The sequence below is a fragment of the Tenrec ecaudatus genome, chromosome X (genome assembly GCF_050624435.1).
Source record: "Tenrec ecaudatus isolate mTenEca1 chromosome X, mTenEca1.hap1, whole genome shotgun sequence".
Classification (NCBI taxonomy): domain Eukaryota; kingdom Metazoa; phylum Chordata; class Mammalia; order Afrosoricida; family Tenrecidae; genus Tenrec; species Tenrec ecaudatus.
The window spans coordinates 139,919,976-140,064,154 of NC_134548.1; the positions used below are offsets into that span (position 1 = coordinate 139,919,976).

The 144,179-nt window shown below is 37.3% G+C and overlaps 1 pseudogene; it reads left to right on the forward strand.

The window, feature by feature from the left end:
- The first annotated feature begins 5,040 nt into the window (after positions 1–5,040).
- LOC142433747 (TAR DNA-binding protein 43-like) lies at positions 5,041–120,389 on the forward strand (annotated as a pseudogene).
- Positions 120,390–144,179: the final 23,790 nt, after the last annotated feature.

A 144,179-nucleotide genomic window follows, 5' to 3' on the forward strand; every position in this document is an offset into this window, starting at 1 on the left:
GGGTGAGGCAGCAACTACCAGCCTCTTTTCCCACCTAGCCTACCTCCTGTTCTGGGTCTCACCAGCATGAGGAGGTGTCCCAGGATACACTATCCCATGGGGTATCCCACAGACACCCACATGAACCCTTGGAGGCCCACAGAGCAGAGTTTCCATTGAGGATAATCCCTAGCTGAGGCCCAGCGTCCTCCCATGGTGGCAGGGGAATGACTGGGCTCTACAGACAGAAAAGCCTGGCTAGTTAGAGAGGGACCCAATACCAGAAAGAGATGAGGCTGGAATCCATAGTGCAGTGGGCTTCAGGAGGATGTTATGTACATTGCTATTTTGAGAAGGGAAACACAAAATTCCTGATCCCTCTAGAGGAAACAGAACACAGCATTTCTAACTTTTTCAGCAGCTTGCCCGCTGCTGACTTGGAAGTCTGTGGAGCAGGGGCTGAACCACACCACCCTCTGGTCCAAAACCGACTCTTCCCTACAGTGTCTACTACAATAGCCCTTATCGACCAAGGACCACAAGTAAGGAGTGGATAGTTCTGGGTTGTGCAGGAATAAACTGTTAGAAGCTCAATAATGGAAAGATTACACTCTCCCTACACAAACTAATAAATTGGTTAATTAGTCAAATTAACCAATGTCAAGGAATAAGAGAGAATCATGAGAGCAGCTAGAGAGAAAAGGTTAAAAGATAAGAATGAGCTAAGACCTCTTTGTAGAGACTATGCAGGAAAGAAGAAAACAGAGCAGCATAGTCTGAAAGTTTAAAGATAAGAACGGCAATCCAAGAATACTTTATCAGGCAAAACTCTCCATTAACTTATAGTGGAAAACTAAAAGGTTTCTCAAACAAGGAAACGTTTAGAGAATTTGTGAAAAACAAAACTAGCATTACAAAAAAGACTTTGCAGTTCTTTATTGGTAGAAAACCAACAGCAGCACACAATGGACTACCACTGAGTGTAATACCACACTGAATCCAACACACTGGAATCCATAATAAAAATATAACAGATCTAACGGAAAAACGAAGATAAGAATAAAATTATCACACAAATCACCCTAGAAACAGTTAGAGAAGGAGAATACCAAACACAAATAGTACACGATGACAGCAACTAAATTACATTCATTGTATATAGTAGAGTATAAACTGACCCAAATATCAGCCGAGGCACCTAATTTTAACACAAAAACTGCATAAAATTTGCTGAAAAATCTCAGCTCATACACAAGTATATGTGGTAGATTTCATTACACTGAATGTTAATGGTGTAACTACACCTATTAAAAGACAAAGAATAGCACGCTGGATTAGACAACAAAATGCATCAAATCCCTACCTTCAAGAGACACATCTCAAACTCACAGACAAAAATAGACTGAAAGGTAAAGGATGGAAAAGTACTTACCATGCTATTGTCAATTAAAAACAAAACAAAACGAAAAAAAAAACCCATGGTGGTAATATTAATCTCTAGGGCTCATATTACATGACATAAGGAGGGATAGAAATGGGCATTACATTCTGCTCAAGGGCTCAGTAGAATAAGAATCCAAAACATAATAAATATAAACATGCCCAACAAAAGGCCCTCAAAATATGTTCACAAAAGCCTCAAAGATATAAAAAGAGAAATTACTGGATCAACAATTAAAGTAGTTGATTTCAATACACTGCTTTAAAAAAAAGGTAGATCAATTGAAGATATGAACAACACACAAAAATCTCGACCTAATAGATGTTCTTGAGGTCTTTGAAAAATACCAAACATAACCCCCACATTCTTCTCCAATGCACATAGTTCACATTTGAAAATAGACCACATGCTTGTACACAAGGCAATTCAAATACATACAGATCATTCAAACAAACTTCTCTGACCACAATGCCGTAAAACTGAAAATCAACAATACAAAGAAAATAAAAGACAAAGACAAACTCTTGGAGACTCAATAGCACTCTTCTCAAAAAATGGGTGAAAGTTCAAATTGTAAAGGAAATTAGGAATTCCTGGAAACCAATGAGAATGACAATACAACATACTAATACCTCTGAGATTCAGCAAAGACAGTTATCAGAGGTCAATTTATTGCAATAAATGCACACAATGAAGAGAGAGAGAGAATTATGGTCAGCACCTTATCTCAGTACTTCCAGGGGTTAGAACAGAGTCAACAGCAAAAGAGAAGAAATTATAAAAATATTAGAGTGGAGATAAATGAAGTAGAAAACAGAAGATGAAAAAAATCAATAGTGCTAAAAGTTGGTTCTTTGAATGGATCAACAAAACTGACAAGCTGCTAGCAAACTTAACAAAGGAGAAGAAGGAACAGACGTCAATATTTAGAATTAGGGATGAAATAGGGGAAGTCTTAACACACCATAATGAAATAAAAAGAATAATTTTGTAGTACTGTGAAAGATTATATTCCAATAAATTCAATAATTTGGAAGACATGGAAAAATACCTGGAAAATAAATTTCTCTCTAAATGAATGAACATGGACATTAAGAACTTGAACAGACCAAGAGGAAAAGAAGGAACAGGCATCATCACCAAAAATCTCCAAGTAAAAAAAGCCCCAGTCCAGATGGTTCCAGAAGATAATTCTAGCAAGCATTTGAAGAAGAACTGACACCAATCCTACAGAAACTCTTCCAGAACATAGAAAGGTTTAGCAAACTCTCAAACTCATTCTATGAAGCCAGCATTATCCTAATACCCAAACCAGGCAAAGACCACACAGGGAGATATAATTACAGATTGATAGCTCTCAAAACATAGATGGAAAAACCCTCAACCTAAGTTGGCCAATAGAATGAAACAACATACCCAAAATATAATACATAATGACCAAGTGAGATTCATACCAGAGATACAGGATAGTTAAACATTTGAAAAACAATCAATGTACTCCACCACATTGATAAGAAAAAGGACAAGAATCCTTTTGATCCTGTTAATTGATGCAGAAAAAGCATTTGATAACCTCCAACACCCATTACTATAAAAAGACTCTCAAGAAGGTAGGATCTAGAAGGGAAAATCCTCAATACAACAAAAGCCATAAATGAGAAGCCCATAGCTAAAATTATATACTCAATGGAGAAAAGCTGAAAACATTTCCACTGAATACAGGAACCTGGTAAATATGTTCTAATCCCCACTTCTATTTAAAATTGCGTTGAAAATTCTAGCCAATATGATAGGACAACAGCAAGATATCAAGTGTGCATGATTGGATAAAGAAGAAGTGAAACTTTCACTATTTGTAGATGATATAATTTTATATATTGAGAAGCCTAAGGGATTCACAATAATATTGCTGGAAATAATAGAGGAGTTTAGTAGAGTAGCTGGGTATAAGAATAACTAGCAGAAATCAGTTGGATTCTTATATACCAGTTATGGGAATACAAAAGAAGATATTAAGGCATCAGTACCATTCACAATAGCCAAATAATAGCTGAAATACCTAGTAATAAACCTAACCAAAAAAAACCAAACAAAGCAAAAACAAAAGACCTGTATGAAGTAAACGACTGAACATTACAAGAAACCGAAAGGGATCTACACAAATGGAAGTATATTCAGTATTCATGGATCAGAAGACTCAATATTATAAAAATGTCAATATTACCTAAAGCAATCTACAAATTCAGTACAATCCCAATACAAATTCCAGAATTATTCTTCAATGAAATGGAAACAACTGATCACATACTTCATAGGGAAAGGGAAGAAGCCCAGAATAGGCAAAGAACTACTAGGAAGAAGAATAAAGTAGGTGATCTTACCCTACTTAACCTCAAAACCTACTATACAGCCACAGTTGTCAACATGACCTGGCACTGTTATAATGATAGCTACATAGACCAATGGCTCAGAGCAGAAAAGCCAGGGGGCGGGGGAAACATCTGCATACACACAACTGATATTTGACAAAGGTCCCCAAAGCATTAACTGGGAAGGAGATGCCCTTTTCAATAAATGGTGTTCGAAAAGCTAGATATTTACATGCAAAAGAATGAGACAAGAACCATATCTCACTCCGTGCACAAAAGCAAACCCAAGGTAGATTAAGGATCTGAATATAAAACCCAAAGCTCTCAGGATCATCAAGGAAAAAATTGGAACAAAGCTAGAAGCCCTAGTGCAGAGAAAACACCAGCTATCAGAAAGAATATAGGAAACGCACTCCATGGAAGATAATGTAGATGAATAGAAACTATTAAAAATAAAGCATTTTGTGCAGACATAATCTTTATTAAAAGAGTAAAAAGAGGGCCGACAGAATGGGAAAAGATATTTAATAACAACATAGCAGACAAAGAACTAATTATTAACATCTACAGAATTTTACAAACTTACAACAAGAAAAAAAAAAAACGTATAGCTCTCTGAGAAGGTGGGCAAAAGACCTGAACAAATGATTCACAAAGGACAACACTTGGAAGGCTAAAAAAATACATGAGGAAATGTTCCCAGTCATTAACCATCTAGGAAATATAGGTCAAAAGAACAAAAGGATACAACCTAACACCACTAATTTTAGCCAAATTAAAAAATACAAACTGAGAACAAAAATTGTAGGAGAGGGTGTGGTAATATAGGAACTCTTACCGAGTGCTAGTAGACTTGTAAATAAGTACAGCCACAGTGAAAGGTGATATGTCGATACCTGAAACAGATGGTAATAGAAATATCATATGACCCATTAATACGATGATAGGGCAGATACCCCATTGAAATAAGGAACAGACCATGAACAGATGTTTGTTTCCCCATGTTATTTGCAGCACAGTTGGCAATAGCAAGTAGCTGGAAACAGCCTAAATTCCCATCAACAGAAGGGTGGATTATAGAAAACCTCTGGTGCATACACACAGTGGAATACTGCACATCCCTAAAAAAACAGTGATGAAACCATGAAACACCTCAAGTTATGGAGGGACCTGGATGACGTTAAGGTAAATGAAGTTAGCCAAGCACAGAAGGACAAATAGTAAGTCCACTGCGGAAGGAACAATGGCACAATGGGCATGAGCTCAAGCTTGCAGTGCATCCGGTCTTCTAGCTGGGCACCAGACAGCCTGGTAAAGAGCTGGACTAGTGCTAATGAAGCACACATCATCCGCCCCAGGTAAGTATAATGTACGTTACTTGGCCAGTGTATGCCTAATAGCAGCTGGGATCAAATGGATGGGTGGGGGGATGCTGTCTGCTGAGTGGCAGCTATGTGGATGTTGGGGGGGGTCTCCAGAGAGGGAGGCAGCCCTGTCAGAGTGATGAGGCCTACTGAGATGGGAGGCTCAGCACAGGAGAAGGGAAGGGGAATGGTCACGCTTGGGAGAAACACAGGTGAATGTCAGTTGAGGGGAGAGAAGGGAGGGCTGAAGCAGGTGGCGTGAGGAGAGACTGAGGATGCTCTTAGAAACATTAGGTGAGGAGGATCTTTAGTGGCTTGCAGCAGGTGGGCAGAATTGACCTCGGGCATCTGGGGTTATAAAGGGAACACAGGCCAGAGGCCAAGGATTGCTGAATCTTGGATCTACAGAACACATGACATGCTGCAGAAGCTGCTTCGGTGAGGCCCCATATGGGAACTAAACTGGGTGACCTGGACTCTACCTCAGGTGCACTTGTACCCTGAAGATGCATGCTGAAAACAGAGGGTTTCTGAGGACGAGGAAGACAGATGTACCAAGAGCAGTGTATGGTTGCTTGGCACACAAACAAGGTCTTGCTACATCAGTGCCCTGTGTGCTGTATCAAGATATGTTTTATTCTGACAATCCTGTGATGGTCATTCTGTTATATTTTGCTTATGCTGGCTCATATTCGGGTGTATCTCGGAGGTGTGTCACCATTGGAGGTCACCTTCTTGAAGCTGAGTTATTTGTGTTTCTTTTTTTCCTGTAAATGGAACCCAGGGACATTGATCCTGAAGGGAAAGTAAAGGTACTAGAGTTTTCTGGTGAGAGGTCATATAGAGGAGGGGGGAATATAAAAGGGAGATGATGGCAAGAAGGCCAGGAAGTAAAAACATGTTTGGAAACTGATTATGGAAGCAGTTGTACAATTCTGTTCGGCATGAATGAATTATGGAATGATTTAACATATGTAGTAACTCCCAAATTACAGCAAATCAAAAAAAAAACAAAAAAGAAATAAAAAACATAGATCCAGGAATGGGTTTGGGACTCACATTAAATCCTAGCTCCAACTTAAGAACAATTAGGTCTTACTTGGCCGTGCTTGATACTCACCCTCAAGAAGGTACATAGATGATAAGGGTACTGTTGTAAAATGCGGCAAAGAATTTAGATGGTGTCTGGCTATCAGATAAAATGACATCTGGGGTCTTAAAGGGTTGTCTCCAAACTATCAGCCATCTAAGTGAGATGCCAATTAAGTCCACCTGGAAGAAGCACACCATCATCAGTCACTGAAGGATTGTAAACTATATGTTCTGAAATCAAAGGAGGGAATAGTATCAGAGCCTAAATTGTGAGAATCTGGTTTGCAGAAGGCAGTGGAGGATGGTGGGCGCCCAAGATTCATTTGTGGAACTACATAGGAAATAAGCCTCTGGAGAACTCGCCCTGTCTAAAACTGAGGGATTGGAGGGAAGTTCTCATTAAACAGAATGCTTGGAAGAGATGAATATAGAAGATCAAAGGTATAAATGTGACTTGAACTTTTGAAACCTTGTCAGTCAATTCCCACGTTGATTCAGGCTGGACCTGATCTGGTTTCCAAAATTTTCTGTATCTTTGGTTTGTATTGTTTTGTTTGGTTTCTGTTAGTTTGTATTAGGGTGTATCACAAAGGTATTATATCATTGGAGGTCACCCTCTTGAAATTGTGTTAGATGTTTTTCTGGCTTTGGGGGTAAATGAACCCCAGGATTGATCAAACTATTGGGGTAGCAAGAAGAATAAGGGTTTCATGAGGAGGGGTACAGTGGTGGGGTTTAAAAGAGAGACGATGTCAAGGAGTTCATGTAAAAAAGAATGTTTGGAAACTGATTGTGGTAGCAATTGTACATTCTACTTGATATGACTGAAATTGGGAATGATATGTGGATTAAACCCCAACTAAAATTTTTTAAAAAGAAAATAATATGATAAAGTAATTCTTATGTTCAGTGCATGCTAGAATGAGAATATTTTAATCGATTGAGCTTAGTGAAATATGTAATTAAAATATTTCACCAAAAATCATGAAAAATAAAACTGAATTCTTAATGTGTCAGAATTCCAGTTTGAAAATCATTACAGTAGGTAACAGAGAACTGTTGAAATGTTTTCAACAGAAGTGTATAAGGATTTATTTGCATGTTAAAACTACCAGATTTTTAGCATTGAAAAATTGAACAGGACAGTTAGGAATGCATTTTGAAACAGGAAACTCAAAGTGGAGACTCTTTTACCAAAACTAGGTAATGCGATTTGATGGGCAGACTAAGGCAGTAGCACTGGGGATGGAGAGGAGTGAGCATGCTTGAGAAATATTTTAGAAGTTAGTTAAGTAGATATTGGTTTATCTCATATAACCTTATAGAAAAGGAAAGAGAAAAGATTAAAATGTCTCTGAGGGATCCATCTACCTACCATCATGTAATGGATACAAAAATTATCAACTTTCCTCCTCCCTTTTTATCTCTATGGGTCAAAACACCAGTGAAGATAGACCATTTCCTGGAATTTTCCAAATGTCTCTGGGAACGGTTTCCCAAGAAATGTGGTCATCCCTCCATTATAAGGGGAGAAAGCCTAAAGGTGAGACTAGCCCAATGCACAGTACTTTCAATCACCTCACATGCATTTGAAAGTTGGTCATTGAATAAGGAAGACTGAAGAAGACTAGATATATTTGAATTAGAGGCAGGCAAAAAATATTGAAAGTACCATACACTGCCAAAAGAAAAACAAAAAACAAACAAACAAAACCCAGATATATCTTGAAAGGAGTACAGCCAGAATTCTCCTTAGAATCAAAGATGAGATTTTCACTCATGGACTTTGGATATGTTGTCTAGAGAGATTAATCTCTGGAGAAGGACATCAAGCTTGGCAAAGGAAAAGGGCAATGAAAACTACGAAGGACCTCAACAAGGTAGATAAACACACTGGCTTCAACCATTGGCTCAAACATAAGAAAATTATTAGGATGGTACAGGACTAGGCAGTGTTCATTCTGTTGTACATAGGGTCACTATTAGTCTGGGATGACTCAAAGACTTCAGAAACTAGTGGATTAGGTCATTCAATAGGCAGCTGGCATAAGTCCACAAAAATGGAGGTCAAGGGGAGACAAGCCATACTCAGGATTTAGAGCAAAATACTTAACTTTGCCAAAGACGAAATGAACTATGCTAAAGTGTAGCTGCTGAGACTTGAAATGCATGGAACTGAAAGAACTCATGTCCTGGCCAGCAGTCGTTTAGGGGAATTATTGACTTCTATTTGGTGTTCCTCATTGGTAAATCCGCACTAGTCTTCTGTGTCTGCTCAGCTGAGAATGGGAGGTCACAAAGATATCATCTTGTCCATGGTCAAGGCTTCAATGGAGGTGTGGTTTTTGCCTTTTGACATCAAAAAGTTAGGTAGAAGACATGTTGAGCACTTCTACACATTTAAGGGTAGCCATGTCTAGTCTCAGCCACTTTTGTCACCAGCTTCTTACGTTGTTCAATCAAGCAGGTGATATGGATTTTAAGAGATCTGCTTAAAACCAAAAGTTAGCTCTTTTTTAGCACAGACTACAATAGGTGTAGAGTCTAGGATATACACTACATCACAAGGTGGAGCCCTATGACTTTAGAGCCAGATTGAATAATTGACTACATTTCAACTATACACATACAAATATAACATATGCACGTGTTTAAAGGTAAATAAGTAAAACCCTGAAAACAAAATGGGGATACCAGTAGGATGATACAAAAATGCAGAACCCATTGGACTGTATACACTTGTTATTAGTGGACTACTGATTTATAATTTATCTTTAATACTTTCTAGTGACAGAAGTGAACAGAGAAACCTGATTAGCTACACAGCTCAGAAAAGCTATAGAGTTGAGCAAGTGACCTGGAATTTTCTTTCCTGACAAGCAATTTCCTACTTTAACAAAGCAAATACTTCTCAGAGGTACAGGTGTGTCTGCATGTCCCCCGGGGTCCGACTAGTTATTCGCATTGCTGCTTGAATCTCTTATTCTATCTGTTCCAGTTGCCTGATTTGTACTCAGTCATCCAGTGATAAGGTAAGTCGACAAGTTAGATGCTAATTCAAACCACATTTTATTTAAAATTGTTTGAGAATCTGTTATCGCAGCAAGTAGGTTGTTCTGCTTAGCAGTTTCCATGGGTATACTAGCAAAACAATGTTGGGGATCATTTGGGCACATCAGGCACTTGACGTGCTATTGATATAGCAAGCATTGTAACTTCATCTTTAATATTAGCCCCTCAAGAACAATTTTAAAAATACCTCCCTTGCAATCCAATGAAGATCTCTTACTGGACTATTTAAACTCCCTTGACAGTCCTCTTGAGAAGTTTTGGAATGATACCTAGTGACCTACTTACTGCCTTGGAATAAAAATAGTTTCTAGAAGGTTTTAAATAACTCTCTCAGTAACCCAAGGAAGCCTGGTGACATAATGGTTATGTGATGGGCTAGTAACTGCAAGGTCAGTGGTATGAAACCACTAAAAGCTTGATGGAGGAAAGATAGGGAGCTTTCTGTTCTCATAAACTTACAAGGGCAGAAACTTACAATGACCATAGTGTCATTGTGAGTTGGCACTGACTCTATAGCAATGAGATGAGAAACCCACTGTGGTAAATTCAAGGATACTTGAAACATTGGAAGCAGTTCTCAAACTTTTTAGGTTATGTCCTGGTGTTACTGCTAATGAAATTTAGTAGCTAACAGTGCAAGAGTTACTATATATATATATATATATATATATATATATATATATGCAGTTAAATACTGTGAAATATTTAACATATTTATAAATTTCCCCATACATACACACTGCCTTCAAATCTATTCCAAATCATAGTGACCCCACCGGACAGACTAAAAACTACTCCCTTGGATTTTTGAGGTTATAAAATTTTTTGGAGAAGACAACCTCACCTTTATCTAGCAGAGGAGCTGGTGAGTTTGAACCACTGACCATGCTGTCACCAGCCCAATGCCTCACTCAAGGCCCACCCGTGCTCTTAGTTCCATACACATGAAGTCATGAATTTCTCAAAGGCAAAGAAATATCGCTGTCACAGGAATAGACTCAATAATACCCACACAAACTCACAGAGATGCCTTAATGCTCCCAATAGCAACAAAACAAAAACAAAAATTTCAGTACCTTGGAAGATTTTGAGTTCCATTGCAGTTACTTTTGAGACACATTTGCAATAAGTCACTTAACAATGCTAAGGACACTACAACAGAGCGACAAATCATAGCTACCTTGCCATAATGTCTAGCAATTAGGATAGTAAATATAAATCAGTAGTCTACATTTCTTCATGCTTCAAATGGCACCTGCATTTTATCCCTGAAATGATAACATGTGAGGCATCCCCCTAGTGATCTTATTAGTTCTCTGCTACATGTCTAAATAATAATATACCTAGGGAATTTTTATACCCTCATTGCTGAAACTTCTAAATATTGAAAAATAGCTTACTTCATAGATAAATTGCAGTTTAGTAATTCTTACTGATAATGTAGGGTGTATAGATAACACTTTAGTTAAATATCTAATATTAAGAAGAATTATAAGGTGCAGCATCTAGAATTAAAACTAAGGATAATGGTAAGACCATCAGGTCCTTTATTTTAAGTTAATCATTATCAGTGGAAAAGTAGAGATTTCTAAAGCAATAAAATTTTGTTGCAGTATTTAATGTGAGCATAGGATGGTAAAATAACAGATACTATACATATGGCTGGGTATATGTAATCATTACAAGAAACATCCTTACAATCTAGTTGTGCAAGTCATATATATGAATAAGAAACATTTTTCATGCATAAAGCTAAGAAATGTCTTATAATTCAATACATTAGAGGCAGTGTGCTGTGTAGAGCACTACTCTGAGTCAAGTGTCCTGGATTCTGGTTCCAGGTGTTTGAAAAAGAGGATTTTGCATTTCTGCTTATGCAAATAATTATGATACTACAAAGCCTAGATTACAAGATTACTGAAATGCTCAGATAAGATAGTCTATTTTAAGTGTTTTGAAAAGTATAAATTGCTATATAAATGAAAGAATTTATTGCATTGAGTACCAAGACAAAATCAGATTGAGTTATATCAAAAAAGACTGACTAAAATGTTGTTGGTAGCGCTTATTTTGTCGACCCTGACTCACAAAACAGTAAACTATCATAAATATTGCGCTGTCAAAAGAGAAGGCTTTCCAATGACTTCATTCTCTACATTGTGCTCAAATATATATGTAAATATATATATAGTATTTATATATGTTTGTGTGGGTGTGTGTAAGACAGAAATTTAAATAATCATGCAGTGACAAACAATAAAACCTATCTAAATTTTAGGTGGCAAATAATGTAATTTTAATGCCTAGTTAGACTATGTTTTAAGTCAGATGAGTGTTTTGAAATGACCAGCTGCTCTGAAGGACAAAGATGAGGCGTTCTACTCTCTTAACGAGTTACAGTCTCAGAAACCCACAGGAGCAGTTGTACTCTGACTTATAAGAGTCCCTATGAGTAACTATTGACTTGATGGTAGGGAGTTTGATTTGACTTTTGTTTTTAATAAATTGGGCAATTATTAGGTGATCATTTATTGAGCTTGGGTGTTGTGATGTTTAGATTTCATATCAACTTGCACAAGTGTAAAAGCATATGGGTGGAATCACATTTATCACTCAGGTCACAGCATGCTGCTGCAACTTTGGGTGGTTGATCTTCAAGGGATTCTGTAGGTGTCTGCAGGGATGTCCCCACATGGGTCACCAGCATGGACAGCTGTTGGCATCCCATCATGACCTTGGATCCACACAATTCTGCATTTTGTGATTTCTCTGCTCTCTGCTTCAGCTTTTTGCATCACTGGCCTAAAGTTAAGTGAATCTGAAGAGGGTTCCAGGTAACATCAGATCGATGGACTTGAGTTGGACTGAGCTGGGTTAAGATTGCTTCTGGATATAAAACTCTTTCTTATACGTATAAGTGTCATTGTTCTTGGTTCTACAGACAGCCCAGCCTAACATAGCTGTGCATATTATAGTGACATAGAGAAACTGATATAAGTACATTTGTGATCTGTGGCACATGATAAAGTATCAAATAATACATTTTATAAAACCTGACAGCAGAACATAATGCAAGCATCTTATTTACCCTAATCTGAAATCAAGAGTAGAATTCTTTACAAAGCAACCTTTTCCTATGTATGACAATATAGAGACAAGAATCATTTATTAGTAATAATCCAAAATGATTTATGGCAAGATATATTCAGTTTGCCACTAATTAGAAAATTAATAAATATCAGTACAAATCTGACTCAGCACATAATGAACACAGATAATGATAATATCCTTCCTGAACTAACAGAATAGAGGTTATCTTGATTATGTCTTACATCAGTAGTTTATTTGCTTGTTCTTTAGTGTGGTTTTCTTAATTGGGATCAATATAAATATCAACTCATTCCATAGTTCACTCATATGCAGCACAATTGTACATTTTCTAACACAATCAGGTTCCAGACATTCTTTTTCTATATGGGCACCTTGGTGTCATCATCTCTTCACCCTGCCACTACCTCTATGTACCCTTCCCCCCAAAACCCTTATTCCACTTGCTGACTCTGTAGATTCATCAGTTCTGGTTTTCATAACCCACAAAATGATTAAAAAAACATATATTGCAACTTCAAGAGCGTGACCCTCAATGACATAACACTTCCAAGATACCTTTAAAATGTACAATCCAAAACCAAACCAAACAAAACAACCCCCTCCCACAAACATAAGATTTTTGTAACCAGATCAGGTCCAGTATGCATGCTAGGGGGAATCAGCTGGGAAGTTTTAATTGTTCAAGTCAGTCTTCTGCCTTTGACCTTCTATACTCAATTTATCAAGGCATTCCGCTTAGTGACTGCTTTCCTCCTATCCCTCAACTGTGATGGAGGGAATTCACTGGAGGTTTGTTTTCTGTATAGTGAAACAAATGAATCTTGATCTCCCATTGTCCTCCATCACCTTCTGCAAACTTAATTTAGCCTCTGATACAAGTCCCTCCCATAAATGTCACATTATAAACTTCACAATCCTTTGGTGGCTGATGATGGTGTGCTTCCTCCACGTGAACTTAGTTGATATCTCATTTAGATGACTGCTTGTTTGGAGACAAGCCATTAAGACCCAAGATGTTATCTTATATGATAGCAGAACACCATTTAATTTCTTTACCATATTTTGCTATAGCACCCGTTTCCTCCATGTTCTCTTCCTAGAAGGGAGTATTGGTCAGGGCCATGATGGAAAAACTAATTGTTTTTAAGTTGGAGCTGGGCGCTAGTGTGATCCCCAAACCATTCCTGGATCTGTATGTGTGTGTTTGGTCTTTCAATTTATTCTTACTTGGGAATTATCCCAAATGCCATGCCATTGTATCATTCAATCTCATCAAGCAGGATTGTACCATTGCTTCCATAATCAATTCCCAAGCATCCTATTTCTTTCTGAGTACCTTGACATCATCTCCTTTTTATTGGTCCCCTACCCTACACTTCTTCCCCGACTCCCCCTTTCTACTTACTATCCCTATAGTTCATCAATCATGGGTTTCATTTACCGAAAACTAAAAAATTCCACCTCTGAGATAAACCCTGATATGAACTAACAAAAACCAAACCCATTAGAATGATCATCATGGGTTTACCAGAATAATACCAATCTTAATACAACCTAGAAAGCATTGATATAGCAAGACCTTATTTGTCCACCTACTGATAGCTCTCCAAAGTTGGTACAGTTGTCTTTGCTTCCTCAGCCACCTTGTATTTTCTGGTTTAAGTCCTCAAATTCTAGGTGCGTGTGAGGTAGAGTTCAATTCACCCAGTGGAATTCATATGTCTGCTCTCATTGGTGCAACCTCTGGAACATGTTGTGCACCCTGAAGATCCAGGATTCAGTGTCCCGATGCACCATGACACCCGGCCCGGGTCCTCAGCATGTAACCTCCCGCAAAGCATTTGCACGCATTCTTCCCCAGAACTCTTTTGTGTTTTAAGCGTAATTAGCAATATATCTGTAATAGATTATGACCCAAACTTTGAATATTTAACTTAATTTTGAAAGACAGACAAATGAACCATTAAATAGTCTCAGGCCTAGAAATGTACACTTCATATAAAGTTCATGTACAGTTTATATGCAATGAAAAACTTAATTTTCAGTATTTAGAAATATGTAAGAGGATACCTTGGTTCCCAGAATATTATTTGATTTAAAAAACAAAGTTCTTGATGGCAATTCTACTTGGCCTTTTTAAAATATGGTAGCCAAGAACAAGGTTCTTATTAACTTAAGATGCTGACGGGTTAATCAGTGTCTCAACATTTAAATGAGGCAGACCCATTGCATTATTCACTATAATAAAATGACAATGCTAAGCACTCTGTCTGAAGAAAACTGTGCGGGACAAAATTCATAGTGATTTTTTATTCTGCTCATTTTTAATTTCACTTGAACTCTTCAAGTCACAAAAGTGCCAAATGTCCTTTTTTTTTTCACATCCTTCTTCCCTTTCCTACTGATGCGGGAGCAGCTCCTCATTAAGTGATACGTGTTATCAGTTTCCATAAACAAGGACATTCACAGACACAGGGTCTGAAATGCACATTTTCAAACATGGATATTTATAATCACCCAACTAACTTCTTAATGTCCTTATATTAGACCAGGGAATATAAAAATACAATGCCATGTTTATTGTGTAGAATCTTGTCTGAATTACTTTATGCATAAAGGTTCACAATTTTCCAGCTTCTTTTGCAGCATGAGAAGTGAGCTGGAAAGAGTGGTAGAATTCTCACTTTCCATAAGGGAATCCTAGTTTAGCTTCTTGGCCAATGCACTTCCTGCACAGGCATCACCTGCCGATGGAGGTTTGCATATTGCAATGACACTGACCAGGTTTCAGCAGAGGGTGTAGACAAATATGGATGAAGCAGAAAAGCTGGGCAATTTGCTTTCAAAATCTACCAGTGATCCCTGTGCTCTGTTCTATCTGAAACAGAAATTGCTCATTCTCAATTAGGATAGCTCTGATTCATTATGTTTGTGGTGCTGAGGATGACAATGGACTAAGCAGCTTTTTGTTCTGCTGTGCACAGTGCATCCACGAGCCTGGGCACTGGCAGCACCAAAGCTGATAATAAATAGTATCAAAGCAATAGAGGTCTTTGAGAAAGAAACAACATCAAAGAAAACCTCCCTGGTAGCTATGGATTTGACCACAGAATAAGTAGATTGGGAGGAAACATATTTTTAAAATATTATTTATCTGAATGTGTGAACATTAGTTGATGCAGAGATCTAGATCAATCAATAGAGAAAAAAACACTTTTAATATTTGAAAGAAAGCAGAAATATTGCCTGAGGAATGGCAAAAAAAGAAAAAGTCCAGTTCCTAATATCAATTTTTTTGGTAATTGTGCTATTTTATCATTTCAAATGATACATAAGCTTTTGCATCATTTGAAACATTAAAATAATAAATAGATGACTTATAAATGCTTAGTTACTTTGTTCAAACTTTTTCGTACATTTCTCATTTCTTTTTTCTCTAGTATTATCAGCCAAGTTTATATCTTTACCTTTCACTTTATATATATATATATACACACATTTATTTACACACATTTACATATATACGCATATATATCCTGATGCATCTATCCTAATATATAGGCAATACATATTAGGATGCATATATCCAAATATATATACATATTTGTGTCCTATGTATTAGGGTATATGTATGTATTACAATATATATCAGGATATATATGTGTGTGCCTGTCTGTGTGTGTGTGTGTGTGTATATATATATATATATATAAAATAGGTTTTTGCAGTGCAATATTTTCCCCTTTTGGTTGCCTCCCCAAGTTCTGTACTTCCAAATTCTAATCATGTCATCACTACCAGTTTACAGGATTTATAGAAACACAAGTTAATAGCATTGAAATTGATGTATAATATTTGTTTCTTGATCATTTTATTTATCATGCAATAAGCCCTGTGTTGATGAGAAAGAGCTATTGAAGCATCTTAGTGAGTGCAGTTATGTACAGAAGGGTTTTGTCCTTCATTGTCATCCTATGTTCCTATTTAATTTGTGGAAATTACTATAACTATATCTAAAGTGATATAGCTCATAATTTAGTCAATTGATTATATAATATAAACATTTAGGTTTATTTTTAAAATTTTATTCTTTTACTCTACAGTGCAGTAGCAAACGTATGTTCTCTCACATTGGTGTGTTTATTTCTATGGGGCTGGATTTCTTGTGAGAAGCCCTCATGACACAGTGATTAAGAGCTCTGTTGCTAACTGAAAGTCCAATGGTTCAAGTTCAAAAGCCATTTAATGGGGAAAAGATGTGGCAGTCTGCTTCCTTAAAGATTTCCAGCCTTGAGAATTTTTTGAGCAATTAGATAGCACTGTGTCTCACAGGGCTGCTGTGAGTCAAAATTGACTTGGTTTTAGTTTGGTGTATTCCCAGTAGTGGAGCGGTGAGTTTTAAGGTTTTATTTATTTTAAATTTCAATATATTGTGAAAAATAACTTTTTCAAACAGACTTAAGTGTTCAAAATTAAATAATTATAATAATTAAAAATTAAATTCAAAAACCTGCATCAGATGATAGCAATGCCCTTAGCTATATCCTTTTCTACACATGAAGGCCCTTTTTATACAAATCCAAAAACAATATGTGAAAATGAATATTACTTTGGCATTTCTATTTCTCTATTGAGTGAGCTTTTTAAATATATATATATATTGACCCCTGAAATTATAGTTTTATATTATTTGTCAATTTTTACATTTAGATTCTTCTGTTTATTCTTGGCAAATTTCTCAGTACATCACTCTCAAAATCACCTAGGCACTGGTTAAAAATGTACTAGCTACAATGTGCTCTGGTGATGCTAAACCACAAGGTTACCAATTAGGTGACCACCGGCCACTCTGAGGGAGAAAGATGAAACTTTCTACTCCCTGAAATATTTTGAATCTTTCTTTCTACACTGCCCTACAGAGTCACTATGAGTTAGAATGAATTGACTACATGGTAGTAAATGAGACTCTATACTAGATTTGGATTTGCATTTTCACAAGGTCCCAGTTTTACCAAGAAAGGGAAAAATGGGGGAGCCAAACACTCGATTAAGTTTGAATACTCACAATTATAAATAAGCTCTACATTAAAACAAACAAAATATATACAACCCAATAAAATATGACCAAGGATCTAAAGGGATATTTTTTTCTAAGGAAGAAATATAAATTGCAATGGATATATGTAAAGATAGTAAACATCATTAGTCACTGTTATTAGGTTACCTTGAGTTGGTTATGAAACACTACCTGATTCCATACCATCCTGACTAATTGTTATGTTTGTGTCCATTATTGCAGCCATTGTGTCAATCCATATCATTGTGGGTCTTCCTCTCTTTTTTGCACTGACCTCTACTTTACCAAGCATAATGTCCTCCTGCAGAGACTGATCCTTCCTAATAACTTGCTCAAAGAATGAACGATAAAATCTCACCTGCTGGTGATAAGACCAGCTATCCCGCATCAAGCTGCATCTGAAATAAGGCGTGCGGATGAAAGGAAAAGAGACATATACAAAGCATGGTATTGGGAAGACAACAGTCCGATGGACTGAAGTACCAAGTATATTCAGAGCTTGGTTTTTATACTCTTCTTACAAGGGAATGATTACAAACTAAACATTAAAGCACTGATTTTTAGAAAACATTCTGAAACTCTTATCTATGCAGATGTTACTAAACTAGGCACGCATTCTAAACACTTGATTAATAACTGCACTAAATTCTAAGATAAGCACAAAGACATGCAAGGTTCAAAAGAATCTTTTTTTAAACAATTTATTAGGGGCTCATACAACTCTTATCACAGTCCATACATATACATACATCAATTGTATAAAGCACATCTGTACATTCTTTGCCCTAATCATTTTCCTTTTGTTTCTCCTCTTTTCTTTTTTTACATTTTATGAGGGACTCATACAACTCTTATCACAATCCATACATATACATACATCAATTGTATAAAGCACATCCATACATTCCCTGCCCCAATCATTCTCAAAGCATTTGCTCTCCACTTAAGCCCCTTGCATCAGGTCCTCTTTTTTCCCCCTCCCTCCCCTCACCCCCCTCCCTCATGTGCCCTTGGTAATTTATACATCGTTACTTTGTCATATCTTGCCCTATCCGGAGTCTCCCTTCCCCCCCTTCTCTGCCGTCCCTCTCCCAGGGAAGAGGTCACATGTGGATCCTTGTAATCAGTTCCCCCTTTCCAACCCACTCACCCTCCACTCTCCCAGCATCGCCCCTCACACCCTTGGTCCTGAAGGTATCATCCACCCTGGATTACCTGTGCCTCCAGCCCTCATATGTACCAGTGTACAGCCTCTGCCCTATCCAGCCCTGTAAGGTAGAATTCGGATCATGGTAGTTGGGGGGAAGAAGCATCCAGGATCTGGGGGAAAGCTGTGTTCTTCATCGGTACTACCTCGCACCCTAATTAACCCATCTCCTCTCCTAAACCCCTCTATGAGGGGAACTCTATTGGCCGACACTTGGGCCTTGGGTCTCCACTATGCACTTCCCCCTTCATTCAATATGGTATACACACACACACACACACACATATACACACATATATATACATACACACATATATACACACATGCACACACATATATCCTTTTTTTTTTTTTTGCATGATGCCTTATACCTGGTCCCCTGGCACCTCGTGATCGCACCGGCCGGTGTGCTTCCTCCATGCGGGCTTTTTTGCCTCTGAGCTAGATGGCCGCCCGTTCATCCCAAGCCTTCAAGACCCCAGACACTATCTCTTCTGACAGCCGGGCACCATCAGCTTTCCTCAACACACTTGCTTATGCACCCATTTGTCTTCAGCGATCCTATCATGGAGGTGTGCAGTCAATGATATGATTTTTTGTTCTTTGATGCCTGATAACTGATCCCTTCGGGACCACCCGATCACACAGGCTGGTGTGTTCTTCCATGTGGACTTTGTTACTTCTGAGCTAGATGGCCGCTTGTTTATCTTCAAGCCTTTAAAACCCCAGTCACTATCTCTTTTGATAACCGGGCACCATCAGCTTTCTTCACCACATTTACTTGTTCACCCACTTTGGCTCCAGCAGTTGTGTCGGGAGAGTGAGCATCATAGAGTTCCAATTTAATAAAAGAAAGTATTCATGCATTGAGGGAGTGTTTGAGTAGAGGCCCAAGGTCCTTCCACCACCTTAATACTAAGCCTATAAATACAGATACATAGATCTATTTCCCCATCCTCCTATATATATTTGCATGTACATGTCTTTGTTTAGACCTCCATAAATGCCCTTTGACTCCTAGCTCTTTCCTCCATCTCCCTTGACTTTTCTCTTGCCCTACTACCATGCTTCGTTGCCACCTGGGCTAGAGTATACCTCTTCTCTAAGCATCCTTACCCTTGATCATTTCCCACCAGGCCTGCCACTCCGCCCTCTCTACCATTTTGGGTCCCATGTTTTTCCCTTGTCCCTGTGTTTGTTAACACCTCTTCCTTACCCCCCCTACCCCCCACCCCAAGTCCCCCGGGAACTGTCGGTCCCGTTGTTTTTCATCCAGATAGTTCATCCAGCCTGTCCTATTCAGACAGACCTGTGGAGACACTAACATGCACGAAAACAAGACAGAGGAAAACAAAGCAACAGTATACAACCAGACAATAAAGCAACAAAAACAAATCACTGACAAAGAACAAAGCAAAACACTTCACAAAAGAAAAGTTTGTAGTTAGTTAAAGAGGTCTTAAAGAACTGAGTTATCTCACACTGCTTTTAGCTGCAAGGTATACAGAGGCACAGGAGACTAATTAGTCACACACCAAGAAACACCTGGACCAGCCTATGGCCTCCTACACTCACCATCACACTTCCAAGGAGCGTCCTGGCTAAACTTCTTCCATAATATTGTATTTGGTCTATGTCAGTCTAGGTTATGTTCAATATTTTTCCCCAACACCATAAGTGACAAACATCTATTCTTTAATTTTCCTTATCATTTGTTCAGCTTTCACATGCATCTTACATGGTTGAAAATAGTTTGGGTCAGCTACATCTAAATTCTAAATGGGACATCTTTGCTTTTTTATACTTTAAAGTGGCCTCTTCCATCAGATATCTCAATGCAATGCCTCATTGGATTTCTTGATTACTTCCACGGGCACTGAATGTCAACCCAAGTCAAATGAAGGAGTAGCTATAACAAGACAATACTAAATGGACAATACCACTGAAATGGCAAATGCCACGAAAGCATTTTAATAATTAACATGAGTTTTCTGTGAATTAGGACTGCATCACTATATCCTGTTTAGCAATAGAGCAGTAGATCACAATGGATCCACTTTCAGCTAAAAGTGTCTTACAAAATTCCACATGGAGAACATTTATTATGAAGGTTGAAACCACATCTACACATGCTACTTTTGGATTTCCTAAACATATGTGATTTTATATAATCATTCATTAATAGGAAAACTTTTATGTCTATGGTTATAGATTCATGTGTGGAGTCAGAGCTCACATATTGAACTGTTCATTAGAATGAGGGCAGAAGAGCGGGCTTAAGCTTTGGAAAGAGAATAAATAGACTTCATTGGCAAGCTACCTGTGTTTGAATCTCAGCACTTTAGCTTCAGAGTTGAGTGATCATCGGCAGTTTTTACATCCTTGCTCAGCCTTCCTTTCTTTATACTTTTCAGATGTAACGAGACCTAATTTAATCAGCATGTATATCTTACCAAACATACCGCAGTGTTCAATTAATTCTAATGGTTGGGGAATAATCACAATAATTTTAAATGATTTATTTTAACATTTTATCAATATCGCACTGAAGAACCATTCTATAAAAGACAGGCATTTTTGCCACAATGTCCCAAAAAGGAACATTAGAGAGGAAGAATCTTTGATGTACAAGCGTGAACATCGAGGGACTCGGGAAGCTTTCATCAGGGCTGAGCCATTCGAACATCAGACAAGGAAAAAATACTCCCAACCTATGACCTATTGAGAAATTCTGCATTCACAAAATAGAAAAGCTAGCTTTAAAAGAGGAAAGTGAAGAGAAATGTTCAAAGGGAAAAGCAACGACTGAACTGCTCAAGGTTTGAAAAAAATAAGAGGGAGTTATTATTATTCCTGTCCACCTGCTTATTTTGTCCATTTTCCCTGATTTAATAAAGCATATATATTTTTAACATTTAATGCAATGATCATTTCCATTGGTTACTTTCCAGATAAATCCTATCAGATAAAGGATTGCTACTGATTCTCTTTATTTATTTGAGCAAAATAAGTCACAAAGATACTAAGAAAAGTTCACAAAATGATAGGATTTGTTGATGAGAGCTATTCAACCAGTAAAACAGAATCTAAATCTAAAGTTAAATTCTGGTTTACTGAACATTGTCCAAACCTAAACCATAATATTTTCAGAAGACAGCACAATAATAATATCTCAAATGTAGTAAGTAATGTTTCCTCAGAGACCATATGCTTTAGTAATCCACTTAAAATCATGTACAATCAGACAATTTGTCAACATCTAACAAAACTGAGGAAGAAATTCAAAATGATCTCTGAGAATCGAATAAGTAGTATAAGTAAGTGATGTTAGTCAGGCCAATGTCACCCACTTTGGTAATTCATGGTGTCACAAGACCCTACCCCCTACCCCCCCCCCCATATACACACAGGGAATTGAAAGACATGCCTCTCCCCGGGGCAGGGCCAAATGCCAACCTTACAGTCACAGCTTTTCTGGCCATGGCCCTAGGCTTCTGTAATTTCTTCTCTGCTCTTTTTGGCCAAGTACAAAGGAGAGAGGGGCAAAAAGCTTCCTCACTAGGTGACAGGCAGCATCATCCCAAGTGATGCCACTGTTTTAGTGGTCCCTCCAGCTGTGCTGCCAGCCTACTTGTTCCTGCTGTTATGTACCCTGGGGTCATATTAGTATCTCCCCTTTCGGACACTGTCAGGGTGAGCTCTGCACCTCCTTCCACCTGCTGCATCTCTCTAGGGACTTCGTTGGTATAAGTGAATGAATTTTTCATTTACTATAAATTTGTTGAACTGCAGGCCCATACTAAGTTTTTTGTATCTAAGGAAATTAATTCCCTGAGAGCTGAGAATCTTTCCTTTATCCCCTCCTCAACATTTCCAATCCATCGCTAAAATGTATCTGTTCATTCTCTAAAATATATCTCAAGTCCATTTGGTCTTTCTCCATATTCACTAGTATCAACTTATCCCAGCATTAGCTCCCTGCTTTCACCTGAAATACTGAAGCAGCCACAGTAGCCACCAAACTGGTGTCTCTCATTACACTTCTACTTCACTATCTTCATTCTCTAAATATGGATAACCTCAACCATTCAAAAACAAACCAAAACAATGAAACATATTTCCATTGCATATTAGGCCCCGCATGATCTGGTCTCTGTCTACCAATCCAACTCCTGATACCTTCTTGGCTCAGTCTGGCAATGGCCTAAACTGCTTTCATTTATTCCTTGCTTGTCAGTCAGCCGCTACTTCCTCTTTTTAAAGTAAATTCACTTTAAATTCAGTGTAAAGTAAATTCACGTCACTCTTTTTAAAGTAAATTCACCTGTTGTCTAGTGACTACATAACATCCAGTTATTTTGATATTCCCTAGCATCACATCCTTAATAACCTTATACATTTATTAGTCCTTATCTATTGTTCTCTCTTTTGCTACTCAATTCACTACAGTATAAATAAGTTTCTTTATAAAAGAAAACCTTTTTATTTTGAATTGGGTAAAAGTTTGCAGAGCAGATCTCTTTTCATTCAACAATTCATATACATTTTGTTTCATGTTAATAATTGCAGTCTTCACATTGTAATTTCTCTTATCCTACTTCTTCCCTGTGTTTCCTGTCTCCATTCAATTTCCTTTCTTAGCCCTTCTGAACTTTGTCCTTGGGTAAATGCTGTCCTTTTGATCTCAAATGGTTGAGTATTCTAAGGTTGTATACCTACATAGTGTTATTGTTCCCTTTATAGGCCTGATGGGTGCAACTATTGATCTCTCCCTGCCAGAAAGAAAGAGAGTGATGAGAATTGAAGACACAGCAAAAAAAAATTAGTCCAATGGATTGATAATCATTACTAGCTTCTTGAATGCAGGAATATCTATTGTTTCCCTCTATTGTATTTCAAGTTCCCAGAACAATGTCTTGATTGAGTAGACCTTCCATAACTATTTAAAAAATCAACCTATATTTTATAAATAGTTTCTTGAATATGAATAATAAAAATATTTTTCCTGAAAAGAACAAGTTTTATTTATATAGAAAATTTGTTTTTGAAGGAACATTTTCCTGATGGTACTAGCTTGTCTATATATCATGGTCTTAGATACTTAAGTGCTTGAGATTCTATGGTAGGAAATATATAAATACATTTCTATTCTAGGTAATTAGGAGTGCGTAGTTTATAATAGATACTAATTAAATGAAGTGGTTAGAATACATAGAAATAATAAATTAAAATAGAGAGCAAAATTAAATCATGAAGAACATAAATACTATTGATAATACTGATACTTGGAGATATATAAAGTTAGTTTGGAATAGACAATAAATATTACCTAAGAAAAGAGATAAAGTTTTATTTTCTAGTTATCAGAAGTTTAATGTAAAAATTTTTCTTTTAAAATTTTGTCACATAACTTTTATAAAATATATACTGGTACATGCATTTTGTAATCCTGGTACATGCATTATGCCTTTGTTAGCAAAGTATACTGAACATAATGATATCTTTGATGATTTGGGATTACACATGAGTATCAATACTTACAATCCTAGTTCCATTTTACTGAAAATATGATTATGTCCATAATGATGGAACACAGAGGAAAGGACTATTTGTCAAACATTTTAAATATTTAAATTCAGGGTTCTAGCTCAGCAGTTTCTATACATGGTCTCATTAATTTTCAGTAATACTACTAGGATATATGTGCATAATGTTACTAGGATATGTGTTATTCCCATTTGACTATGAAAGAAAATGAGCATAGGTGATCAGTGACATAGTAAATTGCAAAACAAGTATCCCAACTGATTTTTTAACTAAAAAATCTGTATTTTCCCCTGTATCACACTGCCTCCCTCTTTAGTATGATCCTCAGATCAGGAAAATGATTTCACTATGACTTATTCTAGATGGTATAGAGATATAGAAAGAAAAATATCTGATACTCTTATTCTACTTCTCTTAGAGGTGACTTAAAGACTAGTTCCTTAAATGTCTCATTCATAATGAGGACAATTTAACATCAAACAAAATTGAGATGGAGTCTGACGCTATGGCAATGAGCACATACTCTGAATCAGGTGATATAAAATATTGAAAGAAATTGAGAATATATACAGAAGAAAATATTTCGGGAAACATGTGTTAGATGGAGTTCCCTAGAGAAACAAAACCAGGACACTTATGATTCAATAGATAGATAGATAGATGATAGATAGATCGATAGAAAGATAGATGATAGAGTCCACACAGCAGAACAGAAGCTCAGTTCAACTCACTTCCATGAAACAGTTAATATGCTGGAACTCCTTCAACTCTGGGTCCAAGGTCAAGGAAGCAGACAGCTGAGTCTTCTGTAGAGCAATTCAGGCAGTCTGGACACAGGCAGCAAAAAGCAGGGAGGGTCACCAACAGTCATCCAGATGGCAGGATCCAACAGTCCCCAGCTCAGGCAATGTATACACCAATAGTGTGGCGAAGCATGTCTTGAAGGAAGCTTAAGCTATAGCAACTGGTTCATGGGTTGGGTGTCCCACAAGTAGTGTAGCTCGCAAGTTGAGGCCACACTCCTTTCACAGTCCCTCTCTTTTACCCTGGTGGCATAGAGATTGCATCCTTGGCTACAATCCCTAAGCTCTGCAATTTGAAATCACTAGCAACTCTGAGGAAGAAAGACCAGACTTCATATGCTCTTCAACAGTCTCATAAAATCACAGAGGTAATTGTACCCTCTGAATTGACTCAATATCAGTGAGTTATTCTCTACAAACACGACGTTCTTTTCCAGGGCTAATTCTGTCCTGATAACATGTCTAGAGTACTTGGGCAGGAGTCTTGCTATCCTTGTTTCTAAGGAGTATACTGTCTGTACTTCCAAGACACATTGGTTTGATCTTTGGGTAGTGTGTGGTACATTCACTGTTATCCACCAGAATGACAATTCAGATGCATCAATTATTTCTCTATCTTCCTTATTCAGTGTTTAACTTTCACATGCATATGCGATAATGGGAAATGTCATGGCTTGAGTCAGGTATATCTTTTTTCTTCAAAACTTTAAAGAGTTCTTGTACTGCAGATTTACTGAATGCGATGCATAATTGGACCGCTTTCCTGGTGCTTCCATAAGCATTGATTGTGGCCCTAAACAAGACAAAATTCTTGACAACTTCGATCTTTTTTTCTTTCATCATGTTGTCACCTATTGTTTCCTTTGTGCAGATTTTAGTCTTATTTCTCTTAAGTTGTAATCCATAATCCAAGGCTACAATCCTTGATCTTCATCAGCAAGTTCTTTAAGTCCTCCTCATTTTCAGCAAGCAAGATTGTGTCCTATGCATGTTGAAGGTTGCTAATAAGCTTTCTTCCAAAACAAATGGCTCATTCTTCATAGACTCCGCTTCTCTGAGCATTTGCTCAGCATACAAATTGAATAAGTGTGGTGCAAGGACACAATCCTGATACAGTTTTCTTGATTTTAAAACATGCAACATTACATATTTCTAGTCAAACAACTTCCTCTTCATCTATGTAGAGGTTCCATACGAGCACAATTAAATGTTCTAGAAATCCCATTCTTCTCAAGGCTAACCATAGTTTGTTATGGTGCACACAGCCGAATGCCTTGGCATCATCATTAAAATGCCAGTGAACCACTTTCTGGTATTCTCTGCTTTGAACAAAGACCCACCTACCATCAGCAATGATATCCCTTGTTCCGCACCCTTATATGAATCTGACCCACACCTCTGGCATCTCCCTGGCTGCAACAATTGTTGTATGATCTTCAGCAACATTTTACTTGCATGTGATACTAATGATATTACTATGTAATTGGCCCATTCTGTGGGTCATATTTCTTTGGGATGGCTAAAAATATGGATCTCTACCAGTCAGCTGGTCAGGCAACTGTCTCTCTGTTTCTTGGCATATATGAGTGGGTGTTTTAGTGCATCTTGAAATATTTTCAATTTTTTTTTGTCAAATTCCTGGAGCCTTGCTTCTGACTAGTGCCTTCAGTATAGCGTGGATTTCCTTCTTCAGTACCATTGGTTCTGGAAATAGTTGAATATCGACTAGTTCTTTTTGATACAGTGACAATGTAATTTTTCAATCTTCTTATGATGCTTTCTGCTTCATCCAATATTTTTTCTTATAGTCTTTTTTAATATGGCAACTGAAGAGTTGAAATTTCTTCAATTCTTTTGGTTTAAGATACGCTAAACGTATTTTCCCTTTTTGGTTTTCCAGCTGTAGGGATTTGCACATTTTATTATAATATTTTACTTTGTCTTCTTGGGTTACCTTTGAAATTTTTGCTCAGCTCTTTTATTCATCATTTCTACCATTCGCATTAACTGCTCTGAGGTAGTTAGCTTATTGTACCAACCTGGCCGATAAACAGATAAACACATGTGGGATTAATTGAAGGGCAGAGATTTAAATGGCTCAGAGAGCCTTGCCATTTTTATTTCTTGCTCTTTGATCATCAGACCAGTGTGCAGCTGGCTGCCTTGCTTGCTCTGTGCCTCCATTTGAAAGCTACACTACCTGTGGGACACCTAATCCATGGACTGTGTCACTGTAATTTGAGATTCCTTCAAGACCTGTGTCACCACACCATTGGAATTTACATCTCTTGAGCTGGGGACTGACGGACCCTATCATCTGGCTGACTGTTTCTGGCCCGCCATGCTGTTTTCTGCTGGGCCCAGATAGCCTGAATTGCTCTACAGAGGACTACCCGGTGGCCCTCAAGACGTGAAAGACTGCCAGTGTCTCACAACTGTCTCATGGGAGTGAGATGCACTGAGCCATTTGTACTGCTTTATAATTTAATTAACTGTTTATTTCTTATGTTATGTATCTATCTATCTGTATAAATATATATTAAATTATTAGCGCTCAGGCTTTGTTTCTCTAGAGAACCCTATTTAACACATCCTCTATGATAAAATGCAAAGTTCAGAGGGTCTTCAAACATTGATCATTTTTCCTCTCCTATCTATTTAATGGCCTTTTACTTTCTTGATTTATGATGCTTTTGATGTCATCTCACAGCTCACGCCATCTTCTGTCTTTAATGTGCAATGCCTCAAATCTGTCCTTGAGATGTTTTAAAAATTGAAGTGTAACATATTCAAGGTCATATTTTGGCTCCTGTGGAATTGTTTTAAATTTCTTCAGCTTCATACTGAACTTATATATGTGTAATTAATGGTCCATTTCCTTCTCCATCATATCTTACCACAGATGTAGTCTATTTAATTTCTGTGTATTCTATCTGGAGAATTCCAGAGTCACCACTTGTATTGTTGAGAAAAGTCATTTGCCAGAAAGAAGGCTTGGTTTTGCAAAAGTCTACCAATGTGGTATCCAGCTACTGTTCCTCCCTCTTCATTTCCAACTTTTGCTTTACAATTGCTAAAAAATTATCACTACATCTTGATTGCACTTTTGAACCATTACATAATGAAGATATTGGTAAAATTCTTTAATTTTATTTTCACTAGACTTATTGGTTTATGCATAAATTTGAATACATTTTATTGACTGAATTTCCTTGTATTCAGATAAATATTTAAATGTCCTATTAGATGATGAATATGAAACTATTCTTCTGGACTCTGTTATTTATCTTACATTGTAAGCCTTATGAACGTCTGATTAAAATTGGTTAATACCAGTCTCAGTTCATGAATGCCAAAGATACTTATCTTTGTGTGTCATATTTCATTTCTGACAACTTCCTATTTTCCTAGATATATAAATCATACGTTCCAAATTCCAATTAATCAGATATTTGTAATTATTTCTTCACATTTTGAATCATATCATATAAGTAAATGAAGATCCCAAAGGTTATACTCCTATAGGCTTAATTCCATCCACATCATTATGATAGAATCCATTTTGAGAAGGTAGCTCTTCTTCAGTCTTATTTTGAGTGCCTCATCTTCTGGCACTATTTCTGAGAAGGTCTTAGTGCTATTTATGTCATGATCACAATTTGACAATATTCTGCTCCTCTTTATAAGGTTCTCAGTGGCTGTTTTCTCGGAGAATGACATTCTACTCCTGTTTCATACTCTGAAATCTCTGCTGAAACCTGTTGACTTTCGATGATTCTGCTGGTATTTAAATTTACTGCTTCCACATCACAGCAACACAAAAGCCACCACAGTAGGACATATTGAGAGACAAGGGATAATTAGTTGATGAAACACAAGGAATATTTACTGAGAGTAAAGAATAATGTTCAGAGAAGCAGATCAATCCCAACAAGGGCAAATTTTCCTAAGTGATAGAAATTTCTTATTTTCTAGAAGATCCCTGGTGTGTTTATGGGTGATGCCTGGGAGTGATAGACAATTAGCCACAAGTTCAGTTGTTCAAAATTACCAGCTGGGGAAATATGATGATTTCTACTGCCCTAAAGCTTCGTGGTCTCAGAAACCCAAAAGAGCAGTTCTACTCTAACATGTATAATCCCTATGAGTCATAATTGACTTGATTGTATTGAGTTCACTTTGGTTTACTGGAAAGGCACTTAAAGCCTTAGAGATCTCTGGTGGTGTAATGGGTTAGGCATTATTAGGAACTCTTAAGGAGAAGAAAGGAGTTTTCTGCTTCTGGAAAGATTTACAGCCTCTGACATTCCAGGGAGTAGTTCTACTCTCCCCAGTAGAGTCACTATGTCAGAATTAACTAGATGGTAATGAATCTGGGCTTTTACCTGATGGTGGCTGACAACACAGGTAGTATATTATAGAATGCTTTGTCTAGATGATCTTTCAAGTTCCTTGGCACTCAAGTATACTCTGATCTTAGCACTCTCTAGAATTGAAGATTTGGAAGTTCTTGGATAACGGACGACATGCATGCAAATACAATCTGAAGTGACAACACTAAAACTGTAATTCAATCCATTAAAAAGAAAACGTTATCACCTTTTGGCTGCCTAAAAATTTATAATAGGGTTTTTGGCTTTCTATTGGGTCAACTTGGTTAGAATTGAGCTTTCAGAATATTTTCTGTGCAAAGTTATGGATTCAAATGGGTCAAAAGAGAAATATTTTGCCTAAGATCAGAGAGTAAGCATGTGGCAGCAGCCATTTTCTTTTTGCTGTCAGAAGGTCCATTCAGGTAAGGTTGCATCTCCTGCTTACTGTGGTTTATCTATTGGCTCACCTTGTTGGCATAGGCAGAAAGCCAGGTCTACATTCTTCATCGATCTCCTTCAGTTTCTCTGACTTTTGAGACAAGTGTGTGTTTAGCACTATAATGAAGGTCATCAGCTTCTCTTGCAAGAAACCCCTTATAAAAATTGGAAGATTTGAGGTAGTGAGAGACTCATGCAGCGTTCACTTCATCCTTTTAAGTTTCAGTTATGCCTGGATGTTTCCATTTGCTCAGCTCTAAACATATTACACTTCCACCTTCCCTCCCCTCTTTACTGACTTCAGGCTCCAGTGACAGGGCACAGATCTAGAATCTGTGGCCATGCATAGGCTGTCTAGCCATCCCACACAATTGCTTAAAGGCAAATCCCAATCATAAGACTGATATTTATAATTATATATTATGTATACACATGACACATGCAAGCATTCTGATCAAGACTTCAGTGTTATAAATTAGAATGATTTAAGTGAGTTGAAAGTTCTTTTGCTTATGATTAGTTGAGGGTGTGTCCTGCATTCCAATGAAAGGTATTATTTGACCAGGAGTATATAAAAATGCACATAATAATGAGCTCTTAATGATGGGGTTCAAAGCTAAGGGCTTCAATGCCATTAGAGTCTATAGAAAAAAGTTGACCTCACAGTAGATGTCAGGGTAATATATTCCCTTCCATTGCTTGTTAATGAGTAGTTGGCGTATAATTTTCTTTGTCTTTTCCTAAGATATATACATTTTGGGGGCACACGCACATTCACCACTGAGAACATCAATGAATATATTGATTAAATACAATTGATCCCAATCTAGATGCTCATAAGTGGAAAAATTATTTCAAATATTTCTGTGGAAATAGCAACAATTTCTTTGATTACTAGAAGCACAGTTAAAGTTCAGCTGGTTATGGGGGGAGTGGCTCAGTACTAAGTGTACCTTTTTCCCTGTCAAAATGATAAATACATTTGTCCTTGACTGTCTATGAGCATTCACACACACACACACACACACACACCAATACTATGCAATATCCCCTGTATCAAATCCCTCTAACTGGAAAAAAAACATACTTAAACTTGTTGGAAACCATAAATCACCACATCCTCATATTTTTTCAAATAAAATACACTGTGTCATCATTACATACCTATTTTCTATGTCAAGTGGCACAGCTTATTTGTCAAATAGATTAACATGCGCTTAAGTATAACATTGTGCTATCTTGGCACAGATGCTGGACAGGTAACAGAATTAACTTGTAGAATTAGCTCAGGAATTGAATTTTCAGAGTAAAACTTATCAGAGCTTCAACAAGGTACTCAAAGAGCAGAGATTGTGGAGATTCTAAGCAGATGACTATTAAAAAAAAGTTTGGCATACAGAAGCTTAGTTTTCTACATTGCCTCTTTACATCTGCTCTATTATTATATTATTCTCTTTCATATTTCATTTGTTTTTTCCTACGGGTATGTGTTTTATCCTCAATTCCTTACAACTTATGACTCCTGCCATAAAACATTTATCTTCATGAAACCTTCAAGAGTCTTTAATTTTAATAAAACTTAAGGCTGGCAATATTGAGATGAACTCTTCTGTCTGTACTGTCAGTATGGTCACAGTTTAGTAAGTATAATAGATGAACTGATTTTATTGTCTTGCTTATATGAAGGACTTTATTTTGCAAAGAACTTGGTGATCAGATTCCAATGGAGAATCCTCCCTACGTCTTATCTCTCTCTTTTACTAGTTTACTTATTCTTTATCTTCTTGCTAAATCATTTATATGACACCATGACTAAGTCATGCAGACACTTTGTCTTCTCTTGATTGATATTATGTTACCAAAGAGTAATTATTCAAAAAAAATACAGCATCCTTCAGGTTTAGTGCGCTCCTTGATTTTTTTTTGCTTTTAATGGGACTATTCACCTTCTGAGGAGCCCTGACTGGCCTTTCAAACCCACCAGTTGCTCTGCAGGAGATAGACGTGGCTGGCCAGCTCTGTGGCTCCCCATGTTCAGAGAACCTGGGGGGTAATATGACTCTGTCTGATACAGTTGCTGTGAGTAGGAATCATCTCAATGGCAGTGGGTTTCTGTTTTCTTGGGTTATTTACCTTCTTAATTCTTTGTGATATTGTTGCAATTAAAAAAAATTGAATGCACACTCAATATGCAGCTATGGTCACTTTGCATTTGAAATGGGTAGATCCAGGTGTTCATCAGGTTTAATTTAACAGTGACTACCACAGTATATGACACTGACTAAAGGATTTTAAGCATTGCTGACAGACACTGAGCTAAATTAATGGATAGATCCAGGTTTAAGGGGTTGCATGTTATCAATGGCGGCCTTTGTTAATTTGATCCAGTGTTTTTCTCAGTGGGCAATATCACCTCGTGAATACAAGGTGAATGATCCAGGGGTAGTTGCAAATGGATAGACCATGGCTACAGTACAAATGTTTCAAATGCCAGTAGGTGCTACATATTAAGGTGGGTTGTCTAGAGAAACAAAACCGGTGACATTGATCTATTTATACGAAAAACTTTATATCAAGAAGCATCCAAAAAGCATGATCAAGGGGGATTCATACAAAATATACAAGGATTGTTTAATATTAGAAAAACGATCAATATAATTGACCTCATTAAAATAGATGAGAAGAACCATTTACATCAACAGATGCAAAATTGCATTTGATAAGATTTTACATCCATTCCTGATTTAAAAAAACACTCAATGATATAGGAATATAAGGGAAATTTATCATTATACTAAAAGCAATATATGGAAAACCAATCATCTGCATCTCACTTAATAGATAGAAACTGAAAACATTTCCTCTTTGAATCAGAAGTAGACAAGATTGCCCATTCCCACAACTCTTATTTAATATAGTCTTGGATATTTTAGTTAGATCCATAAGACATCAATGAGATATTAAAGGTATTCACATAGGCACAGAATAAATAAAAATCCATTTGTACACAGCATAAACCTATAAACACTGCAGATCTCCAATTAAAAATGTTAGAAATTATATGTTTATTGGCCATTTGGATTTCCACCCTTGTGAAACTTCTGTTCAGGTGTTTTACTCACTTCCTCAGTGGACTCTTTGTTGTTGCGTTTCTGTTGTTGTAGGTTAGCTGAGTATTGTATATTTTAATAATAATCCCGGTGTCTAATGTGTCATTGATAACTATGTTTTCCCAGGCTGTGGACTATCCTATTGCTTTCTTAGTGAACTCATTCGATGTGCACAGGTGTGTTATCTTCAGTATATCCCACTTATCAATTCCAGCCTCCTCAGTGTTTGTGTCCTTCCCTATTTCTGATAACCTGTGTATTCCCTGCACCAGAATTCTTAGGTTTGTCCAAATTCCCTCATTGATGGCCTTAAGAGGTTGGGGTTTTATTTTGAGGTCTGTGGTTCTCCTCGACTTTATTCTTGTCCGTGGAGTGAGATGAGAGTCTTGCTTCATTTTTCTGCAGGTATATATCCATTTTTTGCACAATTTTTTGAAGAGGGCATCTGATTCCCATTTGATATTTTTCATGATCTCATCAAAGATAAGTTGTCTGTATGCTGATGATTTTATTTCTGAATTTTCTGTTCTTTTCCATTGGTTAGAGTATCTGTGATTATATCAATACCATGCTGCTTTGACTCCTGTGGCTGTATAAGTGACATGATTGCTGAAGACAAAATGGGAGCATAAAAAATGTGGTGAAGAGAGTACATGGTGCCTGGCTATCAAAAGGTATAGTGTCTGGGGTCTTAAAGGCTTGAAGGTTCACAGGCAGTCATTCAGCAGGAAAGCAAATAAGCCCACATGGAAGAAGCACACCAGTCTGTGTGATCATAAGGTGTCAAAAGGACCAGGTATCAGGTATGAAAATATCCAAGACAAACAACTATATGGATGCAAACAAGGGGATTTGGAGTGGAGAACCAAAGCCCATCTGTGAATAATAGGCTATCTCCCCACAGAAGGCTTACTAGGAAGGGATGATTCAACCAATATGTAGTATTGCACGGTTGAATCACACATAAGTCTTCTAGTTTCTGGATGTTTCTCTCCCAACCCTCCCAACCCCCATTACCATGACTCAGTTCTACCTTACAAATCTGGCTAGACCAGAGAACACACATTGGTACAGATAAGAGCTCTCAAGATATGAAATTCAGGACAGATAAACCCCTCAATAACAGCAGTGCGAGTAATGATATCATGAGAATATGGGGGTGGTTGGGGAGAGGAAGAGGGAGAAAAGGGAAACCCCTCACAAGGTTAGATTTATAGCTCTCCCTCTCTGAAGGGGTCAAGAAACAGAAATGTGGGTGAAGGGAGACAACAGACAGTGTAAGATACAAAATGATAATATATAATTGATCAAGGATTCACAAGGGTGGAGGAGGGAAGGGACAAGGGCTCAAGCTGAATTTTTTTTTGAAATGGTGATGGCAACATATGTACAAATATGCTTGATAAAATTGATGTATGTAATGTTATAAGAGCTTTAAGAAACCCAATAAAATAATATTTTTAATGTTTGGACTCATTGGAGAATTTAGCAGTGTTACAGGATTAAAATCAAATTACAGAAATCAGTGGGATTATTTTATATTAATATTTATGATACTAAATATATCAAAAGAAAAATGCCATTTACAATAACCGCCCAAAGGATAAAACAAGTAGACATAAATCTTATGAGAGAAACAAAACACTTATACAAGGAAAATTACAAAGCACTCCTATAAGACACCAAAAGAAATTTACACAAATAGAACAGACTACCATGTTCCTAGATAGGTGGACTACACATTGTGAAAATGTCAATATTGCCTAAAACACCTTGCAAATTCAATGTAATTGTGTTCCAAATATCGCCACAGCTTTTCAAATGAATGGAAAAACTAATCACCAATGTTATATATAAAGGATAGTAACACTAAATTTAAAAAATCCCAAAACATTATTAAAAATAAAAAGAAAATAGAACTTTCACTCCCAGTCTTTAAAACTCATATAGCCACAGAAATCAGAACAGCCTTTTACCAGTACAATTATAGATATGAAGACCAGTGGATTAGAATTGAGAACTCAGAAATGCAAGCAAGTACCTATAGACACCTAATCTTTGATAAAAAACGAAAACACATTAAATCAGATGTTATAGCCTTTTCAATAAAATATGTTGGAAAAACTGGATCTAAATGTGCAAAGAAATAAACAGGACCCATATTTCATACCATATACAAAAATGAACTCAAGATGTATCAAAGACCTAAATATGAACAACAGAGTTGTAAATGCCATCAATGACAATATAAAGAGCATAAGTACTCTAACATTAGGCACAAACACACTAGTGAAAATAATGAAAAATATCCATATTATACAAGACAAAATAAAAAAACCTGGAGCCTACTAAAAATACAACAGACATGCATCAAAAGACTTTATGAAAAGAGTTGTGTTCGTCTCCTCCCTGAGACCCTTCTGTAAGGGGATGTCCAGTGGCCCACAAATGGGCTTTGGGTCTCCACTCTACACCCCCCCACTGATTCACTATGGTAAGATTTTTTGTTCGGATGATGCCTGATACCTGATCCCTTCGACATCTCGTGATCATACAGGCTGGGTTTGCTTCTTACATGTGGGCTTTGTTGCTTCTGATCTAGATGACTACTTATTTACCTGCAATCCTTTAAGACCCCACACACTATATCTTTTGATAACCGGGCACCATCAGCTTTTTTTCACCACATTTGCTTATGCACCCCTTTGTCTTCACTGATTGTATCATGGAGGTGAGCACACAATGATATGATTTTTTGTTCTTTGATGCCTGATAACTGATCCCTTCAGCACCTCGTGATCACTGCTTTGTCTTCAGCTGTTGTGTCAGGAATGTGAGCATCATAGAATGCCAATTTGATAGAAGAAAATATTCTTGAGGGAGTACTTGAGTGGAGGCCCAATATCCCTCTGCTACCTTAATACTAAAATTATTATATGCACATAGGTCTATTTCCCCATCCTCATATATAAATATATTTGCATATGTATATCTTTAGCTAGACATAAATGCCCTTTGCCTCCCAGCTCTTTCCTTTATTTTCTTTGACTTTCCTCCTATTCCACTATCATGCTCAGTCCCCACCAGAGTTTCAGCAATTCCTCTTGGTTACATTACCCTTAATGACACCATACCAGGCCTCCCACACCCTCCTCACCACCGATTTGGATCACTTGTTATTCCCTTGTCCCTGGGTTTTATAACACCACTACCTTTCCCCCCACCTCCCCCTTTGCATGTCACTCTGGAACTATCAGTACCATGGCTTTCTCCTCCAGATTGTTCATCCAGCCTATCTTTTTTAGACAGACCTGCGGAGATAATAACATGCACAAAAACAAGACAGAGCAAAACCAAGCAACACTATACAACAAATCAACAACAAACCAATAACAAAACAAAATTTAATAAGAAAGAAAAGCTTGTTGTTAGTTCAAGGATCGTTTGTTGGCCTTTAGGAGTGTTTTCCAATCCAGTCTGCTGGGGCACCATGCCCTGTCCACCTTCAGCATTCCCTGGGGACCTCGCTGCTCCATTCCCTTGCTGTTCTGTAACACACCCTTAGTGTTTTGCCTTGGTGTGGAGGGATCAGATCGGGTGCAATTCCCATACTGTGTCTCTGGTGTTGTCCCCTGTAGAGCTATGGGTCACGGAGGGGTGTCATGTCTTATAGTGGGACTGGCAGTGTGGTCCTCTCTGTGGACTGACTGCTCTAATTGGGATCATTGTCATCAAGGCCTGGTGGGTCAGGATGTGCTCCACTCTCTTCTATTCCCCCTTCATCTGCTCCCGTGTGCTCTAATCAGATATGTCCCTCTCCCAGACCAGGAGTTTCAATGCCCTTACAGAAAGGTCTCAGGGAGGAGATGAGCCAGTCAGGGTGCAATGTAGAAACGATGAAAAATACAACTTTCCTCTACTTCCTAATTGCTTCCTCCCCCCCACTCCAACTATAGTGATCCAAATTCTACCTTTCAAGTCTGCCTAGACCAGAGGATGTACACTGATAAAGGTAGGAAGTGGAAACGCAGGGAATCCAGGGAAGATCAGCCCTTCAGGACCAGTGATGTGAGTGGCGATACTGGGAGAGTAGAGGGAGGGTGGGTTGGAAACGGGAAACCGATTACATGGATCTCCATGTGACCTCCTCCCTGGGCGATGGACAACATAAAATTCGGTGAAGGGAGACGTCAGACAGGGCAAGATATGGCAAAATAATAATTTATAAATTATCAAGGTTTCATGAGGGAGCGGGGAGGGAGGAGAAAAAGATGAGGACCTGATGCCAGGGGTTTAAGCGGAGGGCAAATGTTTTGAGAATGATGAGGCAATGAATCTACTAATGTGTTTTACACAATTTATGGATGGATGGTGATTAGAGTTGTATGAGCCCCTATTAAAATGATTAAAAACATAGAAAAGTAAAATGACTTAAAAAAAGAGTTGTACTAATCTGCATTGACTAGAGAATCAAATCCAGAGACACTCATATGTGTGTCAGAGAAAGCTTCATACCAAATAGAAATTGTATATGAAGAAAACATCCCAGCCCAGGACAGATCAAGCCAATAAATCCTATATTAGCCCATATGTCTGATACTAGTTCATAAATATTTCTGACTCATGCAGCAAATGTAATGATGCCTAATGCAAGAAGATCACAGGCCAGTGGGCGAAAAAATGTTGTGTATCCAGTAGCAGTGGAAGCTTCTCAGCACTGGCATGTGTCTTCACGTGGGTCCTTCCAGCTGTCTGAGTGTGGCTGTCAGCAGGAAGGTGAAGCAGAGAGAGAGAGAGAAAGTATGGCTTTTCTCCAGGGAGAAATAGAGGAAGTTTCCAGAATCCCCACGAGGAAGCAGCGCCCATAAGGAAACATCATTAGGCTGTGACCTGATTGACATGCTAGACTCCACCCCTACCCTGATTTATCAAATTGACATGAAATTATGTAACTACAATAAGAGTCAACAAAGAACACACAGATTGGGAAAAAATGTTCAGTAATAATACATCAGTGAGATAGTTAAAGTTTATTGTGCCAACGTGGCTGATAAACACGTGGGGTTAATTGAAGGATGGAGAGATAAAAGGCTCAGTGAGCCTCGCCTTTCTAGTTCTCCATTCTCTTGCTTTCTGATGGTTGGACAAGGGTGCAGCTGCCTCAGCCAGTTTCCTGCTTTATCTGGCAAAGCTCACTTCCTGTAAGACATCCCTGAGGAGAACCCACATGGACCTACCCTGATGCATCCCTGGGTGCTGGAGCACCAGTGTGGAGAACGCTGCCAGCGTTGAGAAGCTTACACTTGGCTTTCCTCCTGCAGTCGACATCATTTCATGTGTTTTGTGAGATGGAGGAGACATTGTGGATTGGTGTCAGACATATGAGCTAATGTTGGATTTGTTGGCTTGGGCAGCACCGGGTTGGGATATTTTCTTGATATGCACTTACCCTTTATATAAAACTCTCTCTTATACATATGAGTTTCTGTGGATTTGTTTCTCTAATATACATAGAATAACACAATCAGATAAAGGGTTAATATCCAAAATATATGGAGAACTACAGCATCTTAACAAGAAAAAATAAAACTCCATCAGGAATTTGGCACAAGATATGAACAATTTACTCAAAATGACAACAACCATATGAAATAATGCTCTCATTCATTAGCAATAGAAGAAATACAAAACAATGAGCTATCATCTCACAGTGACACATTTGGCAAAATTCAAAACAGACAATAAATGTCACAGTAGATGTGAAGAACTAAGAACAGTTTTACATTGGAGCTGGGATTGCAGAATTGTGCAACCACTATGGAAATTAGTATGGTACTTCCTTAAACAAATGCAAATACAAGTGAAATATGATCCAATAATCCATCTACTGGGGGTATACCATAAATAAATAAAATATTCAACAAAACAGACTTTTGTGCACCTATGTTTTGTGCAGCAACTTTCATAATGGCAACAACATAGAAACAACCAAAAAAATTATAGAGGATTGGATAAATAAGCACGGTTGCATCCATATAATGGACTATTATGCATCAATATAAAACAGTGACAACTGTCATAAACATCACAATACACGGCCAAAAATGAAGAACATTTATGCTTAGAAATCTTAATGAATCTTACAAAGATAAATGTTTAATAACACCATAATTATAAGGAAAAACAAAGAAGAAGAAATGTGGTTTAGCCACCAGAAACGTGGTGAAGAGACAAGATTTTGGTAACTCAACAAGGCCAGGGTTGGAGACTGGCTAAAGGGAGAGTGAAAGAATAGGATGCTGAGGAGGGAAGAAAGAAGGATGACGGGGGAAGAGGTGGGTGGGGGGAGAAAGAGAACTAAATATATGGAAGTTTGCAAAGGATATTGTTGTTGATATCAGTACTTGAGATGTGCTGTTTAAAATATATACAGTATATGTATTTAAAACAAACAAACAAAAAACACCTCCAGATTCCTTATCCCCCTAGCCTAGTTTTCTGAGTGGGTAAAGACCAAACAACCAATCCAAAAAAAAAAAAAAAACCCAAGCAAATGTAAAATTGAAGTGAACTGGGAGTCTTTAGTGACAAGTTCATCTAAAATAATAAAGATTTGCTAGGTACCTTCCGGGGCAATGATTTTATATTAATTGGGGGACGGGGAGGAAAACAACATGGAATCAATGGCACTGAATTGTGCACCTAAAAACTATTTCATTGACATATATATTTCATTGGGTGTATTCTAAATATCAACAAAATGAAAAATCTAAAAACTTGAACATTCACACTCAGTTACAATCCATGTATAATTTTACCCATACAACTATACAACTTTAGGACGTACACTAATAAAAATTGGCAAAGAATTTGTGAGAGAAACAATAACCATGTTTAACTGTTGGGATGTTTTTTTTCTGTGAGACAGATGGTCATGGCAAAAGAAAGAAAATGAAAGAAGTAAATTAATATCAAGAAAGCATACAAGTCCAGTGCAACTTAAGTCCATGGGTCTGGTACTAGCATGAGCCCTCTTCAGATTCACAGTTACAGGCTTGTGATGACTCAGAAGGGGGAAGTGGCATGCGGGAAGACCACAGGCAGATGAGCGCAGAGTTACATAGATTCAAGGTCAATGGGAATATAGCAGGGCACTGATAGCTCTCTGAGTCAGGCAGCCCACCCGTGTTGGCCTTTGGAGACAGAGAGAGTCCCAGTGAAGTCCCAGTCAGCAGGAAGGTGAAGGGGCAGAGAGAGGTTGGTTTCCAGCATCTCTCATTCTTATACAAAAATCAAGCCCTAAGAAGGTATCGTCAGGCTCCCACTTGAGTGGGACATGTCAAATTAACATGAAATTTAACTGCCACCACCCATGCTTTGTCAACTTGATACCTATACACAGCTCTATAACCATACAAACATAATCTTTAAACAAAGACAATTATAAAATCATGTTTATTCCTAACAGGATAAAACTGCCGTATGTATAATTGAAAATACACCACGTCCATTTAAATCTTATATTCTGTAAGTGAAAAACACACAAAAAAATTCCATGCTTTAAAATTTCAGGTTTGTAAATATCAACACCTTAATAACCTAATCCTATTAACATCTTCCCCCAACCATGAAAATTTGTAAGCCAGCCACTTCATGCCTTTATCTCCTAGAGTTCAGAGTATGTACATTTTAAACTGTCCATTTCTCTCAACCTAGTGCTCTGAGGAGAAAGCACGTTCTTTGATGTGAAGAACCTTCATTCCACTTGAAACCTATTGTCTACATCCATAAACAAAGTCAAATCTGGAGCAGGCCATCCATCTTTCAGCAAGCAAAGCACGCCAGATACACAGGGTCAAACATCTTCCTGCCTCCTCCAGTCTTGTTCTGGTTAACTCAGTCCTAGTCATTCCACCTTAGGGAAATGGGTACCTTAGTAAGTCAGAGAGTCTCCCACACAACTCCACCTGTATTTCAGACCACTGATCCCTTCACTCATCCAGCGGTTCAGGTTCCACACAACTCTTTAAACTTTAGATCATCCAGTCTGTTCTTTTCTCTCCTCTAGTTCCTGTGAATCAGGGCCACAAGTATCAGTGACCTGACTCAACCCATCTCTACATTGCTGCATTTCCTCCACTTCCACTCAACAAATGGATTCAGGAAATAATTTAGGAAGCAATTTCAGCCTGCCTGCAGGCTCCATTTAATGTTCAGTCTAAAGGAGAGTTCTTTCATGGGCACAGACTTTTCCAGTCAAGATGCATCCATAAACAAACTGCTCATTCAAGAATCAAAAGCCAGTCACATTTTTTAGTCCTCAAGCAGTCCCAGTTGCATATAGTTTCAAATACAAATGCCCTGACAATTCAAAACACTTGGCAGAGCTTACCCTTCCTAAGTCTAATACTTAGGCATCAAAAAGGAAAAGCCATTTCTCCAGGCAACACCTATTGTTCTTCGTAATAGATCCATTTTTAATAGATCCAATAGTAATAATTGAAGGCTATGGGCTCACAGCTGTCTCTAAAAGTAATTTGCAATATTCATTTTTATCACATTGTCAATAACAGTAAGTAGGATAAATCAATATAACCTAATACAACCAGATCCTAAATGCAATTCTCTTTTTTTTTAGAATACTAGAGGATCCCATTTATATGCAATATGGACTTAGGCCTGTTGGCAGGATCACAGCAGCGGCCTGGGGTATCTATCAGTCTTTTTGTGTCAGTAGCTTGGCTCTTGCTTCAGTTCAAATGCTACATTTCTCCCCTGAGCTTCAACTTAAGACACATTACATTCCTTTGTGCCATTTTAGGTGGAAATAACTAAACATAGCCTCGAAGAATCAAAACCTACACTTCCCAGAGAAGAACTGAGAAACAGCTGACCATAGCTGACTTTTTCCAGCTATCCAAAGGAGAAGGAAACTTGAAGACCACCCTAATGCCTTGAGGCAGAGGCCAGACAAGACCCACTCTTCATTTTTATTATTGGTTTCTCTAGGCCCCACTCCTGGTACCATAATGTGTTAGACCTAGTTGTCTAAAGAAACAAAATAGTGACATTCGTCTATGTATAAGGCTACCACGCTAGATCTTCATCAGCAAGTGCTTTAATTCTTCCTTATTTTCACAAGCAAAGCTGTGTCATCTGCATATTGACAGTTGTTAATAAGTCTTCCTCCAATTCTAATGTAATAATCTTCTTCATATAATCCAGGTTCTCTGACAATTTGCTCAGCATACAGATTGAACACATATGGTGAGAGGATACAAACCTGGTGCGCACGTTTCCTCATGTTAACCCATTGTTCTGTTCATCTAACTGCCTCTGGATCCATGTACAAGTTCTGAGAATGAGGACAATGAAGTGTTCTGGAATTCTCATCCTTCTCAAAGTGAAGCACAGTTTATTATGATCCACACATTTGAATATCTTTGCATAATCAATTAAACACAAGTAAACATCTCTCTGGTATTCTCTACTTTGCTTAAGATCCATCTGACATCATCTGACATTCTTAATATGATTATTGCTAATTTTAAGGACCCTCATCATTTTTATAAAATAAATGTCATCTACTCTAAGGTAAAATTAATTTTACACATTTTTTATTTGACAGGATATATTTTTTTCTCAATGATTTGCTTCAATTCAGTGGAATCATTGCAACCATTTTTCAAGGGCATTTTAGATTCCACATAGAAGAACGTCTGAGGACTTTAATCAAAAAAAGGGTGCAACTGCATTATTTTGCTAAATTAACATAACCTTATATGCAAAGAAAACAAAACAGTGAATCCTTTTTGGCATCACTGTTTGGATAAATAATAACATTCATGTAATAAGATCAATATATACCTTTATGTTTTAGGTTATGGGTTTTTCATGATAGAATATTTCTTGTCACGTGTACTATTATTTATATATGCCTAAAATGAAAATCATTCCTTGAATGCTGTGTCCACAGCTTTATATTTGTTATGAATATCTCAGTGTCCCATAAAAAGTTCTGGAATGACAACATGAATTCTTTTTTAAAAATATGTTGAATTGAAATTATTATGAAGGAATGCATAAAATGCATAAAATGAGCTTAGTTAAATGGGAAGTTAACTTAGTTAACTTAGTTAAATGGGAAATTCTTTGAAATTAGTTTAGGAAAACATTTGCTGTATATTTTCAGCATGACTTCTTTATACTCTAAATTATTATCATTGATGTGGGGCCTAAGGTCATGGATTTTCATCTGGAATAGTGAATTTTTACCACATGACTCAAACCATTTTGCAAAAACCGGTGCCATATGCACTCATGGTAGATAAAATACAATAAAAATAATAGAGAACATTTATTGATTTATTATGTGCCAAGCATTACAAACTCTCAGACTTCTCTGAATAGTTTGAATTTCATTTTGAATACAACTCTAGGAAGTAGATATTTTTCAATCTCCAATTTACCATCAAGGAAACTGGGTCAAAACAGGCTCAGTAACTGAACCCCAATCATTCCATTAGTAAGTGGTGAATGAAGCCAATATGAAAAAAGTCATTTGTGCTGAAGAGGTATGTTCTTAACTGTCACCCTATTGCTTTTAGTCAGGCCATCAAGCTGCTCCATTCAAGATATAAGAATAAGAAAATATAATAAATACTAGAAGAATTTCTGTTTCTGATATTCAGTGAGTTTCAGTACCTAAAGTTATATGTCTATAGTAAGATTTTATCTAATCAAATTGCTTCAAAGACTACTTTCATGGCGACATTTTCCTGTGCAAAAATGTTTAGTTCATTAGAGAATTAAGTTCATAAATCTCAGTCTGGCTTTCAAAGCTGACTATAGGCTAATGCACGTGCACTGCACTCATTTGCACCAACTATTGGACTGTCTGTCCTGTAAGAAATTGGTTCGAACTATCTTTGAATGTCTATGAAGCCTCATCAGCCCCTCAAGGTACAATTGTCTTCCTTAGAAAATATCTACTACTGCTTTGGGGAAATCATGCACATTTACCTATTTTAAAGGCCTACTTAAACATTCTTCTCTGAAGACATGTCTTGAATTCATGTCACTTTAACAGCAAAATTCTGCTGTTTAGGTGCATTTATCTAACATCTTTGTATAACTATACATAGTCAGCATGTACTCATATGAAATTGGACTGAAAGTCAACATTGCTAGGCTCTATTTTCATTCTCAGGAAAACATACCACTGACCCAAGTATTTGACATAGCAATGACTGGTCATGATTTTAGTATGAACTAACAGATAGTTCATGTTTTGTAAATGACTGGATGACAACATTGATGATATTGTTAAATTTAGTATTTTTATCTTGTATTGACATGCAGCAATAGTCTATAGTCTTTTGTTGTCCTGGTCATCCCGTGATTGTAAAAATCATGCTTTTGCTGTTGTTAGATGCCCTGTATTGAGGTCTGACTGTATGTATTACAGAAGAGAACCATACCTGTTTGCCTCTGCCATCCACACAGGATAGTTGCAGTTTGAGCCCAAGCATGATGCATTTTTTTCAGGGACCGGTCTCTTCTGGTAACATGCTCAAAGTAAATGAGATGAAGTCTTGCTAGCCTTGCTTCTAAGGGGCATTCTACCTGTAGTTCTTCCAAGACAAATCTGTTCCTTTTTCTGGTCCATGTTAGGTCCGATATTGTTTGCCAAGCTCATAATTCAAATATGTCAAGTCTTCTTCGGTCTACCTTCTTTATTGACCAGCTCGCAAGAACCGTGGCTTAGATAAGGCACATCTTCATGCAAAAAATGACGTCTTTGCTCTGTCACATTTAAAGAATGTCTTTTACTGAACATTTGTCCTTTGCACCATTTCATTTGATTTATTGATTGCTGCTTGTGGAGTGTGGATTTGGGATCCATATAAAATGAAATTCTTAACAATTTAATATTTTGTCCATTTATAGTGATGGCTTGTTGGTCCATGCTTAAGTCTTTGATCTTCTTCAGTAAGTGCATTGTCTTCCTGGCTTTCAGCAAGACAGGTGCTATTACCTGCATATCACCGGATAGAGCGGAACCTTTCTGCAAACCTGATGTCTTGTTGTTCTTTATATACTCCTGACTCTTAAATGATTTTCTCAGCATAAAATTTGTGACACTGTCACAATAATAAGCTTTCCTATCTATGAACATTAAAAATCGAATAAGTATGGTGAAAGGAAACAATCTTGATAGACACACTTTTTCTGAGTTTAAACCATGTACAAAGTTCCCCCTTCTGTTCTTCCAGCTTAAGTAATGCTTATTATGTTCTTACCTTTTGATTGTCAACTCCAGGTCTTTGTCATGAGAGATGCGATCAATAATTACTCAACGCTCTTAGACATTTTTGAATGCTCCGTTTATTTACTGTCAACACATATCAAACAAACTAAAATTAACTCAAACTATTTAGGATAAAAGTATTGGGGCAAGTGTGAGCATAACAGCCCTCTTGACACATATCATTCTAGCATCATAGTCCCAATAAGCATTCCCTTCATTGGTGTGCTCACCCCGATAGAGTTGAAGAGAGCAGGAGTTGGTGTCTCCTTGGTTTCTAGCTCTCTGAAAAGTCAGTGTCCCTACCAGGTTTAAATGGACAGCTTGGTTGGCTCTTTGACGTCTTCACTATCCCAGTCAAGTCTTATTGGGTTTCTCCACATTTTAGGTGGCTTAAGAGGCTTTTGGGCGTCGGTCAGGTTCAGCGAAGTCTTATTAGGGTTCCCCACACTTTTGCGGTGGCTCCTTGAACCATCTGTTGATTCTTGGCGATGGTCCAACTTCTTGGCTGGGCCCCAATGTCACACTTTATTTCTTCTCTAAAGTGGAGTTTTTTGGGTTTGTTTCTTTAAGGAGGCTCAATGTCTTGCAAGGAAGTTCTATGGTGCTCTCATCAGTCTTTGCACATTTTATTATAATACTGCATTGATAATACTTTTAGCCTCCTTTTAAAATCTTCTGGTCATTCCATTTCCTTCCTATTCATCCATTTGCTTTAGTTTCCCTGCATTGAAAATGAAGGTTCATAGTCTTTTCAGGCATCCATTTTGTTCATTCTTTTCTTTTTAATGATCTTCTGTTTTCTGCATGTATGCTGTTCTTGATATAATCCCATAAGTCCTTTTATCTTTGGTCATTAGTATTCAACATGCAAAATCTATTCTTGAGATGTACACTAAAATTATGTTGGATTTACTTGGTCATACTTTGGCCCTCATGGTTTTGTTTACTTTTCTTTAGCTTCAACTTGAGCTGGCATATGAGAAATTGATGTTCTGCTCCATAGTTACCCATGTTCTTTTGTATAGAGTTATGTTTACCATATGCAAATTTCCATAGTTTTAAAGTCTTAGGAAAAAAAGAGAAAACATCATAGGATAAAATGCATTTAAAATATTAAGTCCCCACCACAAAAATGGACCCATTGACTTCTAGTATTAGTATCTATTCAGAGGTTACTTCAGGATTAAGCTAATCTGAAATGGCTAACATGTTTTATAAAAATATTTCCAACAAATTAAAGAAAAAGGAGGAATGAGGAGACAGGGTCCATCCCTTTTTATTATAGGTTGAAATCCAATTGTCTTTCTTTTCTCTGCATGAACGTTTGTGTTTTACCTTAAAAGAATGTCAAATTCAACAAGGGATCATTTAACCAAAGTTTTGTATTTATTTTTATTATTTTATTTTGCATCTTCAATGGCCATTTCTAGGATATAGTACAGTAACAAACTCGTTTGTCTATGGTAGGCAACTAAAAGGAACTATATTAATTGCTTTCCAGTTGATTCTGACTCATAGCCATTCCATGTTCCCAGAGGAGAGCTTCTCCATAGAATGTTCAAGGTTGTGATCTTTGTGAAGCAGATTACCAGACCTGTCTTTAGGTGTGGTTTTAAATCGCCAATCTTTCTGTTGGCAGTACAGAGCTGAAATGCCTGCACTGCCCAAATGACTCATAAAGAAATAGAGATTGAAATTATCATGAAGTCTTCTGTGTCTGTCCATCATGTTCTGTTCAATGACTACACTTGGAGGCTAAGAGAGAAGGCAGAGAGACAGCAGAGTTGATGTGAAAAAAAGAAGTCATAGAATATATTTGCACTAGACAGTTTAGGTTGATACATTACATGCATGGTTTTACTTTTACCTCTGGTTCTATCAAAAGTATCTGTATAAATTAGGAGTATAAAGGTTATAATGAGTAATTTTATTTCATAGATGGAGAAATAAGAATGAAATATTTTACATATTAAAGTTCACATGACCAGGTTGTTACAAAAATTAAGACATTAATGTAAATAAACTCCTAGCACAAAGTTCTCATTCAACTGTATAACTGGTATATCTGACAGAAACCAAAAAGAAAGAAAGATAGCAAAGCTTCACTGCCATAGAGTCAATTATGACTCATAGTGACTCCCTGTGGATTTGTGAAACTGTAACTGTTCACATGAGTAGCAAACCCAGTCTTTCTGTCACAGAACTGCTGCTGGTTTCAAACTGCTGACCCTACTGCTCACAGCCCATTGCATAACCAATACGCCACTAGGGATCCTCTCTGACAGAGGAAACACTTAAGTGATGATTAACTCTTTTTATGTGAATAACAGTGAAATCTAAAATTCACAAAACAACTTGTGTAGTTATTGTAAGGAAATATTTCTCCTTAATCAGAAATATTTTGTACCACCCTCCTTGGACTTAATAAAATTCTATGTAAACCACTTTTTTCTGTTCAGATGCACTGGGTGTACAGTTTCCATACCATTTCGTTTCCCTCTTTTACCTACAAAAAGACTACAATTTCCAGTTCCCTTGCATCTAGGTAAAGGCATATGAATGACTAGTTCTAGCCAGTAGACTATGGGAATGAATGAGAGTTATCACTTTCATGTTTGGCTGCTGATAAGCAACATGGTACTTCAATATCATTCTCTCTCTCATTATTATACATTCAGAAAATGCTGAATGCACTATCTAGCACAAATTTCTGAGTTTGCTCCTTGAGATGTTTGAGGTCATAAAGAGAAGGAGTCTGGAATCTTGAGGCTTTAATTGGGGAAGATAAATGGAAAAGAGACCTACATCCAAGAATATTTGCTTTTGCATGAGTCATGGAAGGTTTGTACACAGTGATTATCGATTACCTAAACAATGAAGATGTTTTTCCTCCTAGTTTTTATTGAGGAAGTGTGCATTAGAAACCTAAAATCCAATGGCCACCAATCACTGCCAAGTACTCTGTGTACAAAAGAAATGTCACCATTTCTAAGGCCACAGGTGATCGGAGGTGATAGGGGTATACATATTGAATTATGCACAATGCTGATTTCTTTAAGCCTTCAAATCATACCTCCAGTGTTTCTTCAAAAGTAACTTGTATTCACTCCACTTCGAACTATGAGTTCCTGAAGCTGTGGGTGCTGCGGTGCCATTTACTCCTGTCTCAACACCATACTCTGCAAGATTGAATTCTAATTGCAGGATTGTAATAACTAGGGCACAGGCCACAGAAGTAGCTAATAGTGTGATTGTAATGTAATTATAAACACTTCACTACATTTTCACATGCTACAACCTCTGTCCAAAAGACCTCACTGCTTATGTCTTCCTGGCAGCTTCCCACGTGTCCATCATTACCTTGCTCTAAAAGTAGACAGGCCTAGATACACGTGTATTTTACATAAACAGTTAATTCGTTGCTGGGTAGTAAAAAGGATACTTTGAGTTTCTCAAGACACTCTTTTTGTGATTTTACACATGAGAGAAGTCACTCCTGAAACAAAAATGCATTGGAACGTGTGGAAGACACGCTGCCAACCCTCTGCTTTCCTGGCACAATTGCCAAGCCAACCCAGCCACTAAGTGTTTGCACGCACATAGCCTACAATTTGATTTTTACTTCAACTTTTTAAGTCAGCTCCAAATACCTAAGTTTATATGAATACACTTCTCATTTGCTTTTTCTTTAAGTCACTTATTAATATTTTTCAAATAAAATTACCAAAAAATATGTGAGTGGAAGTAATGTATACTTTAACTATCTTTATGCAGTGAATGCAGTCTATCCAGTGAATATCAGTGAATTCACCAGTCATTGCTTTTGGAATGCATCTTTGATTCAAATTTACTGATATTTAGTGATCAGTTACCCTCGCCTGAACCTTCTTGTAATCCATTGAATTTCAATCCATTCAATTCACCCTCAATGGTTTGATAGTTTCCCGAATTCTCTATCTGCCTTTCCCTCCTTTTTTTGAAGTATTGGTTGAACTGACTCCATCTTCTCTATCAATTTCAATTGCACACTCTTTTTCGGGGATCTCTTTTGCTCTTCATTTCTTTTGCCTTATTTTGCCTATTTGGTTGGGGCTATTGTAAAAGTTTCCTTTGCCTCCAGCTCCTACTCTCATTAAGCTATCCTTCACATTCTGATTGCTACATTTAAAAATTGCTCATGACATTCTATTTTTCGAAAACAATTATTTGACTTTCAAATACTATGTAAATTCCTCACTGTGATATTCAAAACTCCCACAATCAGTCTCAACCTAACTTTTCAGACTTGTTTCTGGCACCTCCGTCTTTGCTCCAGATATTTCGGATTGTTCACATTTGACTGTGTTTTTTCTTGTATTGATCTTTCTCTGGAATGATCTTTTCTGTTCCATTTCTACTTGTAAATGCTGTACTACCCTTCAAAAACCTCTTCAGAAGGGATACCCTTCATTAAGGCTTACTCATTTGTGTTAAGCACGACTTTCTTGAAAAACAAAATCAGGAAAATGATGTTTTATGTAAATATGTGTGTATATATATGTATATATGTAAAATATATTGTAAATATGCCTGTTAGTCTGGGTAATTTAGAGAAATAAATCCACAGAAACTCATGTATAAGAGAGAGTTTTATATAAAGGTTAAGTGCACATCAAGAAAACATCCCAAACCGGTGCAGCCCAAGTCCACAAGTCCAACATTAACCTACATATTCAACACCAATTCAAAATTCTCCTCCATCTCACAAAAGACAAGCAATGATGGCTACTGCAGGAGGAAGGCCGAATCAGTGAACGTGTAAGCATCTCAGAGTTGGCAGGGGTCTCCACATGGCTGCTCCAGCACCCAGGGCTGCATCAGGGTAGGCCTATGCAACTTCTCCTCGGGGATGTCTTGCAGGAAATGAGCCTTGTGAGCTGAAGCAGATAACTGGCTAAGGCAACTTCACCCTGGCCAACTATCAGAAAGTAAGAGACCCGAGAACTAGAAAGGCGAGGCTCACTGAGCCATTTATCTATCTGCCCTTCAATTAACCCCACGTGTGTTTATCAGCCAGGTTGGCACAATAAACTACCTACCTCAAATATGTTTATACAGTAAGAAGGAATATAACAGCACAGTAGTACAGTGGGCTCACTTGAACATACTTTCATCAAACAGTAAATATACTGTTAGTCTTTTGACTCACATGGGCTATGGAGTCCAATGTCAAGGAAGTAGACAACGGGAGTCCTCCCTCCCTCAGGCAAGGCAGGCAGATTGTGGCCAAAAGCAGCAAACAGCACTGTGGGGTAGTAAAAGACAGTAGCTCTGGAGCTTAGCTAAGCAGATGAGGATGGGATATTGAACTCAAGCAATGCAAGGCAACAGGATCCACCAGCCTCAAGTTCAAGTGATGTATGCATATGCAGCATGGTGAAGCAGGTCTTGAAGAAGCCTCAAGCTCTTGTAACTTGATCCATGAGTTGCCTTGATCCACAGATGGTGTAGCACACAGAGAATTAACTAAAGCAGCAGCATGCTGGTTTGATCACCAGAGACCAAGAGAAAAAAGACTGGGCCTTGCAGAGCCCTTTGTCACTTTTCCCTCCAATTAAAACCACATGTTCCTATAGTCAAGGTTGGCACAATAAATCTAACTATCACACCACTGAAGTTAATAACTTTATTGACTTGTTCTAGAATACGCTTTTTCTAGGTTTCTATTATGTTACTCTCTAAGCACAGCAGGGTACATGTTGGGCTGCTAAGCCAAAGGTCAACGGTTTGAAATCACCAGCTGCTTTGAAGGAGAAAGATGAGGTATTTGCTCCCGCTAAGATTTACAGCATGGAACACTTACAGGGCCAGTTCTACTTCATCCTTTCGGTGAGTCAGAACTGACTCAATGACAGTGAGTTTTATTTTAGCTTATTCTTTTTATTCTGCTTTCTAGTAATTATTTGTCAACCCTATGTTAGTTTTCTATCTCACTCTATATCCTTTTCTGGACTCTAAACTACTTGCATGCAGAAATTGTTTCATATTCTTGTATATATACCCTAAAAAATTGACATCAGCTATTCAACAATACAAATGTTTTTACACTGACATAGCCTATTGAATATTATTATTGTGTTTCTGGGATAGGATTTCAAGGATAAATTCCTATTAATCTATACATGAAATCGAAGTGTCATGCCCAGTCTTTGGCTCAGCTATTCCCTTGACTAAATATTAATCTATTTGCTAACACTGGTGCATATCCAAGAAACACAAAAGGCCTTTCTAGTTGTCAAGAACCTAGAAGCAGTTGGTTGGGGGGGAGTGGGTTAACCATACTTTTGTTAACCAATTATGACATCAACAATAGCAACGAATAGATATTTTATCCTATTTTTGTGAAGCAGATCCCAACATAACTGTAATTGGGATGTTTTGGCTTGTTTGTTTTTATTTTTCACATATAAACATGAGCAGCACAAGGACAAGAGTGTGCTTAGAAAAATTATGAGAAGTGGAGAATGCTACTAGATAAGTTCGAGAAGCAAGAATTAGAAATGGCTGCCTTTGCTTTACTCTATCTAACAAAACCAGAACAAAAGAACCCACTCTATCAAATCAATTTAGACTCATAGTGACCCTATAGATTCTTAATTAACTAGATGCACAAAGTTTATTATCATAAGTTTTTCTCACTTTGTTAATGATACTTTTCGGATGCAATATATTACACAAGACAGTAGATTTTGGCTCATTACATATTAATATCAGCTAGAGAAAGAAAAATAACTTGAAAGGTGAAGATCACTTCTTATTTTTTAAAGGTAGAATCTGTTGCTATTAATCAAATGAACATTAATTTATTAAGCTGACAACAGGAACATAGTGCTACTTGAGGCACCAAGAAGTTGTCTGAATCTTCTTACAGAAGGATCACAAGGAAGAGAGGAGCCAGTCAGGGTGCAGTACAGCACTGATGAAATATATAACTTTTCTCTAGTTCTTTAATGCTCCCCCCAACTATCCTGAGCCCAATTCCTCCTTACAAATCCGGCTAGATCAAAGCATACACATTGGTACAGATAAGAGCTGGAACCACAGGGAATCCAGGACCGATAAACCCCTCAGGATTAATAATGAGAGTAGCAATACCAGGCTGGTAGGGGAAGCTGTGGGGAGAGAGGGGAAACCGATCACAATGATTTACATATAACTTCCTCCCAGTGGGACAGACAACAGGAAAATGGGTGAAGGGAGACAAAAGTCAATGTAAGACATGAAAAAGTAATAACAACTTATAAATTATCAAGGGTTCATGAGGGAGGGAGGGTAGAGGAGGGAGAGTAAAAAATGAAGAGCTGATACCAAAGACTCAAGTAAAAAGTAAATGTTTTGAAAATGATGATGGCAACATATGTACAAATGTGCTTGATACAGTGGACACATGTATGGATTGTGATAAGAGCTGTGCAAGCCCCTAATATAATGATTTAAAAAAATAAGATGGTGACCATCGGAGAAAACTTGCAGTCAATGAACTGAAGTAAAGATCTTTAAATGAAAATAAATAAAGAAATAAATGGAAATTTTTAAGAAAAGCACTTGAAGGTATGCATTCTGCTGGGGGAAAATAAAGAAGTCAACTGAAAAATCCTGACACAAACATTTAATTGTTCCAATAAATTTATATAGAGACACTATTTGTTGACTCATAGACCAGAGAGTGTTGAGCTGGGCAGGATAGTTTCCACTAGTGAGTGGAGTTGTCATTTTGAGTTTCCTTTTTTTTCTAAATCAGGACTTAAAAAGTGGATGCATGAGGACATCTCATTGTAACTCTCACAGGATTGTCCTTGTTTGATGTAAGGAATGTACAGAAACTTTTCTTTGAGTTTCTGGTGAAGCTTCCCTTTATACTTTTCTGCTAAAGCATGCTTTCTCCAAACATTCTCCTAGTAGGCAGATATTATTGTTCCTTTTCCCCCCAGGGCAAAGCATGTATGTATGCCCTTTGCTCTTGGCCAGTTGCTTTTGCTTTATGACTTATACTTTTTTTAAAAATCATTTTATTGGGACTCATACAACTCTTATCACAATCCATACATAAATGAATTGTGTCAAGCTCCTTTTTATGTTAGTCGTGAGCTGGGCCCGGAGGAAGGCACTACCCAGAAGATACATCCATTCATATTATACTAATATATTCAAAACTCAAATAAGGGAGAGGAAGCAGAAAGTACTCACAATGTCTCTGGCTGTGCTGGATATCCTAGCTATCTATTAGGGAAGAGTATCATTTGGGTGGGCTGAAGGACACAAAAAGGTTGCCTGCTTGACCGTAGTGATCATTTTTGGAATGTTAACTCTTGTCCCTACAATACTCTGTTCTAGATTGCATGCATACTCATACATGCAATCTGCTTATATATCCAACCTCTAATTGTGATAGTGGACATGACTCAGTCAATATTTCTGGTCCATATCAAGCTTTGCATTTAGAAAAAGAAACAAACAAACAAAAACATCCACCCAAAGGGATAAAGACAGGTTAATCTTAAGATCGAGATTTACATAAAAGGAATTTGTATATTGAACGAGATAATATTCAAAAAACTTCATTTCAGAACTAGTAAGACCTCATGATGTTATCTTAGAGAGTCTGGCCTGGTTTCAGTATAAGCAAACTCTGGAAACGTTTGTTTTCTCCTGGGTCTGGATCCCGTATCTAGCTAGCCAACCTCCTAGTCTTTGGGAGAATGACAGCCTCCTGCCATGGCTCAATTGAGCCAGATTGCCTGCTGATCTTGGGTTCATCAGTTCCTGCAGTTAGGAGAGTCCAGAGAGTCCTCAAGTGTAACATCTGCCCCATGGACTTCCACAATGGTCTGAGTTCTTTTCTTAATATAAACTTCCCTATATGCACATGTGTCAACTTCACTGATTTTGCTTTAATAGAGAACCCAGTCTGAGACAAAGTGCCTGATGTCTATGATAAGATAACAAACAAGCAGAATTTTAAAAATGCAATAGCTTTGGGGGAGATTTTAATCAAAGTAATATAATTAAATAATGTGTATATGCTTAGACTCACTATAAGCTAGAATTATTTCATTTAGAAGAAACAGCTCAGTGCCAAAGATATTCTCACTTTCATTCCTCTTGTTTTCTCCCAAATACGTATGATTCTTCATCCCTGATGAAATATATCTTAATGGGTAAACTAAGATAGGAGGTCAAGTTGAACTTGAGATTTTGACCACGTAGGGTAAAATAACCTTATTCACCTTTCACATCTTTATTTTATATACCCAATGTAGTGAAATTTCAAAGTCAGTTATTTAATGAAACTAATACTACTAAATGAGGAGCTACAAGTTTTGAGTGTGACTTGGTAAAGCCATAGAATTAATCTATTTGTTACTTTAATTCTCTGTAAGAAGAGAGGGCAACATTCTCTTGAAGGGGTCTTCTACTTTTAAAACACTGTCTCAATATTACAGCTTACTTTATATACACAGAAATATGTTGACATATGAAAATAAATCTTTCCATAATATTGCATTGGTTATTCAAGGATAAAATATATTACTTTATATAAATTCAATATTATTTTCAATCACATTCATAAATTGAAAAGCTAATATAGAATATTCAGTGATTTCACTGAATTTTATTTATTAGAGCATAGAACTTAGGTGTAGGATCTCTGAACTTTAAAACCAATATGTTACCTCCTCAGAAAGAGCTTCTTTATGTCATAGTAGTTTATGTTATTTCCCTAATTTGTGTCTATATAGAGAGATTTAGTTTTCCTCATTATGGAAATGTTAATAGGAGACCACTGTAACCTAAGAATACCCTCATATGCTTGAGCCCAACAGTATTGAGTATGGGCTTGTATAGAAATGCTTTTGGATAAATGTGTAAATATTGTGACAAACTGGATGTAATGTACATGGAATTTCTGTACATATTTTGTGGACTTCGTGTGTGGGATTATAAAGAGACTTTTCCCCAGTTTTGTCTCCCAAAAAAGATATGCCAAACATTAGAGGTTATTTGACAGCATATAGTGGGAGGTCAGATGCTTAGAGACATCCTCCCTGAAGGTCTGGCAACTACACTGTCTGACCCTCCACAAGAGGGGCCCACTCCCTGCTGTTAAGGACAGTGGGCTAATTTTCCCCAAAGTCTCCAGATCATCAACCATCAGTTTGGTCCCTGTAGGTGGGGATTACACCCTAATGATTATGGTTCTTATAGTGATCCAGAGAACAGGTCAAGCCTGCTCAGTGACATCCAAAGTTAGCCTGCCATCCTGAATTTAGTATCCGCCCATCTTGTCACACGTATACCCCCAATCCCTCCTCTTCCTATTGCGTGTACATCCCTAGATTGTCTTCCTCTCATTGCTTTTTTACCTATAGTACAACCCCTTCCTGTGATGTATGTCTTTACTTGTAATTGTACCCCCCCCAAAGATATATACACCTTGGTTAACAATAAAGATTCCCCTTGGTTTATCTGGGCTCTTCCCATCCTCTCCCCTGTTCCCTTTCCCCTTGTCCTCTTTCCCCTCCTCCTCTCTCCTGACTTCAGGTCTCCCATCTCCACTTGAAACAAAAAGTGTGGTGGAGGTGAGCATGCTACTATGAAATGTGTATGTCTTAATTATTTCAATCTCTCATCTATTTCTCATGCTCTCTATGACTTTATTATAATCTTTATATATATTAACTGTACAATTGTGCCTATCAAACCCATAATTAGTTGTGCGAGGCTGCCCATTTCCCCACACTTCATGCAGACAGATAATTATTTTAAAAATAGAATCATAAGAAACAATCATATGGGAATGGCAGAAACTATGTCTAACTAAGTGATTTTAATGATCCAATCTCAAGCACAGATAATATTAATATACAATTACTAATTTAAATAGTTATAAAAAGTTGACAACATAGAGTAAGACTCTCCTGGAAGAGAAAAACAAAATCGATCCATATATATAATAAGGATTTCTGTTCAGAACACTTTGGGGTTGATACAAGAAAAATCCTCCTAAAATGCATACATTTTTCTTGAAAATAAAAAGTTTCTGTCAAGATATAAAAATTTCTTGAGAAAAAATAGGCATTATCTTGATGCAGACAGGCGTGATATGACTGTTGCAAATCCTTAGCAAAGCATTAACACCTTAAAGTAAAGTAAAATAATCAATAAATTCCAAACATATACATAACGTTTCCAATTGAGTAGCACACTGGTTAAATGCTAGGATGATAACCAAAATATTGGTAGTTTGAACCCACCAGCTGCTCTGCAGAAGAAAATGTGGCACTATGCTTTGCTAAATATCACAGCCTAAGGAATCCTATGGAGAAGTGATACTCTGTTATGGAGAGTTGCTACGAATTGGAATTGAATTGATAGCAATGTGTTAGCTTCATTGGTCTAATAACTAAAGAACAGACAGCTAAGGATCAACAAATCATTGAAAACTGGATTCGACATCAGCAAAACAAAACAGAATAATAATATCAATGATATCCTTGGAAAAGTACAAGAAGTTATTTAATCCAAGAAATAAAGATTGGTTTCTTTAATAAAAATAAAATTCTCTCTTTATTTCTGAACCTATGTGTATGTAATTCCTAAAACCATACTCTTCTAGCAGTGTACAATTATCTCCAATACATTAAAGCAGAGCAAATAGGTCACTGGCTTTACTTAAAAGTTGCACAGGATCTCTCCTAGAGCTTGTGTTCTCTGCTAGAATTGGGACTATCAGAATAGATCTAGATACAGGTAGAGCTATGAGAGTCTCAGATACTCACAAAGATGTTCTACTCTGTACTATGGGGTCATTATGAATCAGAATTGACTCAATGGCAGCAGATTGTGTGTGTGTGTTATAAATTACACAAATTATAGTTATAATCAGATAAAGTTAATGTATTCCCCTGGCTATGAAAATATATAGTATCTGGTCTTAAAGGCTTGAAGATATAGAATTGGCTACTAGCTGAGCAGCAACAAGTTCTGCTTGGAAGAAGCACACCAGCCTGTGTGATCATGAGGTGTCCATGGGATCAGCTATCAGGCATCAAAACCTGAGAACAAAAATCATAACAATGTGAATGGAGGGGGAGGGGCACAGAGTGGAGACCCAAAGCCCATGCAGAAGGGTCACAAGGAAGAGATGAGTCATTCTGGACCCAGTATAGCACTGATGAAACATACAACTTTCCTCTAGTTCTTTAATGCCCCTCCCACACACAATAACATGACCTCAATTCTACGTTACACAAATCTGATTGGACCAGAACATGTACACTGCTACAGATAAGAGTGTGCAACACGGGGCATTCAGGACAGATAAACCCCTCAGGGCAAATAATAAGAATAGAGATATCAGGAGGATAAGGGAAGGTGGGGACAAAAGGGGGAATCGATCACAAGGATATAACCCCCGCACACCCAGCGACACAAACAACAGAAAAGTGGGTGAAGGGAGACAGCAGACAATGTAAGACATGAAAATAATAATTTATCAAGGGTTCATGAAGGGAGAGAAAAATGAGGAGCTGATATCAAGGTCTCAAGAAAAAGAAAATACTTTGAAAGTGATGATGGCAACATATGTACAAATGTGCTTGACATAATGGATGGATGGATTGTGAAAAGAGTTGTAAGAGCCCCAACAAAATTATTTAATAATAAAAAAGAAAGAGATAGCAAAATGAAACAAAAAGTAAAGAAACAAAAGGATAGAGATGACAAAGATAATGGAAGAGTGGGTCACGAAAAAAATATTGTAAGAACATTTAGTACATCTCAAGAAGGTGAATTTCTAAAATATATCGGTTTATATTCATCACAATTAATGAAAAACTAGTCACAGCGAAGGAAATGTTATTAAATGTCTGGAGTAAAGATAAATAAATGATCTTCAAATCTTCCATAGTGAGAAACACTGCCATTTAAAAATTACAAATCATGAGTCAAAGAATATCATATTTTCAAACACTAGTACAGACAACTAGAAGAAAAAACAACAACACAATTTTCAAGGTCTGGGGGTATTATAATTATCTGGAATGAAGGTCTTTAGTGACATAAAAATATATTTTTATAATCATTTTATTGGTGGCTCTTACAACTCTTGTTACAATCCATACATAAATTGTATCTTACATATTCGTATATATATTCCATCGTTCTTTCTAGACATTTACTTTCCATTAAGCCCTTGGGATCAGCTTTTCTTTTTTTTCTTCCTTCCTCCCCACCCCTACCCCTCGTGGCCCTTTGATAGATTGTAGATTGTTAATTATTTTCAAATCTCACACCGATCACTGTTTCCCTTCCCCACTGGTTTCTATTGCTCTTTCCCTCTCGACGGGGTTATGTTGTTATGTGCCATTCATTGCAATCAGTGCCCCCTCCCTCCCCACCTCTCCCTCTCTTTCCTTTAGCCTTTTGTTATCTCTATTCCCATTCCTATTCCTGGGTGCCATCATAAAAAATATTTTAAAAGCAATTTCTCAGTTACCCTTTTCAGAAAACGATTTGAAAATATGCACAAGTAAAGGGATATGATGCCTAAGAGATGAAAACATTCTTAAAGGAAAGAGGAATCGAGTATGAACCTGGGCCAGTCAGTGGGCTGTCCAATTTCTTTTTCATCATTAAAATGTTGTTGCTGTTGTTCAGTGCCATCGAGTCTGTTCTGATCCATCGTCAAATCATTACCCCATCCGGTCCCACCCTCACAATTGTTCCTATGCCAAAGTTCATTGTTGCAGCCACTGGGTCAATCCACCTCCTTGAGGACTTTTCTGTCCTTCACTGCCCCTCTACATTACCAAGCATGATGATCTTCTCCAGAGACTAATTTCTCTTGACAGCATGTCCAAAATAGGTAAGACCAAATCTCAACCTTGTCTCCAAGGAGAACTCAAGTCATACTTCTTCCAAGACAGACTGCTTTGTCCATTTAACGGACATGGTACTTTCAACATTCTTTTCCAGCACCACAATTCAAATGCATAGATTCTTCTTCGGTCTTCCTTTCTCAGTGTTCAACATTTACATGCATATGAAGCAAGGGAAAATACCATGGCTTTTTCAAGTACTCCTTAGTCCTCAAAGTAGCATCCTTGATTTTCAATACTCTAAAGATGTTTTGTGCAGCAGATTCCCCTAATACAACACATTATTTGATCTCTTGGCTGCTGCTTCCATGAGTATAGATTGTGGATACAAGAAAGGCAAATACCTTGACAATTTCAACCTAATCTCAGTTTATTGTGATGTGATCTATAGGTCCAGTTACATGAATTTTGGTCTTATTTACATTGAGTTGTTATCCATAATGAAGCCAGCAAATCTTGATCTTCCTCACTAAGTTATTCAAGTCTTCCACATTTTCAGTAAGGTTATGTCATCTGCATATCATAAGTAATAAGTAAGTCTTCCTCTATATTTATCCACGATTTGTCTGTTAGTTTTTTTGCACTGTGGTAGCTTGTGTGTTGGTGTGATGCTGGAAGCTATGTCACTGGTATTGCAAATGATAGTCATGTCACTCATAGTGAACAAGTTTCAGTGAAGCTTGCACACTAAAACAGACAAAAATTAATGACTTGGCTCCCCGATTCAGAGGACAAAGCCACTGAAAAGTTTATGCAAGGCTTTGAAACATTGTCAAATGCAGAAAGCCTGAACAATGGAAGCAGAACATTGTGTGAGATACTACCAGAGGATGGACCCCCTCGGGTTCAAGGGCATTCAAACTGTGACTGAGAAGAAGCTCTTCTATCAGAGTGGAATTAACCATCATGATGTGAGCTGGGTCAAGCCTGTGGGAGTGGAGCCTTTGGGATCTTCATTTGCTAATGGGGAATCACTTCAGAAAAAGAAAACAGCTATAAAAATCATTTAATGACTGAAATTTGGAATGTGTGAATTATGAAAATTGAAAGTGATTAAAAATAAATTTAACACATGAAAATAATTATCCTAAATAATGGTTGGATGAAATGGACTTGTGTTGCCCATTTTGAATCAGAAAATCATATAGTTTACTATAGCATAGCACAATAAAAAAGAAATGGCTGGCATGACATTGATTGTCAGAAAGGATTTTGATAAATCCATCATGAAAGACAATGCTACTACATGGGATAGGATGAAATCTCTCTGCTTTAAAATAAATCCAATTAATGCAATTATTATTCAACTTTATGCACCAATTAAAGCAATTATTGATGAAGAAATTGAAGAATTTTAGGAATGATTTCAGTTGAAAGTTGATCAAATGTACAATCAAGATGCATTGATAGTCAATGGTGATTGGAATGCAAAACTGGGAAAAGAAAGAGGAAGGGACAGTAGTTAGAAAATATGGACCTGGTGAAAGAAATGAAGCTAGAGATTGCATGATAGAGTTTTGCAAGATCAATGACTTTTTCATAGCAATTCATTTTTTCAACAGCATAAAAGGACAATATGCAGATTTATTTCCCCAGATGGAATACATACAAATCAGATTGACTACATCTGTGGGAATACATGATGGAGGAGCTCAATAATAGGCCATCAATTGCTCATATGTAAGTTCAGGACAAAACTGAAGAAAATTAAAACAAACCCACACGTGTCCATTAGGACCTATAGTCTATCCCACTTGGATTTTAGCAACATCTCAAGAAAAGATTTGATTCATGGAACACTAATGACAGAAGACCTGATGAGATTTGTGAAGACATCAAGACCATCATTCATGAAGAAAGTAAAAGTCCATTAAAAAGACAGGAAAGAAAGAAAAGATCAAAGTGGATTCAGAAGTGTGGTAGTTACATAATCTGGTATCAACTTGAGGAGGGGAGGAGTTTAGTCTGTCAATCAGGTCACAGCTTGATGACTTCTTTGAGCGCACTAAGGAGATCTATAGCTCACTGGAAGCAGGACACACTCTCACTTCTTGTGAGACATTCCTGTTGACAAGCTACATGGAGCTATACTTAGGGCAGCCAGAGCCTTGGAGCTGGAGGAGCCATGTGTAACCCATGCTGGTGCTAAGATGCTTCCACCGCCACTGTGCCCTGACTCCCCATTGCCATAGTTATTCTTCTCCCACCCCTCCCTGGGCCTTAAAGGTATATGGAAGGGTGTGCCTTTCAACACAGGTACTATCTGCAATTGTGTTTCATGATGTATGAATCATTGGGTTTGGTGTGACTCATGCCAGAATTTCTGGTCCTCAGCCTGAGAATGTGTTGTGCGACTTTTCACCCACTGACCTATGATCTTCCTGCACTCGGCATCATTGCATGTGTTGCTTGAGTCTGACGAGTAATTTACAAACTGGTACTGGACATATATACTAATATCGGACTTATGAACTTGATCTGGACTGAACTGGGATGATTTCTTATTATACAGTTACTCTTTAATTAAAGCTCTTTCCTATACACCTATGAGTGTCCATGAATTTGTTTCTCTAGTCAGCCCAGACTAACACAAGAAGAGACTCTGAAACTTACTCTTAATTATTACTTAGCTGAAATACATGGAAGAAAAAATGAAATCAAAGAGCTGAATAGAAAATTTCAAAGTGCAGTTTAAGGGGAAATGAGCACAACACATTCTCAGTCTGAGGACCAGAAATTCTGGCATGAGTCACACCAAACCCAATGATTCATACATCATGAAACACAATTGCAGATAGTACCTGTGTTGAAAGGCACACCCTTCCAAATACCTTTAAGGCCCATGGAGGGGTGGGAGAAGAATAACTATGGCAATAGGGAGTCAGGGCACTAACCCACACAAGAGGGGGGCTTTGTTTATATTGTCACAGGAAAAAGAGAGCGAGAGTAGATCTCATTCCAGTGTGCCAATTCATGAGGGCGATATTCCTGTTCAGAGGTGCTTGTTCCCAGACATGACTTCAGGGCCGGCCTCAGCCAGAGACATGATGTTTTCTCCCAAGATGACAGCATTGCAGAGGACAGCCCTGAAGATACAGCTCAGGGAGAGCTGCAGGTACGACCCACCCACATGGGGATAAATCAAGAGGGGAGTGCTGCAGACAAATGATGGGAGAAAAATCATGAATTAACTGGAGAATCACAATTGTCTATTTCTGACTAGGGTGTGTCTGTGTGTGTCAGCACTTGGCACCCCATCTGAACTGGTTGGAGATTACTCACAAGGGGGCCACACAGAATGTCTAAGGGTGTAACTAGTGCAGGGAGGGGAGGGGTGCACTAGACTGCTCCATCCCTGACTGTAAGTATAGCAATGGAGAATTTCAGGATGCTGGGGGAAGGGGATGGATAGGAATCAGATAGCTTTGATGACAGAATAACCCCACTCAGTGGGATTGAACAACAGAATTATATGTGAACGGATATATTGGATGGGTAAGATATGACAATAAACAAACAAATAAATAAATAAGGATTCCTGTGGGGTATGGTGTAGAAGGGAGGAGAGAAAGGGGATCAGATATCAAGGAGTTCAAGAAGAAAGAATATGTTCTGACACTGATTGTGGTAACAACTGATGTGAATGAACGATGGGATGTTATGATTTCTGTAAGGGCTCCCAATAAAATGACTTAACAAAAAGACAAGGGTACACATTATAATGAAATGTTCAAGGACTAGAATTAGAAAACCTAAAGGGCTCAGCCTACCTAAAACTGAAAGTACCCCAGAAAAATTCCAGCCCCAACATAAAATTTTGAGAGATTCTATGGGCAAAATATTGAATGATGCAAGAAGCATCAGGAGAAAAATGGGAAGAATATATAGAGCCTTACTCCCATGTTTTAGTCCGGGTAGACTAGACAAACACATTCAAAGACACACATATTGTATAAGAAAGAGCTTTATATACAAGAGCAATTGAATATTGAGGAAACATCTCAGCCAAGTCCTGCTCAAGTCCATAAGCCTAATATTTGCCCATATGTACGATACCAATCTGTAAAGTCTTCTGACTCAAGAAAAACATGCAATGACACTGAATGCAGGAAGATCACAAGCCAGTGGGTGGGAAGTCTTGTGGATCCAGTGGCGTTGTAAGCATCTCAGTGCTGACAGGGGTGTCTATGGGACTTCTCCAGCACCTAGGGCTTCATCAGAGTAGGTCCATGTGTCTTCTTCTCAGGGATGTCTCACAGGGAGTCAGCCTTGTCATTCGAGATTCTCCAAGGGAGTGAACCAAGACAGAGAGTGTCTCCTGCCTGCAAGGAAGAATACAGGAGTTCCCAGAATTCTCAGGAGAAGGCAAGCCCACACAGTGGCCTCTGGCTATATCCCGATTGACAGATTAGACTCCACTCCTACACTCTTAATCCTCAAATTGACACCAGTTTATGTAACTACCCCACCTGACCCCCATCACAAAATACTAGTCAACATTCCATCATTTCACGAAGTAGCATATGAGCAAGAACCAACGGTGCTGAAGAAAGAAATTCAAACTGCACTGAATGCATTAGCAAAAGAAAGCCTCCAAAAATAGATGGAATACCCATTGAAATTATTCAGAAAGCTGAAAAAGCACTAGCAGCAAATGTCTATTCGAGGACATGAGGAAGACAGCTACTTCACAGACTGATTGGAAGAGATCCATATTTGTTACCAGCAGAATGTTCAAATTATAGAACAATGTCAGTAATATAGCACACAAGTAAAGTTTTTCTCAATATTATCCAACAATGATTGCAAGAAGACATTGACATGGAGCGGCCAGAGGGTCAAGCTGGTTTCAGAACAGGATGTGGAACAAGCGATATCATTGCTCATGTTTGATGGATCTTAGCTCAAAGCAGAGACTACCAGCAAGATGCCCTTCCAAACTTCCAGTAACGTGATCCATTGACATTGCTATCCTTGTGGGAAACCTTACATTCATTGAATCCAGCACTTGGATCTCTTTGTCGGGGTTGTAGCCTATTTTCTTGATGTCGGTGCTCGCTTCCATATGATTTCCTGATAGCTCTTCTGGCTGTAGTGTGGCTCAGTAATATCCATTTGGTTAACACCAATAACTAGATGTTTCACACCCAAAGGGCATGCTGGGAGATAACAGTTTCAAATTTACCAAGACCAGCAGTAACAAATAGGACAGCACAATCAGTCTGTGATGTTCCTGTAATCATGCTTTTAATACAGTTTTATGTTCAGGGGCATCGGTGATGGTCACCTATCACTTGGTGGTATCAAATTTTCACAGGGAGCTATCAAGAGTGATGCCATGCTCATGTTCGGCTTCCAGGTTATCCAAGACCCAGGCATACTTGAAGGAGCCTCCCCACTTTAGCAGCTTCCTTCTCTAAAATTTTTGATGTTTCTTTTGTTGATCCCACCACTTTCGTAGATCAGGTGACCAGGTGTGGTGGACTTGCCAGAACTGATGTATCCAACGATGAAGATGGTGATATGAATCTTTTCCTTTACAATTTTGGCTTAGCTTTTGGCGATGGTTTTCTCGGACATCTATATTCTGGCAGCAAATCCTTTGCTAAAAAGGAGATAACTCTTTACAGGAGTTGAAAGCCTCATCTTTCTTCCATGGATATGCTGGTGGTTTCAACCTACTGACTTTGTTGTTAGCAGCCCAAGGTGAAACCATGATGAATCAGATAGCTTAAGAAATAAATCTCACATTATTAGGGTTCACTTACTTTCACCATGGCTAACACATCATACACAAACACAAAGACGAATAGATACACACTCATTCTACAAGTCTTTTTCACGTTGGAAAATGTCTTCATATTTTTCCTTTTGCATAATTTGATGTTTGATAAAATATAACTTTCCAATTATTTATATATTTAGTTGTATCTCAAACAGCTTTTAGCTGTGGTAAAAATAAAGTTGTGTCTTTTTAGATGTCTTTGAGTGACACTTCATTGTGTGATACATCATGTCTGATAACATCAGTCACATTGAATTAGGCTATATCAATAATGAACACATTGTGACTGAAGAAACCGGGCATGACATTCCACAGTACATGGTTTGCTGCTCTGTAAAATCCAAAGTGGGTTCCTTAAGTGGGAAAAAGAAAGAGGTAGTATATTAAAATGAAATGACTAATTTCACATGATTGAGTTTCCACATATTTGTTTATAATATGACAGAGTCAGATGGAGTTATCCACTGAAGATGCTCAGTCATCAGAAATATATAGTAGTCAACATAGTGTTCAATCAGAGGCTGCTCAGAGATGCTGTCACTATGTAGGCTGTCTTAATGACTTAATTTGTTTCTGTTTTATAGAGATGCATTTCTCAGACTAGTTTCATCCATCTTTTGGATGGAGATATAGCACTATGTAAAATTAGAAGATCAACCCTTTGAATGTGCACCCCTACATGCAAACTCCCTATAGTCAAACCAAGTGAAAATTATGATTTTCTCATACGACTCCAGGAAACATCTCTAAAATATATCTCACTTCTTCAAAGACATAGTAATTCTGTGGAACACATGGGATACTAAAACAGAAACATCTCTGAACATTTGGACTGTAATATACTACTAAATTAGGACAAAAATGAAATTTATCAAATGTGATCAACATGCACTGATTGGATCAACTGGTGATTGGAATGAAAAAGTTGGAAATAAAAGAAAACATCCTAACCCAGTGCTGCCCAAGCCCACAAGTCCAACACTAATCCACAAAGTCATCCTCCATCTCACAAAAGACAAGTAATGACACCGACTGCAGGAGGAAAGCTAAGTCAGTGAACGTGTAAACATCTCAGCGCTGGCAGGGGTCTCCACATAGCTGCTCCAGCACCCAGGGCTGCATCGGGGTAGGTCCATGCGGCCTCTCCTCAGGGATGTCTTGCAGAAGGTGAGCCTCACCAGTTGAAGCAGGGAACTGGTTGAGGCAGCTGCACCCTGGTCCAACCATCAGAAAGCAGGAGACCCAAGAAGTCAAAAGGTGAGGCTCACTGAGCCATTTATCTCTCCACTCTTCAATTAACCCCACATGTGTTTATCAGCCAGGTTGGCACACTAAACTTTAACTATATCACACAGCAATTATTGTAAAATGGCTGAGCACCAGGAAATGCTTCCTTCTATGGTACATATATTGTACTTTGCCATGGGTTGGTTGCAACAGTGTGACCACGAAACTGTCTTCATGGCAAAACTAAGAAATCCAATTCATTGTGATGATTTTACAGTTAAATCACTTTAACTGTCAGGCAGGATTTTATCATAGATAGCTATTTCTTAATCATAGATTGTCCCTATGCAGAACTGTTGAAAAAGTCCAATACCTTACCTTGACTTCTCTACTAACAAGAGACAAAGATCCGATATGTCTCCATGATCCATTTTTCTTTACCTTCCTGACACCAAATATTCCTCCTAAAGTGCTCTTCTTCTGGCTTGGTTCTTTAATTCATTGAAATTGCCACCTAGAACTCAAAAGCAATAGTCACAATTAAGGAAGTTTATTAGGGCAGTAACAGGTCACCACAAGCTGGGAGTTATAACCCTGAAGGATACAGTCCACAGCAACACTCCTTTTCAAAGAGTAGTCAGTTCTCTCTCCCGTCTTCAGACTCTCAGCAGCGTGGTTCCTGGCCTTCTGCTGTCATGGTCCAGGAATCCAGTCAGCTTCTCTGGCCCACAGTCTCATAGTCTCAGAACTGCTCTTCTGCTCTGCCTCGTGTTCTCCTTGGTTTCACCTCTGTTACCTCCAGTCTTGGCCTCATCCACTTCAAACAAAGATCAAAATGTTCCCTTCTTCCAATGATCCTGGAATTTCTCTCTCGGGGTTCCTCCTTTTGAGGTAGTTTTATAAATAGAGTAATGATTTGAGATGGTTTTTGCCTCTCATCAGATCATACCTCCAAGGAAACAAAGGGTGTGACTTGCTTTGCACCCTCTTCTAAGGGAGAAACTTGATCCCACTTTAATCATGTCCACTATCATAGGCGAGAAGTCCCTCCAAAATGCGATTATAATCCCAAGCATGGAACAATACAGTACATACTGGATTATGGCTAAATGTATTATAACCAGAAGGGTCATATTAAGTAATTGAGTACATCCTAACAATATAGTTTCCACTCAATTGATAAAATCTCAACCAAACTTTACAAAATAATTTTATTTTTGTGGACTATATTTTATCTTGACTGAACGCAGTGAAAACAAGAAAGATGTTTACTTGTGCTTTAATGACTGCATTAAGATATTTAACAGACTATGAATAAGCTTGAAAAGAATTGGAATCAGAGAAAAATAAATTATGCTCCTGCAGGAGTCATGCGTAGATCAGGAGGCAATTATAGGAACAGAACAAGGAAATACTAAGTGGTTTAAAATCAGGAAATGTGTGTTGGGGTTGTACCCAATTATCATATTTATTGAGTTTGTGTGCTGAGTGAGAGAGCCCGTTCACCTTAGTGGATGTACTTAGGTGTCTAACTGCAAGATTGGCAGTTTGAAACCACTAGCCTCTTCTCAAGAAAATGGCATGGCTTTCTACGCCTTGAAGAATCACAGTCTCAAAAACCAACCTAGACTATTTTACCCGACCCTATAGGGTCACTATCAGTTAGCTCAATGCTTAATGCTGAGAAAATAATTAGAGAAGGTATACTATATGAAGATAATGCAACAACAGGATTACAGTAAGGCTTCTTAACAACCTGAAATATATAGATGATACGACCTTGCTTGCTGAGTTAGGAAAATTTGGAGCACTTGCTGGTGAAGATCAAGGACTGAAGCCTTCACTATGCATTACCACTCAATGTAAATGACATCAAACTCCTGGACCAATGAAAAATGGAGAAAGGTTGAAATTTTCAATGATTTTATCTTGCTTGGATCCCCAATCAATGCTCTTGGAAGAAGCAGGCAAGAGGTCACATATGAGGTGCCTTAGGCAAATCTGATGTCAAGCCCCTTTTAGAGTATTTATTACTAAGATGTTACTTTGAGGATTAAGATGCACCTGACCCAAGCCATGACTTTTTAATTAATTTTTTTTACCATGCAAGTTTTACCATGAGTAACCTGGGCATAATACTGTCTGCATTTTTCAAAGCACCTAAAGTGCAAAACCTCTTTTGCACTGATGCTCTACTCTTCCAGATTTTGCCTTTTGTGACACTTTCTGGGTTTTCTAATGGAGTATCTAACGTTCACCATTTCCACAGGCTCTGGCCTTCTGGATTGGGAAAGAATAGAAGGGCAGGTCAACAAGGGAGGAGATCCCCAGCCTATCAGGACCCATTCACTGTGCTTCTCTGGTCTCTGGCCACTTAGCCTGAGTCCCACACCTGTCACCACCACCACTGCCACACAGCAGCTCACAGGGCTAGCAAAGCACCATTGTCAGACAAGATTCCTTCAGATTTCGAGTTGCCACAGAAGACTACAATAACCACAGCACGTATCCCTCAGTTTTCATAGTTTGGTATTTTTAATTGAACATTGTATTAGGAACCCTAAGAAGATTTGAGGCATTTATCTTGTGCTGATAGAGAAGAATATTGAAAGTCCCATGAGCTTTTCAGGGAACAAAATGTGAGCTAAAACCAATGGCGAGAAGAACATAGGATGCCTGGTAAGGCTTGATCAAGGGCAATGTAACCGAGAGGAATTAATGACAGCTGAACATGCTAGTGATACAAGAGGAAAGCAAAATGAAATAGAGGAAAGAATTAGGAGGCAAATGGACATCAATAGGAGTCTAAATACTGGTATTTATGTTTCTAAATATATTTATATATGAGAGGGAAATAGATCTAAGTGCATATATTTACATATTAATTATCATATCATGGCAGACATACACTGGGCCTCTACTCAAGTACTCCATCAACTTAAGAACACTTTGGTCTAATAACTTGGCATCCCGTGATGCTCAACTTCCAAAAACAATCACTGAAGACAAAATGGGTGCATAGAAAATGTGGTGAAGGAAGCTGATGGTGCTCGGCAATCAAAAGATACAGTTTCTGGGTTCTTAAAGGCTTGAAGGTGAACAAGAGGCTATCTAGCTGAGAAGCAACAAAGCCCACATGGAAGAAACACACCAGCCTGTGTGATCATGACGTGTCGATGGGATCAGGTATCAGGCATCTAAGAAAGAGGGTGACTGCAGACACAAAGCCCATCTGTAGACAGTTGGACATCCCCTTAGAGAAGGTTCACAAGGAAGAGACGAGTCAGTCAGGATGCAGTGCAGCACCGATGAAAAATGCAACTTTCCTCTAGTTCTTTAATGCTTCCTCACCCGACTACCATGACCCCAATTCTACCTTACAAATCCAGCTAGACAAGCACAATGGTACAGATAAAAGCTGAAAACACAGGGAATCCAGGACAGATAAACCCCTGAGGATGAATATTGAGAGCAGTGACACCAGGTGGGTAAGGGGAAAGTGGGGGAAAAATGGGGAACCAATCACAATGATCTATATATAACCCCCTCCCAGGGGACAGACAACAGAAAAGTGGGTAAAGGGAGACATCTGTCAGTCTGAGACATGAAAAAATAATAATAATTTATAAATTTTCAAGTGTTCATGACGGAGGAAGGGTGGGTGAGGGAGGGAAGGGAAAAAGAGAGGAACTGATACCAAGGGCTCAAGTAGAAAGGAGATGTTTTGAAATTGATGATGGCAACACGTACGTATGTGCTTGACACAATGGATGTATGTATGATTAGAAAAAAATAAAAATACAAGAATAAAAAGGCAAACTGATCTGTCTCAAAAGAAGTATTGTCATAGTGCTCCTTTGAGGCAAGAATGGCAAGACTTCATCTTGCATATTTTGGACATATTGTCAGGAGTGATCAGTCCCTAGAGAAGGACATCATGCTCTGTAAAGTGGGATGGGGGGAGGGAAAGATCAAGAGGAAGCCTCTTAGGGAGATCAATCTAAACAGTGGCTGCAACAGTGGACTCAGGCAAAGGAACCATTCATTGTGAGGTTGGTGCAGGGCCAGGCAGTTTTTCATTCTGTTGTGCACATGGATGGTCACCATGCACCTAACAACAGTCACTTGATCGTTATTCTGCCTTTGAGGCATGATATATTTACACATGTCACAAACACCCTATTTACTAAAGCAAGTAATTGACTACACCTAAAACCATGGATTAACAGTCCTGGTGACATGATGCATAAGCTTTCAGTGGCTCACTAAAAGGCCAGTTGTCCAAATATACCAGTCTCTGTGGATGAATGATGTGCCTACCTGATTTCTCAAAAGATATAACTTTGGGAACATTATGGAGGAATTTTACACTGTCTGGAAAGGTCACTCGGAGTAGAAACCAAGTCAATGGTACACAATAACAAAATAATTGGGTAGGATGATTCACTTTTCACATACTGATGAATTGAACAAGGCGTTAATATTTTATAATAAGGACCTCATATGATGTAAGTGGTAACTGCCCTCCTTCATTAAATGTTCAAAGTTGTCTGGGTCTTTCAAAAATGCTAATCCCATTGCCATATGTAGAAAGAGATGGTTTATTAAAATCGATTAAGTGTTAATTTATTAATTAAATTATTTGTTTTTTTTCCATTAAATTACACAAATGTCTTCTAAAGTAAAATAAATTCAGTCAGTATGACTTCCAATGCACTGGTTATTCATTTATTCATCAAGTATGTACTTCCACAAGGAAGCATTATTGTCTTGGTTTTATAAACTGTTGCACTGAAGTCAAATAAGCTATCTTTTATTTTTCAAGTAATATATACAAGAAAAAACACAACCAAGACTCTATGTCTCCTATAAAGGTGACTGTGATTAATTTGAAGAGGTTACACGGTTCCCCAAATAAATAAAATGTGAAGAATATGTGGTCTGTCATAACAAACATAGGTAAATTGTCACATGTTAGCAACGCTTGTCGTTGTTACTGGTAGTTGCTATCTAGTAGGGGACAATGGCTAGTGACCTATATGTGCAGAGGAGAATTGCCCTATGGGGGTTTCAAGGTTGTCACCTTTCCTGGACTACCAACCTTTCAGCTAGTACTCAAACCCTCAATTGTTGGTGCCATCTAAGTTCTCGCCCTGAAAATGCTGCCAGGTATTCTTAACTTAGGAACAAGATGGATCACTAAACTTATAATTTTCTATAATGGTGATGCCATTGGCTTTGTTTAGTTTTCTCTTTCAATACAATATTCATCAGGCAATGTAGAGGCTTTGTCAAGGATTTAGCCAAAATGTCCTTTTGTAACAGCATTTGAAATTCCACATTATTGGCAAAATTAATGAGATTATTAAATTTTATGTCACAGAAAGACAATTGATAATATTCTTTATTATAAAATGGTAATGTTGTCTCTAAAGTGAAACAGATATATATATATATAAACTGTAGATGTATGAATGAATTTGGGGCTCACACAAAATTATAATATAAATCTGAGAAAAATTAGTTCTTATGACAATGCTCTGCTTGATATCTGACCTTCTGAAGAGATCACTAAAGATATGGATGCTCTAGCAAAATGTCATGAAGAAACTAAATGGTGCCTGGCTATTAGTGAAAAAAATAAACGTCTCTGGCGTATTACAGTTTTGTCTTTGAACAAGCAGTCATCTGAAAGAGGCATCAGCCAGGCCCACATAGAAGAAGCACAACAGCCTGTGTGATCCAAGGAATATGAATGATACAATCCAAATCTGAAGGAGTGCATGGTATCAGAGCTTAAATTGTGAACACTTGATTCGCAGAAGGCTATGGATGCCAGTGGGAGCCCAAAAATCATTTTCAAGGTCTACACATGACTTAAACTTTGGCTGAAACTCCTCTGAGCATAGACCAGGGATATGAATAGTTTTGCTATTGTGCAGAGTGCAGTGTTTTTTAATTTTATTTTTCTCTTTTTTTAAGAGATCATTTTATTTGGGACTCTTAAAACTCATCAAAATCCGTACATCAATTTTATTGAGCATATTTGTACATATGTAGCCATCATTATTTTATAGTCATTTAATTTCTTTTTTTCCAATTCTGATTTTTTGTCATTAAAACAATCATTTTATTGGGGGATCCTACAACTCTTATCACAATGTACATTTGTACATTTGTTGCCCTCATCATTCTCAAAACATTTGCTTTCTACTTGAGCTCTTGGCATCAGCTCCTAAGTTTTCCCCTCCTTCCCCATTTCCCCTTCCTCATGAACCCTTGATAATTTATATATTATTATTTATTTGTCATGTCTTACACTGCCCAACCTCTCCCTTCACCCACTTTTCTATTTCCCATCCCCTAGGAAGGAGGTTATATGTAGGTGCTTGTAATTTGTTCCCCCTTTCTATCCTGTAATAGTTAGCCTAAATAAAGTCATTTTATATTAAGCAATCATTCTGCACCAGTCCTAAAGTGCAACCTCAGGACTTACAGCATTTTCAAAATAAAAAAAAAAAAGCACCCATCCTAGGTCCTCTGCTCATGGGTTTGGACATTGCTGGATCTGCCTCAAAGAGCACAGCTGCCCTAATACAAAAACATGAAAACTATAAAACACTTAGCCATCAAATTGATAATGACCTTCAAGACTTAGAAAACTCTGTCAGCTATTTAGAAAGGTCTCTTAACTCTTTAGCTGAAGTGGTACTGCAAAATAGGTGGTGTCTTGACCTCGTATTTATCAAGCAAGGGGGTGTATGTATGGCCCTGGGAGAAACTTGTTGTTTTTATGCCAAACATTCAGAAATAATTAAAGATAGTCTAACCCTAGTCAGAAAGAGACTTAATGAATGGGGGAAAAGTAGAAAAGATCAAGAAAAATAATTTCAACAAATGTTCAGCTGGTCACCCTGGCTCACCACCTTAGTGTCCAGCCTTGCTGGCCCGCTGCTCTTGCTTTTACTGGAGCTGACCTGCGGGCTGCTCATCATCCAGAAGCTAGTCCAGTTTGTGCAGGACCGAATACAATCTGTTAGGTTGTTAGTGCTAAGCAAATCTTACAAACAATTAACCCAGAGGGATCTGCCGCTACAATCATATAAAGGCACACACCTGGAAGATTCACAGGTGTAACAAAAACGGGGGGAAATGTAATAGTTAGACTAAGTAAAGCCATTTATATTAAGCAAACATTCCGCACCAGTCCTAAAGTGCAACCTCAGACCTTATAGCATTTTCAAAAACAAACAAATAGCCCCTTGTTCTTAAAACCAGTAAAAGACTACCCTGTACCAAGAAATTGTGCAACCGCAAAGTCGGCTTGCTCAGTAACGCCGCTTAACCGCAAGTTCTGCTTCTGTACCAGCTTGTTTGCACAGCTCAGCAGTTTAATGAAACCTTATAAAAACCTAAGTCTCTAAGCAGGAGGGTCCGGGGAGCCATTTTTTCTTTTCAGGCCGCTGGTCCTTGCGCAGGTTCTTCTTCTTCTTCTTCTTCTTCTTCTTCTTCTTCTTCTTCTTCTTCTTCTTCTTCTTCTTCTTCTTCTTCTTCTTCTTCTTCTTCTTCTTCTTCTTCTTCTTCTTCTTCTTCTTCTTCTTTTCTTCTTCTTCTTCTTCTTCTTCCTCCTCCTCCTCCTCTTCCTCCTTCTCCTTCCTCCTCCTCCTCCTCCTTCCTCCTCCTCCTCCTCCTCCTCCTCCTCCTTCTTCTTCTTCTTCGTTAATAAACTTTTCTATTTCTTTCAATCTCACGTCTCAGTTGTTCTTGTCCAGCTCATGTAAAACAATCCCACCTTCCCTCCACCCTCTCGGTAATTTTTTTGTACTTAATTGTCTATGTTTTTCTGTATAGGAAATCCAGGAGAGGTAAGCTATGGAGACAGTAATTAAATTAATGGTTTCTTAGGGGGTATGGCAGGAGAGATTGAGGTAAGTGGGGTATAGTTAAAGTGAGTACAAAAACAAAGTAAAAGTTCTAAAATTGATTGTGGAATTGATAATACAACTCTCTTTAATATAATTGAACTATTTAATTGTAGGAGATGTGAAATATATATCAATTAAATTCCTTAACAAAGATGTTGTGAGATTTCAGTGAGATGAGGTATATACACTCAAAGTATATATAGCTTGATGCAGAGGAACTAGTTAGAAGGTAATTATAATTTCTTTATTAATTCTAGTGTTTCTAAAGTCTGAGTTAGTATTACCACTACAATAATGGTTTTTTCACATGCCTCTTACACAGGCAGTGCTGTTCTACAGTTACCCAACACCAAACGCACAGCCACCATGGCCTTTAGGTCTCATAGCGACGCTAAAAGACTGGGTGGTACTGTCCTTGTTGGTTTCTGAGCCTGTAACTCATCTTTCTCTCTTGAAGGGGCTGGTGGTTTCCAAATGCTGACCTTGGAGTTAGCATAATCACTAAGCCCCCAAGATTCCTAGAGGTGCTCGATAAATATTTGATGAATCAGCTAATGAGCATTAAAGCATTTAGTTATTCACTGGCTACAAGTTTATTTCTAAGCAGATTTTGGTGACTTAGATTTGAATCTTACTCTTCCACTTAACAATTGTTAGTTGTGTGTCTTTGAGAAAGATGGCTTACTTTTTTCCCTGAGTTTCAGTTTTCCTTTTATAGAAAATTAGGACAAAATATCTAATATAGATTTTTGGATGTTTATTCAAATTAAATGGTATAATGCAAATAAAGAATATAGTGTAAATACACACACACAAATAAATCACAGTTATTATTACCACTAGTCCAAGACTGAGAAACAAATATATTTATACCTTCAGAAAAGTAATCAATGGTGATATGCCAGTAAAATCGATGATACTGATAGCAACTGTAAATTTAATAGATTTCTATATTTAAGGCTAATTTTACTGAAAATGTAAAAAAAACATTTAACATGTCAGAAATATTCTCATATACAATTCAGTGGCACTAATTGTTTTCATTTAGCTCAGCCTAGAAATTGAAGATGAGAAGATACAACCCAGACATACCTTTCGTGAAACCATGCAGAAACCATTCCCTTGTTCTGTTATCACAACTCCCCATTTATCCGAGTACAAGTTCTGCATGAGCACAGTGAAGTGTTCTGGAATTCACATCCTTTTGAAGATTATCTATGGTTTCTTATGATCCACACAGTTGAATGCCTTGGCATAGCTAAACACAAGTAAACATCTTTTTACTATTCTCTGCTTTGAGTCAAAATCCATCTGACACCTGCAGTGATCTCTCTTGTTTCAAGTCCTCTTCTGAATCCTATGTGAACCTCTGGCAGTTCCCTGTCAATGTACTGCTGCAACCATTTTTGGGTGATCTTCAGCACAATTCTACATCCACGTGATATCTTTGATATGTTCCATGGTTTGCGCATTCTGTTGAGTCACTTTTTTTTGGAATGGTACATTTATGGATCGCTTGTAGTCACCTGACCAAGTTGCTGTCTTTCAAATGTCTTGGCAGAATGGGTGAGTGCTTTCCGTGCTTTATCAGCTTGGTGAAACATTTCAGTTTGTATTTAATCAATTCCTGGAGCCTTGTTTTTAACTAATACTTTCATGAACCTTGAAATTCTTCCATACTGGCACCATTGGTTCTTGTTCATATGTTACTTCTTGAAATGATGGTATGTCAACGAGTTATTATTTGGTACAGTGACTCTGTGTATTCTTCCTGCCTTCTTTTGTTGTTGGAATAGACCAGTCCCTGAAGAAGAATGCCATGTTTGGTAAAATCATAGGGCATTGAGAAGGAAGAAGACCCCCCAAGGAGATAGATTGACACAGATGCTGAAACAATGTGCTCCAACGATGAATAGTTGATGATGATGATGCAAGACCAGGCAGTGTTTTGTTCCATTGGACATAAGGTCGTCTGGGCCAGAACCCACTCAAAGACATCCAATAACAATGGTTTCATTGTGTTGTTCAACCAGCATCCTTATATGTTCCCAAAATGTACCACCCCTTGAAATAGTCTGTGTCCCAAATCAAACACATTAACATTGCAACAGAGAGTATACTTCTCTATAGCTACATGCACTGCACAAATACTAATATCCCTGTATCATATTAAATAATCAAACATTACTCTTCTAGTTAAATAAAATTACCTAATTCCATATCAACACTAACAGTTAATAGATGACAATTCTAAGAATATAATTGAACAATTAGAATGAGACATTTAAAAAACGAATTAAATGTTTCTTCTTGCCCATTGACATCATTTCTAAATGCATTAAAGTGTTCTGATAAAAGTCAACCTTCAGGGTGAAAGAGGAAGTGAAAGCATTGTTGCTTCATTTCAATCTTATCTTGGAAGGTCATCATTTTTTTGTTCTAATACATTTAGCTAACAACAAAATGGAAGAGTATTCTCCACAAAGTTGTTTCAGTATATTCATTTATTCCAATTAATTTGTGTACCTATAACAAAATCCCCTCCTCTTGGGACTTTTGACCTAGTAGTCATTTTGAAATCAGTACTGTTTCCTTTAAACTTCCAATGTGAGGAGGAAGTTTTGTTGTCACCTCTATATTTTTCTTTCCCTTAAGGGAAAAATAAAGTTTCTCAATATCTAATAAACCTTCACATAGAGAATCAATGAAAAGCATTTTTTAACGTTTTCTTGTGGTAAGAATAAGAGAGGTGTGGGCCAGGTATAAGTTGTACAGAAAGTGAAAGAACCTTGCCCTAATTGAGGCATAGCTGGGCCATGATGTAGTTCAGTTCTCAAAAGGAGCACGGTAAATTTTAATTAAGAGGTTTCCAAGAAGAGTAGATAAAACATTTATTGCTGCTGTTAGTAAATATAAGGGTAACATAATTGTACAGTAGGCCAATGATAATACAAGGAGGTTTCAAAAATTCATGGAAAATTGAATTAAAAGATACTGCCCCTCTATACATATATGTTAAAAATAACTTTGACAAAGGAGACCTCACCTAAGCTGGGATCAGCTTGCCAAACTTTGGGGAGAGGGAGAAGATTAGTCATTCACTGCCATACAAAATTGGGTTGAGGTCACCCCAGTCCAATAGATACACCAGAGTGATCAGGAAACATACTGGAAAGGCAAGTCTGAACAACCTCCCCTCAGAAAACAAATGCTTAACAATACTTATATGGAAACCAAGGGGAGAACATACTTGGGACTACTTTTAATTGGTCACTTTTGGCCTCATTTCGATAAAGCCCTGGGTGAAACAATCTCTGTGTTACACACTAGTGGAAGTTTAGACTCTGTTCTTTTGAGTCCACAACAACCTTCATAGGTCATACCAGAAGGACTCACTCTGGTAACCCCAGTAAGTGAATGGGACTTTACCTCAAATTTATCTGTAGCCAGTAGACTTACGGTGGAAACATCCTAGTGTGAAAAGCAGATTACTGGTAGTCTAAGGGTAGAGAACTAGTAGACATTTCGTTTCTATTTGAATCCCTTGTTTTGAGGCTACCTAATGAATGGTGTCCTGAAAGTATCCTCCTCGCTGCATTATGACATGTATTAATCTGGTAGGTGTTGTTCTGCTGTTGTGAATAAATATTAAATGATTTGCCCTATCATCAATTCCCGTTGTTTTTGTAAACAGTGTTCAGTCATCTAAGAGTTTAATCTGTACAAGTCAACAATTCATGTATTTCAGTTGATAAATAACCTATACTTGCATACTTTCCTTTTCTCAACTGTGTTTTAAATTCTATGTTATTGTGGCTCTATCAGCGCATAGCAGGTATGCACTGGGCTTCTAACTGCAACATCAGCAGTTGGAAACCACCAACCAGTTCTACAGAGGAAGGTAAAATCCAGAATACTTTGGAAGGTAGATAGTTGAAAATGCAGTTAACTTAAAATTTAGCACCAGATCACTTGATCTCCTTTATGATCTATTTAAATATGTTCTATTTTTAATATTTGTCTTATTTCTTTTCAAATTATATTTTTAATCAGTTTTAATTTGTTATTGTTATTTTTTGTTTTTAGTTTTTTACTGTTTTTCTGGATATGGAATACAGGATAAGATAGAGATAGTAATTGGATTATTGGTTGCTTGGGAATATGGCAAAGGAAGTTTGGGAAAATAGGGAGCTAATATTGATGAGTATAAGAATGAAGAAAATGTTCCAAAACTGAGTGTGGTGATGATCATACAACACTCTGGCAGTGACTGAACTATTGAATTTGTGATATGTGATCTATATGCCCAAAAATGATTAATAAGGAAAAAAAGCAACCTAAACCTGAAGCATATATTTTGAAGACATTTTTCTAGCAAATCACATATCCGTATGATATAAAAACTGTTAGGGATAAATAAGAAAAAGTCATTTAAAAGTTGACTGACTTATTCTAAAATGTATATCGAAATAACGACTGAAAATACTAAGATATTCTGGAAGAAGAACATAATTGAAGAACATCCTTTAATTAATATAAAGAAACATTTAAAAGTTACACTGGGAGAGGTAGTGTGTATTTGACACATGGGTAAAAACAAGGAAGAATAATGAGACCAATGGTATAGACCATTGGAATAGAATATAAATGTCAGAAATAGATGAGATAATTAGTGGCAAAGATAGTATCTCTAATAAAAAGGTTTAAAGTTAATCGTACAAAAAAAATAAAGTTAATCGTACATTAATATGATAAATAAATGAAGCCTGAACTGCACTTGGAAAATCCACAATAATCTATTCCAGGTGATTGGTAGACCACAATACAAAACCTCAAAACCCAAAGCCCTTCTAAAAGACAATAGAAAAAGAATACCTTTCTAATCTTGACTAAAGCAACATGATTTTAATCAGAACATAAGAAGTATTAGCCATAAAGAAAATGGTTACCAAACTGAATTTGATTAAAATTAAGAACCCCTGTTCCTAAAAAGATACCAGTAAGGGAATGACAAGACAAGATCTAAACTAGAAGGCTGATGCTTGTAACATACATCACTACAAAAGAGTTCTTATACAGAATAATTTAGAAGTTCTTGTTCACCAGGCATTAAGAAGAGTATTGTTTTTAACAGCATGGATAAAACCCCTAAAATATACAAAATAACTCTCAAAAGAAGTAAATTGTATTTCTTTATAGAAAGTTCATTTGGGTGGCGCAAATGGTTTATACTCAGCTTATAACTAAATGTTTGATCCTTTAAATGCACAAAGGAGCAGGAAAGCCTTGACATGGTGATGTGTCTCCATCAAGGTTACAGTCATAAAACCCATGGAACGCTTCTCCCCTATAACACATGGGGGGTTAAGATAAATCAGAAATGAATCTATGGACAAGAAATTAACAATATGTAGATCTAATGGAGCACAAGTATAAATAAACATGGATAAGTCTGACAAGTATAATATTAAGTTAAAACGCTAAGGAAAGAGGCAAAATGTTTCAATAATATAGTAATGCATTTACGTAAGGTTCAAAAAATATCCAAGAACACTTTTAAAGAAAATGTGATGACTTTGTAAAGAAAAGCAAGGGAACAATAAAAAAAACAGCATCCTGGTTATCTCATAGCAAAAACAGAGTTATAAATGTGATAATTTTTGTATAATTTTTAAAAATATCTACATATATAGATTTAACATTCAGCTGAATGAGAACCTTCAATTTTTAATTTTGTACTGTTATATTCAGAATTTTCCAATATTTCTAAATAGGTATATGTGTTGCTATTCCTTTTCATCTCTATAGGATTTTTCAGTTTCTACCAGAAGATGTGACTTTCCTCCATAGCCATTTGTTCATGATGAAATTTCATATAGCACCTGAATATATTTTACATTGAATTTTGTAGGTGTGTAAAGGAATTGGTATAATAGAACCCTTGGTCGTATCCTATACCACAGACTGGCAAGAAGTTTGAATTCGTATGCCAACTCTGGTTGATGAATTGTGATTGTCTGCAGATCTCTGTTTACAGGTGTTCTGAGGTGAAGCCCATCATCAAAGTTTACCGCAAGCGAAAATGGCAGGCTCTGATGGAAATAGCCATACAAAAGCTAAAAGAGGCCACGTTTTATTGACGTTCTATGATCCACTGGTCCTGTACAAATGGAAATGGACAGTACAAGAAAAATAAGAGGAAGAAAGAAATGAAAAATGAAAGAAGGAAAATCAGTTTTTTCTCCTTTCCTATGAGAACCACTGTATTTATTGTAATTTTAGAACACTGCATGACTTCAAACTGACATTTATTTCCAATTTCTCTACATGTTTTCATAATTCTCTATTAAGGATAACTTAAAATATAACTTTTAGTAGAACTAAGAAATAATGGGGGATTATAAAATAAATAAAGGTACTAGAGTGAGAAGAACTGGAGGAAGTATGGTTATTCAATTTGTTACCTGGATGACTGTAGGAATGTTGGATAAAGTCTCTGATTACATTTGTCCATAAGATTGGCACTAACAGGGACTTGGATGATTCTATTATTCATTTATATAGTGATTTTTTTCATGGAAATGCCCAATGGTGAAATATTTGTAGGTCATAAATTTATTGTTAGTCAAATTATAAGAAATTATCATCAAAAGAGACATAAAAATGTTCTACTTTCTCATTTGAGAAAATTATTTAATGGAAATGTCTGTCATATGCACGAAAAATGCATATAATATACATATGACTCAAATAAAAATTAGAATATTGATTTTTTTCAGGTTAGGAGAAAGATTTTACTTAAGTTTTGTTTGGCTTACTTAAACATTTATATTTGAAAAAAATTAAATTAAAATTATAGAATCACTTTATAAGTGCTTCATCATTGTGTGAATATGTGTATATGTTTTTATATGTATGATGAGAATGCTGGTGGGGATGTGGGACTGAAATCTCTATATAAACAAAAAGCATGTATGTTGAACATTAAAGATATAAATCTCCATATACTTTTCTTCTATCTTACACTTCCATTTTGTTGTTTTCATTATTAGGCACCATCAAGCCCCTTTCAACTCCTAGTGACCCTGTGCATAGCCTCCTCACAATGAATCTTATATTTGAGTCTGTCATTGCAGCCACCTTGCTAATCCATCTTGTTCAGGCTCTTCCTGTTTTTCATTTGCCCTCTCCTTTATGAAGTGTGAAGTCTTCAGGGATTGATCTTTCCTGAGCACATGTTAAAGTATCTTTCCCTTTGAATGTTATTCTGTCTATATTTCTTTCAAGACTGATTTGTTGATTCCTCTGGCCGATACTTCCCATATTCTTTGTCAGTGTCACAAATCAAATTCATTAATTCTTATTCAGCATTTCTTTTTTAAAATTTATTTTAATTAGGGCAAAGACTGTACAGATGTGCTTTATACAATTGATGTATGTATATGTATGAACTGTGAAAAGAATTGTATCAGCCCCAATAAATTGTTAAAAAAAATTATTTTAATTGGGAGTATATATATATATATGTGTGTATATCATATGATACCATAGTTCAATTACATCAAGCAGAATTGTACAGTTCCTACCACAATCTGTTTCCTAACATTGCTTACCTTCCTGGACTCCTTGACATCATCTTTCTTTTAAGCCCTCCCTCACCCCCCACCCCCACTGTACCCAACCCAGAAACCCTTATTCTACTTGCTCTCCCTATAGCTTCATCAATCCGGGGTTTGATGGGCCAAAACTAGAAAAACAGATAACACAACTTCAAGAAGGTGACCCCCAATAACATAATACATCTGAGATAAACCCTAATATGAACTAATAAAACAAACACAGAATGCGCTGAAAACCAGATCAGGACCAGCACGCATTGGAGGAGGGATCAACTGACAAGGTTTTTACCGTTCCAGGCAGGTTTATTCTTTTGATCTTCTGTACTCATCTCTTCGATGCAGTCTGTTTAGTTCCTGCTTTCCTCCCACCCCTCAATTATGGATAGAGGGAGATCAGCGGAGGCTTATTCCCTATGTAGCTTCCACAAATGTATCTTGGGCTCCACTGCCATCTACAGTCCTTTGCGAACTGGATTCTTAAAATTTAGGCTCTGATACTAATCCCTCCTTTGACTTCGGATTATATGATTTTCAATCCTTTAGTGACTGATGATGATGTGCTTCTCAATGTGAACTTAGTTGACATCTTACTTACATGGCTGCTTGTTTGGAAACAAGCCTTTTAAGGCTCCAGACACTTTTTTATCTGATAGCCGGGCACCATCTTATTTCTTCTCCACAATTTGCTGTAGCCCCCATACCTTCTGTGTTTCCTTTCTGAGCATGAGTGATGAGCAGGACCATTACGTAGGAATGAATTGTTCTTAATTTGGAGCTAAGATTTAATCCAAATTTCACAAGCATATGAAGTAATTGGAAATATCATGGCTGGGGTAGAGAAGCACCTTACTGCTCAAAGTCCCATCCTTGATTTGCACACTTTAAGAGAATGTGTGCAACTTAGTGTACCTAACGGAATGTTCCTTTCTCTATCGGGACTACTGCTTCTGTGAACATTGCTTATGGATCCAAGCAAGACACTATCAGTAACAACCTCAATTTCTTCCATTTTTATCATGATATTACCTGACTGATTCAGTTGTGAGCTTTTGTTTGTTTGTTTGTGTTTACAGTGAACTATAATCTATACTGAAAGTGGTGGCATTTGATCTTTCTCAGCAAGGGCTCGGATTCCTCCTCACATTCGGCCATCCATCAATTCCCGGAGCCTGCTTTTCAGCAAGACTTTCAGTGCAGCTGGAATTTCTTTCTTCAGTACCATTGATCTTGCTCAGATGCTAAATAGTTTCCTTTGGTACGGAGACTTTGTATTCTTTCCATCTTCTTTTGATGTTTCCCGCATCATTCAATATCAGACTCCATAGACTCTTTCAAAATTGCAACTTGAGGTTTAGATCTGTTCTTTAGCTCTTTTATTTTAAGGTATTCTGAGAGATTTTCTCATTTTGGGTTTTCTAATTCTAGGTCTTTGCACATTTTATTATCTGATGCTAAACAATTATTAAAATATATTCATAATAATTGTAGATATTTTTATATAATCTATAGGCATATTATATAATATGTGATATTACATTATGTAATATATAAATATAAAAATATCTATTAGAATAGCTATTATATATTATAATTTTTTTAGTTTCTCTTTCCTATTTTCTGTTCAGCTCTTTGACTTCATGATTTCTTTCATTTGCCTTAGATGCTTTATGATTAAGAACAAGTCAGGGTTTCTTCTGACATTCATTTTGACCTTTTCTTTCTTTCCTGTCTTTTCAAAGACCTATTGATTTTTTCATGTCTGAAATTCTAGATGTCATCCTACAACTCATCAAGTCTTCTGTCATTAGGGTTCATTTTGCTAAATCCATTACTTAGATATTCTTGAAAAAATAGGTGGGAGAGACTTGGGTTGGGCTTTGGCTTTTGTTGACTTGTTTTAATTATTTTCAGCTTTATCCTAAATTTCTATATGAGCAATTGATTGTCTCTTGCACAGTCAGCACCTGACCTGGTTTTAGCTGCTGATTTGGAGCTTTCTCACAAATATAGTTAATTTGATTTCTGTGTATTACATCTGGAGAAGTCCATGTGTATAGTTATCATTTGTATTGTTGATAAAAGGTATTTGTAATGAATGTCATTGTTATTGAAAATTTGTATTATGTGTTCTCCAGATTTATTTAGATCACAGTTCCTACCTCTTTGTTTCCAACTTTTGCATTCCATTCATGAATAATTATCAATGCATTTTGATTGCATGTTTGATCAATTTCACACTGAAGGAGTTGGTATAGTTCCTCAATTTCTGTATCATCAAAAGAACAAGTCAGGGTCTCTTCTGACATTCACTTTGATCTTTTCTTCCTTTCCTGTCTGTTAAATGACCTTTTGATTTAGTGGTCAATACATAAATGTTCATCATAATATTATTTTCCTTGTATGTAGATAGATACTATCTTATCAGAGGCAGCATTGTATTCCAAGAGAGTATCCTTTTTTAGGATGAATGCAATGCCATTCCTCTTGATTGAGTTAGTAATAATTAATCCCTAGTATGATTTTCAGATCAAAATGGACAAGTACAGTTCATTTCAGATATCAATATATATGGGTTCCATTTAATTTTTTGCAGCTTCCTATTTTCCTACATTCATGCTCAGTACATAAGTTTCACTTATTAATTGATACTTGCTGCTGTTTCTTCTCATTTTGAGTCATGACCAATCTGCAAATAAAGATCCCAACAGCATTACTTCTTTAGGGTTTATTCTCTCCCCATCATTATGATTGACTCTACTCTGAGAAGGCGGCTCTTCCTCAAGCATATTTTGAGTGCCGTTGAACTTGAATGGCTCCTCTTCTGGCACTATCTGACAATGTTTTTCTTCTATTAATGATGTCTTCAGGATCTGACAATGCTTGCATGCTTTATATAGTGTTTTCAGTAGCTAATTCCTCAGAAGCACAGCCCTATTCCTTCTGCCTAGTCTGCCTTAGTTTGGAAGCTGTGCTGAAACCTGTTCACTTTGAGTGACCTTGTTGGTATTTGGAATACCATGAAATAGCATCCAATATCACAGAAATCAACAAGCTACCATAGTATGATGAACTGACAAACAAGTGGTGGAAAATCCTCTTTAGCAAATATTGCTTAATTTTATTAGCAAACAAGAAGTTAATAAGTAGAATTATTTAGCTTAATAAATCAACTATCTTAGTTGCTACACTTGAAAGTTTCTGCCTTAAAGAACTTTGCTGACATTGATCTCTTCACCTTCACATATCGCTGTAGTTAAGTAAATCCCTCTTCAGAAAAATCATGGTATCTCACATTGAAAGTGATCTTAGTGCTATTGAGCTACTTCCTGAGTGTTTGAATAAAGAAAAGGCAGACCGTATCATTATTTTATGTAGCTGATCTCATTGTATTTAGATCTGTTTTACCAAGAGCAGTATTTAAAACTATCATGTAGTAAATTCTACTTCCATGAGAGTATGTAGCCCAAATCAGCCAAGAATGTTCATTTTGTTCTTCTTAATTTACTAACATTGAAATATTCAATCAAGCCTTTAGTAGGTGAAATGTGCACAAACTTTATTTCCAAAAATTATTGCAAAAACTAATTAGTACTTCAGAATACAACATAGAATATTGAATATATGAATAAATAAACTACACCAATTCTTGGAATAAAATATACACAGCATTTAACTCAGTCAATTAATATGCGAGAGGCTTCAAAATGTTCATGCGAAAATGTAAATAAATGATCATTCATAACTTAGAAGTATCAACCATTTGAGACCAAAAGGGTAGCTTGTGCTAACACCAACGTTTGAAAAGTTAGTTAACAAAGAGGAATAGAAATAATAAAACAGGGAGGACATGGGATAAGTGAGGGAGTAGATTGCAATGTTTGAGATGAAACAAACTGTGTATGAATTGTTGAATGTAAAACAATCTACTCTGTAAACCACCCCATTCACAATAAAAGTTTTTTAAAAAAAGAGAATGGGATTTCCCAATGAATTTTTTGAAGTCCCATGTAAACCTCTAAATCAAGTACTAACCGGTATGCTTCATGGGAGATTATGTAAGAGTCGTTGCTTATGGTGAAAGTATTTATATAGGAAAATAAATGAAATATAGTATGCATCAAATTCACTTCCTAAAATATGTGTGTTGTTAGTTAAAGGGTACTTATCACAATTATTTCCTTAAAATTCTGTAGGCAAGTAATGTGAGCTTATTCAACTGGGATATCTTTCTTTGTTCTAATCATATTCTCTTATGCACCTGTAGTCAGCTGTAGGCATATTAATGCTCATATTTATAGCAGTTAATTACCTTTCTGCAAGGATGATGAAAGTAAATGAGTCATATGTCATTCGCTATTCAGCAAACTAGTTTGCATTCTTGAACATACTAGGAACCCCATTGCTCCAACACTTTTTCAATTCCACATAATCAAACGCAGTGCTTGAATATGGTAGTTTCCAGAGATACATTCTACCTCTTGGATGGGAAGAACTGAAAAGCCTCATCACAAAGGTGCATGCACACAGGACTGGGATAAAACCTTTTTGCCCTCTACCATAAGATGCCACTAAAGCTGTCGTTGTTTGTTGCCATCCATTCTCTTCCTGCCATAGTGACCCTCAGCACCACAGAAAGAAAGATTACTCTGTCTCAGCCCATTCTCATATTTTTTCTATGCTGGAGCCCAATGTGGCAACCACTCTGTTAACACTTCTTATGGATAACCTTTCTCATTTTTCGCTACCCTTCCACTTTATCAAGTGCAATGTCCTTCCACAGAGACTGGTCTCTCCTGAAAATTGGTCTAAAGTATGTAAGACAAAGTATTGCCATCCTTGGCTCTAAGAAGCTCTGAAGGGCACTCTGGTAGTACTCCTTTCGCGACCGTTTGATATGTCCTGATAGAAGAGCATGGTTCTTGCAATATTCTACTCCACACCAGAATTCATATAAACCACAATTCAAGTGCACCAATTTTTCTTCAGTCTTCCTTATTCAATGTACAACATTCACATGCATAAGAAACAAGTGAAAACACCATGGCTTGGGTCAGGCGCACCTTAGTCCTCAAAATAAAATCATTATTTTTTAATATGTTAAGTAGGTCTTGTGCAGCAACTTTAAATAATGCAACTCATAGTTTCATCTCTCGATTGCTGCTTGTCAGAGCATTACTGTGGATCCAAGCAAGATTAAATACTTGACAGAATCAGTCTTTTCTCCATTTATCATGATGTGACCTTACATTGGTCCACTTGTGAGGATTTTTGTCTTCTTTTATTGAAGACTTCAATACTTGGTCTTCATCCACAAGTGCTTCAAGTCCTCTTCAATTTCACCAAGCAAAGTTTGCCATGGGCATTTTGCAGGTTGTTAATAAGCTTCCCTTCAATCTTGATGCCACATTCTTCTTACTATAAACAAGCTTCTTTGATGATATGCTCATCATAGAGATTGAAGAAGTATGATGAGAAGTGATAACCCCGAATCACACCGTTTCTGATTTCAAATCATGCAGTATTCCCGTCTTGGTCCATGCACATGTCCTGTAGGAACACAATGAAGTGCTGTGGGGTTCTCATTCTTCTCAAGCCTATCCATTGTTTGCTCTGACCCACACCATCTAACATCTTGGCAAAGCCAATAAAACATAACTAAACTTCTTTCTGATATTCTGCTTTAAGCCAAGATCCATCTAACATCACAAATGATATCCCTTGTTTCACAACCTCATTTGAATCTGGCCTGAACCTCTGGCAGCTCCCTATCAGTGTACTGCTGCAACCTCTGTTGGATTATCTTCAGTAAAATACCTTGCAGGTGGGAACAATAATATCATTCTATAATCTGAGCATTCTGTTGGATCACCTTTCTTCAGAATCGGTACAAATATGGATATCTACAGGACAGTTGGCTAGCTTCCAAATTTCCTGTCATAGTTTAATAAGTGCTTCCAAAAGTAACCTGCTTCTAATGCTTCGTCATAAGCCATATAAACAGGGATAGGCAAAACAAAGTAGCTAATCATTAAAGATATTATAACTAATTACAGATTATTACTTAAAGGGAAATTATTAGTCAGAGGTTTAAAGTTTGTATCTATATATACAACTGAGGCTATAGGGAGCCTTGGTAGTATAGTGGTTATGCCTTGGGCTGCTATATGTATGGCCGCTAGTTCAAAACCACCAGAAGCTCCTTGAAAAAAGACTGCGTTTTCTATTCCTGTAAATAATAACAGTCTTAGAAAGCCACCGGGGTTCCTATGAATCAGCATTTACTGGGTGGCAATGAGGGAAATATTGAAGATATACTGGTCACATCTGTCACACAATATTTGGCATTGAGCATGAATGCACATCTTCTTGATAAGATACAGTAACAGGCATCTACAGCTATGTATGCACATATGTGTATGCTTATTTGTAATTTGTTAGAACCCAAAGAATCCTAGTAGGAGCCCTGATGGTATAGTGGTTACTCATTGGGCTGGTAACTACAATGTTAGCAGTTTGAAGCCGCTGGCTTCTCAAAAGGAGAAAGATGAGGTTTTCTAATCCTGTTCCAAGTTAGAGTCTCAGAAATGACTAGGCAGATTTCTGCCCTGTGGCCCTCTATGAGTCAGAACTGACTCTCGGGCAGGAAGAAGAAAAAAGAATGATGAAGGAATCACAATTTTTGCCCAAACACTTCGCCAAGAAAGGCTTGAAAGACTGTTCAAGTTCTGGAAATGAAGAACTAGCACATGTCACCCTTTAACATAAGTAAATGTTTTAGTAACAATAGTCAAATATATGTAAATTATGTATTATAAGTTATTATGAACAGGATTTATATTTTCCTAAAATCAAATAATAAATCTATAATGAGTGCACATATGTGACTCACTAACAATAAATAATAAAGGATCGATTGCATATAAACATTTAATAAGTGTTACTGAATTAATGTGCACTTTATATTTGAATATAATGATACAAAGAGATTTATGCCCTCCATTCCCTAAGTAAAGTTTGCTCTTTGAACTCAGCAGCCACTCAATAGGAGAATGGCTGACAGTACGGTTCTATAACAATGGAATAACTGAAAACACTCTGGAACAATTCTGCTCAGTATTATATGGTCATAATGAGTAAGAATCTATTTAATAGCAACAGGTAATAATTTCAACTAAACTTCATAATAAAGCAATAAACTAAATAAATAATAAGAGAAGAGTCAACATATGTACAAATGTGCTTGACACAAGGGATGTATGGATTGTTATCAGAGTCCCCAATAAAATGTTTTTTTAAAAACTTCATGAAAATTGAATTAAAATATAATGAAGATTTTCCATGAACTTTAAAAAATACAGTTTTGAATTATGCTGGGATTTGTTAGCAGATAATTATTTTTACTTTCAACAACTTAAGCAAGTTATCTAAACTTCCAATAGCTTTATCTTCCCGTCCCTTTTCTCTCCCACTTCCCTCGTCTACCCAGGACTATCCTCTAGCCTTCATTTAACTTCTCCTTCCCTTCTTTTCCCTCCTATCACTGGTAACCAATGAAGCCACGCTTTTTGTATGAAAACTTTTAAACTGATTTTTCCTTTCACAGTGGTACCAGACATTATTTGAACTTTTGTCATATACTAACTTGATTAAGTAAATTCTCCTTTAAATTCACCCACGTTATGAGGTATTTCACAGTTTTGTAATTATTCTTTAGTGATACACAGTATTCTATCATGTGTATGTTCCAAAGTTTATTTATCCACTCATCCACAGGTAAGCATTAAGTTGTTTACAGTTTATGACAATTAAATGCATGTGAACATGTCTGTTTATGACATGCTCCTTATTTTTTAGGGTACATGCTAAGTAGAGAAATTGATGTGTACTATTATATATCTATTCCTAATTATATGAGGAAATATCACACCAGTTTCACAGTGGTTTTATTGTGTCACAGTCTCACCAATAGTGCATGAAGGTTATAATCGCTCAACACCTTCTTCTGCAGTTTTCAGTTTCTGTTTTTATTTTTGGCTTTTAAATTTTCTACCAATGTTGAGGATATTTGGTCTCTCTCTCTCTCTCTCTTTCTCTTTCTCTCTCTCTCTCTCTCTCTCTCTCTCTCTCTCTCTCTCTCTCTCTCTCTCATTTTCTGATGATTGCCAGCATTTCTTCATATTGTTTTTGGCCTCCTGTGTGCCTGCATTGGTGAACTGTTCATGTTTTCTGACAATTTTAAAAATTGGATTATTTGTGTTTCTCTTGTTATGATGTTGAATAATTCTATAAATGTCAGATATTTAATACCTTGTCCAAATCATATTTGACAACATTTTGTTCCCAGTCTTTGGGTTCTCTTTTTCCTCCTTTGGTATAGTCTTTTAATGCACATAAAAGTTTTACGCTTACAAGGCCTCCATCATCTTCTGCTGTGTGGTGAATATTCATTAGGTTTGATAGTATGTTTGTGCTATGGATCAGGACCCCCTAAACATATCCTTATTATTTCATTTATGATATTTATGATTCTAGGATATACAATTAGGTCTTTAATCTATCTTGAGCTGGTCTAATGTATATGAAGTGAGGTATGGGACATCTTTCATTCTTCCATAAATAGAAATTCAATGTTTGCCTTCACCATTTGTTGATTTCCATGAACATTTGATGTTTCCTGGTAGCATGAGTATATTTTAAATATTCACATAACCTTTGGTTCTTTCTTGAAGCAACAATGTGTAGTAGTTAGAGGTTACATCAACTAGACACTCCCCTGTCAATAAAATAGCACCTAATGATACTTATTTGATGTCATACATTTTTGCATACCAGCCACTGGGAAAACGAGGATCTCACTCTCTGCTGCTTCACCTTCTTGCTTGCTGCGACTTTGGTGCTGACCCTGAGAGTTGTTGAAGTCTTTCGATAATGTGCACCCCCATTGGACCCATGCAACTCTACACCCAACTGCCCACTAGTCCTTCTGCCTCACTAGCATGTGCTTGCTTCCGTTTAAAGAAGGTCTTTTCTATTAACATTGGCTTTACGGACTTGAATTGGACTGGCCTGGGGTGCCATCTTCATGTAAAGTTGCTCCTTAATATAAAGCTCTTTCTAATACATAGATGAATGTCAATGCATTTGTTTTAGGGTTGTGTGAAGTCACCTACCTCCCTAATTTCTCTGTAACTTCCCACTTTTAAATTAATTTTTAATTAAAATCATTATTAATCTATTAATTTTAGAATTAAAAAAATTAGTCATTTGAAATTTTTCACAGACCTACAAACCACATGTCTTACATGGCAAGAGTTACACACATTCATAAGAGTCTGAAATCATAGAGACATCATGAACAGTTTTTAGAATGTTTTATAAATTGATGATGATGTTGAATTGACAGACAAGTTATTTATGATTATGTATATATATTTTTAGTTAGTAATGTAAACTTGTTATTTGTCTGGAAACATGTCAGTATTTTCAGGATTACAGTATATTTTTACTTTGAAAATGGTTAGTTGTACATATTCTAGGATGTCTGTTTGAAGAAATTTATTAATAAAATTCATTAAGATACAATGATGTGCATGTTACTCTTAAAGTTAATAAGAACACGGAAAATAGATCATACAAATATGTCTACTAATATTGAGCAATATGTAGGAAATAAAATGTTATAATTTTTATGGCATATCAAATATGAAATATATTTTTATCATTTTCCAAATTATATAATTCTAAAGACACTAAAATTTTGGCAAGTTGGGGTTTCAAGATGTATCTACTTTTTAAAATTTATAGCTAACAAAATCACAGAAAAGTTTATTTAATAATCTGAAGGCCATTGTTTCTAGACATATCATTCATCAGTTCTATATCTTACTTTTCTTTTTACACACACACTTTTTATTGGAAATTGCATTCAGGTTTGTAGAGTAGATAATAAATTTTGCATTCATTCACAAATTGTTTCATCTTATTTATTATAATACTTCCAATGTAATCCACTTATCCCACGTCTGCCCAGTGGTTCCTGTTTATTTCATTTCTCCCCAAGATTTTTACATACATTTCAATAGTTCAATCATTCAATCATATCACAGAGAATTTAACAATCATCCCCACATCAATTTTAGTGTTCCCTTCCCCCAAGGCTAAATCGCCTTTATAATTATTTATCTAATCACAGTGCCTTCTAGTGCTCCCTGTCCCCTCCCATCTCTATTACTTACTCCAAAAATCCCCTTTACCTCCCTATCTTCCCTCCTCCCTTGTATTCCCTATATCCCTTTGTATCCCTATTATCATTATGCATCTACTTCTGCTGTGCTTCACAGCTGGGAGATCCAACTTAAAACAATAGGAAACAAAATCATGCTGAGGTAGTAAAGGTAAAAAGATAATAGTATACAGACAAAAAATACTAATAATGTGTATGAAAGTTAAAAAAGGAAATAACAAAAAGCCCTGGAAGAAATTTCTGTCATGGAAACAGTAAGAGATACTTGCACCCAGTCCAAATCCAGGTTGTGTCTATAGGGTGTCAAATTCAGTCAAGCATAATCAAGATTACAATGGTCTCTGCCTTTTGGTAAGGCTGATTGAGACCCTTGCTTGTGTCTATAGCAGATCTGACCAGTTACTCTGCAGAATGAGCTTTGGGCTCTCATCATGCCCCTTAGCCTTCCACATATTTGGTGTTCATAATTTTTGTTCTAGTGCCTCTCTCTGAGCCATATTTGAGTTTTGTAGTTATCATCTTTGGATCACACAAGCTGGAATGGACTTATTTGACTCCTCGCTTAGATGGCTGCTTGTTTGAATACAAGTCTTTAAACCCCAGACACTATTCTGATTGACAGCCCAAGAACCACCTGATTTCTTCACCACACTTTGCTCTAGCTCCCTTATCTTTAGTGATCATTTCATGGCGGTAAGTATCAAGCAGAGCCATGCATACCAATTTTTTAAAAACAAATATTTTGTAGTTACATTATTAGTCTACTTAAATTTATGCATTTAATATAGTTCTAAGATCAGACTGGCTGTAGTGTTCACCAGAAGACTCCAAGGCCATAGATTTGGGTTAATGAAGGAAAAATAAGTGTAGCTGACAGTGAGTTGATTTCTTGAGTGGGATAATAAGAAAGCTTGATAATAAAACTTGACTCACTGCCATCGAGTGTCTGCTGATCGGAGCAACAGCTGGTGACTTTCTGAGACTGTAAATGCTTCAGTAGTAGAAAGTGTAGTCTGTCTCCTACAGAACTGCTGGTGGTTTTGAACTGCCACCCATGTAGATCACAGACCAAGGTATAACTACTGCATCACCAAGGGTCCATAAATAATTATGTAAACTATATTATATTGAATGATAATTTTATAAATGTTATCATACAAAATCACATTAATTAGTCTTCTTAATAATTGGTTGAGGTAGTTGTGTGATTCATTATAAATATGAGAAAACTGAGATTTGTTATGTAACTTGTCCAATATTTCAAAACTATTGAATAACAGGCCAGATTTTTAACTCATTATAGAAATCAGCCATTATTTTGCTTCTTATACCACTTGTCTGTAACTCTGTCATAGTGGGATGGAATGTGTGTTGCTGTGATGCTGGAAACTGGGTCTCAGGTATTTCAAATATTATTGTTGTTGCTGGTGGGTGGAACTGAGGTCAGTTACAACCCATAGCTCAGGTATGCACACCAGAAGGAAACATTGCTTTGTTATGCACCATCCTCACAATTGTTCCAAGGTTTCAGCCCATTGTTGAAACCATGGTGTTAATCCATCTCCCTGAGGGTCTTTCTCATTGTTGCTGCACCTCTATGTTACCAAACACAATGTTTTTCTCCAAGGACTGGTCTCTCCTGACATGTCCAATGTGTGTAAGACAAAATGTCAACATCCTTTCCTGTAAGGAGCACTCTGGAAGTACTTCTTCGAAGACAAGTTTAATGGATTAGTTTTGACTATTTTGAATCATAAAATACTATTTTACTATGCTGGGAATGCACAATCAAGAGGAATGGAGTTACATTCATTTTCAAAAAGAACATTTCAAGATCTAGCCTGAAATACAATTCTGGATATAATATGACAATATCTATCCATATACAAGGGTCTCCTATCACTAAACTATTATTCAAATTAATAACCAAACTCTAAAGGTAGTGATGAAAACATTGAAGAATTCTGTCAATGACTTCATTATGAAATTACATTATTGCAAACATGAAATTAAGATGCATAAATAAATTATTGGCCATAGGAATATAAAGATTAGAAACAAAAAGGAAGCAACAGTAGCTGGAAAATATGGTCTTGGTGATAAAAAGGAAGCTGGAGATTGAATGATAGAATTTTGCAAGATGAGCGACTTGTTACAGAAAATACCTTTTTCCAACAACAAAACCACATGGAGCACAAATATATCAAAGACTATAACTGCGGAAAGACAACACGATGAAGAAACTCAATATCAGCAGATAAAAATGGACCTGTTTTAACTGTGGAACAGATTAAAAATTTCCATATACATGTTGAAGTTACAGTTCAAGAAAATTAAAGCAAATCCATGAGAGACAAAATCTGACCTTGAGTATATCCAATCATCTGAAGAACAGATTTGACGTATTGAATGCTAAGGATGTCAGATGGATCTTGGGTGAAATCAAAGAAAACCATAAAGTTGTTTATGACTTTTCAAAGCCATTACACTTTGTGCATGATCAGTAGATAGCCTTTAGAAGAACGGGAATTCCAGAACACTTCATTGTGCTCATGTAGAACTTTTACATGGATCAGGATGCTGTTGAGATAATGGAACAAGGGAATATTGCATGTTTTAAAGTCAGGAAATGTGTGTGACAGGGTTGGATCCTCTAACGATATTTATTAAATCTGCGTGGTGAGTAAATAATCAGAGAACCTGGATTACTAGGCAGTGTCTCAGTCTTTTGTACAAAATATCACTATGAGTAAAAACTGATTAGATGGAACTTGATAACTACAACTTCACTTTTTATTTGACCTGATTCTCTGATTAAAAACAATTCTGTATCATGCTTACAATCAGTCTCCAGTTATCATGTGACTTTCCTAGAATGATCTACTCTTGTTCTTTCCCTGTGACAAAAGTACTCAGAAGAATAACCAAGTTTTCAGTCCTCACATTTGACTCTAGACTGGAAGGATACTGCCATCAAAGAAGCAGATATCCCTCCTCCGACCTTTTCCGTTTCATCAGTCACAGCTTCCTTCTTAAATCATGGCAACAAAATCCCACTTAAATGCTCAGAAAGTGATGCTTGCCTCTGATGGATATATTTTTAAAATCAATAATGCAGGAATAACTCTGCAGAGAACTGTAAAACATCAACCATAACATTTCTTTGAGCAATAACTCTGTGTCAGGTATATGTTAATGACTTTTCAAAATTATTGCATATAATTCCCATCACATCATCCTTTTTAAATTCAAATATAAGGACCCAGTCTCCAAGGAAATAGGTAGCTAAGACTACATAGTGAATAATGATAGTGAAAAATGGAGCTGAGAAATAATGGTAATGGCTGAAAGTAACATAATGGAAGGAAAAGAGAGAGCTGGACTGAAATACATGTCCAAAAATCAAAATTTAACCATAGCTCAAATGTTTAATTTTAGCATATTGAAAATAACATTTTACTATACAGAGTTTAAGAATGGACATAAGTGTAAGATAGAAACTATTTAGATTTTTGGGTTTTCCTCTTAATACAATTAAAGCATCAAACCAGAAGAGGAGATATACAGATGCTGCTTCAGGAAAAATATTTTGAATACTGCTTTGTGTTGAAAGAGTAATGGAAAATGGAGGTTATCTTGTATACAATAAAAATATTTATGATTAGAGATAAACCGTGACTATCAAATTTTATCAAAAATGTTAGTATTTGTAGATAATGTTGCTAAGTTTAATCTTGGATTTCAATAATAAGGTAAATGATGATTATGCCTGAGCTATAGTTTTTGATAAAATATGCATGTCTCTCTCAAAGCTCATGCCTCGGGAGCATATAATGTAATCATGACAATATAATGATGATAAATAAATTTTAATGTAAATTGAATGCATCATCCCATTTAATTATCACAACCACACATTGCTATCATATATATTGTATTCCAGAGATTGGTAAAAGACACAGAGGTTAAGGTGCCTTGAATATGTTCTTATTAGGTGCCATTATAACAGTTTAAATTTATAGTGATGCTATGTACAAGAGAAAAAAATATTATCTACTCCTGCTTCCAATCTCACAATTGTTGTTCTTGTTTTTTTTAAAAAATGAGTTGTAAGCCACACTGAATACTGTAGTTTTTGATCTTCAAGTCTTCTTCCCTTTCAATAAGTAAGTTGGTGTCATGAGCCTATGACAGTTTGATAAAGAGCTTTCTAACTTTATGCTTTGTCCTTTTTCATATAGTTCAATTTTTCAAATTATTTACTCAGTATACAAATTGAACAAGTATGCTGAAAGTTTGTAATCCCGACTCACAGCTTTCCTAATTATAAACCATGAAGTACCCTCTAGTTCAGCTTTTGTCAACCTGTGGACCATGACCCCTTTGGGAGTTGAACAACCCTTTCACAGGGGTCTCCTGAGACCATCGGAAAACACATATTTCCAAGGGTCTTAGGAACCGAGACACCACTCCTCTATCCATCTCCAGGCAGGTCCACCCACATGCAGGTACGACCATATATCAGTATCTGGTGTGATGACACCATGGTGCCAACCCCGTCACATACACCCTGAACAAAGACAAGTGTATATGACGGGGTTGACTTCATAATGTCCTTATGTGGACAAGTCACACATATGTAGAGAACAGCTACTGTGTAGAAAGCAGCTACTGTGTAGAAACAGCTGCTCTGTTGAAAGCAGCTACTGTGTTGAAAGCAGCAAGATTGGAGGTAAAACGACACTTCATGAATCATAATTACTGGGTAAATGTAAAATCATGTACTGTAAAACCACCAAATGCTCATATATACCATGGGAATTTAATGTAGATGCTGATAAATCTTCTTATATTCAGCTGTGAATACTGCCCCCTTGTGATAGTAACAGGTATGTAAAAGTACAATAACAATGGAGAGAAGGGTAAATCATAGGAAACTTTTTAAAAAAATGATTTTATTAGGGGCTCATACAACTCTTGTCACAATCCATACATACATCAATTGTGTAAAGCACATTTGTACATTCATTGCCCTCATCATTCTCAAAACATTAGCTCTCCACCTAAGCTCCTGGCATCAGCGCTTCATTATTTCCCCTCCTTCCCCACTGCCCCCTCCCTCATGAAATCTTCATAATTTAGAAATTATTATTTTGTCATATTTTGCCCTGTCAGACATCTTCCTTCACCCACTTTTCTGTTTTCCATCCCCCAGGGAGGAGTCACATGTAGATCCTTGTGATTGGTTCCCCTTTTCCAACCCACCCAGCCTCACTGGTACTGAAAGGATCATCTGTCTTGGATTCCCTGTGTTTCTGGTTCCTATCTGTACCATTGTACATTCTCTGGTCTAGTCAGACTTGCAAGGCAGAATTGGAATCATGATATTGGGGCGGGGGTGGGGCGGGGGAGGAAGCATTTAGGAACTAGAGGAAAGTTGTATCTTTCACCTTTGCTACATTGCACGCTGACTGGATCAACTCCTCCCCGATATCCTTCTGTAACGGGATGTCCAGTAGCCCACAAATGAGCGTTGGGTCTCCATTCCCCACTCCCCCCTCATTCACTATGATAAGGTATTTTGTTCGGATGATGTCTGATACCTGATCCCTTCTACACCTCGTGATCGCACAGGCTGGTTGGTGTGCTTCTTCCATGTGGACTTTGTTGCTTCTGAACTAGATGGCTGCTTGTTTACCTTGGAGCCTTTAAGAGCCCAGATGCCATATCTTTTGATATCCAGGCACCATCATCTTTCATCACCACATTGCTTATGCACCTATTTGTCTTCAGCAATGGTATCATGGAGTTGAGCACACAATGATATGATTTATTTTTCTTTGATGCCTGATAACTGATCTGTTCTGCACCTCGTGATCACACAAGCTGGTGAGCTTCTTCCATGTGGGCTTTGTTGCTTTTGAGCTAGATGCCGCTTGTTTACCTTTGAGCCTTTCAGATCCCAGACGGTATATCTTTTGATAGCAGGACACCATCAGCTTTCTTCACCACATTTGCTTATTCACCTGCTTTGTTTCAGCGGTTCTGTCGGGAAGGTGAGCATCATGAAATGTATTGACTGAACTATGCCATGTATCATCTTTTGTATTATTAAAGGTATTGTTATATATTATTTTCATTAGCAAACCGTACCATGACAATGGATCATGTAGAGAAGAAAGTTAAGAAAAGAAAATATAGTGAGGATTTTTTACAGTATGGTTTTACCTCAATAATTACAACAGCAATTGAGAAATTGCAATGTTTTTTTTTTGTGAAGTTCTATCAGCCGAATCTATGAAGTCTAACAAACTAAAATGCCATTTTGATGGCAAGCATTTGAGCTTTGACAGCAAGGATACCAACTATTTTAGAACCAAAGCTGAAGGACTCAAGAAAGGCAGACTTGACACTGGTGGCGAGTACCACAAACAAAACATAGCAGCCGTTGAAGCTTCATATTTGGGGGCACTCATTAATGCCTGTGTTATAAAACCTCACACCATTGCTGAGGATTTACTGTTGCCGTCAACCAAAGACATTGTTTGAGTTTTGATCAGAGACAATTTTGCTATGAAATTGAGTGCAATTTTCTTATCTAACAATATGAAGAATAGTTGACATGTCTGCTGATATTCTTGATCTGGTAATTGGGGAAATTAAATCTGCTTCACTTCCAATATTGAGCATCCAGCTTGATGAATCTGCAAACATTGCAAACTGCTCACAGTCACTGGTTTATGTGAGGTATATTAATGATGGCGACTTTAAAGATGAGTTTCTTTTAGGAAAACCTTTTGAAATGACAACCACTGCACGTGATGTATTTGACACAGTTGTTTCATTTCTAAAAGAACATAAGATCTGTTGGGAAAAGCTTTGTGGTGTTTGCACAGATGGTGTTCCAGTTTTGCTAGGATGTCAATGTGGATTTCAAAGTTTGAAACTGAATGAGTCACTAAAAGTTATCAGAACTCACTGTATGATTCATCGGCAAATATTAGCAATGAAGATGCTGTTATAAGAGTTACAAGAAGTGCCCAAGGGACCAGATATAAGGCATCATGCAAAAAAAAAGATATAAGTGTGTGTATGTATGTGTATATATGTGAATATGTATATATGTATGTGTATATATATATATTATATTAAATGAAGGGGGAAGTGCAGAGTGGAGACCCAAGGCCCAAGTGTCGGCCAATAGAGATCCCCTCATAGAGGGGCTTAGGAGAGGAGATGGGTTAATTAGGGTGTGAGGTAGTATCGATGAAGAACACAGCTTTCCCCCAGATCCTGGATGCTTCCTCCCCCCAACTACCATGATCCGAATTCTACCTTGCAGGGCTGGATAGGGCAGAGGTTGTACACTGGTACATATGAGGGCTGGAGGCACAGGGAATCCGGGTGGATGATACCTTCAGGACCAAGGGCGTGAGGGACGATGCTGGGAGAGTGGAGGGTGAGTGGGTTGGAAAGGGGGAACTGATTACAAGGATCCACATGTGACCTCTTCCCTGGGAGAGGGACAGCAGAGAAGGGGGGAAGGGAGACCCCGGATAGGGCAAGATATGACAAAATAACGAGGTATAAATTACCAAGGGCATATGAGGGAGAGGGGAAAGGGGAGGGAGGGGGGGCGAAAAGAGGACCTGATGCAAGGGGCTTAAGTGGAGAGTAAATGCCTTGAGAATGATTGGGGCAGGGAATGTATGGATGTGCTTTATACAATTGATGTATGTATATGTATGGATTGTGGTAAGAGTTGTTTGAGTCCCTAATAAAATGTAAAAGAAGAAAAAAAAAGAGTTACAAGAAGTAATGAAAAGCATCATAAGTTCTGTAAATTTTGTAAAAGTGAGCACTTTTGACACTCAACTGTGTTTGCAACTGTGCAACGAGTTGGATGCACCAAATAATGCCCTGCTATTTCACACTGAAATGAGATGGTTGCCAAGAGGAAAAGTTTTAAAACGTGTTTTTGAGCTTCATGATGAACTCAAAACAGTTTTTAATCAGAAAGCAAGACTGCAGTTTGAAGCAGTTTTCAGCGAAAAAAGTGAACTTCAGAAAATAACTTGTTTGCCATCTTGGATGAGTTAAATTTATGAAACTTCAGCTTTGACAATAAAAAATTGAGTGAAAATCAAATTTACATGTTGCCTACCTTATCTAATTTCTTTGAGCAACATGGCAGTGAACCAGACAAGAGGATTGTGATGATAATTTCTGTGAAAGAAAACTTGCACATGCTTGCAGACGAAATTTCATGGTACTTTCCAAATCTACCTGACACCCCATTTGCACTTGCCAGAATCCCATTCACAAACTTGAAGATGTTCCTGAGACAGCACAAGAGGTGTTCATTTAACTTATTAACAGCGATGCAGTGAGAACAGATTTCTCTACAATGCCAGTTACAAAATTCTGGATCAAGTTTTTGCAGTCACATATCCTGTTCTGTCTGAGACTGTGTTGCACCTTTTTCTTCCATTTCCAACGACACATCTGTTAAACTGTGTTTTAAAGCTTGTTGGTTACCAAGTCTGAACACAGAAGTAGACTTGTTGTGGAAGATGTTCTTCATTGTGCTCTGCCAAAGACTGCCCTGAGAATTTCTGATCTGGTGAGAAAGAAGCTAACTCAACCTACAGCACCCTGACTTGCTCTTCCCTTTTTGTGACCCCTCTGTGAGGAGATGTCCAATTGTCTAAATATGGGCTTTTGGTCTCCATTCTGAACCCCATCATTTGTATTGAAATGGTTGTTTGTTTTGGGTCTTCTGATGTCTGATACCTGAGCTCATCGACACCTCATGATCACATGGACTGGTGTGCTTCTTCCATGTGGGCATTATTGCTTCCCTGCTAGATGGCTGCTTGTTTAACTTCAAGACTTTAAGATCCCAGACGCTCTATCTTGTAATACCTGGGCACCATCAGCATTCCTCACCACATTTGCTTATGCATGCATTTTATCTTCAGCAGTTACTAAAGCAAAGTGTTCTTGCATTGAGGGAGTACTTGAGTAGAGGCTCAATGTTCATCTGCTACCTTAAGACTTAACATATGAATATATATATACATAGACCTATATCACTATCATTATATATGAATGTATTTACATATGTATATGCCTATTTTATACCTCTATAAATGTCTTTTAACTTAGTTCTTTCCTCTATTTCCTTTTACTTTCCTCCTATTCAACGATCAACTTCAATCTTCATTCAACTCTCTGTACTTCCTCTTGGCTACATTAGGCATTCTATACACTCCTCGCCATAGATTTTAGATCTCTTGCTGATCCCATGTCCGTGGATTATTTGACTCCCCTCTCTCCCCACCTCCTCCTCTCCACTGTCATCCTGAATCATGAATCCAGTTGCTTTCTCCTCAGGATTGTTTATCCTGCCTATCTTATATAGATAGACATGAAAAAAAGAGAAAGAAAGATAGAAACACAAAACCAAAAAACAGCCTATGAATAATAGTTCAATGTCTGCTGTTGACCCTTATGAATGTTTTCCAATTGGGTCTGATGCAATCCCAAGCTCTGCACTGCCCTGCAGTCTGAAGTCTATTTTCAGAATTTCTCAGAGACTTTGTTGCTTTGCTCCCCTCGCTGTTCTATTTTGCTCCCTTCGTGCTAGACCCTGGTGTGAAGGGGTCAGATCAGGCACAATTCCCACACTGTCTCTGGTGCTACCCCCTCTAGCACTGTGGGTCAGTAAGGGGACATCATGTCTCATGGTGAGACCGATCCTATGGTTATCTTTGTCTGCTCTGAGAGGAAATGTCTAAACCTCGTTTGAACCAGTTTTTAATTCAGCAAAATATTATTTTCATACTTATTAATAAAATTGTATTTATGTATAGCAATTAATATTAATGCTAATATTGTTAGAAAAATATTACATACATTTGGATCATCTTTTCCTGGAATTGGCAGAGATGTGGAGCTCTTCCAGTTTGTCATCCAGGTGTCCCAAATTCTTTAGCCTAAATGAGGTTTCTGGTCTTGTATCTGGTCATCTCAGCTGGTATTCCATCCATTCCTAAAGCCCTATTTTCTGCCACTTTCTTCAGCACAGCTTGTGCTTTCCCATTTTAACATTAGTTCTTGAGCTAAACCTATTTTCTGAAATGTTTGAAAGTTGAACATTTTTGTAATACATTGACTGTGCATTCGGCATCAGTCAGTATTTTGCTGATAGGATGTACAATATTGTGATTCGGCCTTAAATTGTTCCTTCAGATATATGCAACAACAACAACAAAAAATTGGTCCTTCAGTTCTTACAGTATGAAAGATATTAATGATGTTAATTTGTTTTACGTTTTTTTAACTTACACATTTCATCATAATACTTAACTTTGTATTCTCGAACTGTCCTTTGAAATCTTTATCAATTTTACTTTATAATTTTTGCCATTCATTTTGCTGTTTTTATTATTAAGTGCCATTGAATTGACTCCACTGCTCAGTGACCCTATGCACAACAGAACAAAACTCTGCCCAGTTCTGCACCATCCTCACAATTATTCCTATGACTGAACCCACTGATGTACCTCCTGCATCAATCATCCCCTCAAGGGTCATTCTCATTTTTGCTGCCCCTCTTCTTTACCAAATGTGATATTATTCTCTAGGCACTGGCCTTGCCTGAGAATATGTCCAAAATATGTAACACGAAGTCTTGCCATCCTTGCCTCTAAGGAGCACTCACTTATTCCAATACAAATGTTTGCTTGCTTTATTACTATTATTTTAATTATTTCATTATTATTTATTTTATTATTAGGAAATACATTTATTAGGGGCTTTTACAACTCTTATCACATTAATCCAGTGTGTCTAGCACATTTGCACATATACCACCATCATCATTTTTAAAGCATTCTCTTCCCACTTGAACCCCTGATATCAGCTCCCCATTTCTTTCTCCTCCCTCTCCTGCCCGCCCTCCCTCACAAACCTTTAATAAGTTATAGATTATTTTCATATCTTACATAGTCCTCCATCTCCCCTCACCCACTGTTATCTTGTTCATCCCCCAGAGGTTATAGGTGATGGATTCCCCCTCTAACCCCACACCCCTCCCTAATCCACCTGATATCTCTACTGTCATTGTTGGCCCTGAGGGGTTTATCTATCCTGGATTCCCTGTGTCATGGGCGCTTATTTGTAGCCGTGAGCATGTTCTGGTCTAATCTGATTTTTAAGGTAGAATTGAGTTTCTGATAGTAGGGGGAATGAGCCAGTCAAGGTGCAGAATAGCACTTATGAAACACACAACTTTCCTCTAGTTCTTTGGTGCTTCCTTCCCCCACTATCAGTTTTGTTTTTAAACAGTCCATGGTACTTTCAATATTTTTCTTCAGTACCACAATTCAAATGCATCTATTCTTCCACGATCTTTCTTATTCAATATCCAAATTTCACATGCATATAGTGCAATGAAGAATGTGATGCTTTGAGTCAGGCACACCTTAGCCATTAAAGAAGCATCCTTGGTCTTCAGTATTCTAAAGAGGTCTTGTGCATGAGGTTCACCTAATACATTTTTTAATCTCTTGATTGCTGCTTCCATGAGCATTGGTTGTGCATCCAAGTTACACAACACGCTTTCCCACTTCAACTTTTTCTACTTTTAAAATTCTGTTACCTATTGGTCCAGTTGTGAACATTTGGGTCTTCCTTACATTGAATTGTAGTCCATACTGAAGGGTACAATCTTTGATTTTCATCAGTCAGTGCTTTCATTCCTACCCACTTTCAGCAAGTGAGGTTGCTCGCTGTATATCCTAAGTTGTTAATAAGCCTTCCTCCTATCCTGATGTTACACTCTTCATATAATCCAGCTTCTCTGGTGATTTGTTCAGCACATACATTGAGAGAATACAACCCTGACACACACCTTTGCTGATTTTAACCATACAATACGTTCATTCTGTTCTCTTGATCCACGTACAAGTTCTGAGGGAGATTGAGGAAGTGTGATGCAATTACAATTCTCATTCACTTTAGCAACTCTATATCCAAGAGAAAATTTCAGAGTTTCTTTGGACAATCATATTGATCATCTATATCTTTCCTATTGTCTTATTGACCTTTTGCTTTCTTCATGGATGGTGTTCTTGATGTCATTCCATAACGCATCTGGACATTCAACATTAATGTTTAATGAATCAATTGTATTATTTATATATTGAAATGGGACATACTCAAGGTTATGATTTTGTTTGTTCTATCTAGCAAAATACATTCATGGCTATTTTTTTGTTAATAATAGGTACTTGCCAAAATGATATCATATGAGCTCTAGCTTCTTTTCTATCACAAAGCCATGTTTTCCAACTATTGATCCTTCTTCTTGGATTCTATTTACCCATTCAAATCACCAGAATTGGGGGGAAATATTCAATTTCCTCATCTTTGTCAAATCAATTCAGTGTAAGTTTTATAAATAATGAGGGGTTTAAGATCATAGATAATCTGTATATTATGACACTACGTGAAAATTTGGTTGCCATAAAAATAGAGAACCAATAAGGGAGGCTGGGTTTAGTTACTCATTTTTGTCTTGCCCTGTAACTGGCCCCTGTGTGAGATATTTAGTTTCATCTATATATAGTCTTCACCATGGAAAAATATCATTTACTTGCTTGAAAATTTCAATATTTCTCCAAAATTTACAGATGAAAATTCTGTGATAAACAAGACCATTAATAATATACCTGATATTTAGTTTTACATTTGAATCATTCTCCATTCAATTAAATGATCTCTTATCCAGTCAAACCCAATCATTTACTATTTCTAATGACATGACATGCTATTTCCCAATTTGGTATGCTAAATTACAGTGTCCTTGGCTCTTTTGCCCACTGGAGAAACTCCTTGCCTTTTTAAAGTCTTATCATTATTTCCTATTAGGAACACATCCTGAATATTAATTCTTTCTCAAAAAAACTCTATATTGATTTTTCACACAACCTTATTTAAGCCCAAATTTTTCATATTATTATAAATGGCTAAATTTAGTAGGGCAACTAATATTAACTTCTATAACACATTGAGGAGTGAACGGAATATAGCAGACATTACATAAATATTTACTAAAAAAGAAAAGAGACTATAGAAGTATCAATACTTATTATGAGATTTCATTAGTCCAGGTTGAATAGAGAAACAATTTCATAGACACATATGTATATAAGAAAGAGTTTTATGTAAAAGAGTAATTGTATATTTAGAAAATATCCCAGCACAGTCCAGATCAAGCCCATAAGTCGAATATTAGCCTATATGTCTCCATGTGGCCCCTCATGCTCTAAAGCTCTGGCTGCCATCAGTTTAGCAGCATGTGTCTTGTCAGTAGGAATTTCTCTCAGGGAGATGAAGCAGATAGTTTTGGTATCCCACCTCCAGTGAGCTATTAGTCTCCATAGCGCCTCCAATTGAGGTAATTAAGCAATCACTTGATTAACAGGCTAAACTCCACCCTTCAGGCTTAATAGTCTCCAGTTGGCAACAGTGTATGTATCTCTATATCGAGTATAAGCTAACCCAAGTATCAGCTGATACACATAATTTTACCACAAAAACTGTATAAAAATGTGCTGAAAATTTCACTTCTACACAAGTATATATATGGTAACACCACAGAGATTAATGGGTTGAGGTTATGAGATTCTTCACTCACATTTAAAGTGTTTTTTAAATTAAAAAAACCAAGCTATTAAGAAAATGATCACACATTTGGATTAATTGATTACAAATAAATGGGATTTTCTGAATGCTCTTTTTCCTAATTTACAATGAAATATAAGAATACCTGCCATATTTTGTCAAATGTCTGACATTTTTAACGACTAAAAGCAGCATTTGAAAGCGAAATTTGGGCGTGCTAATGGACTATAAGTGCCCTGGGCAGTTAATGACAAAATTAACGATTCAAACCAGCTGCTGCTCCACAGGAGAAAGATGAGACTTTCTACTTTTGTAGAAGTTTTCAGCCTCAGAAACTCACATGGACAGTTTTATTCAGTTCTATAGGGTAACTGTGAATCAGAATTGATAGCAACAAATGTGGACTATAAAAGTGGTACACTCCAAAAAACAGGGAAAAAATTCTGCTGGGCTGAGATTTCATGGTATGCATTTTTCCTGCTAGGCAAGCATCAAGCAACTTGCACTAAGTTAGTGCACACAATGGTGTCGCATGGGAAGGTTCCCTCTGGTCAGAATGAATTTTTCCGTAAAAGCAGTTTTGCTGTTTTTTGTGATGGCTGACGTAAAAGAACAGTGTCCAGTTGTATAATTTTGTTTCCTGCTCAGGAAAAATGCCGCAGAAACTTGTAATGTTGAACACAGCTTATAAGGACAGCAGTATGGAAACACTCAAGTGTATGAATGGTTTTCTCAGTTCAAAAAAGTTATAATGTTGATTGATGACCAACCTCATTCTGGACATTCGTCAAGCTACCAAAAGGACAAACATATTCACAGAGTATGGGCACTTGTGCTTGAAGACCAATGATGAACCATTGAAGAGATGGGGAAGTCATCTGTCTTGGAGTCTGGTTCAGCAAATTTTAATGGATGTTTTAGAAATGAGACGGGTCGCTTAGAAAATTGTGCCTCTGCTTCTACTGACCAGAAAAAAATAACTTCAACTGGAAGCATGCTGTGCTTTGAAAGAACAGCTCTGAAAGAACCCAGCCATTTTTCCCAAGGTCAGTACTAGGAAGGAAATATGGTGATATTTGTACGATCCTGAAAGCAAACATCAATCAAGGCAGTGGAAGATGCCATATTCACCTCGTCCAGAAAAATCTTGTCAAGTGAAATCAAAGATCAATACGAGGCTCATTTGTTTTCTGAATGTGAGGGGGATAGTGCATTTGGAGTTCATTCTAACAGGTCAGACTCTCTATTAAGCTTACTATTTAAAAGTTCTTAAGATTGCTTAACAGTGTGCAATGAAAATGACAGTTTGTGTCAGAAGGGGAAGTGGTTTCACAACCACAACAATGCACCTGCTCACACAGCCATCTCAGTGCGCTGGGTTTTGGCAAAAAAGAGCATGTCTCTCTTACCCCACTCAAAATACTCATCTGGCCTCGCTCTGTGCAACTTATTTATTTATTATTTAAGGATTATATTATTGGGGGCTCTTAGAGATGTTATAACAAGCCACACATCAATTACATCAAATGAACTTGCACAGATGCTGCCATCATCATTTACAAAACATTTTCTTTCTACTTATGCCCCTTGATATCAGCTACGCTTATTTCCACCCTCCCACATCCTTCCACCTTTGTGGGCCCTTAAAAATAATATATATTTTATATAATATATATATTATATATATATATTCATATCTAACACCATCTGCTGTATCCCTTCACCCACAGTTCTGTTATTCAACCCTGTAAAGGGAAATTATACATCCATCATTGTTATCGGTTCCCCTCCCGCACCTTACTTCCTGTACCCACATGGAATTGTTACTCCAACTATTTTTCTGAGGGGTTTATCTATGCTGTATTCCGCGTGTCAAAAACACTTATCCGTACCAATACCTACGCCATACTAGCAGGATTAACAAGTTTGAACTGGGAACACGATAGTGGGGGGAGGAAGCATTAAGAAACTAGAGGAATGTTGTGCGTTTCCTCAGTGCCACACCACACCTTTGAAGAGTCATATCTTCCATGAATCCCTTCTTTGAGGCAGTTTCTGATTATTAACAGAAGGGCTTTGGGTCTCCACTCTGATCCCTGTCCTTCATAGCAATATGATTGTTTTTTTTGAACCTGTGATACCTGATCTTGTTGACACCTCATTATCACACATTCTGCTTATTCCAATGTGGACTTTATTGCTTGGCTGCTAGATGGCCGCTGGTTTAACTTCAAGCCTTTAAGACTCCAGACACAAAATATTTTAATAGGCAGGCATCATCAGACTTCTTCACCACATTTGCTTATGCACCCATTTGCCTTCAATGGTCATGTCGGGAAGGTCAGTATTACACAGTGCCCCATTATTGGAACAAAGTGTTCTTGTGTGGAGGGAAGACTCAGTAGAAGTCCGTTTGCTAATTTAGTGCTTTACTGCATATATATATATATATATATATATATATATATCCCAATCTATCTCTCTTTATATATTAATATATTATGTACAACTTCTTTTTGCGTCCATAAATGAAAAGGGATATGAAAGGATAGCAAGTTGACGATGTAGAGAAGGTGGTTAAGAAGAAAAAAGCGGGGGTGCTGTCAGCCATCCAAACAGATGAATTTGAAAAATGTTTCCAAGAACGGAATTGCAGATTTGACAGATGCATCAGGTATAAGGAAGAGTACTTTGGAGGTGATAGGTTACTAGAATGATAAATAAATAAATAAATAAATAAATAAATAAATAAATAAATAGGCAGATAGATAGATAAATATATAAATGCATAGCTCTGAAAAAAAAACCCTCTGGGTTAGTTTGGGTGACCCTTCATGTATTTTTATTATTGTATGTTTTGAAAATAAATAAGGACTAGGTTGAAAATATATTGTTTTTATTAAATTAATAAATCTTTTTATTGGGGCTCATAAAGCTCTTATCACAATCCGTACATACATCAATTGAGCAAAGCACCCTTATACATTCGTTGCACTCATCATTCTCATAATTCACCTTCCACTTGGGTTCCTGGAATCAGCTCGGTTTCCCTTTTATTCCCCTTCCCCTCCCTCCCCGCTCCCCCCTTCCCCCTGGTCCCTTGATAGTTTATAAATAATTATTTTATCTTATCTTACACCCCCCAGCATCTCCCCTCACCCACCCCATTACCCATCTCCCAGAGAGGAGGTTACACATAGATCTCCAAGATCGGTTCTCCCTTTCTACACCCCCTTCTATCCTGGTGTCGCCACTCCTACTGCAGGTGTTGAGGGGTTTGTCTGTCCTAGATTCCCTGTGCTTCCAGATCCCTACTGCACCGCTCGCTGTACATCCTCTGGTATAACCAGGTCCGCAAGGTAGAATTGGGGTCATGATAATTGGGAGGGAGGCGGTGTTCAGGAACTAGAGGAAGGTTTTGGGTTTCATTGTTGCTACACTGAATCCTGAATGACTCATCTCCTCCCCACTACCTCTCTGGAAGGGATGTCCAGCTGTCCACAGATGGGCATTGGGTCCCCATCACGCACTCCCCCTCATTCATAGTGATGTGATGTGATGTTGGTGTGCTGCTTCCGTGTGGACTTTGTTGCTTCTGGGCTAGATGGCCGCTTGTTTGCTTTCAAGCCTTTAAGTCCCCAGACACTATGTCTCTCAGTAGCCGGGTACCATCAGCCTTCTTCACCACACTTGCTTATGCACACTTTCGTCTTCAGTGATTATGTGAGGAAGGTGATCACTCAATGATTGTTTTTGTTCCTTGGTGTCTGCTACATGGTCCATTCAACACCTTGTATTCACTTAGGCTGTGTGCTTCTGCTCTGTGGGCCTTGTTGCTTCTCAGCTAGATGGCCGCTTGTTTGCCTTCAAGCCTTTAAGACCCCAGATGCTATATCTTTTTGATAGCTGGGCAACATCAGCTTCACCATGTTTGCTTACACACACGTCTGTCTTCAGTGATCATGTCGGGAAGGTGGGTATCCTGTAATGACCGTTTAGCAGGACGAGGTGCTATTGTATTGGGGGATTATGCATGAGGAGGCCCAATGTCCATCTGCTACCCTACTACTGAACCTATAAATATATGCACATAAGTCTATTTCCCCCATAATCATAAATATATTTACATATGTACATGTCTGTATTTAGGCTTCTCTGTATGCACTTTGCCTCCTACTCCTTTCCTCTATTTCGCTTTCCTCCCGTCCCACTAACATGTTTAACCTCCATTCTGGTTTCAGTAATTCCTCTCAGTTACCTTGCCCTTGGCACTCCCTACCAGTCCTCCCTCCCCTCCCTCCTCTGGTTTTGAACCACTCGCTGTTCCCACGTCCCTGTGTTGGGCGACACCTCCTCCCTTCCCCTACCTCCCACACTCTCATGTCCCTCCAGGAACGTTGATCCCGTTATTTTCTTCTCTCATTGTTTGTCCACCCTATCTTGTCTAGGTGGACTTGCTGATATAGTAATATGTGCATACAAATGCAGATGACTTTGATAGCGCCCAAGTGGCACATACGAACATGGCTTTGACAGCAGCAACATCGACACGCTGATAAGCAGAAAAGCCACTAACATACAAAATTTACAAGGTAAAAAAAAGGGAAAAAAGACAAAACCAAAAGATAGCAAATATTAAAAAGAAAAATTTCTAGTAGTTCAAGGTCAGTTCATTGGCTTTTAGGAGTGTTTTCTAGATGTAGCTTGTGAGGTGCCACGTCCTCGCCCGAAAGTCCATCCTTTATACTCCCTCGGGATCCCTTTGCTCTGCTTCCTCCGCTGCCCCATTGCACGCCCCCAGTGTTTGCCTCAGTGTGGTGGGGTCAGCTCAGTCGCATATCCCCCACTGTGCCTCAGGTGCTGTCCCGTGTAGGGCCATGTGTTGGTGCAGGATGTCGCATCTCGCAGTGTGGCCAGCTGTATGGTCCTCCCTTTGTACTATAGGCCCTTCGAGCAGGTCTATCAACCTTGGGCTTGGTGGACCCAGGTGTAATCCACTATGTCCTTTCTCCTTCCTTTGTTTCAGCTTCCTTCTGGATGTAGTGTGGTGAGTCAGTTCCTTTCCCACTCCAGACGATCTATTTTTGTTTTCTGTGGTATTCCCTTGAAAATATATTGTTATTGTTGTTATGTCCCCTCAAGTCAGTTGTGACTCATAGAAACTCTATGTACAACATAACAAAAAGCCACCCCATTATGTGGCATCCTCACCATTGTTCCTGCGTTTGAACCCATTGCCAGGACTCCTGCACTTAACCAAGTTCTATGTACTTCTCCAGGGATAGGTCTTTCCTGACAACATATATAAAATAAGTGAGACTCAGTCTCTTTATCATTGCCTCTAAGGAATATTCCAACCGTGCTGCTTCCAAGACAAATTTGTTTGTGCTTATGGCAATTCCTGACACTTTCACTTTCCCTGGCCAACACCATATTTCAAATGCACTGATTTTTCTTCATTATTCCTCATTCAATATCCAATGTTCACATGTAATAGGGAGACAATTGAAAATACCATGGCATCAGTCAGGCACCCTTAATTTTCAAAGTAACAGGTGTGCATTTCAATACTCTTTGCAGCAGATTTACTCAACACCATGTGTCATTTGATCTCTTAATTGTTGCTTCCATAAGCCTTGATTGTGGACCTAAGCAAAGTGAAATCCTTGACAACTTCAAACTTTTCTACATTTATCTTGATATTACCTATTGCTCTAGTTGTAAGAATTTGGGTAAATTTTTTGTAATTAATTGTACTTCATACTAAAATATTCAATCCTTAATCTCCATCAGCAAATGTCTCAAGTCCTCCTCACTGTCACCCAGCAAGATTGTGTCACCTGCATTTTGAAGGCTATTAACAAGCCTCCCTCCAATCCAGATGCCACATTATTCTTCAAATAATTGAACTTCTTTGATGATTTGCTCAGCATACAAATTGAATAAGCATGGTGAGAGGATATAACCCAAACATACACCTTTACTGATTTAAACCACAAAGTATCTATCCCCTTATTCTGTTTGCAAAATGGATTTTGATCCACTTACAAGTTCTGCATGAGCAAAATGAAATGTTCTGGAATTCCCATTCTTTTCAATGTTATCCATAGTTTGTTATTATCCAAACAATCTAATGTCTTGAAAACGAAATGAAACACAATGAAATGTATTTCTCATATTCTCTAATTTCAGCCAAACTCCATCTGTTGTCAACAACGGATATGCCTTGTTCCACATCTTCTTATAAATTGGCCTGAACTTCGGGCAGTTCCTTGTTATTATAATGCTGCAACTATTATTGAATGATCTCCAGCAACATTTTACTAGCATGTAATATTAAAGACAGGTTTTTTTTTTTACAATTTGCACATTATGTTGGGTTACCTTTTGTTGGAATGGGTAAAAATATGTATCTCTTCAGTTTTCCAAGTAGTTGTGAGTGCTTCCAGTATTTCTTCAGTTTTTTCAAACACATCAATTGATATTCCATCAATATCTGAAACCTAGTTTTTGGCTAATGAGTTCAGGGAAACCTGGATTTTGCGTTGGTAACATTGATTCTTGCTCATATATACTACTTCTTGAAATGATTGAATGTGGACAATTTATTTTCGGTACAGTGCTTTTGTTTATTCTTTTCATCTTCTTGAGATACTTCCTGCATCATTCAATAATTTCTCAATAGCCTCTTTCAATTTTTACCAAACATTGCAAATATAGAGCAATAGATAAACAATGCTTAATACATTCTTACTATGAAATATTATGCATATAAAAAAAACAAAGACAACTGTCATAAAACACTGAAAGAGGTGGACAAAAATAGAGAACATTATGCTTAGCAAGCTCAGTCATTCTGACAATGACACCTATTTAATACCACCATAGTGAAAAGGAAAAACAAAGAAGAATAAATGTGTTTCATACAACAGCAGACAAGACTTTGATTTCTATGAGGAGACCAGGGATGGAGGCTGAAACAGGGATAGGGGTTTGTGGGGACAAAAACTCCATATTCATGGAGTTTTTAATAGGACAATGTTGCTGATTTAATCTCTTAACAGGTAGTGTAACTATAAATAGTGATTTTTTAACAACTCCCCCCCAAAAATACCTCCAGATTTCTTATATCTCAAACGTAAATAGTGATTTGAGTGACTTTAAAAATTAAAATGGACTTGGAGTCTTTAGTGACCAACTAATCACAAACAAAAAGAATCTTTTAATATTGCAACTCAAAGCGTCATTTTTTCCTTCAGTTCTTCCACTTAAAGATATGCTGAATGTGTTCTTTCATTTTGGCTTGTTAAATCTAGGTCTTTGTACAGTTCATTGTAATATATTATTTTGTCTTCTTCAGCTGCCCTTTCAATGTTTCTATTCAATGGTGCGAATTCATCATTTTTTTCCTTTGCCTTAACTACTCTATCATTAAGAAAAGTTTCAGAGTCTCTCTGACATCCATTTTGATCTTTTCTTCCTTTCCAGTCTCTTTCCAATGACCTTTTGCTTTCTTTCCCAATGATTTTCCTGATTCATAAGATATTTTGTCATAAGTGTTTAATGATGCAAATTTGTTATTGAAATGTTCTTTAAAATTGAGTGGGATATACTCAAGGCCATGTATTGTCTCTTGCGGGTTTGTTTTCATTTTCTTCAGCTTCATCCTCAACTTCCATTTGAGCAATTGATAGTCTGTGGCACAGTTTGGCCCTGGCTTCAGATAGTGCATTTTATTATCATATAGTCAACTTGATTAATCTTTATTCCATCTGGAGAATTTCAAGAGGATAGTTGCCATCTGTGTTTAAAAAGTGATAGTTGTGATTAAGAAGTAGTTGGACTTGCAAGATTTTGCGATGAAATACCCAACTTCATTTCTATCACTGAGAGCATATTTTTCCAACTGTATCTTGATTACATGTTTGAGCAAATTCTGATTGAAAATTTGGTAGAATTTTCCTATTTCTACACAGTTAGTTTTAGTTGTTGGTACACAAATTTGAATCACCTTATTGATTGGATTTTCTTGTATGGGGATAAACATTGTCTTTTATGGGAATAAACAATGTACAGACAGAATTGTACCTCAAGAAAGACATTGAAATGTCCTTTTTGACAATAAATGCTGTGATATTGTTTTTGCTTGTGTTAATTCCACCATAGTAAACCATTTGATTTTCTTACTCAAAGTACTGAACACTAGTCCATTTCAGCTCACTAACTCATAGAAGATTGATCTGTATGTGCTCCATTTCATGTCTACTTACGACCAGTATAACTAGATTCATAATTAATATATTCCAAGTTTCATTTATTAATAGATATTTACAGTGTTTTCGTCTCTTTTTCAGCTGTGCTGATCAGCAAATGAAAGTCCCTAGGGCTTTGCTCCTACAGACCTTAGTCCATCTGTCTCATGGTGACTCTGCTTTGTGAAGGCAACTCTTCCTTCATCATATTTTGTGTCCATTCTGATATGATGGACTCATCTCCGGGCACTATTTCTGACAAGGTTCTGTTTCTTTCTATTCGGTAAGTTTTTAGGAACTGACTGTGCTTGATACTCTTCACAGGCTTTTCAGCGACCAATTCCTCTAAAGTGGACAGCCTATTATTTCTTTGTAGTCTATTCTTAGTCTGATTGCTCTGCTAAAATCTATTGAATTTCAATATCACAGCAATACACAAGCCACCAGAGTTATGACCCACTGACAGAAAAATTGTAGTTAAAATATGTAGTGCTGTCTTTATTTTACTTAAATGGTTATATTCTTGATAAGAATAAAATGTATTTAAATTATTATGTAAATTTTCACAATGGCTACATTGCTCTTTGGCCTGACATTCTTTCTTCATAATATAGTAGGTGGAAATGATTACATTATAATTTGAAATCTGTTGTTAAATCTTTAGCTAAGTATAGTTCCAACACTTATTCTAAAGATCATGTAAATTCATGAAGTTCATACCTTCACACTGGTTCTTGTTTTCACATGCAAAAAAGAGAAGCATTTGGTGGCTAAAATTATCTAGACCTCTTTTACTTAAGGAGGGAAATAATTGAAAATATGAAATAGTGCAATAGCCTCAGCTTTGATCCAGGGACTACTATGGTGAATGGTGGTACATATGCAGCTAAAAGAAATGATTATATGCTTTATGATATATTTCAATATTCTCATGTGCATTTGAAAACTAATCAATGGCTAAGAAGGTATAAAAGAGATGTCTTTTAATTATGGCACAGAAAAACAATATTAAATATATAATGTAATGGCATAAGAACAAGTAAATATAGGTTAGAATTCAACAAAATCCAAGCCTATTAAAAATGGGTAAACTATTTGAATAGACCTTTCTCCAGAAGATCTACACAAATGGTCAATAAACACATGGGCGAACAACAAATATGGTCCTTGAAAGAAAAGCTAACAAGATTTACTTAAGATTTACTTAACAAGATTTACTTAATTTTGACGTGTTATTTAGAAGGAACAGTCCCCCTAATAGGCTATTGTGCATAGTAAAGTAGAACATAGCAGTTAGGTCAGTTTTGCTAATCACATGTTTGCTATAATTTGTCTTTACCATTATGTGTTACTACAAATTACTTTTATTTTATTTCATGAGTATTATATTTATGAAAACAATAGGAAAATAGTTCAAAGAGACCCCATATATCCAATACTCTGTTCCCATTATTATTGTTTTACATTAATACGGTGTATTTGTTAAAACTAATGAACCAATGTTACATTTTATTAACTAAATTCACTTTGTGTGATGCTCCTGGCATTTGAAATACCAGTAACATAGCTTCCAGCATGACAGCAACATACAAGCCACCACAGTACGACAAACTGACAGACAAGTGGTGGAATTAATAGTATTGAAATAGTCCAAGTTTCATTTGAGGCAATACAGGAAAACAAGGCTCCAGGAATTGATAAAATACCAATAGAAAAGTTTCAACAACTTTATGTAACAATCCAAGTGCTCATTGAGCTATGTTAGGAAATTTTAAAGCTATACTTGATCAACTGTCTGTAAAAGATACGCATTTATTTTCATCCCAAAGAAATGTGACCCAACAGAATTTTTTCAAATAATATCATTAGTTTCACATGCAAGTAAAACTTTGTTAAAGATTGTTGGAAAACAGTTGCAGCAGAAATTCAATCTGGATCTCGAAGAGGACATGAAACAAGGGCTATCATTGCTTATGTCAGACGAATCTTGTCTGAAAGAAGAGAATATTTGAAAGTGGCTTTCTTGTGCTTTAGTGATGGGATAAATACAGTTAACAGAGTGGATCATAATAAATGATGGATAATATTGGGAAGGATGCGAATTCTGGAACTTTTCACTGTCCTTACATGGAAACTATACATGGACCAAGAGGCAGTTATTGAACCAGAACAAGAGATATTGTATGCAGGAAAAGATGTAGGGCAGGTGGATGTATCTGACCTCCTTTGTCTTCCCTCTATCAAGCATGTCTTAAACCTCCATCCTTCTTTACCCTATTCTGGGCCCAACCATTCCTCCCACTGCACTTTACTTCTATGTTGGGTTCAATAAATCATTACATTGACTGCACAGAATTCTCAGACAATAAGTATGAATACGGGAGTTTAATATGAAGATAATAGGATATAACAATTCAGCATCACTACATTAAGGATACAGCTATTGATCCACTGCAATACCTCTCTTTAACCAGCAGCCAAGTCTCTTTACAATCCTCAGTCTCTCAGCAGCATGATCCCTTGGCTTCTGCATCCATGGGTCAGGAAACCAGCCCACCTGTTGCTCTGTCTCAGGCCCAATGAGGAGCATGTACCCCACAGTATCGGTGCTGCTTCTCTGAGTCTCCAGGCTAGAGCCTCTGGTACTTCTGTCTTGGGTGGCCTCCACTTCATCAGATAAAGCTCTTTGGATAACCTCACCAATGATGCAGGGGTTTTTCCCTGTGTCCCAGGTAGCTAATAGAGGGATGACTTTTATGGAAGTACGGTTTCTGTATTTTAGCTGACCATTGTTGTTGTTGCTGTCAGGTACTCTTGAGATGGTTTCAGCTCATAGTGACCTTATGTACAACAGAAGAAAACATTACCCAGTTCTGTGCCATTCTTACACTTATTCTTATGTTTGAGCCCCTGTTACAACCACTGAGTCAATTCATCTTGTCCAGGTTCTTCCTCTTTTTCATTGCCCCTCTACTTTACAATCTTTGATATTCCTTTTCCAGGAGCTGCTCTCTCCTGATAACATGTCCAACATACTTAGAATTAAGGCACACTATCCTTGCTTCTGAGGGAAAACTTGGTTGTGCTTCTCCCAAGACAGATTTATTTCTTCTTTTGGCACTCCACAGTATCGACCATATCCTTTGGCAGAGAAGTTCAGTCTGGGTCTCTGAACTCATGTTTTTCCCCAAAAATAAAGGCAAAAAGAAGAAAGCAAGCAGTAAAAGAAAAATTTGATGATCTAAGTCTTCAGATCAGCCACACCTCAGTTCAGAAAGCAACGACCCTTCCCTGTTGAGTTCTCTCTGGAATTCAGACAAAAATTCTCCCATGGTTGATACCTGGCAGCCATCTCTCAAGGTTCAGTTTTTGTATGGCCTAGTCTATTTCTAGATCTCTGTTACTCATACATTTCAGTTCTTTATGCTCCTCAGTCGCACTCAGAATGGTTTGCCTAAGGTGCAATTATTTGGAGAGCGCTAAATTTCAATGCTGACACTTTTTCAGACCAGTGATTCTACTGAAATTCATCATCAATGTATCAGTGTGTTCCCTGTACTTGCAGCATGAGTGCATCCCCCTGAGAATAAGCAGTGCCAACTTCTGAGATTATGTCAGCAGGCCTTCCTAGAAATACCTCAGTGAAATGGCAGCACAGTTACTTCACATGGATTTTCCCCCAAGGCTCCTTTCAGCTTTTCGTATCCTTCTTAATGCATGGATTGCCCCAAAGCACCCAGGCTACACTTGATAGAAGTGGAAAGCATGGAGGTATTTAGATTAAAAAGAAGAGCCAATTCAATGTTATTCTCAAATCATACCATTCTCAACATCTAATATTTTGCCTTATGAAAGGATATTTTTTAGCAAATACAAAAAGAACTAAGTATAAGCCTGGTTATAGCCCATGGGTGTGTAAAACCAGGTAAATGGTACCTCTTTTGTGTTCAGAAGGAACAAAAAGTGGCTAAAGTAATTTTCCGTGGAATGCATAATCTAATGATTTCATTGTGCATTATTCTCAGGAAGAGATTACTCAATAAGCAAGATAACCACAGGCTACATCTCCTTATTTTTGAATCTGCAACACATGAAATTCTTCACTGCACAGTAGTGAAAACAGCACAAGTAAGCCCACGGTTTCTTGTTGACTGGGCACTCCATCTAGGATTGTAAACTTGAAAAGAGGCTTTGATTTCACAGAAAGGTTGAGAGGTAGTTGCTAGCCCTACCTGAAACAGACTCTCTAACACGGTGACAAACTATGGAATTGATCACTAAAGATGCGTACATAAGCACAAGGGTGCCCCTTTTATTGGATAATCTGACACTGGTTCTTCTAGAAATTTCCCATTCTTAAATTCTAGCTTCTAAACATTTACCTTATTCCTATTTGGCATTCCTGTATATTGTTTCAAACGATTACAAAGACAGTCTGGGCCACTTTGTGAGAACAAAGCACTAGCTGTGATGTGCTTGGGTTACTTCCTGCTTGCTTCCTCATCAGGCTCACTAAGGGTGTTCTAGCAGAAAATGTAAACCATGTCTGAATATATTCAGGTAACCAAAGAGGAGAACAAGGAGCCAACTGCAATAGCGGTGGAACTGTGCTCTGTTGAGCCTCTGGCTTGCACTATAGAAGCCCACTGCAAAAAAAAAAAAAAAAAAGAAGAAGAAGAAGAAAGAAAGAAAGAAAGAAAGAAAAAGAATGAACGTTTGTCAGTGTAAGGGAGGTGTCTGGTTCATGGCAGGCATTCTGCATGCTCCCAATGCCAGGTGGGGGAACATGGTCTATGTTGTGAATTATCCCAAAAAATAACAAAAGAAAGATGAATGAGACATATACTTCATCATCTCACTCTCAAACTCACTGGCTTTGAGCCAATGCTGACTCACAGTGACCTCCTGTGGGTTTCTGAGACTGTTAAATGTTTACAGGAGTAGAAACCACCGTGAAAAGAGCAGCCCAGAAAGCCTATGATTTGCTTATGTTGGGGTCTCCTGAGGGAAACAACTGAGCAGGATCTGGAGGAATAGTTTAGTACTTTTGGAGAAGTTCTCATGGTGCAGGTCATGAAAGGTATTAAAACCAGTCATTCCAAAGGGTTTGGCTTTGTTTGTTTTATTGAATAAGTGGTTGCCAGAGGGAAAGGGAAGCGCAGGGGGTGGGGGAGAGGAGGGGGAGCAGCTGATAGCACTGATGATGTATAACCTCACTGGAGCAAAGCAAACAAGAGAATTGTATGCAAATGGATATATTGGATGGTGTAAGATGCAGCTAATGAATAAATGAATGAACATAAGGATTCCGGGGAATTTGGCGAGGGGATAAGCTGGGAACTGATAATCAAGGAGCACACGAAGAAAGAAAATGTTTTGAAACTGATTGTGGGAACAATTGTACAACACTGCTTGATGCGATTGAACTATGGAATGTCATGAAATCTATAAGAGCTCCTAATAAAATGATTAAACATACTAATAAAATGGTACAAATGATAAAGTGTTAAATTTTAACTTACCTCCATCTTCCATAACCCACTTTTTCAATGTAATTTGTATGACAGCAAGGCTGTTCATAGCCCTAGTGCATGTTCAGAGGGATTTCCTGGAAGCTGAATTCAGGTGTATTTCCCCTTCACTTTTTTTTTAACAAATTCAACTTTTAAATGCGTCAAAAGGGAGAGAAATTAAGTGTTACATATCACCTAACTATAAACAAAAAGAAAGAGAGAGAGACCTAGGTGAAAGTCGTGTCCACAATAGATGGACAATTGGTGATGGTAAATGTCCTCATTCTAGGCAAAGGTCAGACAAACCTTTCAGGAGCAGAAATTTGTTTATTGGGTGGGGGTTGTGCAGAGGATATAACCTCTGATGGGTGTTGCAGTCTTTTACAAATTTGCTGAAGTGGCGGCATCTTCATTCTCAAACCATTCAAGGCTTTCGCCTTGGTCGCATTTGCTGAAGATCAAGTTGCCCAGTCTCTGTAGGGAGGGCTTGATCATTACAGTAATCAGCGGAACCTAATCAAGGTAGAACCTAAATTCCATAGCAATAGACAGAAGTGGAAGAATTGGTGGTTATCCAGGTGGCTTTGGGAATCAAGGTGGATTAGGTACCAGTAATAGTGGAAGGAGTGGGGCTAGCAGGGGAACAATCAACGTAGTAATATGAGTGGGAGCATGCATTTGGGGGCTTTTAATATTAATCCAGAAATGGTGGCTACAACACACACAGCAGCACAGAGTAGCTGGGGTATTATGGGAATGCTAGCTAATAAGCGGAACCAGTCAAACCTGTTGGGTAAGAACCAATGTCAAGGCAGCAAGCAGAGAGTGCTAATTCTGACCTTTGGCTCTGGAAATACCTCGTACGGTGATTCAAATTTGGGCTGAGCAATTGGCTTGGGATAAGCCTCAAATGAAGGTTAAGTAGTGTTTTTTAATGGAGTCTTTGGATCAAGCATGGATTTCAAATTCTCTGGCTGGGAATGCAGACCGTGGGTTCTGGTTGGTTGGTTGCTTGCTTGCTTGCTTGCTTAACAGTGGTAGAAATTCAAACATTTCTAAATTCCTGGTAAGTATACTGTAAAATATTTATGTACTAAAATTTTTCAAGATTGGTTTGTTCAGTGTGGATTATATTTTTGGTACTTTTCAAAGGAGGAAGAGATAAAGGAATTTTATGTTATTTACTTAAAAGGTTGAAGTATTGAGTAGTTGAAAGTGAACTGTGGTTTGCCTGATTGATATCAAAAGGTTTCTCCCATAATATTTTATCCATGACCTTGTCAAAGGAATCATTTTCATGTTCAAAATGGAAACCATTGATTAGAACTCCATTCTTTTCTATTTGTTTTACTTGGAACACCACAAAATGAATTGTTCCGTAAGAGTATCTCCTTCCTGGAGATCCTAGTGTCACTGTGTTTGGTTCTGTTAGATTCTTTGGGTTTGTTAGCACTTGTCCCTTCATATCCAAAAGTACAATAAGAAGTTCTCACGTAGTACGTGACGTGGGTCTCAGTGCGAAAGAAGCACTTTATTCAAAGTCATGCTGTAAATATCCTTTCATCGGAAATACTTTTGTCTCAACGCTTTGTCTTTCAAGAATTCATCACCACACTGTACATGTTGTGTCTTTTATGGCGGGTATCTCATTTTGAACCATTACTCTTTATTTCATGCACTTGCATAAATGCTATGAATACAGGCAGTGCGATGGGACCAGATGACTGACCTTTTCAAATCTTGTGTTGGGTTGATTGTTGTGCCAGGGCAGAAAAGGATAGTATGAGCGTGAAAAGGAAAGATTGTGTGCAGAGACTTGGTGGTGCATAATGGATATTTTTTAACTTAGCAAGATATGTCTCTCAATTCTCTGGCTTTCTGAGAGAGTGTGCAGAGTGCAATGTTCGGAAATAATGTGTGGATATTTTGCATACAAAGGACATCCACATGTGTTGGAAGACTTGAGTTTTGCTCCTAGGTTACCTGTATGAGTTGTATGTTGTATGTTGTATGTATGAGTTGTTTGTCAAGTGCTGTTAAAGATGAATGATGTATATGCTCTTTGGCTGTTGATTGCTAAGTGTGGTAAAGTGAACTGACGCTGATGGATTGAGACCATGGGCTAAGCTTTCAGTGTGTTTTGCAGGAGTGTGTGGCAGCAGAGTTGACCAGTGAGCTGTGCTGTCACAAATGAAGGTGGACATGGTAATAATATCTGTTAGTTCGGATAAGACTGCTGTTTGAGGCATTTATGTGTCCTGCACTTAGATGCTTTTTATAAGTGTTTTACATGTGGAGATACATAAATAAATATGATTTAAATAATAAACCAGAATGTCGGCATGTCATCTTCACCAACACATCAGCATGAGAATCATCACACAATTATGCTGAATGTCTAAGGTATATATTCACTTAACTCACTGACATCAAATAGATTCTAACTCATAGTAACCCTGCAGGACAGAGTGCAACTGCACCATGTGTTACTGACATTGTAAATCTTTATGGAAGTAGAAAGTTTCATCTTTCTTCCTTGGAGCAGTAGGTGATTTTGAACTGCTGACCTAATGGTTAGCAGCCCAAGTCATAACGCACTATGCCACCGGGAGCCTTGGTTGGAATCTATCAGCCTCTCCATGGAAGAAAGGTTACACTTTCCACTCCCTTAAAAATTGAAAGTCTCAGAAACCCAATGGGGAATTTCAACTCTGCTCTAAAGGTTCTTGGAGTCAAAATCAACTTGATTACAGGGAATTTTGGAAGAGAGGGTTTTGTGGTTTGTTCTCCAAGAACTGGTGGTGCAGTAAATGAAGTGTTGGGCTGCTAATTGGTAGATTGGCAGTTGGAACCGAAAAGCTGCTGCTCAGGAAAGAGAAGAAGCTGTGTTCTCCTTCTCAGAGCTCTTAAGGAGCAGTTCTACTCTGTCTCACAGAGTCTCTATGAGTAAGCATATGTATAGGGTTGCACATATAATCTCATTTAATCCCACTCGGTGATAAAGCAGAAAATTTGAAACTACTATAAAAAGTAATATATATTTTGTAAAGATAAGTGCGAATGGAACTACTATTTATTTCTTGAATATCAGCTATATGCCAGAACCAGTTTTAGCAACCTAAGAAGCAGATAACACTAATATTTAAATATTTATGATCTCCTCAGAAGTTGGGTTTTAAGGTTTATGGTTTTTACTATTTGTGGGTGTCTCAATAGATGGACACTTTAATAACATAACACAAATTTCTGAGAACTTAACTTATCTATCTTCCCATCAACTCCATGAGATATACAGTAATAATCTTATCATTACAATTGAGGAAATTAAGGCATAGGGAATACATGTAATTTACCTTAGATCACACAGCTTGTTAGTCATGAAAGTGGGATTCCAATTCAGATCTGTTTAATTTAAATCTATGCTTTTTTACCAAAAGAAGGCAGGCTTCAGCGAGCTTATTTCTTCTTGTGTGTTAGAAAGTTACAGGCATATTTTACATACTCAACATCTGAATGTAAGCATAGCTTTTAAAGGTTTCTTTGAAAAAGAAACCAGGAATCAACCTGAAATATGTAGTTCAATTTTTCAGAGTTTCTCTTGAGTACTCATTGCTATAGAGAAAGTAAAACAAATGCAATCAATGGCTAATATAATTCATAAAATGAACATTTAAAACTGTGGTCTCATAAATGATACATTTAGTATACATTTTTGAAAAAATAAAATATTTGTGATAAATACATTTTAAAGATAATGTCATAAGAATGGTTAACTTTAAGTTCAATAATACAAAATTAAAATGTATATAATTGTATTATATAATGTACATAAAAGTTGTTAATTTTTAGAAGGAGTGGCTATATTTATACATTCGGAAGAAAGAGGATAAGTAAAAAAGAAAATATATTTCATTTAGATGTGGGCTTTCTAAATAAATAATTTATGTTACTTATACACAATAAAGCAAAACAGTTGACTCAGATATTTTAAGCCTTACTTCCTCATGGAATCATATTTCCATTGAAAATAGATGTCGTAAGGTTATCAATGGGAAAATATGGGCACACTTAAGGTCTCTTTTACACAGAATAGGCATACTATCTCATATAATGAAGCCACACAGTAGAAGACAAAATAGATGCCCGGGACCTAAAAAGACTTCATCAAAAGAGTGAAAGAGAACTCATGATCTGTGAATGGTTTTGTGTATTTTTAAAACAATAACATAACAGATAAGAGATTTATCTCTAAAATCTAAAGAAACTCGAAATACCTCAATAAGAAACAAATGAATAATCGAATGAAAAATTCGGAAAAGGTTATGAACAGAGCGTTCACCCCCAATTCTGTCAAAATGAATAATAAATATATGAAATAATTCTCCTAATAAAAATGATGGCATTACCTTATACCCAAAAATGGTGACCCTATTTTTTAAAATTCTGCAAAGGATGTGGAGACGTGAACACTTCTGGTAGGTCTGTAAATATGTACAACCATTGTGAAAAATGATATGGAGGTACCTCAAACAACTGGGAACAGAAATTCCATCCAAGGCCGCAATAACTCTGTTGGAAATTGGTATATACAATAAAGAAGTAAGAGGCATAACACAGAAAGACACATGCACTCCCATTTCATCACAAAATTGTCCACAATAGCAAGAAGTTGGAATCAGTCCAAATGCCCTCAGTAGAAGAATAACTAAAGAACTTTGATACATATACACACAATGAAATATGCTGCATCACTTCAAAGAATGATCAAACCACAAAACACCCCATAGCACAAATGGACCGGAGAAAATGATGCAATTGAAGGCAGTCATTCACAAATGTATAAATATTGTATGAGACCACTACTATTAGCCTAAAAAATCAAGACAGAGACTTGGATATCAAAAAAGAGTATGTTTTGGATACTCCCAAGGTAGGGAAGGCAAGAGTGGAAAAATGAAGTAATGGACTAGAAGGTTGATAGATATTGACTAGAGGAAAAGAGAGAATGGAGGGCCATCAGAGGGAGAAGAGCAATCACGTGTGGGAATGAGAGGTGTTAATGAGCGATGTGAACTTTTGATGTTCTGAAATGTAAGTGCCCCAGCTAATTCATAATAAAAAATCATTTTAAATGGTTATTACTTTACTAAAAGTAAATACTAAAATACAGTGGTTTTAGATCAATTTCTGAATATATATTATGATTGCTATTTAACTGGAATGTGTTTTCAAGAGCTGTTTATGACAAGCACTACTTGTATATATTGGGAGGGGAAGAAGCTTTTTTAATAATTTACATTAAGCAATCTATATTGATCCCTTAAAATAAGTCATTCAAGGTGATTTTTTTAAATGTGAAAATGAGCTTGGGCATCTTTTAGAGCTAATTAGTATAGAAACAATTCTAAAATTGTCCTTGATATAGGAACAAAAAAATCTAATAAATGTGGAGTGTTAATTAAATTAACAAAATTCGAATGTTGTAATGGAAGCAAAGACAAACATATTACTGCAGTGATTATTGCCAAACCTCATCCTATTTTTATTGTTTCCTGATTACGCCTAGATAACTATGCTTTATGAAGTAAATGCATAGTTTATTAAGAAATTACAGTGGCATTAATAAACATGAAAGAGGAGACTTCACAAATCTGATCCTCCATAAAATTACAGAGTTAATTGGCATTCATTCTCAGAATCATCATTCTTCACCCCCTTTCCCCAGCCCCCTCACTCCACAGACAATTACAGGTTTGATTAGGGAATGTCCAGGTTATAATTCAGGATCAGAGAAGTTCAGGATACAGTTGTGGTCAGGTTAAGCTCTTCACTCCTATGCCACAAGCCCTTGCCCTGGCCGCTGTCCTGCTCGAGCAAAGTTACAGAGCAGTTTTAGCACTGTTGATAAATGCCCAAAGCGCAGAAAACCCCACTATAACTCTCAGTCGGAAGATGTTCAGCTCTAGCTCCATAGGTCAACAAACCTAGTGCTGGAGACACGCTACTCCAAAAGTGAGAGGGACTCAAATTCACTTGCTCCTTGGGTTGAGAAACCCTCCACTCTCTCTTGAACTCATGCTTTTTGGTTCTGCTTTGCTGTTTCTTTGATGGGATGATTCCTGCTCCAGGATCAAGAAGATTACATGTGCATGATCTTGCCATTCACAAGACATGCTCTTCTCCTTTCTTTTTCTTTCTTTCTTTCTTTCTTTCTTTCTTTCTTTCTTTCTTTCTTTCTTTCTTTCTTTCTTTCTTTCTTTCCTTAGTTCTTTCATTCTTTTATTTTTTTATGGTGAATTAGCTGGGGATTTATATTTCAGATCCTCAATTTTGTATTCAACAATTGAAACAACTTATCAATAGCTTACCCGAAACCCGCCCCCCCCCCAATGTTTGATTTCCCTTCTACGTCTCCTGGAATACTATCTTCCCCTTCACTCGCATTGACACCTGTCACCCTGACTTTACATTCCTTCCTTGGCTCTTCTTTCTGTATGGCAGCCAGATATCCCCCTCCTGCTTCTGAACTGGGTCTTTTTAAACCAGCCGGATGACAAGACTGATCAATCTCCTCATCAGGATCTAGGATTTCATAATCACAACTTACCCTGCAGAAGTCACAATTGAATCTTATAATCCTGCTGGTATCTTCCCACATTTTCTCTTGCGCATGTCCCTCAGGACAACGTGGTTTGGAATCAACTTCTTTGAACTCTGCAGCATGTAATATGGTTGTTACAGAAGCCAGATGAAAACTCAATAAAAGGAGAGGGGAGAAACTTATTCTTGTTAAGAAGGTTCTGTGGAGTTTTTTCACCTTAGCCTAGCCTCCTGTACACTCCCCAGCTTGACTGTGTGGTCTCATAGACAGCAGCTCGTATTCCAATATAGTTTCTAATGGCCAGAGGGAATAGAGGAGAACTTACTCTTAAAGAATTGTAGTTATTGGTTGTGACATGCAGTTGGGTCCCTGGAAGAACAACTCAAAGGCCTTGCCTTTCTTTCAGCTAACACAATTTTCTCAAGGCTGAGGTGTTTTTCAGCAAGGGGAGAGATTTGTGTCAAAAACTTTTAAAGAGATTACATTCATTGCTGTGGCCTAGGACAGGGAATAATATTTGGTGAAAACAATAGAAAAAATGAAAATGTTATATTAAAGGCTGAAGAATGAGTCACTTTGGAGGAATAAGAGTTTTGAAAACTTTCATATATTCTTAGGAAACGAAAAGGCAAAACATTCCCAGGACTGACATCATGTTCAGAGACACACTACTCTAAACTCTCAGGTATGGGTGACTTTCAGATTCTGTACAAGCAAAAATTGAAGGGATAAGACTGACTAATAAATTATAAATTGCCTGATTGAATGTTGAAGGCATGCTACAACATACACCCACACAGAATTCATTTCCAAAGCCTGGTATATTTATTTGTATATATGGTTCCAGGTGCTTGTTGGAATCTATCAAATTGGTATCTGAGCACTAAACAAATGGAAGAGTGTCTAAAAGGTTAGACATTACAAAGGATACATGCTTTACAAAATTCATCCAGAAATGTCCTGAACAAATAACACCTAATATATTATAAGGCAACAATGAAAGAGAAGGAGGGGAATCTTAATTTCCAAACTGAAAGATTGTACAAAATTCTCAGTTTTCTATTTTTGCGACATGAAAAGAAGTAAGAACATATAGGTCACATACTAGAAAATAGGAATAAATTTTAAAATGTACATGAGAAAACACAGATATTGACTTTTCTTGAGAAAATATTTAAAAGAAATAGTATGAAATAAATTCAATGCATTAAAGAAAACTTTGTCTAAACATAAAGGAAAATACAATAATGTGTCACCAAATGAAAAGCGGATCAAAATAAAATATATATCAAATCTATATTCTCTGTTTGAAAAGTAAAATAATTAAAAGTTCAAAGTCCACAACAGATTTAAGCATGTCAAATAATATGTAGTCAAATAATTCAGTGCTTCTAGTCAGAATTTCCTTATGTGATGTATTCTAATTTTTGACTTTAAGTTTCTGGTTATCATCCTATTTTGGATGACATTCTCTGTTAAAGGATTGATATGGGATGTATCTTTAGACTCAAGTTTACTAGAGGGTATGACGTAAGTCACAAGCCATTTCTCTGTGTAGGTGAGCCATCTAGGGTAGAGAGAAAAAGCCCACGACCATCACAAGGGCACATTCCAGATCTCTGTCTGAAGTGGCAGAGGTCAATACCAAAGGCAGCAGAGACTGTGACACAGTGATTCAAACAAGCAGTGCTGAGACTATGAGATACGTTCCCCTCTTCTGGCCCAAGACATGGGACAGTGAAAGTGATAGGCAGCCTTCCTAGTACATTGACTGAGAGACCTAGCTGTTAGCTGAGAAGTATTTCTGCGGACCAATGAATGTGCCCTTATGGTTATTGATCTTAATTTATGGTGACCTGTTAACTTCCCTAGTGGTGTCATTGCTGTTAGGTGCAATCTGGTTGGTTTGGGCTCAGTGTGTTCCTATGTACAACATAACAAAACACCACCTGGTCCAACACTCTCACAATTTTTCATCTTTGAGCCTATTATGGTTTCCCTGTGTCGATCCAGCTTTTGAGGACCTTGCTCTTTTTCACTACCCATCTACTTTACCAAACTTGAAGTCACTCTGACCACATGTCTAACATACATATAATGAAGTCTTGCTATCCTTGGCTCTAAGGTAGTGATTCTCAACCTTCCTAATGCCATGCGCCTTTAATACAGTTCCTCATGTTGTAGTGACCCTCAACCATAAAATTATTTTCGTTGCTACTTCATAAATGTAATTTTGCTATTGTTATGAATCATAATGTAAATAACTGATATGCAGGATGTATTTTCATTGTTACAAATTGAGCATAATTAAAGCATAGTGATTAATCACAAAACAATATGTAATGATATATTGTGAAATATTTATTTCTAATTATAAATAAATGAAATTTTGCCTTGAAGTATGATGTACCATGGGTAAATATTCACACCAGGTACTCATATGTGGGCATATCTGCTTGTGGGCAGACCCACCTGGAGACAGATAGAGGAGCGGTGTCCTGCTTCCTGAGACCATCAGAAATATGTGTTTTCACATGGTCTTAGTAGGTGAACCCTGTGAAAGGGTTGTTCAATCCTCAAAGGGTTGAGAACCGCTGCTCTAAGGAATACTCTGATCATACATTTTCTACGACATATTTGTTTGTCTTTTTGGCAATCTACGGTGCTTTCCATTTTGTTTGCCAGCAAAACAAATCAAATGCATCAATTATTTTTTCAGTCATCCTTAATCAATGTCCCACTTCCACAGGCATATGAGGCATCTGAACATACCATGGCTTAGATCAGGGACACTTTAGTCCTAAAAGTAACATTCTTTTTTTTTTTTTCACAAGAGAAAAGCTTGTAGTTAGTTCAGGGATCGTTTGCTGGCCCTTAGGAGCGTTTTCCAGTCCAGTCTGTTGGGGCACCACACCCTGGCCCCAAAGTCCACTTTCAGCATTCCCTGAGACCTTGCCACTCCATTCCCTTGCTGTTCTGCTGCACTCCCCCAGTGATTTGCCTCGGTGTGGTGGGATCAGGTCTGGTGCAATTCCCACACTGTGTCTCTGGTGCTGTCCCCTGTATCGCCCTTAGTCACTGAGTGGCATCATTTCTCATAGTGGGGCCAGCCATGTTGTTCTCTCTGTGGACTGGCTGCTCTACTCAGGAACATCCTCCTCATGGCCTGGTGGGCCAGGCTGTGTTCCACTCTCTCCTCCTGCCCCTTCATCTGCTCCCGTGTGCTCTGATCAGATATGTCCATCTCCCAGAGCTGCAGAGTCAATGTAGTCCTTTGGAACAAATTCTTTTCGGGGGAGGGGCAGGAATCCACTTCATTTATGGTGCTGGGGCCAGCCTCCCAGACCTCTCCACTGGTTCCCTACTCCACGCCGGGATATTGCATTCACACCTTGCGGCACTGGGTTGAAGTCTGGTCCCACTTTCCCTGTGGAGATATAAACAATACCCTCCCCTTGGGTGGATTAGTGCCCCATGGCCCCACTACCTTTTTCTTCCTTATATTCATCCTTTTGTTTTCCTTTCTCCCCATAACGAAGGGGTTAGAGTACTGGTCTTGTAAACCAGGTGTTGAGAGTTCAAATCTCGCTGGGGCCTACCGCTACCTTTCAAAAGTGGCATAGGGGAAAAAGCTACTGTGTACAAACATTTTTGGAGTTAAGACTGTGTAGTATGGCAGAGACCAGACCAAAACCAGGGATGCACATGGTAGACAATGGTGGAGGAGGGGGGGGAGTAACATTCTTGCTTTACAATATTCTGAAGAAGTTTTGTGCAGCAGTGTGTTACTCTGAGCAGAATAGAGAAACAAATCCATAGCATCATATGTGTATAAGAAAGAGCTTTATATACAAGAGCAGTCAAATATTGAGAAAATATCACAGCCCAGTTCAGATCAAGTTCATAAGTGCTATATTAGCCCATATGTCCAATACCAATCTATAAAGTCTGCTTCAGAGTCTGGAAACACATGCAATGATGCTGAATGCAGGAAGATCACAGGCCAGTAGGTGGGAAGTCTTGTGGATCCACTGGCGTTGTAAGTATCTCAGTGCTGACAGGGGTTTCCATGGGGCTTCTCTGGCTCCAGAGGTCTGGCTCCATCAACCTCTGTCCATGTGTCTTCTCCACAGAGATTTCTTTCAGGGAATGAGCCAAGAGAGAAAGAGAGAGTCTCCCTCCTCCAAGGAGGAGTTACAGGGGTTCCCACAATCCTTAGGAGAAGGCCATGCCCACATAGAGGCCTCATTGGCTATATCTTGATTGACAGACTAGGCTCCACCTCTACACTCTTAATCCTCAAATTGACCACAGATTATGTAACTACCGCAAGCAGATTTACCCAGTGCAACTCATTATCAAAATTCATTATCATATCAAGAGAGTATCATTATCAAAATGATATACTCTTGGATGTATTTTGTCTCTGTGAATTTGTTTTAATTTTTTTCTCCTCAAAATGAACTTACATCTGAGAAATTGATGTTCTTTTTCACAGCCAGACACTGGTCTCCTTTTAGCTGGTGATATTTACCATTTACATTGTCTCTTCTGACAAATGTACTCAGTTTAATTGCTGTGTATCCCATCTAGATAAGGCCACCTGTCTTGTCATGATTTGTGTTGTTAAAAAAGGTATTTGTGAGGAAGAAGCCATATTGGTCTTGCAAAATTCTATAATGTGATCTCCTGCTTTTATATCACCAAGACCATATTTTGCAATGGCAGTTCCTTTTTGTTTCCAAATTTGGTATTTGAATCACCACATTTTTAAAGTACTCCTCCTTCCTCTTTGCTTCCAACTTTTGCATCCCAGCCATCAATAACTATCAATGCATTTTAATTGCATTTTTATTAATTTCAGACTGAAAATTTTGGTAGTTTTATTACGTATGATAAACCATGAAGTTACATAGATTACACTTTGTGAACTCCTCAAAATGTTAAACATACAGCTAGTATATGGTTCAGAATTTTCATTCCTAGGTAAACACCCAAAGACAATGAAAACACAAAAATGTACACACACATGTTTATCTATAGTAGACAAAATGTAGTAACAACAAAAATTTCCATCAGCTGCTAGATGAGTGTGGAATATTCATACAATGAAATATTATTCATAAGGCTATGGATGACAATAAAGCTCAAAATCCATTTGCAGGATCCACACATAGGTTAAGCCTCTGGGGAATGCCCTCTGATCATAGTTGAGGGATCTGAATACTCTTGTTATCAAACACAGAGCACTGTATCGTTAATTATAGCAGACATAGTTAGGTTACACTATAATGTCTTATCATTGTATCTCTCTTTTGGCACATTTTAATGTTTTTTTTCAGTTTAATGAGAAGTGAGCAAGAAATACACATGAATTACGCCTCTGGTGAATCCCCTGTAGACCAGGAATATAAATAGCCTTGTTATCAGGTAGAACGAACTGGAAAATGGATTACCACAGATGCAATTAGGTTAAAATTTAATACTCTGTCATTTTATCTCACTTTTAATCCATTTTAAATTTCTTTTTCTTTAAAAAGTAACAAAAAACAAAATTAATTTCTTCTAGTTTTTAATACTTTCTGCTTTGTATGCAATTGAAGTTTTAATCTGTTTTATTTTGTTATGGCTGTTAGTTTAAAGAATCATTTATATATACTAAATTCAGGATACCTGGAAACCATTATGCTGAGTGAAATTAGTCCATTGTGATAGGACAAATATTCTTTACTACTATAAGGAGAAACACCGATTAAACAAATCTTGGAGACCAATTCCCAAACAAAGGGGTAGAAATTCTGCTTGCTGCCCACGAACCATACATCACCCCTTTGTGTACACTTCATTAGAACCACCTCAAAAGAGACCTCACATTGGCTAAGGTCACCTCTTCACAAAGGAGCAAGGGTGAAGACCGTCCACTTAATGTCATACAACATGAGACACATCAGCGACAAATCTACTGGACCTCCGCAGCAATGAGAGGAGAAATTTAACAGAAAATCACGTTAACCCCTAGGGAAAGGAGGAACTACTGTTTAGTGGAGGCACTTATTCTTCTGTTGGTGGGTATAGTAGGGGCAGGGAGCAACCTCAGATCAGGAAGAGATGATCATAACTGTAGGGAACCTAAAGGGGGCATAAACCAGGTTCTACGTTCCTGGGTAGAGAGGTTGAATAAATTTCTACCAAAACTTTGATGAATCATGCAATGGCCTAAGCACTCAGATGACCTTAGACAGTGGCCTTACAGAGAACATGGCATCTCCCAAGGACCACACTTGAAGAAATCAATGTGGAAGCTTGACTGAATGAACTGTACCCTACCTCAAAACTACCTGTACTCTTGGCCTTAGAACTGAAATTCACTGATGGGAGAGAAAGCCAAGAGTACCCCCCAGCCCAAGACTATTGAAATGGAAGGTGTTGGACCTTGGGTGGGATCTCTGGCTTGGTGAGCAGCCAAGGAAAGGGGATCCAGGACCTCCATCTATTTAGAATCTCAATGCTCACCTTGAATGAAGGACCGTAATCAATCTGATAGGCAAGGATCTGCCCTTATAAGGAATGTTACAGGAAATTTTCCCCTAACACTACCCCCCATGCTCAATGTAAACAGAGCTCAACCATTTAAGAAGTCAACCTGTACAAAGCAACAACACATGGATTGCAATTCTCAGCAAGACTATACTCAAATAAACTCATCTTAAATTCTAGACCATTAGTAAATTATTGATGTTATCAACTCAAGTCGTCTTAGGTTGATCATGTTTTTCTTTGTGGTTTGCTTTGGTCTATTTTATTTTGGCTTTGGTTCTCATGGTTGGTTGTTTGTCATAAAATGATAATATGGCTAGTAAAGTTAATCAGTGTCCTTCATAATCCATGGACCAGCAGAGGGATTCTGGACTCCCCCTTAATTCTAGCCCCAAATCCAAGGACAATTAGCTTTCATAAGATGGCCCTGCTCAAAACTCGCCTTCATGAAGTGATCACTGAAGAGAAGGATGCTTCAGTACAGTGTGGTGAAGAAAGCAGATGGTGCCCAACTATCAATTCGAATAGTGTCTGGGGTCTTAAAGGACTATATTCAAACAAGCAGCCATTCTAAATGAGGTGTATACTAAATGCACACAGAAGAAACACATCATCCTGTGTGAGCCAAAGATGACAATAACAAAGCCCAAGTATGCTGAAAGGGAAAATGTCAGCCCTTACATTGTGAACATCAATTTGTGGAAGACTGTGGAGGATGGTTGGAGTGGAAAGTCCATCTTAGTGTCTGGCCAGATTGGGCCTCTGGCAAATACCCTCTAGTCACAGGGCAGGGACATGAACAACATTACTATATGACAGAGGTTATTATAAACTTGATCATGGTGGATTGAATTGTGGTATAATATGATACTTGGTCAGTTGATCTCCCTCTTGAGCCAATCTAAATTTTCTTTAGGCTTAAATGATTCTTATTTATTCCCAAACATAAATGTCTTCTTTGGCTTTTTAATATTGCTAGCTGTCTTTTCTTTATTTGTATTTATCTTTAAATTATTTTTACAGAAAGCACAGAGAGGACATGGGATTAGGAATGGCACGTTGAGGAGGTAGCAATGAATGAAATGAAACAAAAGTATTTCAACTGTTGAATGCATAACTCATGATCTTTGTAAATCGTCACAAAATTCACAATGAAAAGGGTTCTTAAAGCAACATATTATATGATTTCACTTATATGAATTGACAGAACGGGAAAACCCACATAATCAGAAAGACTTGTTGTTGCCAGGGAAAGAGTGGGGAGTACTTATGTATGTTTTAGGGTTTTTTTATGGGGATAGTTATTGAAAGACCCTGAAATTAATTATACAGTGATGACTGATGTACTATGTTTTAATGTACCAAAAATAGTATACTTTAAAATGTTCAATTTTACATTATGTGAATTTTACCCCAATAAATATAGTATTGTTTCATCAACCTGGTACCGTGAGAGTAGAAATGGAATAGATGATTAATTATTAGCTTCTGGTATTGAAAATATATTTTAGATATATTTTTGCATAGAAGAAATAATATTAAACCATATTAGATGTGAAATATCATCGTGAGTGATGCATAATGAATTGCCATCAAACATCAAGGCACAATTCAAGAAAATAATAGCAAGAAAACCAAAAATATTTCCTCTGGGATTTGATCCCTGATCAAATGATTGAAAACTTGCTCTAGCCTCTGGATCTGTGCAAAGCGTACATATTGTTTGTTGTACAATATTCTACTGCCACCTGGAGAGAATGGATCAACTACGTTGACTATTCACATTTCCTGGAGGACATTTATTTGGGTATTAGCTTCTAGATAGTAGATAAGTTTGTCAATACAGAAGGTTTCAATTGCCTTTATGAGGTACAGATCTTTACTGCTGTAAATAGACAAATGGTGGCTTTAATCAAAGCAACTAAACTTTTGTCTATTTTATAAATTGAGATTCTACATACAATTTTATTTGAAAACAAAGTTTGGCTACTAAAAAGGTTATTTGCAAATAATTTCTCAGAGTGTTCTAAAATTTCTTTTATCTTTGGTGTTTCATATAAATATTTGACTGGTGAGTATGTATGTTGACTGTGTCACCAATAATAGATAGGCTAAAGTGCTAACCTTTGTATCTGTGATTGTGACTTTATTTTAGGAAATAGGGCATTTCCATTAAGATCTGATCAGTTAGCCCACACTGGAGTAGTGTGAGTCTTACCCCTACTTCCTTCTGAGCTATAGCTTATACAAAGGAGAGAAGAAACACATTGTCATGATCATACACACAGGGAGAGGACACCATATGAATGTATTTACACAAGCAAAGGAACATACATACCTGGATCCACGTAGAGATTATAAAATATAGGGATCTTCTGCAGGAACCAATAAAGAGAGATTATATCCCTAGGGACACCCGGAATTCAAACATCCAGCCACTAGACGTGTGAGACAATATCTTTCTGTTCTTTAAAACAATATGTTTAGTAATGTTTTGCTATGGACTTCCTGGAAAAGTAACTGTGGTACCAGGGAAGAGGGGTGCTATTGCACAATTAACTGGAAAATGAGGATGTGGCTTTGTGATTGGTTAATGGATAGAGATTGGGAAAAGGTTTAAGATGCTTCATAATTAAGGCTAAAATGACTTAATCAGACTGTTTGCATGGAGAATTTATGTATATTAAAAGTTTTCTGGTGAAAAAAAATAAAAGTGTTCTGGTGAATTCTGAAAAAAAGGGCTCAGAAGAACTGTAGGGGAAAAAAAACATTATAGCCTTGAGCAGAATGTTGCTAGAAATGTGATGTTAAATGGATTTTTGATGAGGTCTTAATTGGAAAACATGATCATTGTATTAGATACTGGTGGAAAGGCTACCCTTGTTAGACGGTGACAAATAACCCGTCTGTTTTATTGAAAGTCATATTTTATGTAACAAACTTAGAAATGGGTCCATACACAGCTTCCTTTGGAAGTTCTTTTATAGTGAATGCTTTTTCAAATATTGCTTGCCTTTTTTGTCTTATCCTATATATGTGTCTGAATTCTCATATTTAAATTATAATGATAAATTAATAAATCAGCATTACCTAATAGCTGAAAATATAGTGGAAAATCTTATCTAAGCAACTGTACCTGATGGGGTCTATCCAATGCAATTTTCTGAATAAGTGAACCAAATCAACGCCAGAAAAAAAGCTGAAAAAAGAACAAGACAAAAAGAAAATAAATGCTAGGTTGTGTAATCATTTCTTTAAAAAGATTAGATGTATGAACCTATGGATCCAATCAACCATGTTAGCAGTAGAAGTACTCCTAATTTGGACTGAAGAAGGCAGAGAAAGGGACAAAATGAAGGAAAGATGAAAGATTCCTGGAATTCTACCAGCAGGAAATATAAAGATTTAGTTACTTGGCCACAAATATCTATTATATTTCAATAAAAGAAAAAAATGACCTTGGGAGCAGTTCAGAGACCAGCAGAATGCATGGCAAGATGGTGGAAGGAGATGGGAGCACAAATTCTTATGTTTCAAAGAGCAAGCTTCCACTCTCTAAATTTTAGATAGTAGGGCCATTTCCCTTTTTTTCAGGGAGTATCAATAATCATTCTGGTAGACCAGGAAAACAGAGCTACCACCAAAAGATGACTGAGGAATAACAATGATTAATGAAGCAATGAACCAGAAAAACAGTAGAACCCAAAGCTGAGAAGATGAGGTCAATATCCAAGGCCAAGGGTTCACTTCTCAAAATCTAGAGTGTGGAGCATCCAATACCTAAAGTGTGGGCGATGAGCCCATGGACCAGATATGCCTAGAGAACATAGGATTATTTGTAGCCCATGTGATCTAAGGAAGTTTTCTTTTCAGGTTTTCAGGCTAGTTTCATACCTTCAAGTCCTTCCTCCTCTCCAACTTTTCCCTTCTAGAATGGATTTAAGTAAACAATCCCTGTCCCAACACAAAAATGTTAAAGTACATAACGTTTTCTCTAAGTCTTATTAATTTTACATAAAGAAAAAAAACTTCCCTAGCATGAAGCACACAGAGCCTCGCCCATAGTATATCTAAATAAATCAAATTATGAGATTTTTAGAGTTAGTGTCAATGCTGGAATGGGTGAAGGTTTTCAGAGATGCTGAAATTGGTGTTTTCATTTTGCATGAAATTTGGGACTTCAGAGGTTGGAGTATTATGAATTAAGTTCCTCCACCCCCAAAATATATCTTGAAGTCCTAAGTCCTGTAAATGATATCTAGTTTGAGGAAATGGAGTGAGTTAGGGCGAGAACTCAGCTTCACTGACCACAGGCCCACAGGCTGCTTTTCCATATTAGTGAGGCTGTCTTGCCATATTACTGAAACTATGCTAGTATCACTTATTTTGTAGTTTTTTGAACTACTATACAGGGAAATAACTTTAACTTTCTTACCAACTTCCCTTTGTGACATCTGGGAGCCTTTATTGTGTTTTAGATCTCTAACCACACCAAAGGGGCTGTATTTTTCATGGGAGTTGCTATTTTGATACTTCTATCTTCATATCTCTACTAATTAAGGCAACCGTTATTACATACAAACCAGTGAGTACCACTTATATAGACAATTAGCTGATTGAGGAACAGACCCAAAACGGTGTTTTCATCAAATCTGTGCCCTAATGCGCCTAATTAACCCTAGAGACCTTTAATGGCAGTATTCCCAGGAATAAAACAATGTGCTTGCTGATGAATAATCTTGTCGAGATTTTCTCTCCAGGGCACAATTTCACCAATATCTGTTTCAACAACTGCTTGTGTTTATATTTACCCATTTTATGCAATTTCTGAAAATAAATGTTGTTATATATGAAAGTCATGATCATGTGTTCATGTTCATAGTAAAGAAAACTATTAGTTACTAGTCAAATACTGACCCCAAATATGACTTTGGGGAATGTTGTCTAGCATCCTGTTTACTACTTATGAAATGATTTTACTGCCTTGAGATTCACAAAAATGTCATGGTATCCTGTGACTATATGACTGGAGCTAACTAAACTATCTCCTAGATAGATACATTTTCATAACTTAGTTGAATTATTAAGATACCCCCAAAAATAAATAAAAAGCCACACCAAATATCTATTAGCATCGAGTAGATTCTGATTTATAGCCATATTGTGGGACAGAACAGAACTTCCCTATATGAATTTCAAAGCTGAAATCTCTATGGTAGCAGACTGCTTCATCTTTCCACAATGATAAAATGGGTTCTAACTGCTGACCTTTTTCATTTAGCAACAGAGAATTTACCAATGTGTCAACAGGGCTCCTTAATTAAAAAGATAGTACAATAAAAATTCTTATTCAATAATTTGACATATTAAAATCCTATTCAATAATTCTATTATTAGGGTACACCTTTGTCCATTCATCCAAGTTATGTTGTAATGCCATTAATGATAGGCTATAATAAAAAAGACGACTATTCACCCAACAATTTTAAAGGATGTAAACCATGTCAGTATTGTTACATAGGATCATTATAAGTATAAACAAACTGAATGTCACCTAATAACTGCTGCATTGGGTTAGGGGCCTTAAAGATATGAAAATATTCTGAAAGTATTTAAATGTTTGAAAAAAAGATTCAAGATAATGGATATAAAGAAGTAAACTTGTGTGGTCTGAAGAAGGAAACAGAGGGAAAGCATAATAATGGGGTTCATGCGCATGAAAGGCTGTTATAGAAAAAACATTCAACAACTGTATTTCACTCCCACTGTCAGCAGAGTAAAAAGAAGTGATTTCAAAATATACACTTAAAGATGAACTAAAACAAGCAATCACCTGAGACCCTGAAAGTATCAGTGATGTGAGATCAATTTCTCTAGGGAGAAATAAAAGACTAAAAAATGTAAAACATTTTAAATATTCGAGGTCAAAACACGATTTTTAGTCATCATGGAAATAGAGCCTTTCTTCAGTAATAAAATGAAATTTGAAGCTCCTGGTACTCAAAGTACAGGCAAACTTTGAAGGATCAAGGGATCCCAGTAGAGGTAGTCTTTGACTTACAATGTATGGCTTACTCAGTTTACAGAATAACCACAGTCTGTTTCTTTGTTTTACATTTTGTCCTTTTTAATCTATACTACAATGTATACCACTTGTAGCCCATAATTTGCTGATGATTTTTCTCAAATGTTAACTCATGGATGTTCAAAACTCAGATTTATAAAGCTACCTATAATAAACTGAAATATAATGAAAAAAGAGTTCAATTTACACAAGAAATAACTTAGGACAGTGCTTTTAGAATGAAACCACATTGATATCGCAGAGGAGTGAGATTTCTGTAGACAATGGGATGTGCTGTATCACCTAGCATTGCTGTCTGTAAGGAAGAGGAAGCATAAGTGTGCTTCATTCCACTTTGAAGACCCACAAATAAGTCAACTACTATTCAATGATACTGAAAATCTTCCTTCCACCATTTGTAATCATATACACTTAATTTATAAGAGGATAATGTTGACCACTAAGGTCGTGTTTTCATATTTAGCATTTTCTCATAATTTACCATACAAGCTTGGGATGCAGAAATTCACATGACACATTTATTTAATCCATAATCTCTAGTTGGGTACCTAAAATGACATGAGAATACTTTCATCTGAAAACAATATATGCCTGAAATTTCATATTTTCTGTGTATGTCTGTGTGGTCTCTTCAGTGCTTGCTTATGCTAGTAGAATACTGCTAGTTTTTTAATACTATTTCTGACTCAATAAGGAAATTGTATATCTATTGGATTTACTATGATTGCAAAAAATTAAACCCAAGAGAACTGAAATTGCAGTGGTTCATAAGTGTTACTTCCTACTGTTAAGTTAATGTTTTATGACATCATTATGCAACTTTTCACTTCTATTGGAGAATTGTCCTCCATTCTCTCTTCTTGAATAAATAGACTGAAACAATATGCTCTGATAACTGTTCTGACTGAAAATCATATCTGCACCCTGTTGAGAAATATAGTTCAATTTAAATTAGTATTTTTCAGTAAATATATAAAAGCAATACTCCCCAAATCTCTTCCACAACAGCTATAGCACCAAATGATGCATTTTCTAAATAAGGCAAAATCATTTGTATTCAAGTCATGCCATTTTACCATTGCAATAAACTTTATGGCATATGGCACTTTCTTCAAAAGTAATGGAAAAAGAAAAAGAAACATACTGTAAAGGAAATAGTAACTTACATTCCTTTGTGTTATCTTTTTTTCTGCCTTGGATATCGTTTTGATAATAAGACAGTTTGTTTTACTCTGTAAAGAAAAAAAAGGACACATATTTTGGATAATATTGTGAATCTGCATGCAGTGTTGCTACATTTTCTTTTCAATAACCACAGAGTGAATGCTGAGGCAGCAAGACACTTTGTATTTCATTATTGAAAACAGTATTTCACTGAGAATTCCACAAACATTTATTGATCCCTTATTGTGTGCTGGCTCTTGTTCTTACCATTTTGTATACACCCATAAAGTATATGTATAGAATCCCACATCTGGTAGAAATTACATTCAGTGTGAACTAGGCTTGAGTGGTTCAGAGAAAGACATCAAAACATGAATAAATTAATAATAAATTTTGGATACTGTTAAGGGTTGAAATATATACCCCTCCTAAGATACAAGGGGGCTTCAAAAAGTTATTGAAAATGGAATTATGTGATAATGGAGTTTTGTCATAAACTTTTCAAGCCCCATAATATGTTGATGTCATTACCCATGAATGTGACCATGTTTAGAAATACAGTTCTTGAAGATGTTATTAGTTAACATGAGGTCGTATTGGAGTAGAGCGGTTCCTGATGAAATGTGTCTAGAATCCTTTTAAAAGAGAGGGGAAAACACACACACACACACACACACACACACACACGGAAAAATGTTGGGGAAAGAAGACCACATGAATGCCATCACTTTGATGAGTAAGTTGCATGTGACCTAAGTCATAGTGTTTTCAATCTCCTTATATGCATGTAGGATCTCAGCAATGTATAAAGAATATTGCAGAAGAATGTGTGCCTTTAAATTAGGTGTTAGTAAAGAATGTGGACTGTACCATGGAGTTCCAGAAGAATGAAGAAATCTGTCTTAATAGAAGTATATCCAGAATCCTCCTTAGAAGCAATGATGCCCAAACTTCATCTCACATACTGAGGGAATGTTATCAAGAGGGACTGGTCCCTGGAGAAGGACACTGTGCTTGATAATGTTGAGAGACAATGAAAAGACAAAAGAGCCTCCACAAGAAAGGCTGACACAGTGGATGCAACAGGAATCGGCTGTTTCCTTCTGTTGTTCAGAAGGCCACTATGAGTTGGAGACAATGTGATGAAACAAAACATCACTGAAAACAAAGCTGAAAATTCAGAAATACGTGAGGATAATTTTAGGAAAAAAATGCATGTTGCTTCTACTACTGGCTGTGAGGATAACACGGGAACAGACACTATTTTCTTTGATTCTCAGGGTCCGAACCCACTTGATGACACCTGGCAACAGGGAAAATGGAGGCGATTCTATTGACCATTCAGAAATCAGTGAGGAGAATTATAAAGAGAACTTAGGTTGTTTTCTACTATGATCATTAAAACGGCCATTAAGTTGAATCAAACTCGTTTTGAGCCAATATAGGGTTTACAAGACTTTTTTTCTATAGAGCATCTAGTAGGTTGGAACTGCCAACCTTGAGGTTACCATCCCAACTTTTAAACCACAGTGGTGTGAGGGCTTCATTGTATTGTCTTAGGGAATACATAAGTTAACATAAGCAAAATGTTCCTAAAAATCTGAACATCAAAGGGGCTCCTGGATGGGTCTTAGAAGGACATTGGAAGAAAGGAGATCGTTTTTATAAATTAGCAGAGGACTTGTCTAAATGATGTTGCCGAATTTGGTGGAAAGTAGATTTTGTAAAAATGGGCATGAGTAGTTAGCTGAGGGAATTCCTAAACAAATTTGGAAGGTTCAAAATTTCAGTAGAAAGCAGAAGTTCAAGCACAACGTACTAATTTTCCGTGTGATTTATGAATCATCTTTGTGGTTTGAACCAGATGTGGTGGCCTGGCTTCTTGGATGGTATGTGAATGTGGAATGGTTCTCTTTTCTGGTACATCTTGACCCAAAGCAAATCACATAGCAGATGGCTGCCTTTCAGCATATTTCTGCCCAATTGCTCTAAATACATGTCAATATTCCTGAGGAATCTTTAGCTAAGCATTTGCATTACATAGAAGCTTGCCAATTCTGCTTTCATAGGGAGGGAATGGAGTTCTTATTATATGGTACAAGAGGAGAACATGCAGACCACCTCGCTCTGTTGGCTTTGGATTGAGATCCGATACCTATGGGGGAATAGACATCTGCTATTCAAGGTGATCTTACTGCCTCTTCTCTATATGAGTAAACCACTGGTTCATGCAGTGTCTTGGTGTGAGTTGTGTCTTTCTTGGCAACCATAACCCTTAAATTATGCAGTGGATTACCATGCCCCATTGGCTGAGACTCCTACAGTGGAGGTGGTCAGAAGTAACACTTACTGGACAATTCCCATTGTTTGTTGTTTTAGTTAGGTGCCATTGAGTCTGTTCCAACTCCTAGTGACCTTGTGTGCAGAAGAAAACACTGTCTGGCCCTGCACTATCCTCATGACTGTTCTTGTGATTGAGATAATTGTTGGCGTCACTGTCAATTCACCTTGACCAAGGCATTCTTTTGTGCTGAACCTCTACTTTCCCAAGCATGATGCGCTTCCCCAGGGACTAGTTTCTCCTGACAACATGTCCAAAATATGTGAGATGAAGCCTCTAAGCCTCTCAGGATCACTCGGATGATACTTCTTCCCGGGCAGATTTATTTGTACCTCTGTACCTTTGGCACTAAACGTTACTTTCTACATTCTTTTACAACACTGTAGTTCAAACACACCAATTCTTCTTCAGTCTTCATTATTCAGCATCCAACTTTCACTCGAAAATGAGGTAATAAAAATACCAAGCTTTGAGTCAGGCACACCTTAGTCATCTAAATAACCTCCTTGTTTTCAACACAAGAAGGCTTGGGCAGCAAATTTAGTCAATGCAATGAGTCATAAGCTCTCTTGACTGCTGAGTCCATGATTGTTAATTGTGTATCCAAACAAGATGAAATATGTTAAAACTTAAGTCTTTAAAAAATATTTTCTCCATTTGTCATGTTTTTACTGATTGGTCCAGTTGGGAGGATTTGTTTGTTTGTTTTCTTTAAACTGAGTTGTAACGAAGAATGCAATCCTTGATCTTCATCAGCAAGCATTTCACATGCTCCTCACTTTCAGCAAACAAGGTTGTATCATCTGCATATTCCTGGTTTCTAATAAACCTACCTCCAATCCTATTGGCACACTATTCTTCTTAGCATACAGATTGAGTACATGGTGAAGGGATTCAACCATATTGCACATGTTTTCTGCTTTTAAAGCATACAGTGTGCCCTTGTTCTGTTCACACCACTGCGCCCTGACCCATGCACCAGTTCCTCATTAGCACAATTAAGTGTTCCAGAATTCTCATTCTTCCCAAGGGAATTCAAAGTTTGTTCTGATCCGCGCAGTCAGATGTTTGACATAGTCAATAAAAGCCAGATAAACATCTCTCTATTGTTCTCTATTTTCACCAATCTGAAGTTAGCATTGCTATCTCTTGTTCCAAGTCCTCTTCTGAATCCGGCTTGAACCTCTGGTTGATCCCTCTCAATGTACGGATGCAGCCTTTGTTAGATGATCTTCAGCAAAATTCTACTTACATGTGGTATTTATGATTGTGTTCTATAATTTGAACATTCTGCTGAGTCACTTTTCTTTGGAAGAAGGGCAAATATAGATCTCTTCTAGTCAGTTAGGCAAGTGGCCGTGTTCCAAGCTCCCTGGCAAAGAAGAGTTATTGCTGCCAGTTCTTCCTCAACTTGTTCAAACATTTCAGTTGGTATTCCATCAATTCTTGGAGACTTGGCAAAGGCTGATGCATTCAGTATACCTTGAACTTCTTCCTTCAGTACTATTAATTCTTGCTTATATGCTACCGCCTGAAATGATGTAATATCGAATGTTTCTTTTTGGTAAAATGACTTGTATTCTTTCTATCTTTTTTTGATGCTTCCGGCATCATTCAATATTTTGCCCATAGAGATTTTAAATATTGCAACTCAAGGCTTGATTTTTTTCCTTGAGTTATTTAAGTTTAATGTATATTGAACATGATCTTAATTTTTGGCTTTCTGATTCTAGGCCTTAGTGCATTATAATATTTTACTTTGTCTTCCTGAGCTGCCCTTAGGAATTTTCTGTTCAACTCCTTGACTTCAGAATTTCTTCCATTTTCCATAGCTACTCTAAAATTAACAGTAAGTTTCAGAGTCTCTTTTGACATCCACTTTAATGTTTTCTTTCTTTCCTGTATTTTTAATGACCTTTTGCGTTCTTCAAGATTGATATCCTTGACGGCATCCTACAGTTCGACTTGTGGTTATAGGAAATA